This window comes from Topomyia yanbarensis, chromosome 2 (assembly GCF_030247195.1).
Source record: "Topomyia yanbarensis strain Yona2022 chromosome 2, ASM3024719v1, whole genome shotgun sequence".
Classification (NCBI taxonomy): Eukaryota; Metazoa; Arthropoda; class Insecta; order Diptera; family Culicidae; genus Topomyia; species Topomyia yanbarensis.
The window spans coordinates 112,443,780-112,552,250 of record NC_080671.1 but is presented as its reverse complement, the minus strand read 5'-3'; the positions used below and the strand labels follow the sequence as shown (position 1 = coordinate 112,552,250).

The 108,471-nt window shown below is 39.3% G+C and overlaps 3 protein-coding genes across 5 annotated transcripts; 2 read left to right on the top strand and 1 right to left on the bottom strand.

Annotated features, from left to right (window-relative positions):
* Nucleotides 1-7,259: 7,259 nt before the first annotated feature.
* On the top strand, nt 7,260-9,315 carry LOC131679216 (mRNA-decapping enzyme 1A). Its single transcript, XM_058959877.1, has 2 exons — nt 7,260-7,975; nt 8,132-9,315. The coding sequence occupies exons 1-2, from the start codon at nt 7,534-7,536 to the stop codon at nt 9,094-9,096; spliced, it is 1,407 nt and encodes a 468-aa protein (XP_058815860.1). The 5' UTR covers nt 7,260-7,533; the 3' UTR covers nt 9,097-9,315.
* A 32,846-nt stretch (nt 9,316-42,161) lies between these two features.
* Nucleotides 42,162-86,823, bottom strand: LOC131679213 (protein son of sevenless). Of its 3 annotated transcripts, XM_058959876.1 has the most exons (21): nt 86,667-86,823; nt 85,119-85,601; nt 75,486-75,605; nt 75,278-75,418; nt 75,037-75,201; nt 71,596-71,796; nt 71,403-71,532; nt 71,236-71,339; nt 70,948-71,174; nt 69,858-70,881; nt 69,618-69,788; nt 49,354-49,449; nt 48,816-49,283; nt 48,637-48,753; nt 47,965-48,577; nt 47,469-47,853; nt 46,328-46,739; nt 46,110-46,256; nt 45,688-46,040; nt 45,551-45,621; nt 42,162-42,859 (listed from the first exon to the last, which is right to left on the bottom strand). In XM_058959876.1, exons 2-21 carry the CDS (start codon nt 85,215-85,217, stop codon nt 42,825-42,827), a joined length of 5,079 nt encoding a protein of 1,692 aa, XP_058815859.1. In that variant the 5' UTR covers nt 85,218-85,601; nt 86,667-86,823; the 3' UTR covers nt 42,162-42,824. The 3 variants fall into 3 exon arrangements, with proteins under 3 accessions (XP_058815859.1, XP_058815856.1, XP_058815858.1); XM_058959873.1 differs by having other exon boundaries at nt 47,469-48,577; XM_058959875.1 differs by having other exon boundaries at nt 45,688-46,037; nt 47,469-48,577.
* A 3,850-nt stretch (nt 86,824-90,673) lies between these two features.
* On the top strand, nt 90,674-92,846 carry LOC131679212 (reticulon-4-interacting protein 1 homolog, mitochondrial). The gene is made up of 4 exons (XM_058959872.1): nt 90,674-91,043; nt 91,381-91,589; nt 91,650-91,984; nt 92,046-92,846. The coding sequence occupies exons 1-4, from the start codon at nt 90,782-90,784 to the stop codon at nt 92,422-92,424; spliced, it is 1,185 nt and encodes a 394-aa protein (XP_058815855.1). The 5' UTR covers nt 90,674-90,781; the 3' UTR covers nt 92,425-92,846.
* Nucleotides 92,847-108,471: the final 15,625 nt, after the last annotated feature.

Genomic DNA, 108,471 nt, shown 5'->3' with positions numbered 1-108,471 from the left:
GCGGTTTTGGAAATCGAGCAAATATTGAATAAAATATATGGTTTGACAGCAATATCTGCATCATTTTGTAGCTTGTAGCACCTTTTTTGTCGAGATCAATCACTTTACTTTGCCAAAATCCCCAATGTTGATATTTGGGTAATGAGCCTATTTCGGCACTATTAGTGAGAGGCCACACTATTTTTTGAATAACTTAAATGAAATTCTCAGAATAAAATATCAGTGTACTGTTTCCTAAATATCTGTATAATGCTCAATAAGCAGAAAGCTCTCCATTTTCTGAATAAATGAAATGTTGTATCCCGTCCAAAATAAATACCATTCCAGAAATTTTTGGAACCATTTCCTAACTATTCATATAATACTCACCATATTGAGAATACTACTGATATATTCCACCATTGTAGTTCATTATAGTATAGTTCAATTATACTACCATACTGATTTTAGTTACCATTTCTGTAGTTTATCATGGTCAAAAATCCTCGTCTTACAATATTACGGCGATAGCTCAATTAGAAAAATCTTCAGTTCACTTAGTGCCAACGAAGCTTTCTTCAGAATATGGTGTGTATCAATAAAACTTCAACAATCGTTAGAATTGAACTGTGCATAGGGAAAAGGTTTTTTTCTCCACCTAACATTTTAAGCATCGCTAGATCTAAATTATTCATATTCTGTATGGCTCTTGAATGGTATGTTGTCAAAATGTATACGGAAAAAGCATAATTTGATATGGTGACTGTTCTTAAGGTTAAACAGAGAATGGGCAAAAATCGAAAACGAAAAAAGCAGTTTTTTCCACACCGTATGTTAGATCTTCATAAATATCAATCAGAAGTACTGTAACGACATTCTACATAAGCTGATTGGTTTTTATGAAGATCTAACACACAATGTGGAAAAAACTGCTTTTTTCGTTTTCGATTTTTGCCCATTCTCTGTTCAACCTTAACAACCTGTTGATTGTATGGTCCAGTGATGTCCTAGAACACCACGCGAGCCGTACCGTACCGGCTCAGGGTTCCTAGTAAGCACGCGTGCTGTTCTTTGTTCAAGCACGCAAGTGTGCCTGTTCTTCCAATACTAGTGTGCCGCGTGCTCGAAGAATATGTTCTCGTTAATGTTAGGGGGATGCCAGAGTGAACGCGATTCGCGATGCGAAGCGATTTTTGACACATCACGCGACGACGCGCAAACGAGCTCCGTTCATTTGATTCCTGCAAAATAATACAGTATATGCCAGAGTACCAGTACATGCACAGGGTTTTCGCGCGAAATGAGGCGATCAATTTCAAAATTTGATTTCACTATGACGGATGAGGATGTTTTTGTCGATGTCACATCACTCATTGGACCTGTCTTCCAAAGGTGTGCGCTGTGGGACCAACAATCCCGCAATTACCGGAACCTTGTGAACCAATGTTGGAAAGATGTTTCGGATGAATTGGGAATACTTGGTAAGTAAAATTTATGAACAATTTTTAAATTGTTTTTAATGGGTACTGTGAGTGACCGAGTTGATTTTTCTCAAATGTTATACTGGTTCTAAAGCCTATATTTTTTAAAATTTCAGGCGATGTTGCAAAGAAAAGCTGTACAAACTTGCGTGACACTTTTGGTCACGAACTGCGTAAGCTGCCGGTGTTGAGATCCGGGGACGCTGGCCACTAAATCGTTTCCTCTAGCTGACCGCATTTCAAAAGTCTACCTTTTGCATCAACAAGTGAAGCCCCGGCTAACAAGTGGCAATCTCAAGCCGCAAAGCAAAGTGTTTGAGGACGTCGAGGCATTGGAAATCCCAACTAGTCAACTAGAAGCATTCGAGGCAGCTGATAGCTCCACTGGGCGATCATCAAGTGCTCCTGTCCCGCTTCCCACCAAACGATATAAAAAGAACAATGAAAAGAACGCTCAAGCAGAACATCTTTTAGATTTTGAGCAGAGGAAGCTAGAACTGCTCGAAGAAAGCTTCATCTCGCGACAGGGATGAAGATGAAGCTTTCTTTGATAGCCTGCTACCCATGTAAAGAAATTAGATACCCCAGAGAAGCTTCGATTTCGAATTGTGCTACAATAAACAGGATTATGTGTAGGCATTTGAATGTTTTGTAAGAAATCTTCCCCCTCGCTAATAACATCTCTATATCCTTCCCTATCAATGATAACAATGTGCAACATTGATACTTTGGTAATATCTACGGTCATTCCTTTCGATTGGTTTCATAGCAGTCTCCATTTAGCATTTATTGCCCCGAAAGCAGACTCGATCGATTTCTTTGCTCTTGAACGTCTTGAGTTAAAATATTCTTCTGAAACAGTGATATCTCGTCGAGCAAATGGTCGCAAAACATGTTTTGACAGCAGGTAAGCTTCATCAGCTAGGAAAACATATGGCATGAATATGTTTGTTCCGAGGAGATTACTATCTGGTGGAATACCTAGTTGTCCCGGTGCCATCAAGTACTACAAAAAAACCTTTTTGTAGTTGTGGAACATTGTTCCAGAGTGTGGCAGATTATTCCGAAATTCGTGAAGATATACTACGACGGGGAAGGTAGGGGTATAGCATTACCTTAGCGTGATTATAAGCTTATCTTGTGGTTCTTTCGGAATTGTAATAACGTTGGCCCACTCTTTAGTAAGAACAACTTCAATATGGCTTAAATTGTAATCGAACGTTTCGATGCTCATACGGGTACAGTTGCGACATTTGTTTGGATCATTTAGCACATATTACTACAGGGTGATACTCCCCGTATCCTCTTCTTTTCCTATGGATCGGATGAATTTAAAAATCTTTATTTCTAAAAAAAAAATCGCGTACGCCTTCGAACATGAAATATTTTTCGTCTGAGCCTATTTCCATAGAAACTTTTCAACTCGCAATCCATTCGACACGTCAAAACAACTTTTGTTTACGGATAACGCATATGGCCATCGCTTCCAGTCGCGTTCACTCTGGCTATCATTTCGCGTTGAAAATCGCGCGCAGTTTGCATCGCGTCGCGTTACGCATCGCGCCCACTCTGGCTTCACCCTTAGAAGAACGGGTGCTCGCCGAGAACACGAACACGAAGTTAGAAGAACACGTACTTGTTCGTATTCCGATTTTTTTGTGTGCCGCGTGCTACGTAGAACCGATACGTGTGTCGGCACTGAGCTGCGTACTGATAGCATCGCGGTGATGTACTATTTTTCGTTTTTCTTATGGCATCTCAAGTGGGTGAGACTAGCCCCGGATAGAATTTTACAATAGCATTTACCCTACAAACAATCATAAAACAATAAATATTATAGTTATTACTGTTTCAACATTGTTCGATGCCAAGTTCTCACAGTAGATTTACAATAAAATTTCATGTAACAATAAATTTCACTGTTCAGCAAAAAACTGATACAGTGCATTCACATTAAATTTTACTGTTTTCGAGAAACAAATGTATGGAGAAAAATTGATTTTTTTAATGTTAAGATACATAACCACCCCCCTTTTTCACTGTAAAAATCTATTTTACATTGAAATTTACTGTAAAAACGTTAAAGTTTATTGTTTTTGTATTGTAGCATAACACTAAAACTTACTGTAAATTATTGTAAAATTACTGTACTGTCACAGTGAAAATCATGGTTTTGTTACTGTACATTTCTATTCGGGGCAGCATGCGTATTGGTGATCTAATATATTGAAGGTGCGAGGCTATACGAAGGTGTCGCGAAACTATTGATTCTAGAGTGTTGGATTGACATACACTGAAAAAAATCCAAACGTTAATTCTATTTGCTTCAAACCGCTTAAAATTCATATGAAGTAGAAATGCTATTGTTATCTCGCGCACACATATCTGCTATGTGTCAACTGTATAAACTATGTATGCACACACATAAGTTATATGTGCATATTGTTATAGAATGGGGTTTTATGTGCCTAATAGTTATGAAATGTGAATGTAAGATTAATATTTCTTGTAAATACACACATTAGATTTATGTGCCAGCAAATAGTGTCTATATGCCACCGTTAATTGCAAAAATCTATGTGTAAAATCAATAGGCATAACGTTTACTTTTTTTTGAGTGTAGAGAAAGAGAATAATAAATTTGGCGTGAAATATAGTTGAGCATCACTGTCCTTCGAAATAAACTAACCTGTTACTTTGCTAACATAGGATAATTCTAGAGAAAATTTAGAATAGGACGTAAGTAACAATGAGAAATTCTCTTTGGGGTCTTTCCCTTCTGTTTATTACCCAGTCGTTTCAACATTTACTGTTCTACATTTTGCATAATATTCTAGTAAAAACCGTCGGCTTTCAGTATGTACTGGAAAATTATTGTAAAATGACGTCGTAATAATCGAAAGAGAAAGTGAACAAAGAGAGGCTCTCAATGTTACTTACGTTCTATTCTAAATTTTATCCAGAACTATCCTGTGCCGCATCTAGTAAAATGTTACACATTTAGAGCTTATTAAAATTGTGATGTTTTTTAGGCTCTGCAGATTATGCGAGTATTGGTTTTGATTGTTTTATGGTTGCATTTTCTGCCCCAATCAAGTTAGGGCAATTAAAAAAATACGTTTTACCAGAATTATTACAGGTACACTTATGAATTCAGAATAATTATTTTCAGATCTTTCATCAAATCAATGATTTTTTTCTAAAATGTATGATGTTCATACAATATTCCGAAATGGTGGTTTAGTTAACAATGTATGATTTTTGGTGATTTTGAATGTAAATACAGTCGACTATTCTATTTTTTACTAAAATATTCCGAATATTCCATTCGAAGTGATGAGTTATTACCGCACTTTCATTCAAAATCACCAAAGAAATCACATATTATTAACTGAATCATCATTTCGAAACATTGTATGAATATCAAATTTTAGAAAAAAATTGATTTGATTAAAGATCTGAAAACGCAAATTCGTAAGTGTACCTGTACTAATTCTGGTTAAATGTATTTTTTTTAATAACCCTAACTTGATTGGGGCAAAAAATGCAACCCAAAAACAATGGAATCCAAGAATCAGTTATTTAATTTTTAGTTTATCAAAATACGCAACTTGTAGCGCTGATTGGTCCCACAGTGTGCAGTTCTTCTAATTGCTTAAATATACATCACAATTTTAATAAGCTCTAAATGTGTAACATTTTGCCAAATATGGCACAGGATAATTATTCTATGTTAGCAAAGTAACGGGTTGGTTTATTCCGAAGGATAGTGATGCTCAATTACATTTCACGCCAGATTTACTATTCTGTTTCTCTGTGTCGTTTCAACTCTCTAGAATAAAAAATTTCGTAGCACCTCGCATAGCCTCGCACCATCAATATATTAGATCACCAATACGCATGTTGCTAGTTTCATCCACTAGAGTGCCATAAGAAAAACGAAAAATAGCACAGCACCGCGATGCTATCGACACGCAGCTCAGAGCCGACACACGAATTAGCTCTACGAAGCACTCGGCACAAAAAAGTTAGAACACGAACAGGTGTCATAAGAACAATTCGCTTCGCTTCAATTCACTATTCTGACGGCGAACCGGGTTCATCGAGGGGTCGTACTTCAATGGTACATGGAAAACACCTGACCATTCTATCTTGAGTTTATCTTAGCTTTTACTATGAATATGACAACACTGCCAAACATCATTTCGCTATCCCTGTAGGAACATTGCGTACGGTGCAAAACATCAGAATCAACCAATCAGGAGCTGGACCATTCTGACGTAAAATTGGAATAAAAAACGAACCTTCTAACTTCAGTATCGTTATCGGCGCTGTGATTCATACACTTCGGGCGCGTTTATTGATAGAGGCAAATCGTTAGCAGCAATATCCAATGTTGAAAAGTGCCTGATATAGTGGTGCAGAAAATCAAGACCTGCAGGAAACCGTTCCAACAATAATTCCGATCGTTGATAGAATCTACGCAAACGTCAATTAAATAGAATTGGATTAATAATATTAAATTAAAAGCTTAGATCACCAAGAATAAATATACTTAGACATCCAACTGCCCCAGAAAATTATGCACGGATACCAAATTTTGTTTATATTTACTGGTTTCCATCTAGGCGAGGGGCAAGCACTAGAAGGTTTGAGTGCGTCGTATTGAAAATACCCACGTATTTTGAATATAATTCAAGTAAATAATGAAAGTTTTTAAAACTACTTCTGTTCTACTTAATAAGGTACTTACGGCCAATTTCTTCGCTGGATGAAAACTGGTTCTCGATGAAAACCAGTTTTCAGGTTGCTGGTGACCAATTACCCGAAAATTGGTTTTCAACGAAAACCGGTTTTCATTCAAGTGAAGAAATTGGCCGTTAATGTAATTAACGTCGATGTGTAAGTATTTAAAGTACATATTGACGGTAATTAAACTATTTTGTGCATTTAAAATACGAAAGCGCTGTACTTAAAATATTGCCTGTAATTAAAGTATAATGAATTTGACACGCATTTTTTTAAATATTTGCGGTACTTAATGTACTTTTTGATGCTTAATGTTATTTACAGTAACTAAAAAAAATACAACTTTTGGCACTGCGTCGTATTGAAGATTTAGTACTTGCCCCTCGCATCTAGGTTAAACTAGCCGCCACTAAACGGTGAGTGCGGTCAAATCTGAAGGGACCGATCACTCAATCTAAAAGTGTAAAATGAGCCGCATAATTTCTATAATTTGTTCGTATGAATTACGTCTTTATTATTTTTCTTTGGATTTACTGTATCAGTTTTTTTCCTGAACAGTAAAATTGATTGCTACATGAAATTTTATTGTAAATCTACAGTAATAATTATAATATTTCTTGAGCGTTTTTTCAAAACGTCATATCTGCAATGAGTTACTCTCTGTTTATACTTTCTCTTTCGATTTTTACGGCGTCACTATAACACTTTTCACTTATTTTACAGTACAGATCGAAAGACGGTGGTTTTAACTAGCATATTATGCAGAGTTGAGGGATAAATGTTAAAGTGACCGAATTATTAACAGAAGAGAAAGTAAACAAAGAGAGTAACTCATTGCAGATATGACGTTTTGAAAAAACGCTCAAGATTTATTGTTTTACGATTGTAGGGTAAATGGTATTGTAAAATTATATTCGGGATGCGCTCAGCAAGCATGTTATATGAACCTACTATTCAAAAAAGCCAAATTTTTCAGCGTGCATTTCTGTGCTTTCCGCCGATCTATTATGATGTACGCAAAATTTTGACATTGCTGTCATCATCATCGCGAGGCGAAGCCGTCAACCATCATCGCTTTTTCATGGGTTATTGCAACATTTCTGCGTGTGAGAAAAAGATCCTTTTTGCTGTCGAGTGGAAAAACGAATTTCTGTTGTTAGATAGCGTATCGCGTAATTAGCAACAAGAAAAGCAGATTACGAAGATCGTGTGTGTAATACTTTTGGGGACGTAGAGAATTGAGTTCGAATAGACAAAGCAGGTTAAACTAGAAGCAAAAAACGAGAATAAGCAAATCGCTGCTGACGATTGTGCTGAAAAAGTTATGGCTGATCAGACCGAGCTACGTATGAATTTAGTGGCTATCCAACGTTCAGATCCGTACGCAAAGGACATTGTAAATTCATCCGCCCACGTAGCTTTTTACACGTTCAACACCGCTGATAACGAGTGGGAGAAAACTGACATTGAGGGGGCATTGTTTATCTACAGCCGGAACGCAGAACCGTACCATAGCATTTTCATCAACAATCGACTCAATACCAACTCATTGGTGGAACCAATCAACGGTCAGATAGAACTGCAATCGCAGCCTCCGTTTCTCTTGTACCGTAACGAGCGATCGCGCATTCGTGGTTTCTGGTTTTACAATAACTCCGAGTGTGATCGCATCCGTGAAATCATTTCCAAACTAGTGGCAGAGTGTAACAGCGAAACTAGAAAAATTGTCGACATGGGAAAAGTTAATGCGAATGGTAGTTCCACAGGTGAGTGTTTGAGTAATTATTAAATTAAATGCATTATATATAAAAGACCCACGAATCCTCCAAGCTAGTGCACTGAGCCGTGTTAAATGAATTAAAAAATATTAAATGCACTAGTAATATATCGAATCAAAATATTACCCTTTTAAATATTTTCAGGGGCAAATGTGGATATTTTCACTATGTTGACTAAGGCACAGGAAGATTTCAATAACAGCACTGGGAAGCAACAACCAATTCCACAACCAGAGCAAGTTTCAAATAGGAATCCTACTACAGCGGTTAATGCGATTCCAGACCAAAGTACGCCCCAGAGTGTGGTTAACTTTTTTGCGGCCGCAAAACAACCGGCAGCATCCGAAGTACCACTCTTCCAGACGCTCATGTCCAACCCATTGCACACGCTTGAGCAAATAGAAAAACAGCACCGAGCGCCAACACCACAAAAGGATGTGAATGCTACAGGAAAAATAACCCCCGAGGTAGGCGAGTTAGAAAATAGCTTCAAACTAATGGGCATCCCCGTTAATACCGGGCCACCACCAGCTCAGGAGCTCGGAACGTCGCCATTGGCAACGTTTCTAAGCGTAACAAATTTGGCTTCAGTTCGGACCAACAATCAACCGATACCGAAAACAAAACCAATTGAAATAAGCGAGCTCGAGCAACGTCAGCAGCAGCAACAGCACCAACAGCCGTTGCATGAACTTTTAAAAAAATCGGATACAATGAATAATTCCCTAAACAACAGTGGATCTATGCTTAACTCTACACCAAACCATGGTGGCGCCAACAAACCAGCACTGATGCCCCCGACCATGTTCGCAACCAGTTCTTCGTCAGCCAAGGGTCTTACTGAAATGTTTGCTAGCGCAGCAAACAAAAAGCAACAAGAGCATGCCAATGGAACTAGCACTTCACTCACAAAATTGCTAGCAAAGGCCAGCAACAATAATCACCATCCTCCGCCACCTGGTTTCTTCCCGATGGTAGGTACCATTGAGCCGCTAACCCAAGCTCAGCTTATTCAGGCCATCAGTTATCTCGTTAAGCACGACCCTGACTTTGTGCGAAAACTACATGAGGCTTACCTTAAGTCTTTCCAAGAGATGATGGCACTGTAACAAGTGCCTGCGGTGAATGTGACTATGCATCGTTTGGAAGAAACCAAACAAGATGGAAAAAAGACTTGGCGTTGATATCAGATAGCACAGCAGAAAAGAGAATGACGATACATGTTTCTTGCTTTTTAATTTTAGTTTTTATCTACCTTTTAAATACATTGTCGTTCTGTTATTACTCACTCGTACATGTTTTCCTCTTACAAAAATATACGTTGCTCTAGGAAAAGCAAATGAATTATAGATAGTTGTCTATTGTGCCTTATTTTCTCTCCCGTTAGAGGTTGGAAGGTAATTGTACAGACACAGGGATAGATATTTATCCATCAGTAAAAGAAACGTTGCGGCACACCCTCATAAGTACATCTTCTGCGCTATCTCGGAGCCCCACTTGGTCCATGAAATGGCGCAACATTTGACCTTTGATTTAACTCTCGATTATTTTCTAGCTTCTTATCTCCATCTATTACGTCGACATTTAACTCCATGAGCCATTCAGCTCCTGTTTCCGTGAGCCAATCAGCTCCCAGCCTTATCATGACCTGTTCGGATAGTCCCGGCGGAGAAATCACCCTACTTCGGCTGAGAGTTCTCCGACGAAGGAATTTCTCCAGACACCGATACCCGCTTCTTTGAGCCATTTAGCTCCCAACTTTATCGTGATCTATTCGGATATTACCCGGTGGTGAATTACCCTACTTCGGCTGAGAGTTTCCTGGTAGTCTCTCTGTTGCGATATCTGTTTTGTGAGCCAATTAGCTTCCATTTTTATCGCGATACGTCGGATAGTTCACGGCGATGAATATACTCTACTGTGAATTTCCCGGAGGTAGCTTTCTCCCGACATCGATATTCGCTTCCGTGTGCCATTTAGCTTATCGCTTCGTCCCGATCTACTCGATCTCAGGCGGACTTAACGGACCAGCCAGTAGGCGCTGAGGTCTGCCCAGCGATTCCAGGTGGAGCGTAGCTTCCGGTTCCCTGGCGCCTCAACAACCCACTGCTAACTATTCGACGCGGTCTACTCGCTACAATCCCCGGCGGTGGATCTAGCCTACTCACGAGCTACCCGGTTGGGTGTCTAGGTCGGTCCGGCGATTCCGGTAAAACCTGACTGCTACGTCGCGTACTATTCAACTGATCCCCGGTGGTGTATCTAGTCTACACCGACGGAGAGCTCCCCGGCGGCGGAATTTCTCCCGAAACCTGATTTGTGGTTTCATGCCAGCTTTCTAGCCGATGGAGCTACTCCATCTGGTCCCTGCGCCACTTCCTCTGTTTCTCGGAAAGTATACTCGTAATCACTCTATTGACAGCGTCCCAGATACGCTCGTCGTGGCACATCTCTTGTCCGTTCACATTCTGGACAAAGAGATGACGAAGCATGTCTAAACCGATGCAAATACTTCCGGAAGCATCCGTGTCCAGACAAAAACTGCGTCGAAGTTCACCTCTCCATGCTTCATATGTATCCAAGCAGATACATTTGGGATGAGTCGGTGTGTCCACTTTCCTTTCTCCACGTTGTTCCACTCCTGCCGCCACTTGACCAATGAGTAACCTGTTGAGGATGACCCTTCCCAGAAGTTTACCAAGAGTAGGCATATAAGCCGATACACCGCTGGATCCCCTGGTGGCTTTCCTGATTTTGGCAGCAACACCAGCTTCTATCCGGGAAATAGCCATTGTCCAGACATTTCTATAGGACTATCCTGCACATGTCTGGAAACGCCAGGATCGCGGTCTTCAGTGCCACGTTGGGGATACCGTCCGGTCCGGGAGCCTTGGGAATACCGGCTACCCTTCGGTGTCTCATAGGCTTCTGCTTTCGCTATCTTCGTGGTGTTCAACTCTCCAGTAACGCCATCTCTTCGCAATCGGCGGCTGCTACGAGGGATTTGATGATAATCACTGTCCGCTGGGACCCTCTTGTGTTGTTTACTCTACTGCCCCACTCCACAGCCCAGGTGTTGAAGTCACCACCAATGACTACCGGCTTCCGACCGATCAACTGCTCGGTTAACTGATCCAGCATTAGGCTGAACTACTTCACTGTCCACCTTGGAGAAACGTAACAGCTGCACACGTACACACCGTCAATTTTGGCGATCACGAAGTCCTCGTATGAGCGTTCTACCACTTCTTGAATGGGGAATCTGTCCATAACTTGTATTACAGCCGTTCCCGATCTATCAGCCAGCCAGTTACCGTTGCCAGGGGGACTTCATATGGGCTATCTCCATTACCGTTGGCCTGCAGTCGCCTTCTTGTAGGCAGGGCATTTTTTTATAATTCGTTTATTTGACACGGCTCATAGCGGTAGCTTAATGGAGCCGTGGATCTTTTATATGTTTACAAATGTAAAAATAAAAATATAAACAAATATTATTATAATTTTGGGGGGGTTATTCTGACGGTCACTTTCGGTGAGGTGACACAAATCTCACGTGACTAAGGTGATCGGAAATTTTCAAGTCATCTCACTTAAAGTGAGAGATGTCACCAAGGTGACAAATTTTGTCACATTAGGTGACTAAGGGAATATGGAAAGTGACTAATGGGGGTGACTTTTGGAATAAGAAAAAACGATGCAACTGAGGTGAAGCGGTTGATAATTTGAATTTTGATTGTCGATTTTATTTTTTACATTTTAACAACTCTGTAAATCTGTTGGAAATTTGTAATGGTGTATGAGTTTCTATAATTTTATTAACCATTGAAATTAATTTAACCAGTTTTTTGTGACTCTGGTACCTATATGAAATATTTTTGAGATTGGAGCGACTAAAGGATCTATCTGCTGCACAGCGATTTTTTGAATAATATTTGCATCAGAGGGAATGTGTTAAAGGTTTGGAGTTATCCTTCTCCGCTATATTATTCTGAGCTACGATAACGACCATAAAAGCACTGATGAAATAAAAGATGACAACAACATAGCTGTTGGTTTTTTAGAAGTAATAATTGTCAAACAAAAAGTCATTTTTATTAGGCACGACTTGTGTGACAAATTTGTTTTTGGGTAACATTTTGGGATGTGGAGGATGGTACAAACAAGGGGAAATAAGGAAAGTGGCAGTTTCAGGATACGCTTGAAACAGTTCGTTACAATTAAATGATATAAGAGAGAGAAAAGCTTTGTTTGCACTTCTGTTCGTCTGTGGATAGTATTTTCCAGTTAAAAATGAAACTTATTATTTCAATTTTCACAATGTGATTGGATAAGACCAAATAAACATAGAAGCTTTTTCATTTTGCAACATATATTTTATATAGGCCATCAATCAATATAGATGATTGGGAATGCGCCTCTACTTGGTATTGAAAGTCAATTGAAGATGTTTTGATGGGATCTAAAAGCATGTTTTATTACGGCATAGATAAACTTTTAAGAGTAAGTTCTTATTCGTTACGTGTAAGATGTTGGTTATTTGTGTTACTGTTTGTGTGTTCGCGGCTACTCTCATCCCCCGGGGATAGTCCTTGCGATTCCGGAAGGGGCCTGCTTAATTCCCATCGCTTGGTATTGACGTTCTGGGGTGAGAATGGAAAGCCTCTTTTTGGTCTTCGGGTATCGGGCACATAATTTGTTGTAAGAAGGTTTTCGGATCTGGTTTAAGGTTCAGGTTCGTACCTAAAGTTCTGGATTTATCCGCTTACTTCTATTAATGAGTGGTTGTTTTCACGCGGTGTTATGAAGTGATAGAAGTAGATTGACGTTTCGTATTCTGCTGCGGCGCGCGATTGTCTTTTATGTTTAGAGTGTTAAGCTAAGATTGCCCGACACACGGCCTATGTAGCCCGCGACGACGGCCTGTTGTCTCTTTTAAGGTCCAGAACTAGGACTGATTAGGGCGAGCCAGGCAAGTTCTAAGTTGCTCCTTATATAGTTCACCGGCAACTTAAGTCTATGCTAGCCAGTCTGTGAAATTATTGTGTTATATAACCATGCATGAAATATATTTTTCATATTCTACCATTGTTCAGTTCAAAAATTGAAGCATATCCTACCATAAGTATTTCGGAAATTGTGTTCCTATTGAAAATAATGAAAAAATAATAACTACTAACAAATTGAAAACATTATTATGACGGACATAGTATATCCAGAATTGGTGTAACTACTCTATATGGTCATTGCCGCATTTTTCAGAAGTATCATGAACATAAATTGTTGCGGGGGTCCTATGGAATTTTAGTCGAACCCTTTTGGAGAAAGATCTTCTACCGATTAAGTAAATAGATACTTTATTTCAAACATTCTATGTTGACTCACTGAATATTTTGTTAGCAGAGTGTAGTTGTGTGAGAAAACCGGGTAGGGTCTTCACCACACTTCAACGAACCTGTAAAAGGGTTTTCTTTCATAAATCATAAATAATACCGCAACCCAGAAACAGTTCAAATAATATGCCTTTCGCATTCTTTATTTGACCATTCTTTAGTATCGGTATGATCGACTCAAAGTACCTTCGAGTTTAGAGTTACATTACATTGTATGAGTCGCCTATGTCTTTATTCTACTCCCTAGTTCGACAGCGATGGATACTCATCACTTTACTACCTTCCCTACTCAGAGCGTCGGCATCGTCCGAACTAATGGCTAAAGCTTTCTCTCTCGCAATATTGCTCTCTTGTGGTATCCCGAGTGTACAGGTGTACAGAATAAACATAGTAATGATGAATTGATATTACATACCGAAAATTGATTTTCCAACACTTCCTCTCAATTTATCATTCCTAAACTGCTAACTAATTTGCAAAATCGAGTTTTATATAATGGTTTAGTAAACAAATCTGCAATCTGATCTTCACTTTTAATGTATTCCAGTATCATTTTCTTCTCTTTAATCAGATTTCTCATATACATATATTTAATATCGATGTGTTTGCTTCTTTGATGTTCTCTTGGCTCTCCTGCTATTCTAATACAGGGTATGTTGTCCTCGTATATAGTGAACGGGACAAATTGTATCCCAACTTCACGCAATATACCCGACATCCATACACCTTCTTTAGAAGCATAGCAAAGCGAAACCAACTCAGCCTCTGTAGACGAAAGTGTCACGAGCTGTTGCCTCTTGCTGCTCCAGGACACGATGTTTCCGTACACCGTAAAAGCATATCCCGAATTAGACCGACGTTCCTCAACGTCATTCGCGAAGTCAGCATCCGCATAACCCTTAAGTGGCACGTCGTCTTTATCTTGATGATATAGCAAACGAAAAGATATCGTCCCTTTAAGGTATCGAAGAATCCTCTTCAACCCAATCCAGTGTTCCTCACTTGGACAGCTCTGAAATTGACTCAAAATATTTACAGCAATTGTTATATCAGGTCTAGACATCAGGGATAAATACTGCAAACAACCCAGAAGTTCCTTATACGGTTCATTAGTTAAGTTTCCTGATTTCACCCATTTACAATTTGCATCCATAGGGGTGGCAACTGGTTTACAATCTGTCATTCCAAATCTGTTCAATATTTTGGCAATGTAAGTCGATTGAAATAATTCTAATGATCCCTTTTCAATATTTCGTGTACATTCCAGCCCTAAGAAAGTTTTCAACTGTCCCAAATCCTTCATTTTAAATATTTTAGAAAGATTGTTTTTAATCCAATGGACATTCTCGGTATTACATCCAAAAATAAGAATATCGTCAACGTATAATACAATGAATAACCCTTTTTCAAAACAAGCATACAGGCAAGTATCACTGTTCAGCTGTTTGAAACCCAACTTAGAAATAGTTTCAGTGAAATGATGATTCCAACTTCTACCCGCTTGTTTTAAACCATACAAACTCTTGTTTAGTTTGCAAATTCTTGTATTTTCATTCTTGGTTCGAGGTAAATTCATAAATATTTCTTCTTCCAAATTCCCATATAGGAAGGCAGTTTTTACGTCCATTTGATGAATTAACCACTTTTTCTTCACAGCAATTGCCAGCATAGTCCTAACCGTGGTCATTTTCGCAACTGGCGCAAAGGTTTCCGAATAATCTAACCCTGGCCTCTGTGAGCAACCTTTGGCAACAAGTCGAGCTTTGTACCGTGGTAAACCACCTTCATTTTTGATGCCGAACACCCACATGGAATTGATAGTTTTTCTTCCCTTAGGAAGCCCACTAACCAATGTCCACGTGTTGTTATCATCCAAAGCCATAAGCTCTTCATTCATTGCTTGTTCCCACTTGTGCCAATCGTCGCGTTGCATTAATTCATCAATTCGTTGTGGTACCTCTTCAGAATTATGAGACATAACAAAACTAGTTTCAAAATTATTCAGCCATGCTGGGTTTCTCGTGTTTCTTTGACTTCGGCGTCTCTCATCAATAGCTATATCTTCGAGGTCATTAGAAACATTCTCGGTGTCCACAAATTCATCTTCACTATCAGAAGCATTAGCTGATTCAATCTGAGGGTCTATTAATTCTTGTTCATTTTCTATTTCGCATTCTGTTAAAATTTCTTTCTCGTGAAATTCAACTTGCTTGCGTTCCTCGTCAATAAAACTTCGGAAATAGAAATTATTTTCATCGAATTTTACGTCTCGTGAAATTATTATTTTCCCTTCGTCTTCGTCCCATAGTCTATATCCATTTGGTGCGTACCCAACCATAGTAAGAACTTTACTTCGTTTGTCTAATTTCGTCCGATGTTCTTTATTAACGTGTGCATAAGCTAAACAACCAAATACTTTGAGCTTACTTACATCGGGCTTACTTCCAAACCACATTTCATACGGTGTTTTCAACACCTTCAACGCACTTGTTGGACTACGATTTAGTGTATAGCATGAAGCATATAATGCTTCCCCCCACAAACTCATTGGTGCATTACTTTCATGTAAAATGGTTCTTACTTTTTCCATTAGGCTTCGGTTCATTCTCTCGCTTACCCCATTTTGTTGAGGTGTATACGGAGCGGTAGGTATCATTTGTATTCCTCTTCCTCGACAGAAGGCCAAAAATTCTTTACCATAATACTCGCCTCCGTTATCAGACCTCAGTTTAGAAATACGAAGAGAGAAATGAGAATTAGCAATAGCCTCAAATTCTTTAAATTTTTCAAGAACTTCACTTTTTTTGACTCAACAAGTAGACCATGACAAAATGTGTGAAATCATCTGTGAAAGTAACAAAATACCTGTAACCATCATGTGTCACTTCAGGCAATTTACCACAAACATCGGAATGAACTAGTTCTAATGGCCTTGATGATCGTATTCTTGGATCAATGTTAAATTTTTCTCGCGTTTGTTTCCCAAAAATGCATGAATTGCATCCAAACGGGCTCGCAATCATGGAAGATGGTACTAGATTCAACCTCTCAACCATATTGTCTCTTACCAGTCTGGATAAACTTTGCATTCCCAAGTGTCCAAAACGAGCATGCCATAATTCAGTTTCATTCAATCCTTTACCTGTTAATGCTTTACCAATATTTTGAACTAAAAACAGTTCCAAAATATAGAGACCATTTACCTTTTTACCTGTGATAATAACATGACCTGTCTCATCAAGTATTTCCACCATATCATTCCTGAAAACAACTGATTTTCCAGTAGATTCAATACGAGAAACTGATAGGAGATTTGAGCTTAATTCCGGAATGAAAAGCACGTCGTAAATATCAACCTTACGCATTTTATTGGTCCTCAAACAACAGTTTCCCTGTCTCTTACCAATGATACCGGTACCAGTTTTAGCGGTATCAATTTTTAGTTCCTGGCAGTCCCACATCTCGTTGAACGCTCTTATGTCTTTAAACATATGTTGAGTAGCGCCGGAATCCATCACCACTGGAATAAACGTTGTCGATTGAACGGGAAATTTTCGTGAGTCCATACAGAAAACTCGAGAGTCCTGCACAAAATCGTCGTTCAGCCTTTTTAATGGCACTCGTACCATGAAGCTACCATTCTGACGTGTGACTAACGCTACATCCCGATGCTTTCCATCCGCGTGCATCTCTACCTGAGGCTTATCCTGCTGCTTTTTATTCCTCCACTGTCGACAAAAACGTTGTTTGTGGCCTGGCTTACCACAATGGAAGCAAACAAGTTGTTTCTTCTGTGGTTTTTGCGTTGGCTGCTTGCCGTTCCCAACCATCGCCACTTGTCGATCGAAATTTTGTCCGCTCGCACCAGAATTCTCCGCGTCCAGAAAAATGCGTCTTATCTGATCAAGCGACATCTTCTCTATGTCGTCCTTTCTCACAACCGACAACGCTCCGAGAATATGTTGATATCTCTCCGGTATGGCAACCAGTAGTGTATTTAACTGCTCAATACTGGTAACAGTTTCTCCCATACACTCAAGTTGTCGAACAATCTCTTCGTGAGAAGCAAAAAGCTCTTTGAGAGATTTAAATCTCTGCGTCTTGAGCGTGTACAATCTTGTTCGCAGCCCAAGCATGGCTACCGCACCTTGCTTCTGGTAAACTTGATCCAACCGAGTCATGATTTCTCTTGCATATTTACAATGCAGCACATGCCCCATCGGTTCATCATCTAGTGCCAGCCAAAGCTCATTAACAGCAGCGTCGTCATCTTTCAGACGTTTTGCCAGTTTCTCTTTCCTTTCAGCTTCCTGTTCGGCTGAAGCCCCTACTGCCGCTTCAAAATATTCTTCTTCCTCGGGAGTTTTCTCGAGGGCATGCAACAAACCTTCATGCTTGAAGTGTTGCTCCATCCTCTTTCGCCAAAGAGGGAAAGATTTTTCGTCTCCTTTGAATACCGGAACGATTACTCTTTTCAATCGGTTGTCCATAATTGAAGATATGTCAATACCTGGAAACCTTACAAATGTTAGAAATTAAATAATTTCCCCTTCTTTCAACATAGAGCACTAGCTGTGTAGACAATATTCGGAGCTTTGCCCCACAGACAAAACAGATCTCTGTCTGAGCAAATGCAACGAAAAGTCACTCCACAAAAAGCCTCTGAACCCAACAAAAATAATCGAGAATAATTGTTCCGCAGAAAGGGTGGTCTCCGCCTGAACAATTCTCAATTCTTCCAAAGCAATTATCTGTTAGGACAATTTACTCTGGGCCCATAACCTGTTAGTAGAGTGTAGTTGTGTGAGAAAACCGGGTAGGGTCTTCACCACACTTCAACGAACCTGTAAAAGGGTTTTCTTTCATAAATCATAAATAATACCGCAACCCAGAAACAGTTCAAATAATATGCCTTTCGCATTCTTTATTTGACCATTCTTTAGTATCGGTATGATCGACTCAAAGTACCTTCGAGTTTAGAGTTACATTACATTGTATGAGTCGCCTATGTCTTTATTCTACTCCCTAGTTCGACAGCGATGGATACTCATCACTTTACTACCTTCCCTACTCAGAGCGTCGGCATCGTCCGAACTAATGGCTAAAGCTTTCTCTCTCGCAATATTGCTCTCTTGTGGTATCCCGAGTGTACAGGTGTACAGAATAAACATAGTAATGATGAATTGATATTACATACCGAAAATTGATTTTCCAACATATTTTACGCTTATAATTTAAATATTGAGTTTGGGAGGGACTATTGAAACGATTTGAACAGTTGTTAACATTTAGTTAATATATGGTGGGCTCTCCTCACCCATTGGGATTGCATTTTACTACCATTGCGATCAATTACAGTGACCCAGTACGATAATTGAGGAAATTACGTTTCCCGTTAAATCTGGTGCTTCTAGGTTTATGTCGTTTTCGAATTATCTTTTCGCATAATTGGGTGCAGCGAACTCTAGTGTGTGTTTGCTGAAAACAATTTCATGCACTCACTATATTTTTTGGCAAACAGGATTTTCTGGCAGGAAAATTTTTAGAATGGTGGATAAATTGGTTTCTGAGATTTCGTGGTGGTCGCTTTTCAACGCATGCACGCATTTTCAGAACACCTTTATAAAAAAAATTGTCATCGTGATAAGAAGATGTAGGACTATACTACTTAATGTAAAATAGTTATTTTCTTAGTACATTTATAGTAATAATAAATCAAATATATTTCTTACGTATGGTTTAATCACAACCAATCAACATCGAATATTACATATTGAACCAAACCTTCTTGGTTATCAGGTCATTTCATTTGTAGTAGATGATCGAATCCGATTAAACTTATTTAAGAAGATCTGAAGAAAGAAGACAGAAAACTGTGACCGAACTAATATCTGGTACTAAATTTTTATAGCATAAGATTAGCTTGTAAAAACTTTTCGATTGTGTTTGGTAAAAAACTTGGACCAGTAAAGAAAAATCAAATCAGAATGTGTAATTCCGATTGAGCTTCAAAACCCGGACCAGTAAAGAAAAATCAAATCAGATTGTGTAATTCCGATTGAGCTACATTGCATTGTAAATGCTGTAATAATGGGTAGATTAGTGCAAATGTATAATCGTGGGTGAATGGAGAACAGTGAGTCTAATGATGTAAGGTATGAATGCTCAATGGAACTATTCAAGTCAGTCTAGGATCACATACATTTGGAGCAACATCAGATGTTGCTTCAAGATGTTCTCAACCCCAATTTGGCAGCTTTCACCCCGCCACCCACGTTACGGCTTGGTAAAGCTAGACTGGTGTCGAAAGGGGTCAATTAAGGCTGTCTGACGTATTCTTGATGGTCACATCATTGCCGTTTCTGCATTAAAATAGGCAGACGGCCTTTGTTGATTTTAAAATTAGGGAATCTGTATGAATTGACATATAATGTATCTTTTGCTTCAGGTAGTTGATAGTTACGCCACCAGTGTTCCAAAGAAAATTGCGGATTCAATGACAGAGATATCGATTCTATGAGACGATCGACTGACGTTGTCAAAATAGCAGAAGAGATGAGCAGTGGTAAGCTGCAACTTAGTATGTAAGTTTTAAAAGAGGAAGTGAGACACTACCCCTGAAACGTAATCTGTAAGTAGCACTAATATACATTATTATTCCAGCTCAAACAGTTCAGGGACTGTACAGGATGGCGCTAGGCCTGTGACCTTCGACTGGCATGGTCCATTCTCATTGGTTCGAATGTCTTCGCGGCTGGTTGGTAGACGTGTGCTTCTACTTACAAATGGATATATCTTTTCCCTTGGATGGAGGGATATGAAGATCCTGTTGGTTATCGACTTTGACCTTGGCTTGACGGGTTAGTTCGGGAAAGGAGTACAGGAGTGGCGTCTAAAAATAGTCAATTATTCAGTACTTTTTTATGATCATTTAGCTCGACCAAGCACAACGGCTCTTAGAAATGGTATGCAACCCTTTCCTTTATGGGCAGAGATTCTTTTTGTGAAACCCTAAAAGAACTTTTCCCGTCTGGCTACTCAGCATAATGATGATAGAAAAAAATGAGGATCGTAACAAATATGAATATTGTCTGCAACAGGGATGATCAAATTCTGTATGCATGTGTGCCTATGTGTGGATGTGCATAGGAGCAATGTATCCCTGAGCAACACGAAAGAACAAACTCTGAGCCGCCATAACGTTCATGGGAAGGCGGGTGCACAGTTCTAGATGCTCAGAGCACTGCACACACTGACATGTGCAACGATGAGCCGATAGGTGTACATTTAATGTACATAGATTGCAAAAATAGGTTATTGAGAGTTGAGACAGCCCGATTGCACACTGATAAATAACAATAACATTAGTGCAAATGTATAGAAAATATTGTGCAATGCTTATGGTTACTTAGGTTCCTTGCTATGTTCTGTGCTTGCCATAGAGATAGAAAGTACATGTAATTGCTTGGTGGGAACGCAAATCTCTGTACTGCAAGTATATCTCTGTTGACATATATCAGTGGCAACAATTTTTTCGTTTTGCATAGTTTACTTAAGGTGAAGCGATGCCAAAATCTCAACAAAGGTTCGGTTATGTTCGGGTATGTTCGGCTTACGTTACAACATCTGTGTGCAGCTAGAGCGTGCTATACCGGTAGTAGATGGGATACACACAAGTGTATCGTTCAGTAACCAGCTGGCTGATTTTTTACCGCGTGTTTCATTTGTTTTGAAAAACAAAAAGGTACGAATTTCCTAAACGAATCAAAATTGCGTGAAGAGAATCTATTCATCTGCTTATGCTAACATGCGTACATACAGCGATAAAATCTCTAAGCAATCTGAACTAAGACATTCAATTTTCAAACGATTTTGTCTTGCGAGCCAATGCAATGTTTTGATTTTGACGATGAAATAAAAAGAAGCAGAAACGACAACAGCCATTTTAGCTGCCACCTTGTGACTCTGTTCAGGATGTCCTTAACTGCACATTTCGGTGTAGCTAATACAACAAAACAAACAATAGTGAGAATTTCGCATTGAATCCACTTACGTCTCTTCTTAATTTTCTTTTTAATTCCTTGGTTCGAAGCGGATCAATCGACTATTTATGGATGCGGTGTGTTAGTTCGCGAATACTTTGTCCCACAACTGTGCTGTTTCACCTTCATCTTAAACCAGAATTCGATTGTCCCTGTTCTAGTCAATAGTGGTGATTGTCAGGATATAGATCAGGCAAATACTCATTTTTTCCTATTATCATTATTCTAACTGAACGGGTGAAGACATTTCAAAGTTTCACAAAAAGAATCTCTGCCCATAAAGAATTTAAGTAATATTTACTCTCGATTCCCCATAAAGTTTTCTCGAACCGAATGTCCATCTGGTTCGGCTTGAACAGATCACACCGACTCGAAAAAGCTACTCAGCATTTCTAGAAGCCGCTGTACTTGGTCGAGCTAAATAACCTTTCCTGATTTAGCTTCATACCAAAGGTCAAAAGAGTCGACAACTAGCAGGATCCACATGTCTCCCACCCAAGTGAATTGATCTGTCCACTTGCACACATCTACCAAAACCAGCCAAGAAGACTTCCGAACCAATGAGAATAGACTATGCCAATCGAACGTCACAGGTCCAGTGCTATCCCGTACCGTTCCTGAAATTATATATGTATTAGTGCTACTTACAGATTTCAGTAGTAGTAAGTGTCTCAGTCCCTAAAACTCGCTTACTGCTCCTCATCTCTTCCGGCATTTCATCGAAACCTCAATTTTCTTCGGAACTCGTACATGAGACTCACAAGGAGCTTTACTGGCGCAAAAAAGATTATATTTTACTTTATTCCCCACATTCCCTAATCTTATAATCAACAAAGGCTGTCTGCCAATTCTAATGCAGAAGCTCTAATGATGTGACCATCAAGAATACGTCAGACAACGAAGTGAAAACTGCCAAATAGGAGTTGAGGACAGCTTGAAGCAACATCTGATGTTTCTCCAAATGTATGGAATCCAAAACTGACTTGGATATCTCCATTGAGCCTAGCTTGCATAACTAGTCTTACTTTTCTCTTTTCACCCACGAAAACACTTTAGCAGCCATCATTTAATAAAAAATGTTTGCAGGTACACACGCAAAATGTATTGAGACTTTTCGGTGTTTGCTGGAATGGAACAATAAAATAAAATTCAAATCGTTTATAAAAATTCCTCTGAAGATGAAAAATTTGAACGAAAAGTTTTTGCGAAAAATGCATTTTTCCCTTAAATTGTTGTTCTGAACCACTGTCCATTGTATAAGGATTATGGTTGATGGACCTACTGCAATAGGTAGTAGTACCACATTATCAGCATATATTATGATTTAGGAACACCTTATCTAATAAAAATCATTGAAAAGTAACGATGCGCCAACGTATAAATGGCTAAAATAATGACCCCAGAATGTTGATCTAAATTTAAATGTATGATCAAATTCAAAATCAATTGCTTTAAATTAGCAATCGCTCACAATCATAGTTCACGACCTAGATTAGAGTGGTTCTTTATTCACAATTGATAAAAATAGGACATTATTATACGGTTCTAGCTAAACTTCTTTTGGTCTCACCAAAAAAAAATCTGTCTCTCTTTCGCCATAACAGACCAGACGGTGTTTTCCCGACGAAATAACAGATCCCCAATCAATACATTTCTCAAGCAGCAAAACTGCCCAAATAAAAAAAAATATTATACACAAACTTTAACCCATATAGTCCAACGATTTCACATATTGTTTGGATGATACCCTGAACAGGTCGTTAGGTTCTTAAATCACACAATGGGCGTGCACCCATTCAATGGCATCCCGTGTTCAATCACTCTACCAAATAGAATTTGGGCTGGATGAGGTCAAACTATCGTCGAAGAAATCATCCGGGATGTCAGGCTAACTACCACATTAGTAACATCAAAGCAAAAAAGTACTGATTAGGTGTTGAATGATATCTTTTAATGTGTAGTTATTACATATCAACCTAGTGTATATGGAACTGCGAATGAAATAAGATTTATATATACGTAAGAACGCAGAAAAATCTGTTTTCGAATTTCTGTGTCCAATGAAACAGTAACTACGAAACCTGGCATCCGAAAAGAACTTTATGGTAGAGTAGATTAGTCATAACATTAATATTAAGCTTATTCTGAATTACGACGGATCACTTTTCGAACGAATGTGATTTACATTCTCAATATAACGACACGAGTCGGATTCGATCGAAACGCATTCGTTTGAAAAATCAAACCGTCTTAATACACAACAAGCTTGTTTAACTTTATACTTTTTAACAATTCATGCCGTCTTTTGATAATGCTGCCAGTGCTTTTTACAAATACAAACTTATTAGTGAGCGTTTCCGTATTAGTTTTTTAAATTAACAAAACTACTACAAATAGTTGTAATATGTTATGCAATTGCTTGAAAAAGCAACAAATACGACGAATACCAGACAATCATAATATAAACGGACAACAATTCGATTTAATGTTTTTTTGCACCGTCGTCATCTCTCTCATTTTTTTCTTCACTTTGCCATCACCTGAAACGACTAACAGAATGCGGTGACACACCGGAATAGCGTGACAAAGAGTCACGTGAGTGACTCGTCTCACCTTAGGTGACTTCGGCGATCGCGCGAGTGAGAAAAAGTGTCACCTCACCTAAAGTGACTGTTCGGAATAACCCCCTGGATCTCGTGCGCGAAACTTTTTATTGCGAGCGGAGACCTTCTTTCGCGGGGTTTGCTGGCAATCTGCATCTGGGGGGTCATTTAATTCTTTTTTGTTTTTCACGTCCAGGTCGAAGCCGGCTTGGTGTCCGCGATCAGATGTTTTCCCCTGTTTCTTGCACTTATTGTTGACCAGCGTAACTACGTCACTGCTATTGTTATCCTTGCTTACAGTTGATTTTGCGGTACTGGATGCTTCTTTTTGGTTGTCATTATGGTCTGTGCAATTGCTGCCACAAATTTGGCCACCGTTTGTGGTTCAGGTATTGGTATTGAAAACTCTGTTTTGGGTTGGTTTGCCGTAGATGAGTTGGCAATCGGCTGAGATGCATCTTCCTCTGCATCTTCCGCGCAAGGTTGTCCATGATGAGCTGTCTGATTACAATACTTGCATGTAGGAGTTTGCCCCTCATGGGTGCATAGCGTAATTTGCATAATTGTAGTTCCGTGAGTTTTGAGTTTTATTGTCAAGTAGGATGGTATAGGCCTTTCAACCCGCATCCTCACTACAAAAACGTCGTTAGGAGTACCCGGGAAGAAGTTTCTCCAAGTATCAGGTGTAACGGATTCTACTTCTCCGTATTGTGACATGCATTTTACAATTGGCTCAGGAGGGGTACGAGGTGATAGGTCATAGGTCAATTTCAATATATACGGGAATCTTAATTCCAACGTTGTCACCTTCAACCACGTGTCTGATACGCGTTCAGTCTGACTCAGCCTGAGCTTGATCACGGTGTCAAGAATTAAGCGAGCCAAGAACCCGTACTCTTCCACCGGGCGAAGCTCTTGTGTCGATTTTGTAGTATATCGCGGTCACGCAGCTCTCCCAATCAATATTTCGTGTGGGGTCATACAAAACATTGATTGTTTTCGGTGGCCTTGAACCGCTAGCAATATTAAAAACGATTGGCAGATGGTCGCTGCAATCTAACCACAGCTATGTCTAGCAGAGCGACAGGTCTAACGGCCAATTTCTTCACCCTCGCTTAACTTTCAAACCAGGTTCACTAGTACATTTAAACCTGGCTTAAGCGCTAAGCGAGGGTGAAGACATTAGCCCTAAGGCACTCAGGCGCGCTAGGGGTACAGAATCCATGACATTTCACCCGTGTTCAAAATGGTCATATTGAAGTTATCACAAAGCTCATGGTGTAAGGCAGATGGATTATGATCATGAAGGCAACGCCGTGCCGTACCTAAAACTAGCCCAGGTGCGGAGAGGAGTTCCACAAAGTTCGCAAAGACGTCGATCAAATCCGTGACCTCGTTGGATGAATTAGCCATTGAAAGACACAGTCGCTGGAAGGAGGGACCATTTCGTAGTTAATTGTATCAAGAATGTTTAAAAAAATTACCGGTCAAAGGATCTAATTGTTAGTTTGAAACATCAGCTACATTTTGATGCCATAATAGGTTCATTTTCACCACTCAATGGCAGCGCTAGGCGACGATTTGCAAACATCTACGTTTTTCCATCCTTTTACAATGTAGGGGTAATTCGGACCTCCCTACGGGGCAATTCAGACCGTGATTTTTCTTAATTTTTATTTTTGCAATGGAATTATGTTTACCTATAAAATATTTATAAGAGAGACTCCTTAAGAAGCAAAAAAAATAAATTCCTTTACAAAAACTTAATCTGGTACAGCTAACAGCTGTTGATTGGCGACCCAAGTAATATTTGTAAGATTTGGGGGACGGGTCATTTTGTGTGTTCTTTGTATAGTAATTAGAGATGGTCGGGTTCGGGTTTTTAGACCCGAAACCCGGACCCGACCCGAACCCGACGGGTTTTGGGTCGGGTTCGGGTTCAATAAATTTAAGCTTCTCGGGTTCGGGTCGGGTTCTGGGTTTTGAAATTTGAAATTCTCGGGCTCGGGTCGGGTCCGGGTTTTTAAAATTTCGAACTTTCGGGTTCGGGTTTTTCAAATTAGAAATTGTCGGGGTCGGGTCGGGTTCGGGTTTTGAACAAAACAACCCAACCATTTCTTGACGCTGTCTATACACAAAACCCAGCCTTTTTTATACTTCGTGATACGAATGGAAGACATAAATAACCGTACCAAATGGTAGCACCTTTAAATCGCTAGAATTCGTCGTATTTTCTGGTGTTCAAATATAGTATTTTTTCATTCTTGTATAAAATTCTGTCTCTTCAGATTCGCAAACTAACTGAATTATTTTATGTTATAAAAGAACATTCATGAGAGAGCATTCAACAATACGTGTCTCACATCTAAAATCTCTTTGCGATTTATTTTTAATGATAATTAGTAATAAATCAAGTCAACAGGAATTTATCGGAAAATATTGGTTCAACTTTCTGTTTTAAAATATTAATTTCGACAGGTATTTTAAAACCGATACGTAGGCCGCGGTCAGAGTAAACGCGTAAAACTCAGCTAAAGCGTACAGCAAATAGTGTCCAAAGCAAAGCGAGTAGAAATCTACGGAAAGTAGAAACAATAAAAACCAATCTATTGATCCGAAATCAAACAGTGGGTGTTGCGAGTGCAGTTAATGGTAGTACTTTTTGCTACATATTGAATAATAATAGACCTTTCTCGTCAGAAAATTTTATATGATAGGATGCTTCCTTTTTTATCCCCAATTCGTTACTGCCGATTGCCGTGATGATTTGGTACCTATAACTATTGAAAAAATCAAAAATAGTGCAAGCTGCTCATTTAACCCCATATTCTGAATACCTATCTTGCCTTGTTTCCCCGTATTTTTACAACATTTGGATGAATTTCCTGTGGGGAATACTAAAAGGATGCCAGATCTGCATATATATTAGTAAATCTGCAGATTTTGCATTTTCACTGCAGATGTTTTGCAGATTACAAATATTTAGCAGAACAAAGCCCACGCCAGCTAATTTATACACAAGCCTTCAACATTTTTGATCATTTAAAATATATACATACTACATTTCTATGTCAAATTTATTGAAGATTTTTGTAGCAATCTGCAGACTTTTATATTTTCACTGCAGTCTATTGTTTAAATAGACCTGACATCACTGATGCTGAAATGATTCATTCATATACCTGTCAAAAACATAGAGCATTGCATGAAAATGTATAACCTCACTTTTCTGACAGTTCAGTGTGCTTGTTTACCTAAGACTTGTTTACATGGACTTTTAAAATTTACATTACTTGAATACTTTCGATGCTCTTTGAAAGACTATCAACTCAAGAGGGATGAGGATTGGAACAATGGGAACCTGGTGCCACATTATGCAACCAATTCGAATCGACCTTTTCACACAAGCTTGAATACAATAAACCTTTCGTTTCGAGATGCGTAATGTCACCCCTGGTTCATACATTGACCAATCGGCGCTGGATGCAAAACCCGGTGGCATATGCTGAATCGTAAGATCAAGCATTGGGCTATAAAACGATTGCTTTCTGGATGATGGATAAGGATTTGTACACATTTGTTTGTTTGCTCGTGGGTTAAGTCTTAACAAGATGATCCGATTTATTACTCATTTTTAGGTGGTGAAGTTTACCTGAACTTTATAGGTAACGAATTCGGTCGATGATAAGTTGTTGAAATGATCGTTCAATACCGTTTCCATTGGTCAGAATGCCTACCAGCGTATGATAGCTGTAAACATGAGGACAACAAGGTTATCGCTTTCGAATGGAACAATTATTTATTATTCGTGTTCAAGTTCCATTACAGCAAAAGTTTCGTCGATTGACTATTATCGCATTGTCGTTGATTTAGCCGGCAAATGCAAAACAGTACTCGGCACTGACGATAAGGATTTGATAGGAGTGATAAGAATGCAGAGCATTATACATTCTGGAAGAATATCAGGGAGGAGAAATTATATGTAAATTTATATTACATCCCGAGTTGCCATCATTTTTGCACCGCAATAAAGCTTTCTGCAACTGCTGTCTTGTTCAAATTGGCGGGAAATAACTAGGCAGCGAATGATAAATTGCATAGTCAATTTATTCACTTTTTCGGAAGGATAAGTAATTAGTATGTTGTGAATATATATGTGTCGCTGGTGCCGTGTGTTATGGTGGTACCGGACGGAACCGTTGGTTAGCAGACCGTCCTTGTCGTACTGGTCATACATGCGACGTTTTTTCTCATCTGATAGCACTTGACATGTTTCGGAGATCTGTCTTAACGCTCTCTACTTAGCGCAGGATACGCGAAACCGCTGCTAGCTTTCGAAAGAAAATTCCTAGCTGCTGCTACTCTATCAGTCTCTCTCTCTCGACTGAGGACTACAATTTCGGTCGACTAAATTGTGCTATGAAACTTGTACTTCCTGGAATTTTACCTAACGAGATCAATTCATTGTGAGGAATTTCGCTGCGTTCCAATATTGCTTGCCTCTGTAGGTGATGATGTGTGTGGATTCACTTCGGCAGCCAGGTCTTATGTTTTGGGTAATTTTGCTATCTTATTCTGCTGAATAAATCATCTGGCTAAAGCCTCTACGTTATACTATGGTCACTTTAAAAACGCATTGCTATTTAATCTTGTAGCTCTTGGCAAGTCAGTCCTGGCATTGTTCTCGACTAATCCTGGCACTATACCGCTGACGTCGCTCTTATAACGGTGATCAAACTTGGCGAGAGCGACAGTGGTTTCGTCGGAATTGTTCACTCGACAAGCAGGAAGTGCATGGACTCTGCTACTTATGCCTGAGCCCCTCGTTGAAACCTTCGTCTTGTCGGAGTGTTAGCTTCGTCCGATACCGGAGCGTATTGCTGAACAGAAGCAATCTGCTACTGGCGCTGCTTCCTTCGAATCGGATCGGATCGGATGATCACCACTTCATTTGCCGCGTTGCCAGGAAGCCAAGCAAAAATATACAAAACAGTGCTGCCCAAACACATATTTTGAGTCCCACCATTCTTGCAAAGGTGAAAAAAATACTCAACATTCTTGCATTTTTCAAATTTAAAAAAATCATTAAAAAATCACGATAGCTCTAAAAAGTCTCATTTCAGCGGAAATATTCTTAAAAATGTGTAGTCTTTTGAATAAAAATAAGAAAAAAGGGGGTTAGGTCGGACGAGAAAGGTCTATTGTCCATTAACCCTACAACGGTTTCGTGACTTTCTCTAAGTAAACGGTTTTTTTGGGATACATTCGTAGCCAAGAACTAAAATCGCTTTAATATGCCTAATTTTTATTAAATTTATAATTAAATTGGATAGTTTTATTCTAAAACATACAATTGTTCACAAGTTTTTCGTTTACTGTGTATCGATGTTTTACTTGTAAAAAAGATAAAATAATGTCTTCGGAATTATGCAAACATGACAAAACATTAACGTAAATGGTTTTGTGGTATACATTTGTACCCCAAACAAACTTTAAGCGGGCACTGTTAAGTTGGTCAAATGCAACAAATAGGTTTTACCTGCTTTAATAGAAGTTTAATAATAATCAAATTGATTTATGATAAAGAATGCTTGCAGTGAAAATAAACTGTAACCATTGACTAAAAAGGACGTTGTAGCCCGGGCCCCGGGGACGATTTCACAATTCCCATATATTGAAATAACAAATTTGGTGGTACTGCTTTGGTAAATTACCATAGCTAACATGTGATATATTATACCAAACTGCCTTGCAGGAATGGGTTTACATTTCCTAGAAAAGAAATGTATAGAATTCGCTTTTGATACAAAATTTTGGTTAAGTACGACGGGCAAGGTTGTTTGAAACTGTCACCATTAAGTTTTTGTTTCCCCATGAGTTAGCGACCGATTTATTCTACATTTCGCTTAATATATCGACAATTTGTAAGTTTCTGATAACATTACATATTCGACGTTCAATAATAGCAAATAAAAATGCGGATTTTACTCGCCAGTAATTCGTTTCGCCATAGGCAGATATAACTCAACGCGTATGGTGCTATTCTAGGATGAGCCTAGGGTGCTTAAAATTAAAAATCTTCGAGATCTCTGGTGGATTCTCCATATTAGCAAGTTGGGTTTGGATCGGGTTTCTTAAATTAAAAATTTTCGGGTTCGGGTCGGGTTCGGGTTTTCAAATTTTAAAATTCTCGGGGTCGGGTCGGGTTCGGGTTTTACAAAATTTTCATTCTCGGGTACGGGTCGGGTCCGGGTTTTCTTATTTTAAAATTTTCGGGCTCGGGTCGGGTGCGGGTTTTTCAATTTTCAAGCTCTCGGGCTCGGGTCGGGTTCGGGTTCGAAAAAAATGAAACCCGACCATCTCTAATAGTAATTCACTTTATGATTTTTAGAAGGGAGATTGTAGGAGAAATTAATTATTAACTAAGCAGAACATTTTACAAGCTTATTAACCAGAAATAACTAGAGAGAGTGGTTCAAGATTAGGGGGATTAATTAGGGCTATTTTAAAGTAGTGGTACTGTTGTGCATTTCTTAACGAGATTAAATATTGATCAACTAAAACTAGAAGATAGGGGGGCACATAAGTTTTGGGAAGATATTCAAGGAGAGAAGGGGGTGAAGTCATACATCTGTGTATCAGAGACATGGGAGAGAGGGTGGACAAGGCTGAAGGGAGGGGGGGGGGGATATAAACTTTCAGTTTCCGGCATCAGGAATCAAAGGCCAGGATTACAGATTCGAACGGATGCATCAAGCCGGGCGGTTTTCCTCGAGCCGGCAGGGGTTCCTCCAGACGATTTCGTAGTACGGCTCAGATACGGATCGGAAACACACCGCGTTGCGCGTGTGATGTTGTACTGTAGATCTCGTGTTATTGATTCATTCGACAGATGTTTTGTCTCGTCTTGAAGTCGTATCAAACCATCGTTGGGGTACGGTAAGCGGAAGAGGACACTTCTGGGAATGATAAGAGAAAAGATAGGGGTATTTAAATTTGGATATTGATGGTTTTGAGGAACGTGTATATAAGGGACATGTAGAGAATATCGCGGTTTGCTAGTACATCTCGAACCGGGACATTGAGTGATCTTTCTCGGGCCCGAAGGGAATCGAATAGTTGAGATCTGGCAGAACAGTACTCGGCGCATGCCCAGACAACATGTTCGATTTCGTGATAACCGTTGCCACAAGCGCAGATACCGCTATCCACGAGCCCAATACGCCGGAGATGTGCGTCCAGCGTGTAGTGATTGGACATGAGCCGAGACATCACGCGAATGAAATCCCGACCCACATCCATCCCCCTGAACCAAGGTTTCGTCGATACCTTAGGGATTATCGAATGTAGCCACCTTCCCAGTTCACCATTGCTCCATGAAGTTTGCCAACTTTCGAGGGTTCTCTGATGAGTTATACTGAAAAATTCGCTGAAGTTAATTGGTCTTTCATATATGTCACCTTGTAAAGCGCCCGCCTTAGCTAAAGAGTCCGCTTCTTCATTATCTGGAATGGAGCAATGCGAGGGAACTCAAACTAAGGTAATCTTGTACGATCTCACAGACAAAGCACGCAGGCGCTCCCAGATTTTCCCCAGAAAATATGGAATGTGCTTTCTAGGTTTCATTGAACGGAGAGCCTCGATTGAGCTGAGGCTATCCGAGACAATAAAGTAATGATTGGTGGGCAAAGTATCAATGATCCCAAGGGCAAGTTCTGCAGTCGACTTCTCGAAATTTACTATGAAAGATGCTTGGGATCACTTGCGGACGTATGTGATCCGGGATTCCACGAATCTCGTCTTTCATGGATGTGTCGAAGAATACAGTTGAATCAGAAGCATGAAAGAGATTGACACGGTTGGGATAGTATGAAGAAGGATTGATATTTTGTGCCATATAATCGAAGTACAAGGACATAAATCAGGTTAGGAGATTCGAGTGTGTATCTTCGTCGCGAGCGGTTGACTCTTCTAGAGCTCCCTTCGAGTCGGTTAATTTTCATTATTTTCGGCGCAGTTTACTGCCTCCCGGTTATAGAAAGTGTCAATAAGGGTGCAATTTAACGATTATACAAAGTTAAGTGGCTTATAAAAGCATTTTCGGCATATTTTTGAGTGACGCGAGTGGTGACAGTTTGTGAAAATCGAATTCCGGCAAATGAAAAAATATCTTTTCCTCGCATTACGGGCCGTCGATTCCCGATGCAAGGACAATAAAAGTGCACAGTAAACATCTAGAAACATAGTGTATATTCTAAAATTAGTGAAAAATGGTTTTTCAGAGAAAAAAATTCAATCCGAAAAGTGAAAAAAGATACGGCAATAAGAAAAATTAGAATATTCAAATAATTGGCGTTTCACCAGCGTCTAGCGACTACCAGGTGTCGCCCCAAAATTCTTCGCCCGAAAAATAGGTGGCAAACCAGCCAGTCGGTGCTCAGCTAATTTCGTCCGCGTCCCTTGTCACCTATGTTTTATTGGGTGTTTCATAGGCGGTGCTATCTTTGGAAATGAGCCGCCTTGGATATTCAACTGTTTTTCTACTTTCTTATTTTATTGCGTATGAGGAGAGGTTTTGATTCTTTAATATTCGGGAACACGTAACTGCCGGTTGGCAAACTTTTCTTTGGACTGAGCAGACTAATTTCTATGTTTCTTTAGGGTTTGTTTTACCAACGGGGGAACTGATCCAAGGAGCATTCAATGTGCTTAGGGAAAACACATGGCCTTATTTGAGTGGAATGATGACTTCAATCATGTATAAGGTTTGAGAATTGACAATTCGCGAGAGGAATCGGGGACCGGTAAGCAATTACCTTCAGGTATGTCAGCACGCAGAATAAGTGTTTTGCTGTCATGTTCATTCAGCTTTCAATTCTATCTCATGCCTCCACGCGAGTCTAGGTTTATTGATGGCATTTAGTCCTTGGACCGGCGACGACTGGGTGCTATCGGCCTTCTGCCGATGGTGGCAGAGTGAGAGGGTGCGAACGGATCTAGCGGAGAGAGCAATGCCGTCCAAATGAATAGTTGTTGGGAAATCGGCTCCAATAAGACTTTAGTTTGACTAGTATCGGTGATCGCGGGTCAATGCGTACTGGGGGTTCGCCGCGTCTGTTTTAATGAATCTAATTTCAAGTTCCGTTATTGGTGGCAGGCCCGTGCATCAGGTTGGTGATCCTCTGTATTTCCCTTTAGTGTTCGATATAGTCGTTCGTATACGTGTATTTCGTTTCGCAAACAATCCGATATTATAAATAGGAAATAATTTCGTTGATTTATAACATCTCGAGCTATCATAACTCTTTGTGTGTATAACGTGTTATCACTCGGTAGTTTGCAACCCAAAAAATATATTGTGGAGAAGGTATAGCGAAATTAGTCTAAATAATGCCGCAATAAAAAGTGATCCGGCCTATTATGCAGATAGGATTGGCTTTTCTAGGCAATACTCCCACGATCGGCTGTGTGGAGCTGAAATTGCTTTTGTTTAGAAAACATGGGATACTCTCGGTGGCCGGCTGCCCAGTGTTTAAAAAGAACCTAAAACTAAACAAGATCTTCTTTTTCGAGCGATCGTGTTCTCGAAAACTTACTAAACTACTACCTAATAAACTACAGGTCGCATCGCTTGCATGGAGCGAATCCTAGAACACCAACTTCGCGACACCTATGGAAGAGTCTGATGAACCTTTTGTATAAGATTCCTCATTTTATTCGAACGATCGCCGGGTAAAATCAGCACCGACACGATAGAAACCACGAAAAAATTCGTCGCGTGATTGAATATTATTAAGAAATATGAGCAGTGCTCCTTTTAGCCGGCTTTCCGGAGTTCAAGTTGCTTATTTTGCTAATCGTATTAATACAACAAATGATAAATTTCCCACATTCTCGGCAGCCGGCTGCCCAGAGCAATTATTACATGATAACGCTACTGGCACACTTACTAACAACTCTCCCATTCCCGTGATACATGTGGAGATGCAGAGGATTCCTCGGTCTCTAGTAGCAACATGAATCGGACTAACATTCCTTCCTTTCCCAGAAGATCTGCATTCGGACGTGGCCGGCGTCGGTATTGATCAGCATGCAGGGATCAGAATAGATTGTACAATGTGGCTCATCATGTTATTCCCAGGCATGTTGTTCCAATGAACATTTTGCAACCTAATTTGGTTCTGGTCAATAACGGAGTAGCAACTACGGGCAATCTCTTATGCTTATGCTTATAATCGAAGTACAAGGACATAAATCAGGTTTGAGAATTGAGCTCGACAAGCCTTTCGAAATTTGCAATTACTAACGGGTTCAAGATATCGTATCGGATGAGCAATCGATATGAGAGGTCCCAAAATCGATTTTTCAGTGGAAGGACGCCCGCCAGCACTTCTAAACTCATCGTATGTGTCGAGTGCATGCAACCCAAAGCAATACGCAAACAACAATATTGGATTCGCTCTAGTTTGATGAAATGTATGTTCGCAGCGGAGCGGAAACAGAAACTCCCGTACTCCATCACCGACAATATTGTTGTTTGGTACAGCCTGATCAGGTCTCCTGGGTGGGCACCCCACCATGTTCCGGTTATTGTACGGGAAAAGTTGATCCCTTGCTGGCACTTCTGTTTCAGATACCTAATGTGACATCCCCAGGTTCCTTTAGAGTCGAACCAGACCCCGAGATATTTGAAAGTTGAAACCTGAGCAACAGTTTGACCCATTAATTGAAGCTGTAGTTGCGCTGGTTCACGCTACCTTGAAAATACGACTAGCTCAGTTTTCTCCGTGGAGAACTCGATACCTAGCTGGAGGGCCCAAGCAGACAAATTGTCCAAGGTATCTTGCAATGATCCTTGCAGATCGACGGCTTTGGGATCTGTAATAGAGACCACACCGTCATTTGCAAGCTGCCTTAGCGTGCAGGAATTGACAAGACATTCGTCAATGTCATTCACGTAAAAGTTATAGAGAAGGGGGCTTAGACATGAGCACTGGGGAAGACCCATGTAGCAAATTCGTGATGTCGATAAATCACCATGCGAAAAATGCAGATGTTTTTCAGATAGCAAGTTTAGCAAAAAGTTGTTTAGAGTCGGTGAAAGACCATGCTGGTGCAGCTTCTCAGAAAGAATTTTGATAGAAACTGAATCAAAAGCCCCCTTTATATCTAGGAAAACTGATGTCATCTGCTCTTTGCTAGCATAAGCCATTTGAATTTCTGTTTAGAGCAACGCAAGACAATCGTTCGTCCCTTTGCCTTTGCGGAAACCAAATTGTGTATCTGACAGTAAGCCATTTGCTTCAACCCAATTATCGAGGCGAAACAAGATCATTTTCCCGAACAACTTTTGGATACAGGACAGCATCGCAATCGGTCGATACGAGTTGTGGTCGGAGGCTGGTTTTCCTGGTTTTTGAATGGCAATGACCTTCACTTGCCTCCAGTCATGAGGGACAATATTACCCTCAAGAAACTTATTAAATAAATTCAACAAGCGTCTCTTGGCAGAGTCTGGCAGATTCTTTAACAAGTTAAATTTGATTCTGTCTGGCCCTGGAGCTTTATTGTTACATGATAAGAGAGCAACTGAGAACTCCACCATCGAAAACGGTGTTTCGTTCGCGTTATTGTGAGGGGACGCGGCGCGGTAGATCTTCTGTGCCGGGGCGGAATCCGGACAAACCTTCTAGGCAAAATCGAATATCCAACGGTTTGAATATTCCACGCTCTCATTAGTAGTGTTTCGGTTTCGTAAGCGCCGGGCCGTACTCCAAAGAGTGCTCATCGATGTTTCTCTCGTTAGTCCGTCGACGAACCGGCGCCAGTAGCTACGTTTTATGGCTTTTATCAAACTCTTCATGCGCGTTTCCGCCATCGCGTACTGTCGGTAGCTAGCTGGCAGCCCGTCGTCCCGGAAGAGGTCCTATACGCAGCGGCCTTCTCCGCGTACACGTCTGAGCACTCTTTGTCCCACCATGGATTGGGAGGACGCCCGCGTGAGTTCGCGTCTGGTATGCGTTTAGTCTGAGCTTGAATCGCGGTATCGAGAATCAAGCCAGCCAGGAACCCGTACTCTTCCTCCGGAGGAAGCTCTGTAGTGCACTCGATTTTGTCGGATATCGCCGACGCGTAGCTCTTTCAATCAATATTTCGTGTGAGGTCATACGAAACATTGATTGTATTCGGTGGCCCTGAACCGTTAGCAATATTAATTACGATTGGCAGATGGTCACTGCCGTGGGGATCAGAGACTACCTTCCACATGCAATCTAACCGCAGCGATGTCGAGCAGAGGGACAGATCTAAGGCGCTCGGTCGCGCTGGAGGGGCAGGAATCCGTGTCATTTCACCCGTATTCAAAATAGTCATATTGAAGTTGTCGCAAAGCTCGTGGAGTAGGGTAGATCGATTATCGTCATGAAGGCAACCCCATGCCGTGCCGTGGGAGTTGAAGTCACCTAAAACTAGCCTCGGTGCGGGGAGGAGTTCCGCAATATCGCAAAGCCATCGGTGGCTAACTGAGGCTCCAGTGGGGATGTAGGTGGAAGCAATGCAAAGGTCTTTGCCTTTAATTCTGGTTTGGCAAGCGACAACTTCAATGCCTGGTGTCGAGGGGAGGTCGATCCGATTGAAAGAATAGCACTTTTTGATCCCCAAAAGCACTCCTCCGTAAGAGTCTTATCGATCCAAGCGAATAATATTAAAATATTGAAGTATAGGGTTATTTCTGAAGTGAGCCACGTCTCGCATAGGGCAAATGCATCGCATTTCAAATTATTTAGTAAGATTTTAAACGAATCGATTTTCGGAATAATGCTTCTGCAATTCCACTGTAGAACAGTGATTAAATCCTAGACCTCGTTCGATGAATTAGCCATCGAAGGATACAATCGCTGAAAGGAGGGGCCATTTCGCAGTGAACTGCATCAAAAATGTTTTTACTGCGGGGAGAAAGCTTATCAAGATACTTTTAAGGGGGTCAGAAATATTTAACGCTGTAAGAATACGGTCCACAATGTCAGAGAAATTTATTAAGCCAGCACTGTTTTCTTTCTCTGGCTGAGATATGGGAACACTTGGGGTTTTTGATGTTCCTGGAAGTGCTGGGAACTCCTTTTCTGAGCTCAGGTTACTGAAACCGGGAGCGACTTGCTTCGGTTTTGCATCAGTACTTCCTTGAGTAGTTATTTTAGGGGGACCATGAAAAGACACCTTCTGGCCTTTACGACGAAGCTTGGGGGAGGAAATGTTCTTCCTTTTTCTATTACTTCTAGGCACAGCAGAAGATGTTCCCTCCTGGGGTTCATCACAGCCGCCTTCGTCAGTAGACAAGTTAGTAAAGATGTTCGTAGAGACAGGTGGCGTAGCTATCTTAAGCATTTCTGCAAAAGATCGCTTAGAGCGTCCTTGAAGGGAACACTTAAGATTTTCCTCGCGCTGTTTGTACGCGGGACATGAAGGGAGATCATGTGGGTTTCCCCCACAGTAGAGACACTTTTCGACATCTCTACCACAGGAATCATCCGCATGATTCCCACCGCATTTCCCACAGCCGGCTTTATTGCTACAATGGGAGGTTGTGTGTCCCAATTGTTTGCAATTAGTACAGTTCATAATCCGCGGCACAAAGAGGCGAACAGATAGACGAACCTTGTCAAAGAGAAGGTAGTTGGGTAGGGCAGAGCCGGCGAAGGTCAGCCGATAAGAGTCTGAGTTGACGGATATTTTCTTGCCGTCAGCTGCGACTGATGCTGAATGCAAACGTTTGCATTCCAGTATCTTCACTGACTTAAGCATGGGGTCTTTGAAACAACCAGTCCCATATTTTAGCAGGTCCTCGCAATTCAGACTCGAATCGGAAACGACCCCACTGACTTCAACCCCAATATCGTTTGCTGAGTTGAACTGTTAACCAGCACCCGAAGCTTATCAGGGCGAATTTTCGATATTTCTGTCACGGCCGAATACCGATCCGTCAGAACTCGAGAAATCTGCAACAGATTCAAACACTTTTTTCTTTGGTCCGAAAGAAGATCACAAATGGCTCGGTGGCCGAGCTCGGATATACCTTGAGCCAGGGAGCCGATTTTATTTCGGCGTCCGTCTCACCTTGAGATGAACCGCCGCCAGGGGAAGTCATTTTTGCACGGGCCTATTGCCCAGTGCAAGTTATTAAGACAACTAAGAAGGGGAAACGAAAACTAATACTTAGCTTGTGTATGTAACGGTATCCAGTCGGCTTACTAGAAGAACACTGCTTCACTTGTCACTGACCGGCTAACGGTACTCAGAAACAGAAACACAAAAGAAGGGAAAAATACTGAAACCTCAACTAGGCGTAGACTGTGCAAATAACCTTGAACGCGGATTAACACTATTTGTCGCTATAGAGTGTACGGACCGATGACAAAAGACTTCTATCTCGACTGAGTGCTCGATAACGAATGATGTTATTTAGAAAGATATTTATTGTGTTCTACCTAACTGCATGAGAAGTATTTTACTTACGCTCCTTTTCATCAACTTTATGTTTTTGAAGAAATTGAATAATTTTTTGCTTTTCATTGTTTCTTGGTGCTCAATATCAAACGTATAACTTCTCTTTTGATTCATATGTTGAATCTATTGAAAAATTATTTTGATAAAAACAGATGATCGAATACAGTCGAGCACGTTCGAGCTAGAGTTTTTAATAGTAGAGTTGCGTAAAGAGGATTGGCAACATTGGACCAATCATTGTTTTTTTTAATTTTGGCAAATTTTTAGTTAAATTTTAAATGACTTCACCCAAACGCTTCAGTTAGAAGTTAACTTTTCGCATTTAAAAATTTAAAATTAGGTGTTTAGTTTTATTTTGTAAAAATCAGTACGATAAATAACATCGTATAAAGAATTTAATCTTTTTCCGGTTCTCAACTGATCCGCAACTAAGAACGAAATGCATTGATTTTTGCCGCTTGCCGTCTGATTGGGGTGTGACAAAAAACAATCGAATTTGCAGCGTAAGATAAATTTGAATAAGTACATATGTATAAGTGGAATGCATACACAAATTTGTCAAAATTTTAGCTGCACTTTAACTATGAGAAATACCTTCATATTTCCACTGTCGGTGGAAGATTATTAACATTACCCAGAGCTGTTCCGGTGTTTGAAATAGTGCCAAATTTGAATATCAGTGAACATATATTTTTTAATAATTGTCATTAAGCGAAATATTCCTGGTTTTAAATAATGTTAATATTACATCACTGAATTTTTTCTCATAATTATAGTCACATAATAACGATACTCCCCACGCATTCGAGCATTGTTATTCTTCGTGTCTGATATGCGCAACTGTTCTTTATAAACTGTGGTTCGAGCTTGCACATTTTTGGGTGCTGCCAGTTTAACATGCTTGTTTTTCTAGTTGCCAGTTTTGCAGTTTTTATATCCACGAATCTATTACTATGAGTGTTTATATTAGTATAGAAATTCATAAATACCGGTGGCGTAGCTGTCTTTAGCATTTCTGCGAAAGATCACTGAGAGCGTCCCTGAAGGGAACACTTCATTTTCTCCTCGCGCTGTTTGTATGCGGCACATGTTGGGAGATCATGTGGACTTCCCCCGTAGTAGATATACTTTTCAACGTCCCTTCCATAGAAGTCATCCACATGACCCACATCGCATTTTCCACTATTAACCTTGTTGCTACAATAGATAGCTGTGTGCCCATTGTTTGCAATTAGTGCAGTTGATGTCTGCGACATAAAAAGGCGAACAGGTAGACGGACCTAGTCAAAGTTGTCGTTAGGTAGAAAAGATCCGAAATTTTTAATAAGACCGGAAGAGGGGTACAATTTTAGGCAATTTTTGCGTTAGGTAATTTATGAATGGTTCTTTCCTATTGTATACTATTCCCCAGAAAGCCATTCCCCAGAATTCCAACCCAACATATTATTTCCCAGAGTATACTATTCGCCAGAATGAACAATTTCCCAGAAAGTCATTCCCCAGAAAAGTTTTACTTTTTTATTGATTTCATATTTTCAAACGTACTACTCGTTCCCACTTCCATCTTTGTTTTCGATTCGCTCACATTTAAATGGTTTGCATTGTGTTGAAACCAGAAGTTAGGATGATATTATTTATTCTAATTTAAAATAAAGAAATTACTAATTCATGATGTGCTGAATATTGGAATAAAAATTTTGTTCTACGACTTTACCACTCCAAAGAAACTACAATACCAAAATGTTTGCCCAAAAAGAACTGTTCTCCAGAAAACCATTCCCTCGAAAGCAACAATTCCTAGAAAACAATATTCCAGAATATACTCTTATAAGCCTTATCCAGAATAAATCAATGCTCAGAAGTTCATTAGATTTCCTTCACATTCCTTTCGATTTCAATATAGACAACATCAACACCTATGTTTAAAAAAACCGGGCAGACGAAAAGATCACAGATTTGCGTGCAAGAGTTATTTGGCATAACGATTCAAAGAACTGCTCATGTTTGAAAGAAGGAATCAATTCCGATATTTAAATAAATCGGGTATGCGAGTGAATAACTGGCTCGTTTGCGAAAGGCCGCCGCTTTCGACGGCACATCCTCAGCAGCTTAATACCGCATCAGTTGCTTGAATTAGGTATGCGCAAACCTTTGGCTTCACCACAAAAAATGAATGAAAACATTAACGTTTCTGGGAAATGGCTTTCGGGGGGAATGGTATACAACCTCCTTTCCATTTACCCTAATTTTGCTCGTCGAATGACGAGAGGTAACAAATTTTCATTCTTCCTACGTGACTTTTCTCACCCGATTCTGGTAGGCGGATTGGGTGAGGTGAGATTTCCAATTGCCTTTAATTGGACGTCGGACGAGTCGCGTCTCCTGGTAGTACCCATAAAAATCTTCCCGATTTTCCCACCGACTAAATCAAAGTCGATAATTAATCGGTCAACCTGAAACCACCCGATTTCACAACTGTCAAAATTTCTATGTGGCAGTGACTCTTCCGTATCAGGTGAGAAAAATCGTGTACAGTGGTAAGGTGAGATTAGTCGTCACACGTCCTAGGACGTTCAGAATAAGGGCGAGTATTTGCGATCTAACTCATATTTCAATCAATCAATGTTTCGTGTGGTGTTATACGGAATATTCTCCGAATCTATGCGGCTCGCACTATTATTAATTAAGCGATGATACGTAAATGATAAAAGGTTTGTTGAAGGTTCGACGCTCCCAGTATGATGTACATCCCTGAATTATACTCATTATTACCTATTTACACACAACTTAATTTTCAATAATATTGTAAAACAATTTAGATCGGCAGCACACAGGATTTCTTTTGCAAAGTTCTAGTGAGAAATGCAGTTTTATTTCAAATAAGAATTTACATATATTTTCACAATGTTTGAACATATATGTTTCCTTATACTTTTCATGTATTATTTTGACTCGCATTCGTACATAAATCCATATATGCATCATACAACGATGATAAGATACTCTTTTTATTACTTTAGTATATTATCTGTTTTAACAACATATCTTTTCCATTTTATTCGCTCACAGCTTTTGTAGTTCTTTCCCCTGTTGTTTTTCTTCCAGGGTTTCTCGAAGCATTCTCACTCGCTTGCCTAACATTCGCTCTCATGCTTCCATTTGTCCAACGGCTGATCTTCTCAAACACTTTCCTTTGATATATGTACATATTACAGTCACGATTTATTCTTGTGTTGCTTAAATTTCTGTAGTAATAATAATAATATATAACTTTCTCTGGTTTGTCTACATCTGTTTGCCTTCCCATTTTATACTTATTCTCCTTTTAGTCAATCACATCTCACAGTTTTTTTTTTATTTTTTGTTTATATACTTCATTATTCTGATTTGTGGCCTTCGTTATTTTATTTTTTGTTGTATTATATACTTACAGTAACATTTATTGTTATATTCATTTCGCCTGTGTTGCACTTGTCTCTTTTCAAACCTTTGTCACGTTTTTTTTTTGAAAAATATATCACAAATTCTCGGCCCTTTCATGCAGCACTTCTCATGTTTTCTTTTTCGATTTTCAGTATATGCTCACCTATAATAAGTTGTGTATGTTTAATTTTACCAAAAATACACGATTGGCGTGTTTCGCTCATCATCACCTTGTAGTTGTTTTGTTTTTATTTTACGCTCAACTGGTTTGTCATAATGGTTGCGGTTTACAGTTCGTTTCGTTTCTAAAAAGTAACGACTTTTCGGATAACAAAAACCTCTTATTCCCATATTTCCGTTCTTGTTGGTCAGTGTTATTCGTCCTGCCCTGTCCTGCAATGCGTACTTCTTATACATATTGTTGTGTTTAAGTAATTATAGGAACACGACACAGTTGTATTCTAGGTAGTTATAGCGGATGGCCTCATATGAGCGAGAAAATTTAATCCAAGTTTGAGAATGCAATCAAGCTTTATACAAAAGTATGTTATCTGAACAAATTTTCTGATTCTAACTTCTAGCTATGGCACTTTTTCATTTTGTATACTTTCCTCCATTCGAGTGTCTCCCTAAAACATACAGTGATTAAAACAACATAAAATTATGCATGGTCAAAATCGAGAAAGCTTATATAAGTTTTTCGAGCGGTTGTAAAAAAAATAAAAACGAAATGCTAAAAAACACCAGACAAAAACCAGGCCAGCTCCTCGGAACGTAGTTTCCATCGATGATCGCTCTGTCCGATGCATACAGTGAACTTTGCCAGTATTATTCATGCTTATCGTAAAAAGTGTCGCCCGCAACCATTTCCGCTTGGTCAGTTCGTGCTGGGATAGGGGAACATAGTCCGATCTGCGCGAAAGATATAAAAAATGCGATGGAAAAAGTTAAAAACCTTACGCAGATTCCAAATAAACATTATGTATATACAATAAATACAATGTTATAGAGTAATAACCAGAGCACTCTCTTCATGGAAGGTCGATACATTGGATATAACATTTAATTCAATGCAATTGTCGAGCATTATTAGAAGGTTGGTTGGACACCTTTTTAAGAAGATACGTACGCATTCTTTATAGATATTGCGAAAACGAAATATTTAATTTCACAAATCTAAATATTTGTCTCGCCGCAAAATGTTTTCTCCAGTTCTGACTCAACGCGTTTACTTTGCTCGGATGAATCTCGATAATCTTCTCAAGCTTCCATTGAACTAGTCGAACGTGTTCAGGAATCGTTGCGCTCAAACACTAGAATTTTACTGCTTTGAGCTCATTTGTGTTATTATATTGGTTCTTAACAACGAAGCTAAGCTGTTGATGTCAATTTTTACGCATTCCATTGATTGTAGGGCGAGAAATTAACGAATTGGTGAGGCACCTTGCTTGGTATGGTGAAAATAGGCACTTCACCCTATTCAGTTTTGAACAAAAACTCAAACAAAAAGGGTAAATTGCGGCTAAGCGGGTATGATAGCGTACTTTACGGTTATTTCAAATACCTGCAATCGATTCCCCAGACATTTTTACATATTACATTTTTACATATGGAGTATGCATTTTCGATACCAACACTTAGCCTTCTATCAAACTATTGATTAAAGTCGCGTTTTTGATGCTTTTTTCCCACTGTGCGCTGATGTATGCTTCGCTTACAGAAATTTGCCTTTTGCTCCGACATCGTGTGACCAGATGTCAACCATTTCTCTCGCCGAAAACGATCGTTGTATTCTGAGGTGGGCCGCAGTTGATTCGGGATGCCTCAAATTCCCCATTGCAGTCCACTAAGCGACCGTCAGCCGTTCCGATACTGTTCGTAATATTGATGAAAGAACCCTTCAATGCGGTCACAACGGTAACATAGCTTTGCTATCTGCTGAACGTGACCCGTGCTCCAACAACATCGAGTTTTACTACCAGAATGTTGGTGGCTTAAATTCATCAATGGATAGCTTTTTATCGCGACCTCAGGTTACTGTTATAACGACATCGCCTTGATTGAAACATGGCTCAACAATCGTTCTCTGCCTCGCAAGGTGTTTGGTTCAACATTCGATGCCTACAGCTGTGACCGCAACGGCCTCAACCACCACAAGATATCAGGTGGTGGTGTGCTAACCACCATTCGCCATGGTATAAGAGCCCAGTGATCAAAGATAGAATTCGTGATTCCAGCCCGATCGCTGTACACATTTCCTCCCTTTCTTTCATCATCTTGATCCCCGATGTTGGCTTGACGATTGGGTATCGAAAAATCTGCGCTTATCAACAATGCCAATTGTATTCTGGACAAAGCAAGCGCAAATCTTTGACAAATCAATAATATCATCAACGAGACTGGACTACAATGAACCTCTGCTTTGTAAGATCCCGGGATTACGCTCTGCACTACTGCACTGCTTGTACTCACTGATAACCTAGGAGTGAACTTTCAAGGCATCACAAGCTCTATTGTCTACGATTTTAAAAACGCTGTTACCAACAGCGTCCTTAGCACGCTGTCGAAAATCGCTCCATTGCTCATAGGTTCGCTCAACACTCGAATATTGTTCTGTTGTTTGTTGTTGACAGAATCGAGGCTATCCAACACCGTTTCATACGTTCTTGCACTCCGACATCTTTCTTGGTAAAACAGATTTCAGGTACCGAACTAGAAAAACCGTTGTTAATATATCTCGACACTCTGGGGATCCGGAAGGACTGCTCTCGAGCCCCGTTTGTCTCGGACTTACTGTCTGACAGGACAGATTGCTCCACAATTCTCGGACGTTTGGATCTTCAAGCCTGCATTCGAACTCTACGCAATAACTCCTGCGATTGCCGTTCAGCAGAACTCAATACGGTGGGCAAAGAGCTGTTACTGGAATTCAGCGTATTTTTCACAGTGTGCGAGGGTATTTTACGAGGGTTTCAGCGTGAAAAAACACCTCTTCGCGATTTTTTTTAGAATTTTGCGTGAAGCGAATTGATTGAACTTTTGTACATTATAGAGGATCATTTCAATAATATTCTATAATTTTTCTATGCAAAAATAACGACAAACGACTCGATGACGATATTAAAAAATTTAAAAATACGAGTTCTTTCACAATGTATTAAACACCAGTTTCCGTTGAATATTTCTGTAGTCCGTTTCCTTAGTGCATTCGAATAATTAAATGCAATACGCGGGGATAGAAAATAGATCCCAGATCGGGGATTCCCTTACCAAGTACGCTCAGCAGCTCCATGCTCATCGAGAATTCGAACGTAATATGCAATGTACACCTCTCTTTTAGTTTCACCCTTATAGTTTGAATGATTGCTAGCCTTGGTGTGAATGTAATAGCGAAATTATCAACAATTATACAATTTCCGAGTTGTCTAAAGAAGCGAATGATCAAACTCTTTTGTTCCTGTTTCATCTATGTATGCACCTACAGGAGTCTATTTTCATTTACGATTATTTATTCTCTTATTCTTTACCTATCGTAAAAAACACCTTAAGGATACTCCCGCAAGCTATTATTTCGCTATACCGCACTAACAAAAAAGTACTCACCTGTTTGCTTTGGCTTCGGAGGTAATTTGGGTGTAGTTTCTCCGGGTGAAAAACGAGGCGAAACATTCGAACTGAAAGGCAATGAATGTCGGTTAGTAAAGAAGAAATTAAAAATGTATTGGCCTTCTACTATGTACCTAGGTCGTCGTCCGCACACAATCGGTTGTTGCGAAACGGGGGAGTTTTGTACAGACTTGTTTTTGACTCCGACAGCCGGGGCCGTGGCGGGGGATAGGCTGACTGCACCAGCCGAATTAGAACCGCCTCCAGTTGCACCGCTGACCAACCCGGAAAGCGAAGGTGATGTGGCTATATTAGGAACGTTCTCCTTGGATGTTCGATCCATGGCCGAATTACGTCGCATCATTATGGTACTGGTATGGGGTAACATCAAGAGTCGCTGACCGCTTGTGTTCTGCTGGTTGTGTTGATTTAGGTTATCCCGTGTGAGTGTTGACGATGAGGATGATGACGACGGAGAGTCGTCCTTCTATGACAATAAGAAACAAGAAGTTAAGTGTTGAGCGTTAAGATACGTTACTTTTTTTCTTTTACATACCGAAAACGAATTTGATAATTTCCATCCGTCGCAGCTTGTACTGCCATAACCGTACTGTTGCTGTTGTTGTAAGTTGCCATACAGATAGTGGGATTGGATATGACTACGTGGCGGTAACGGCGGCGGACTAATGTCTCTCGGGGGAAGCTGCACATGAAGAAACAATCATTTTAAGGTGCTTTATGGAGAAAACCACTGTGATATTCCAACTTGTTTACCTTGGGTGCGTCCGGCGCTTGTCGTATCTGCGATGACTGTAACGACTCCCCGGAGGTCTCTTTTCGTTTAACTCTAGGAGGTATAGGAGGTGGCATGGTAGGAGGAATATTGTGTGCATTTGGTACGTTTACGTGCGGTGAGATAGGAATCGGACCGAAATCGCTACTCGCCGCCGTTGTACTAAGAATCATCGAATCGGCCGTCGTCGAAGAGGTGTTGAATGAAGGCTGATACAGCGATGATGAGAACGATGTGGAGGGCGAAATGCTGTTAAAATCCGATGTGGCCACACCCATTCCGCCGACCGCTCCCGCCGGGTACATCTTCGGACTCGACGGATAGATCGGGGAGTTTTCACAGGAAGAGCGATTGAGGGCGGTACTCGCGGAGATGAAATCACAGTTTTGGTTTCTACAACAAAGTAAAATAATACGAGTGTTATGTCATGCCTTGTAATATTAATGTTTGTGATAAACAACAGTTTTTCGTTATGACAGTTCCCGGAACCTTGTTTTACATACAATACGAGATTTTTATGCAAGATGTTGTTTTATATTAATTCCAACTAACAAAACGTAGTTAGAAAATAAGGGGTAATGCTTAGGACTGATGATATTCAACAGGATCAATTCCCCCAGCCAGGGGCTACATTAAGCAACCAATTCGAATCGACATTTTCATACAAGCTTGTATACAATAAACCTTTCGTTTCGAGATGCGCGATGTCACCCCAGGTCACAGCTCCTAGTGATTGCCTTCTTTATATACCAAGTACAACAATTAGTACAATGGAGATAATAACATTAAAAAAACTATTACTTATCGTCAATTTAATGGCATTTTCGTTCCTGACAGTGCACTACCCCGATGCAGTTGGTGCTACACTCATTCATACTTTGGTGTAATCAGTCCATTTCTTTATTGCACTACACTGGGGTAGCACTAGATAAAAACGAAAGCGATATGAGTAGACATTTTTTGAAAGTTCTTCTCTTATCACAAAGCCTTACGGCGAACTATTAATTGATCCTATTGCCGAACAATACAACACTATCCCAGAATTTTTATATACACGATCGAGTACTCGATCATCAGTTATTGCTCCAAAAAGTGTGTTTACACCATGAAAAATACGCTTACCTTAAAGTGTTGGATGAATTAATCCTAAAGCTACTGCTACTACTACTAGTTGCTTGTGGTGATGTACAGTTCGGTAGTCCGGGAATATTGTAGCAAAAATCAGTTCCACCTCCGTGGGTTCGTAACGGTGGTGGTACTAGCGGATGTTGCGCTGGTCTATCAGTGCGTGGACTAATCGCAGGAGGAATGTCGGCAGCTGCCACCGTCGACGATGAGCTGGCGGATGATGATGACATCGACGACGACGATGAAACAACCGCAGAAGCCAACGGAGGTAACGGAGGCGGAGGCGCCGCTGGACCATCGCTAAGCGATACCATACTTGCGGCGTTGGTTGCAGCTGAACTGCTCAGACTGAAGTTCCCTCCTACCCCTAGACCGGACGCTGAAATAATTGAATTAGATAATTCTTCAGCATTCGTTCTGGTTACTGCTTTGTTTTGACTAAGCATTTGCGTGTGTTTAAAGCTAGCGGTAGGATTATTGTTGCTGTTACCATCACTGCTCGAAGCGCTAAGTATGCCGAACATCGTCGAGCCACCAACGCCGGATGTGGATGACGACAAGGCGCCCAACGAAGATGACGGGTAGCGGGGACTTGGGATCATTTTACTGACACCACTACCACAGGGGTTGCTACTAGATTCTGACAAGCTACTATTGTTTAGGCTGTACTGTGCCTGGGAAGAAGGCAGGATAATACTATCGGAACGTCGCGGGATTTCCGGTGCCATTTGCTGATCCGATGTAGATGTCAGATTAGCAACAGATTGAGAAAAGCTGTACTGATGACCCTGGTAATGTTGCATCGATCCTTGCGAACTGTGATGCTGATATTGCTGTGGCTGATGCTGGTACTGGTACGGGTAATGCTGTGATGAACTGGACGATGAAGAGTTTAGGTTGACTGGCGCAAATATCGCAAAGTCAAGCACAGAGGATGCCGATGAGTTGGCTGGAGGTGATTGCTCTCCGCCGGCGTCATTATTGTTCTGCAGCGAAGACTTACCGAACGGCAATGTCATAGACGAGTTTGCCGAACCTATGTTACGTCTAGAGGATGGTTTGATACCGGGCGACTTTAGTGAGATGTCTGGCCATTTGCGGGGCTAAAAGATACAATAATACGTAATAAAATACGAAATTTTTTACTCAATTGCTGACGTACGAATTTTAATGGCTGGCGACAATTTTTCGGCTCTATTCGTTTACTCTCCTCATACAGGTAGTTTTGAATCTCAGTTACACTCATTTCTTTAAAGGGAGCTAAATTTTCTAGAAAATGCTGTAGAGAATAAAACACGATTAGAAATCGGTTACGACCTAATAGTATAACAGACAACTTACCCTAATGCTAGGATCCACTTTTAAGCAGTATGGTTGATTTTGATATTGCTGTATTTCACCAGTAATTTCAGCTACACGCCTTCTCTTAGAGAAGTTTATCAGTACCGTATTTGGTAAAAAATCCGGATTTCCTTCCTCTATATGTAAAATATTGGTTAAATACATTCCAAAAAATGGCACACAAGGTGGATTTATTGAACGCAGCTTTTCCTGATACTTTTTGAAGTGACAATTGTTCAGCTCCCGACAGTCGGCCAGAACGCGCTGGTAGCTTTTGGTAATTTCTTCCAGTGTTAGTTTAAGCCGATGCACAGCGGCTCCCTGGAAGGCCGAACTAATCGACAACACACCGTTGAAGTTGTTCAAATCCTGCAGCACCATCATTACCTCTATTGCACGAGATGCCATCGCCACACGCTCCTCGAAATTTTCCGCTTCAATGATCGACTTCTCGATCCAACGGGTAAACTGTAGGGGACACAATCACAATTCAGCAGTTATTTTTCAGGATCCAATTGAGAGACAGAAATATACTTACATTTGTAGTGTGGTGCATAATTTTTAATAAGTTAGGACTAGTAGTTTCTTTATCTTTTCCTGTCCACACAGAACCGACCAGTTCTGATGGCTTTACCTACAAGAGAAAAACATGTTCAATAAATGTTGATTACAAAAATAGCTGACAAAGTTATTAAAAGGCATAATTTCGATTGTACGATTATCACTAGAAAACCGTTCCTTTGAATTTACCGTTTCCCAGAAAAAAACGCAACTCAGACTTAACAATAATCTAGAAGTCTGGAAATCACGAAATTTAAAAATACAATGACATAAAAATTAAATAGTAGACCGGCAATCATTTTAACTTTTTTTTTGGAACACAGCTAATTCCAATGGTAATGGTAATGCTAATCATAAGCAAAATATGAGCTTTTTCCGATAACTCTAGTTCACCCACAAGAGGTTTCAAGTTTCTATAGTAATATATATGGAAACTCGGAAATAAAAACTTAAATTTCAACAAAAAATTTCACAGTAACTCTACGTACCTCAAAACTTACGGTCGCGTAGTTTATTTTATAACGAATAGCTTTTGGAATCAGAATATATTGACTCAAATGGCACGTTCCCCGTATGTAGTCGGGGATTTGTGCCTTGCCGTGTGTTTTCATCATTTCCTGAGCGGAAGGAAAGAACAAGGAGGTGTGGGGAAGTAGAATTGGAAGGGTGGGAAAAATAACAGCACAAAACAAAAATAAACAACAGGTAAGTTAAAATAACAAGCAGTTCAACTTGCCTGCGAATGTGCCTAAAGCTCTTTACCACATTGGATAAGAAACTTTAGTATGTCTCTGAGTTGCAGTCCTCCAAACATGGTTTCGTCTATACAAGGACGGCTGAAGACTCGCAATTGCGCTACCGCTGGACAGTTGCATATCAGATGAGGTTCCGTAGTCGGATTCACAAAGATCACATGAAAAAGATTCAGCGCGCTGAATAGTTGCCATGTGATAATTGCGTTTGCAGTGGCCGGTTAAAGCCCTTGTCAGCATGCCGCAGTGGAGCTTCGAAAAATGTAAGAGATTTTTCGAAACCACTGGGCATGGTTGTTCTAGAAACGCCTTTGTTTGGCGACACGTTTGTAGATTTCTCCAATAATTGCGGTGCTCGGACGAAGCCCAGGACCGTATTTTTCCCTTATCCAACTTGTCGAAATTGGCAGCACGGGCTGCCCTGGCGATCACTAGCTTGGACCGGGATTTGTCTGAGCTAAGGGCCTTGATTGCAGCCTGACTATCGGAGCAGAAGTTTATAACTCTGCCGGACAAACTCAGTTGAAGGGCCGATTGCACCCCGCACATAATCGCAAAGATTTCTGCTTGGAATACAGTACAGTATCTACCTAGTGAGTGAGATTGTTCCAATCTCATTTCACGACAGTAGAAACCAGCACCAGCACATCCCTCCATCAGAGAACCGTCAGTGTAACAGACCACTTGCGTTTGTTGTTGTCTTTTCATAAAGCCAGACAACCACTCCTCTCGAGAGGGAATCTTCACATGGAATGTCCTGTATGGAAAACTGCAAGTGAGTGTAATATCGCTGGGAGCAAGAATATCTTCACCCCATGTAACCATTTGTGACAATCGTGTATGACTGGTAGCAAGATCAACATGATTACTGTTCCAAATCCCAGTAACCTGCAGTCTCTATGCACGTGATAGTGCTTCTTGTTTGAGGTGTATGTGTAATGGTTTGATATTTAGAAGTGCCTCAAGAGCAGCAGTCGGAGTCGTGGTGAAAGCACCAGTCAACGCCACGAGCGCCATTCTTTGCAGATGGTTTAGCTTTGACTGGACTGTCACCACCTCTCCCCTCTGCCACCACACAAGGCATCCGTATGACAGTATTGGACGTACAATTGTACATTCCGGGAAATGGTTTTCCGTGAAATGGCATTCCGGGAAATGGTATTCCGGGAAACGACATACAATCCCATTTGACATGTTTGTCGAGTATTTTCACATACAAACTTGAAAACTCTTGTCAATTAGAGTTTTCGAAAAAGCTCATATTTGACAAGTGGTATGTGAAGCCAATTACCGTTTGATTTAACAGTGTTCCGAAAAAAGTCAAAATTGTTGCCAGTCTATTAAATAGGCATAATGATGGTAGAGTATAGTATCGAGACCGTAAGATGCAAACCGAGACATGTTACCGAATTCAAAAATCTAAAAAATAAGTTTTTTGAATAAGGAAGTTCAAAAGGCAAACTTTTTGAACGCAGATTTTTCAAAAGTTAAAGGCAGAATATCGGAAAATTGTAGAGGGCTGGTAGGAAAGTATTGCTAGATGGATCTCCAAACCTCGAGAATAGTTTGTCTTATCCTATGAATCATTCGGCGGTCCTCCGACGAGACAGGGTGTTGCCGCAGGATGTACCCCATTAGGCATACGGACGTTAGGTATAATTGACGTTTAGAATACGTACGTTAGGCATAATAGACGGTTGGCATAATGGACGTTAAACATAAATTATCATGTTGATGTACTTAATTTTGGGCGGTGATGGCCTCGGGTAGTAAGAGGGTGTATGTTTGAACTTTTTTTATATTGTAGAGTTACTCTGGAAGCTGATCAAACTTGATCATCATTTTATTCTGCTGTATATACTTGAAGAAATCTTCGCTCAAATAAAAGAAGCAGAACGAATGCTTGGCATGCGGAAACTCGGTTTGCGTTAATTTCTCGACGTGTAACACGCACATGACTAATATGGGCTCAACACTACTGTTTAACATCAAGCTCATTTGTGTTAAGGTATGAATAATGCCCTTTAACTAGATTAGTTTTTAGATATATTGATGGAATTGTCCAATAAGAAAACATATGAGTTGAAGAACAGCTCATGAAAGAAAGAATGATGCATTTTATTATTCATTCGACGAATTTGGGAATATTGCTTCATCTATATTAATTTCCTCCTATATTATTCAGTTAAATGATTATATTATTGGGGCTATCCAAGATAGAACTACAGAAACTGTCTGATACAAGGAAGAGTTTTTCGTGTACTGTGACGAGTTACCGAAACAAAACAGGTATTGCCACAAACGTAACATCCGTACCTTGAGGCGGATGTTGCCCATAACACTGCAAGCTTGCATACTTCTAAAACTTAATGTTTCTTCAGTATTTTGCTTAATTTTTCAATATTTGGATACAATTGTATTGGTAATACATCTAATAGGTTTGAAATGTGCGTGAACCAAAACTGTTCACTTGTATGAAGAAAGCATCCAGCGCATCGACGGAGATAAATAGGAAAGAACTCCATTTTTGTAAGGTATAAATATCGCGCAAGGTGTTTTTCATTTTGCAGTCTCTCGTTAAAGTAATAGGAAGGTATGGTATAGCAAAAGGGAGCACGTCGTTTGGCATAAGCTTATTTGGCAAAACAGCAGATGACACATGCTTTCATTTGGTATAATGGTCATTTGGCATAATTTGAAATATACATTGAAATCTTTGTTATATTAGGCGTTGACACAAAATGTGGCTACGCCACATCTCTTTCAGCATGCTTGCTCTGTTCCGTCGGACTTAAACTAGTTGATAGCCCCTATGTTTGAGTAACCCGGGAAAACGAGTGTCACCGCTTCCGACGGCGGGTCGGCGGCCACATCGCCCGGCGGATCTTCAGCGGCTTTGCACCGCTTCCGATCCTTAGTCTCGGTTGTACGACAAAGCCAAGGGCTATTTAGTATTTGATTCAAAGAAATGCTCATATTTTAAAGAAGGAATCAATCCCTAAGCTTGAGTAAACCGGGCGAACGAGTGGATCACTAGTTTACCTGCGAGAACTATTTGGTATACAAATTCATAGTATTGCTCGTGTCTGAAAGAAGGAATCAACCCTTAGGGGAACTGTGGGTAAGACGGACAGGGGGGGGTAAGACGGACACATGCTTATTTTAAGCATATAACATATAAAATCCATATGAATTTTATGCGTACCGTATCATTATGAATAATCGTAAGTTTTAAAACTCTCAGTAGGCCGCGAAAACTGTCAAATGTGCTAAATTTAAGCAAACATTGAAAATCAGTACTGCATCTGCATGCGGATGTAATTTTCAAGCTGCTTATTTTAAGGTTCATTGTGGATAAAAAGCAACTGCTTGTGAAAACTTTTTGGTTTTTCGATGATTTAGCTTTAAGTTACATCTTTGGTGTTGAGACCAGGTAAGTTAGTCAGTGAGAGATTTAGTGCGAACGGTTAAAAGATATTTGTACTGGTGGGGTAAGACGGGTAGTGTCCATTGATTCGATGTCTCATTCTTAGGAATGCCTCGCGTGTACAAACGAAAATCGAATCGTCAAACGTGGACTACCGTTCAGCTTGCAGAAGCCAGACACGCAGTAAAATGTGGAATGTCCGTTAATGCGACTGCGGCCAAATACGGAATCCCAAGAACCACGTTGATCAGACGGATTGCAACTCCTGAAATGCCGATGCGTATGGGACCGAAGGATACTGTTTTCACGACAGAGTAGGAACATGAACTAGTGCGGCATATTCTGAATCTTGAAAATTGTTTTTATGGTATCACACAAAAGGATGTGCTTAAACTTCTGCTGCTCGTGCACGCGGGTTCAACAAACCGGCAGTTAACGCGTTTTTTGATTTACTTGAAGGCATTTTCAAAGACAAGCAGTTTGGTCCAGCCCAAATATATAATGCGGATGAAACCGGGATTAGCACGGTTAGTTCAATAATTGAAAGTGATTCAAGGTCGTCTTTTTCATAATAGTGTGCTGTTTTCTAGGTTCCTCCAAAAAAAAAAACAAAAAATTATGGCTCGGAAAGGAAAAAAGCAAGTCGTATCTATTACCTCCGCGGAGCGCGGTGAAACAACATCTGTAATGATGTGCATGTCGGCGACGGGACAACATTTGCCGCCATTCATGATTTTCCCGCGAGCACGGATGAACGAAGGATTGAAAAAAGGGGCTGCTGCCGGGACAAAGTTCAGCTGTAACTCATCGGGATACATGACGGTTGAAATATTTCTAGATTGGTTCGATCATTTCCTTGAGTACGCTAAACCAACGCAGGTAACTCCAGTTTTGCTCATCGTGGACGGGCACAGCAGCCATACAAAGAACCTCGGATTTGCTGAAAAAGCTAAAGAAAATTTTGTAACAGTTCTTGTCTTGCCCCCATATTATAGCAACAAAATGCAACCTTTGGACGTTGCGTTCATGGGCCATTCAAAAACTATTATGCTAACTGTAACTGATCTAATGGCAACAGCATTTATTTCAGCCGCTAATACGAGGCTAGCTATATCAGGCTTCAAAACATCCGGAATATGGACTTGTAACCGAAACGTATTTAACGATGAATCATTTGCGCCAGCGGAAGTAATAGCTCAGCCAAAAGTGGAGCTAGTTGCAACACCTGCAACTACTATAGCGAACAATACAGTTGAAACACCCGGGGTTATCGAACAGCTACGTACACTGCAAACATCCTTTGAGAGCGAACTCGGATCTTCTTTCAGTGTGTCTCCAGAAAATATTTTACCAGTTCCAAAAATTAAGGGGCCGAGCTTCAAACCGAAAGCGAAAAAGCCAGAAGGCGATCGAAATTACATCTGCGGCATACCGCAAGGAATTGACAGAAGTTGATGCTGCTAAGGAAATTAAATTAATCAAAAAGGCGAAAAAACCAAAAAATCAAAGCCAGAAAAAGTTTCGGAGGACTCACTTTGCGATCAATGTGGATTCTTGTGTGCTAATTCAGTGGATGGATCTGGTTGGAGTAAATGCTTTAAATGCAGTGCTCGATTTCATGTAGTTTGCTACGGCGTAAAAAAAAATATGTAATGCTTGCAACGAATGAACTTGCGTGATTTTTTTTATTGAGTAATACTATTCATGAATTAAGATTTTCCTTGGTATGAACTATAATAAATAGACCATTTTTCAATCCCCAAATAGTGTTTCATGAATCTAGTTAACTTAACTGAGCCATGTCTTGGAAAAGGTAGTCGACTTCGCGGCACACCTGGCACTATCTGACTGTGTGCGATCGAGGAAGATAGTCTTATGACAGGAATGCAAGGAGCCTAGAGAATGGCGAGAAGATCGAGTAACCTCAAAAACTCATTCCAGGTTTTGCACAAAAAGTTATTGATTGACGTGATTGTAAAGGTCTCTCAATGATAACAATTATACTCTAAACATGACCCCAACACATAGTTTTTCGCATGGAATCGAACATACATATTGAGAAGACCCACAATCCTTTCGAAAAAACCGATAGTAAATGTAAATCGTGATATTTTGTGGGCTGCTTATCATTTCCCTAACTTGTCCGTCTTACACCCACCATATGTCCGTTTCACCCGCAGCCAAAAAAATGTGCAGATTTTAAGACGTTTTCTATTTCATTGAAAAAGGGTGATTTTTGTATACTAATTCACCTTGACACTCGAAAAACAACATCTGAAACTATAACAAGGAGTACTACTTTTTGGAAAACCATGCTTTCTATGTATTATATTTTAGGATAACCTTAATATGTCCGTCTTACCCCCAATTCTCCTACTTATTTGAAAAATATTTGTACATATTTGCCAGAAACATAAGGGTTGATTCCTTCTTTCAGTAACGAGCTGTTCATTAAATTTGTATACCAAATTGCCCTTGCAAGTAGACTGGTGATCCACTCGTTTGCCCGGTTTACCAAAACTCAGGGGTTGGGTCCTTCTTTCAAACATGAACAGTTTTTTGAAACATCATGTCAAATAAGTTCTCATGCAAACTGTTGAACTGCTCGTTTGCTCGGTTTACTTAAACATAAGGGTTGATTCTTCTTTCAAACATAGCGCTTGACTTTTTCGCGTAAGCGAGACCATCCGGGTTTGGTGACCGCTGACCCACCGTGGGAAGCGACGGCTCGTTGCAATGTGATCCACTCGTTTGCCCGGATTACTCAAACATAGGGGCTATCAACTAGTTTAAGCACCAAAATTAAAGCGATGTGGCGTAGCCACATTAGGCGTCAACGCCTGATAACAGAGAATTTAAAATATATTTTATGTTATGACAAACGACCATTAAGCCAAATGACTATTATGCCAAATGACCATTATTCCAAATGACCATTATGCCAAATGAACATTATGCCAAACGAAAGCATGTGTCAACTGCTGTTATGCCAAATGAACATTATACCAAATGAACTTATGCCAAGTGAACTTATGCCAAACGAACTTATGCCAAACAAGGGAGCACCCTGTGGCTACGCCATATAGCTTTAAGTTTGGTGCTCTCCGAAATTGCTCCGCTTCGTCGGACTTAAACTAGTTGACAGCCCCTATGTTTGAATAACCCGGGCAAACGAATGAATCATGAATTTGCTTGTAAGGGGTCGCCGCTTCCGACGGCGGACCGGCGGCCACCTCGCCCGGCGGATCCTCAGCGGCTTTGCACCGCTTCGGATCCTTGGTCTCGATTATGCGACTAAGCTTAACTTAACCTTAGCTTTTTTATTTTGATTATAGAGGTTTTAACCTTAAGGTTATTCGCCTCTTCGGGTTAGAAAAATCTCTTATGAAAAATTTCTAACCCTATGGGCGGGGTCGGGACTCGAACCCAGGTGCGCTGCGTACAAGGCAATCGATTTACCAATTACGCTACGCCCACCCCCTTTAGGATATTCATGTTTGAAAGAAGAAATCAACCCTTAAGTTTGAGTAAACCGATCACATGAGTGGATCACTACCCAGGTTACCAACAAGTATTAGTGTATGCAGTAAAATAGCATTAAATTTGCATTTCACGTGCTTCTTGCAGTATATTAGCATTCGTTATGCAGAACTGTTGTTAATTAGCATTCAAAAACTGTTTAAAAACTCCTTGCCAATAAGCAGCATTCTGAATGCACAACAGCAGTAAAAAGCAAATTCATGAAACAGCAGTAATGTTGCCGTATAATTTGCCAAAAGCGTCAAGTAAATAGCATTTAAAATGACATGTGTTCATCAAGTCAGTGGCGTAGCCAGAAATTTGGTTTGGAGGGGGTTTTGATGAAAATCGCAATTTTTTTGAAAAAATGCTAAAATTTAATATGAGTTTGATAAATTATTGAAAACACAAAAACATAAGTAGTCTAACAGATGTTATTCCAGTCTACAAACAAGAAGGATCAACATGGAACAGTTTTCAAACCTCTATAGATTATTTTCTTGTATAATATGTCAATGAAGTCAAAAATTGCGATCTTTTAAAGTGGGATAAATGATCTAAAAAATTTTCAACGTTCAAGATCACCTAATATAATAATCCTAGACTTTGAAGGTTTGACAACTTCGGGAAGTTATCAACATAAAACAGCGCCTGCTTTGATATAGAAATTTTAGTGATTAACTCTCATAGAGGTAATTATGGTGAATTAATTTTTCAAAAATATTAAGAGACATGGTGCCTTCAGCAAAGTTTTTGATAATGTCATTTCAAACAATTTTGTTGAAAATATGAAGGCTACATGAATTCAACATATAGGGATTTAAATGGACTGGGCCTGCTATATTTCTCCTTCAGGAACGTGCCATTTGAGCCAATATATTCTGATTCCTGCTATATTTCTCCTTAGTGAAGAAAAATTTAGGTGAAAACTATTTTTTTCTGCGCTACGGATAAAATTGTTTGAAACAATCATTGCGAGTTGAGAACACAAAACCTATAACTGAATTATGGATGGATGGAACTGAAACTTGCGTTTCGACTTCATCTCATCAGAATCCGACACTGACTTGGTGGGCGGACTAAGCTAGCGCCGAATTGATGCTAGCTCCTGAAAATGGAATCACGCTTTGTGTTTTTGAGTCCTTTTAATATCTGGAAATTATTTGTTTTAAATCCAGTTCCCTTATTTTTTTTGTATGCTTCAAAGGCACCTTGAACGCAATGTGAATTTATTATTTAATTACCGCAGAAGAGATTTATCAAATACAGTAATTTCAGAATAGCTTGTTGTAAAGGTTTTCTACTACTATATTTCGATACTCTGAATATGTAAGATATTTATGTCTTTGACAAAGTTGTTTGAAATAGCACTTTCGAAAACTTTGCTGGAGACACCCAAATTTGGTTGAAGAGTAATTCTTGTCTATAATTACTTCTAGGAGGATTAACCGTCAAAATTATTCTATCAGCAGATGAACAGTTTTACGTTTTGAAATTCTTCAATGTTACTTAACATCGAAATTTGGCAGTTTCGAATGAATGTGATCGTGACCGTTAAAAATTTATCGAGCATTAATTTTACTTTTCTTCATTAGTCAACCTCACAACTTGCAGTACTAGTACGTAGCACAAAAAATTTTAGTACGCCATTCATTGCATCCTGCTAAGAGGCTATTCATATAGTTGATAATACAACAAAAATCCAATGCTCATAAAACCGATCCTAACCTGCTAGAGACAAAATTACATCAGCTTTCAACTAGTTTCTGAAATGTTATTCTTGTTGTTAACCATTGAATTGTTGTCTAAACTCTACACAATCTAAAAAAAATACTTTTTCAGCAAATGTTGAAATGTATGTTAGTTTTCGGTAAACAAGCTTATGTTTTATATGCAATCAACCTATTCAAATTTAGATTCCCATTCGAAAAATTGTCTCTAATCCATATTTTGAAGCATCTTTCCAAAAATGAGCTCATAATAATTCAGACAGTTATTTTATTTTACATTGAAGTAATTTGATAACTATGGGATTTTGACTAAGAGATAAGTTACAAGATCCCCTTCCCACAATTTTCCAAAAGTTCTCATGACGCTTTTAACACAGCTCTCAATGTAGTGATCAGAGAATATTTTTCCAAAAATATTTTGTGGAATATTAAATTAAATTCGTCAGTATCAATTTTTTTTCAATCCAATTAATTTTGGTTTGGGGGGGGGGGGTTTAACCCGCAAAACCCCCCCTGGCTACGCCGCTGCATCAAGTAGTCGTTAAGACGCATTCAGCATGTTTATTGATTACGTGGGTAGTTTATTTGCGTGGGCTATTTGGTATACAAATTCAAAGAACTGCTCATGTCTGAAAAAAGAAACATAAGGGTTGATTCCTTCTTCCAGTCATGAGCTGTTCTTTAAATTTAAAAACTGTGTGTCTTTGTTTTTTTTCCTTTCTTATGAATTTTTATGAACATGTCCACTGGAAAACAGACAGAGAAAGCTTGACCGGAACGGTGAGAATGAAGAAACGGTGAAAATTCAACATTTTATTGGAAACACCGAGAAAAGATATGTCCTCTAGTAGGAATCGAACCTGCGAACTCCTAGCGTCTAGTTGGGTGCGTTAACCACTCCGCCATCGAGAAACTGTGATGATGTCATCGCAAATTCCCAATAGTATCGTGATTACCGCGGCAGCCTCCGATTCCTCCCAATTGACCCATCGACCCCCAAAGCAGATCGTCACATCTGCCTCTCATCGATCGGACCAAATCTCTCTCGTTATCTATTTTTAGGTCCAGTGGACTGCGCTCAAGGGACCATTCATAAATTACGTAACGCAAAAATTACCCAAAATTAACTCTCCCCTCCCCTCATGTAACAAATTGTCACAAATTTCTCTATCCCCCCCTCCCCTATTACGTAACGAATTCCTTGAAAAAAAAATTTCCTGGGGGAAAACATGTTACGTAACGATCTAGCTTACTCCCCCTCCCCCCTATGTCACAATATGTAACAACTTGTCGAACTCCCTCCCCCCTAAAAGCATTACGTAATTTATGAATGGTCCCCAAGGCTTGAGACATTTATTATCACTGTTTGCCCCCTACTTAAATCAGTAGCTGCCAGACACTTTGGCAGTGGGTAGAAGCTATGGAGAGGGCATTCCATCAACGACAAATCCGACTGTTGATGGAACTTATACATTCCTTTGTTTTGATGTGTGTCTTTTTTTCCTTTCTTAAGGATTTTTACGAACGTGTCCACTGGAAAACAGACAGAGAAAGAATGACCGGAACGGTAAGAACGAAGAAACGCTGAAAATTCACGTTTTTTTGGAAACACCAACAAAAGATATGTCCTCAAGCAGGAATCGAACCCGCGATTTCCCAGTCTCGTTAACCACTCCGCCATCGAGGAACTGTGATATCGCAAATTCCCAATAGTATCGTGATTAACGCGGCAAACTCCGTTTCCTCCCAAACAATGATAATAAATATCTCAAGCCTTGAGCGCAGTCCACTGGACCGAGATTTGGTCCGTTCGATGAGAGGGAGAGGTGACGATGTGCTTTGGGGGTCGATGGATCAATTGGGATGAATTGGAGGCTGTCGTGTTAATCACGATACTATTGGGAATTTGCGATGACATCATCACAGTTCCTCGATGGCGGAGTGGTTAACGCACCCAACTAGAGACTTAGAGATCGCAGGTTCGATTCCTACTTGAGGACATATCTTTTCTCGGTGTTTCCAATAAAAAGGCAAATTTTCACCGTTTCTCCATTCTCACCGTTCCGGTCATTCTTGCTCTGTTTTCCAGTGGACACGTTCATAAAAATCCTTAAGAATAATCGGCAATGCGAACGAAAATAGGGTACTTGGAACTTTGTTCTTTTTAACATCATCTATTAGTTATGATTAGTTCAGGGAAAGTTATGAAAATTTTGGAACCATAGTAGTCAAGTGAGAGCAAGCAAGTGAAATATACAGATCGGAAAACTATAAATTATTATAGGATCATTAGAAACAGGCTTAAAATCTTACGGACTAATCTTTTGTCTTCTGCTGTCAGGAATCGAGCTTAGGCAGCATTACCGCCAATCGCTCAAGTCTACCAACATGTCTCACGACAAAGACAGACTTGTCCCTCTTTACCATGAGAGCCGACAAAAGGGAAGACGTTAAAAAGTAAAAAAAGAAATGTAACTACATAGGTATTAGTCGAAATAAAAAATGAAAAAAAAATACTTGGAACATTGAACTGCAAGCCGCTTGGCTTCCTCGACTTCGAACGAATCATGCACGACGAGCTGCAAACTCGCAACTTCGAAATCGTAGCATTGCGGGAACTTTGTTTTGGTGGTACGGAAGGTGAGGAAAACCGAACATCGAGCATTCTACCAGAACAGCGGTACGACAAATGATCTTGGAACCGCCTTTCTAGTGCTAGATAAGATGCTCCAAGGCGTGATCAAGTGGCAGGCGACGATCGAAAGTATTGTGTAGTGAGGATTAAAGGCCATTTTTTCAACTACAGCATCATCAGCCCTCACGAAGCAAGAACCGAGTGATCAAGTGGCAGGCGACGATCGAAAGTATTTTGTAGTGAGGATTAAAGGCCATTTTTTCAACTACAGCATCATCAGCCCTCATGAAGCAAGAACCGAGAACGAGAAAGATGCATTTTACGCGCAGCTGGAGCGTGACAATGACAGCTGACGATGGTGGGATGTTCAGCTCGTCATCGGCGACATGAACGCCAAGATATGTCGGGAGGAAATGTATAAACCGGAGTATAACCGGACAGTCTGCGCACAGTTACAAATGTCAACCGCCAACGATGCGGGAACTTCGCAGTCTTCCTTCCATCACCTGGAGATCACCTGAACAACCAACCTGCCGAGGCCGTACTAGGTACGACAGCTCCGAAGGATTGGTTTCACGGCGAGTGACGGTAGTTCGTTGAAAAGAATGTAGTAAGAACGAGGATGTTTCAGCAGCATACGAGGAATGGTAGCACTCTAGCACGACCAGTGGTATCTGTCAGTTAGAACCGGCCCTCATGGCAAAAAGGAGTAAGTCTGTCTTTGCCGTGAGACATGTTGGTAGACTTGATCGATTCGTAATACTGCTGCTTATGCTCGACAAGATCCTTAACCTTAAGCAATCGTGACAGATTATAATCGAAATTGATATTCTCTTTTCATACAGAAGGGTATTTGCTGAACATTTTGCGGAATTTAGGATCATACGATTATCGATACACCATTCATTGAAACCCAAATCTTTCTGTAAGACATATGTGTGTGCCAAAATCTTGATACGGTTGCATATTTTGAAGTCATCCGCGTACGACAAGCGTGGTCCACTGATTCCATAATTCACATCATTGAAGTAAAGTAGGAAAATGAGTGGTCCAAAATGGCTTCCCTGTGGGATGCCAGAAGTAGCTGCAAACATTTCAGAGCAGTCGCTGCCTATATTCACTCCAAATGGGACACGACTGAAACCAACGAAGGAGTGGTCCATTCAATCGCAGTTTGGCCAACTTGGCGATGGCCTGATTGATTTTGTCAAAGACGACGAAATGACCATTATTCCAAATGACCATTATGCCAAATGAACATTATGCCAAACGAAAGCATGTGTCAACTGCTGTTATGCCAAATGAACATTATACCAAATGAACTTATGCCAAGTGAACTTATGCCAAACGAACTTATGCCAAACAAGGGAGCACCCTGTGGCTACGCCATATAGCTTTAAGTTTGGTGCTCTCCGAAATTGCTCCGCTTCGTCGGACTTAAACTAGTTGACAGCCCCTATGTTTGAATAACCCGGGCAAACGAATGAATCATGAATTTGCTTGTAAGGGGTCGCCGCTTCCGACGGCGGACCGGCGGCCACCTCGCCCGGCGGATCCTCAGCGGCTTTGCACCGCTTCGGATCCTCGGTCTCGATTATGCGACTAAGCTTAACTTAACCTTAGCTTTTTTATTTTGATTATAGAGGTTTTAACCTTAAGGTTATTCGCCTCTTCGGGTTAGAAAAATCTCTTATGAAAAATTTCTAACCCTATGGGCGGGGTCGGGACTCGAACCCAGGTGCGCTGCGTACAAGGCAATCGATTTACCAATTACGCTACGCCCACCCCCTTTAGGATATTCATGTTTGAAAGAAGAAATCAACCCTTAAGTTTGAGTAAACCGATCACATGAGTGGATCACTACCCAGGTTACCAACAAGTATTAGTGTATGCAGTAAAATAGCATTAAATTTGCATTTCACGTGCTTCTTGCAGTATATTAGCATTCGTTATGCAGAACTGTTGTTAATTAGCATTCAAAAACTGTTTAAAAACTCCTTGCCAATAAGCAGCATTCTGAATGCACAACAGCAGTAAAAAGCAAATTCATGAAACAGCAGTAATGTTGCCGTATAATTTGCCAAAAGCGTCAAGTAAATAGCATTTAAAATGACATGTGTTCATCAAGTCAGTGGCGTAGCCAGAAATTTGGTTTGGAGGGGGTTTTGATGAAAATCGCAATTTTTTTGAAAAAATGCTAAAATTTAATATGAGTTTGATAAATTATTGAAAACACAAAAACATAAGTAGTCTAACAGATGTTATTCCAGTCTACAAACAAGAAGGATCAACATGGAACAGTTTTCAAACCTCTATAGATTATTTTCTTGTATAATATGTCAATGAAGTCAAAAATTGCGATCTTTTAAAGTGGGATAAATGATCTAAAAAATTTTCAACGTTCAAGATCACCTAATATAATAATCCTAGACTTTGAAGGTTTGACAACTTCGGGAAGTTATCAACATAAAACAGCGCCTGCTTTGATATAGAAATTTTAGTGATTAACTCTCATAGAGGTAATTATGGTGAATTAATTTTTCAAAAATATTAAGAGACATGGTGCCTTCAGCAAAGTTTTTGATAATGTCATTTCAAACAATTTTGTTGAAAATATGAAGGCTACATGAATTCAACATATAGGGATTTAAATGGACTGGGCCTGCTATATTTCTCCTTCAGGAACGTGCCATTTGAGCCAATATATTCTGATTCCTGCTATATTTCTCCTTAGTGAAGAAAAATTTAGGTGAAAACTATTTTTTTCTGCGCTACGGATAAAATTGTTTGAAACAATCATTGCGAGTTGAGAACACAAAACCTATAACTGAATTATGGATGGATGGAACTGAAACTTGCGTTTCGACTTCATCTCATCAGAATCCGACACTGACTTGGTGGGCGGACTAAGCTAGCGCCGAATTGATGCTAGCTCCTGAAAATGGAATCACGCTTTGTGTTTTTGAGTCCTTTTAATATCTGGAAATTATTTGTTTTAAATCCAGTTCCCTTATTTTTTTTGTATGCTTCAAAGGCACCTTGAACGCAATGTGAATTTATTATTTAATTACCGCAGAAGAGATTTATCAAATACAGTAATTTCAGAATAGCTTGTTGTAAAGGTTTTCTACTACTATATTTCGATACTCTGAATATGTGAGATATTTATGTCTTTGACAAAGTTGTTTGAAATAGCACTTTCGAAAACTTTGCTGGAGACACCCAAATTTGGTTGAAGAGTAATTCTTGTCTATAATTACTTCTAGGAGGATTAACCGTCAAAATTATTCTATCAGCAGATGAACAGTTTTACGTTTTGAAATTCTTCAATGTTACTTAACATCGAAATTTGGCAGTTTCGAATGAATGTGATCGTGACCGTTAAAAATTTATCGAGCATTAATTTTACTTTTCTTCATTAGTCAACCTCGCAACTTGCAGTACTAGTACGTAGCACAAAAAATTTTAGTACGCCATTCATTGCATCCTGCTAAGAGGCTATTCATATAGTTGATAATACAACAAAAATCCAATGCTCATAAAACCGATCCTAACCTGCTAGAGACAAAATTACATCAGCTTTCAACTAGTTTCTGAAATGTTATTCTTGTTGTTAACCATTGAATTGTTGTCTAAACTCTACACAATCTAAAAAAAATACTTTTTCAGCAAATGTTGAAATGTATGTTAGTTTTCGGTAAACAAGCTTATGTTTTATATGCAATCAACCTATTCAAATTTAGATTCCCATTCGAAAAATTGTCTCTAATCCATATTTTGAAGCATCTTTCCAAAAATGAGCTCATAATAATTCAGACAGTTATTTTATTTTACATTGAAGTAATTTGATAACTATGGGATTTTGACTAAGAGATAAGTTACAAGATCCCCTTCCCACAATTTTCCAAAAGTTCTCATGACGCTTTTAACACAGCTCTCAATGTAGTGATCAGAGAATATTTTTCCAAAAATATTTTGTGGAATATTAAATTAAATTCGTCAGTATCAATTTTTTTTCAATCCAATTAATTTTGGTTTGGGGGGGGGGGGTTTAACCCGCAAAACCCCCCCTGGCTACGCCGCTGCATCAAGTAGTCGTTAAGACGCATTCAGCATGTTTATTGATTACGTGGGTAGTTTATTTGCGTGGGCTATTTGGTATACAAATTCAAAGAACTGCTCATGTCTGAAAAAAGAAACATAAGGGTTGATTCCTTCTTCCAGTCATGAGCTGTTCTTTAAATTTAAAAACTGTGTGTCTTTGTTTTTTTTCCTTTCTTATGAATTTTTATGAACATGTCCACTGGAAAACAGACAGAGAAAGCTTGACCGGAACGGTGAGAATGAAGAAACGGTGAAAATTCAACATTTTATTGGAAACACCGAGAAAAGATATGTCCTCTAGTAGGAATCGAACCTGCGAACTCCTAGCGTCTAGTTGGGTGCGTTAACCACTCCGCCATCGAGAAACTGTGATGATGTCATCGCAAATTCCCAATAGTATCGTGATTACCGCGGCAGCCTCCGATTCCTCCCAATTGACCCATCGACCCCCAAAGCAGATCGTCACATCTGCCTCTCATCGATCGGACCAAATCTCTCTCGTTATCTATTTTTAGGTCCAGTGGACTGCGCTCAAGGGACCATTCATAAATTACGTAACGCAAAAATTACCCAAAATTAACTCTCCCCTCCCCTCATGTAACAAATTGTCACAAATTTCTCTATCCCCCCCTCCCCTATTACGTAACGAATTCCTTGAAAAAAAAATTTCCTGGGGGAAAACATGTTACGTAACGATCTAGCTTACTCCCCCTCCCCCCTATGTCACAATATGTAACAACTTGTCGAACTCCCTCCCCCCTAAAAGCATTACGTAATTTATGAATGGTCCCCAAGGCTTGAGACATTTATTATCACTGTTTGCCCCCTACTTAAATCAGTAGCTGCCAGACACTTTGGCAGTGGGTAGAAGCTATGGAGAGGGCATTCCATCAACGACAAATCCGACTGTTGATGGAACTTATACATTCCTTTGTTTTGATGTGTGTCTTTTTTTCCTTTCTTAAGGATTTTTACGAACGTGTCCACTGGAAAACAGACAGAGAAAGAATGACCGGAACGGTAAGAACGAAGAAACGCTGAAAATTCACGTTTTTTTGGAAACACCAACAAAAGATATGTCCTCAAGCAGGAATCGAACCCGCGATTTCCCAGTCTCGTTAACCACTCCGCCATCGAGGAACTGTGATATCGCAAATTCCCAATAGTATCGTGATTAACGCGGCAAACTCCGTTTCCTCCCAAACAATGATAATAAATATCTCAAGCCTTGAGCGCAGTCCACTGGACCGAGATTTGGTCCGTTCGATGAGAGGGAGAGGTGACGATGTGCTTTGGGGGTCGATGGATCAATTGGGATGAATTGGAGGCTGTCGTGTTAATCACGATACTATTGGGAATTTGCGATGACATCATCACAGTTCCTCGATGGCGGAGTGGTTAACGCACCCAACTAGAGACTTAGAGATCGCAGGTTCGATTCCTACTTGAGGACATATCTTTTCTCGGTGTTTCCAATAAAAAGGCAAATTTTCACCGTTTCTCCATTCTCACCGTTCCGGTCATTCTTGCTCTGTTTTCCAGTGGACACGTTCATAAAAATCCTTAAGAATAATCGGCAATGCGAACGAAAATAGGGTACTTGGAACTTTGTTCTTTTTAACATCATCTATTAGTTATGATTAGTTCAGGGAAAGTTATGAAAATTTTGGAACCATAGTAGTCAAGTGAGAGCAAGCAAGTGAAATATACAGATCGGAAAACTATAAATTATTATAGGATCATTAGAAACAGGCTTAAAATCTTACGGACTAATCTTTTGTCTTCTGCTGTCAGGAATCGAGCTTAGGCAGCATTACCGCCAATCGCTCAAGTCTACCAACATGTCTCACGACAAAGACAGACTTGTCCCTCTTTACCATGAGAGCCGACAAAAGGGAAGACGTTAAAAAGTAAAAAAAGAAATGTAACTACATAGGTATTAGTCGAAATAAAAAATGAAAAAAAAAATACTTGGAACATTGAACTGCAAGCCGCTTGGCTTCTTCGACTTCGAACGAATCATGCACGACGAGCTGCAAACTCGCAACTTCGAAATCGTAGCATTGCGGGAACTTTGTTTTGGTGGTACGGAAGGTGAGGAAAACCGAACATCGAGCATTCTACCAGAACAGCGGTACGACAAATGATCTTGGAACCGCCTTTCTAGTGCTAGATAAGATGCTCCAAGGCGTGATCAAGTGGCAGGCGACGATCGAAAGTATTGTGTAGTGAGGATTAAAGGCCATTTTTTCAACTACAGCATCATCAGCCCTCACGAAGCAAGAACCGAGTGATCAAGTGGCAGGCGACGATCGAAAGTATTTTGTAGTGAGGATTAAAGGCCATTTTTTCAACTACAGCATCATCAGCCCTCATGAAGCAAGAACCGAGAACGAGAAAGATGCATTTTACGCGCAGCTGGAGCGTGACAATGACAGCTGACGATGGTGGGATGTTCAGCTCGTCATCGGCGACATGAACGCCAAGATATGTCGGGAGGAAATGTATAAACCGGAGTATAACCGGACAGTCTGCGCACAGTTACAAATGTCAACCGCCAACGATGCGGGAACTTCGCAGTCTTCCTTCCATCACCTGGAGATCACCTGAACAACCAACCTGCCGAGGCCGTACTAGGTACGACAGCTCCGAAGGATTGGTTTCACGGCGAGTGACGGTAGTTCGTTGAAAAGAATGTAGTAAGAACGAGGATGTTTCAGCAGCATACGAGGAATGGTAGCACTCTAGCACGACCAGTGGTATCTGTCAGTTAGAACCGGCCCTCATGGCAAAAAGGAGTAAGTCTGTCTTTGCCGTGAGACATGTTGGTAGACTTGATCGATTCGTAATACTGCTGCTTATGCTCGACAAGATCCTTAACCTTAAGCAATCGTGACAGATTATAATCGAAATTGATATTCTCTTTTCATACAGAAGGGTATTTGCTGAACATTTTGCGGAATTTAGGATCATACGATTATCGATACACCATTCATTGAAACCCAAATCTTTCTGTAAGACATATGTGTGTGCCAAAATCTTGATACGGTTGCATATTTTGAAGTCATCCGCGTACGACAAGCGTGGTCCACTGATTCCATAATTCACATCATTGAAGTAAAGTAGGAAAATGAGTGGTCCAAAATGGCTTCCCTGTGGGATGCCAGAAGTAGCTGCAAACATTTCAGAGCAGTCGCTGCCTATATTCACTCCAAATGGGACACGACTGAAACCAACGAAGGAGTGGTCCATTCAATCGCAGTTTGGCCAACTTGGCGATGGCCTGATTGATTTTGTCAAAGACGACGGATAGATTGGTGTAGATAGCATCGGTTTGCATGCCATTCTCGAATCCTTCAGAGACGAATAAAGTGAACGACAACGGATTCAGCATAGCTCGGCTTGGCATGAATCCATGTTGGTCCTCTGAGAAATGTTGTTTGCAGTGAAAGAACACTGGCTCCATTATAACTAACTTGAAAAGTTCCGATAAAGCACATAGTGCAGAAATTCCACGGTAGTTTTCTATGTTCTTCTAATGTTGTTTCTTATGGACTGGAAACACAAATGCTATTTTCCATAACAATGGAAATGTTTCCGATGATAGCGGTTTCGAACAATCGATGAAGAGGTTCGGTTAGACACAAAGTCACACGCAATAGTTACAGGTATACGTCTGGCAATCGGAGGAAGTATATCTCAAACGCAGAACTTATCATTTCAATGCTGACCTTGGATCTGCGTTGCTTGTGTTCAAGGCACCATAGCTTCGTCCGTCACGTTAAGGGTGTATGAAACCCACCACCCACCAGGGATAAAAAATTGCTGTTCGGCCAAATAACCAATAAGTTATGAACATGAACCATTATATTAAATGATCGTCTCATGTTGCAACTTGGAATTATTGCGCCTGCTAGTATTATGCCAAGTGGTCTGTTTCAGAACAAAAAGAGAGTGATTATGCCAAACGAAAAGAAAATAATCCACCTAACACCCGTGATAGACTTGCACAATATATAATAAAATGAAGAGATCACGATATTATCGATTGGATACATACAATAAAATACTTACGTTTTTATACATTTCAAACTCCAATAACGTCAACTGGCGGGCTAATTCAAGTGGATGCAGCATCAGCAGTATAAATTCGTTCTCGTTGTTCAGTGGTAGATGGTGTTCTATCGCTGGTGGACTATGGCCAAAGGCAAACGTTATCTGCCGATGATTGTCCTCGCTTTCGTTCTGTGAAAACCAACCATAACAGTTAGTGTTTTTCGTATAGGTAGGGCGGCGACTTAAAAAAAGACTCACCTTTCGCTGTACAATTTTCAACACCGAATCCACCCACTTGCGCATCGACTTGCCTCGCACTGTATCCAGAAATTTAAGCAACTCCTCCAGCAGCTCCGAATCCCGCTCGAAGTCATAGAAATGATGGTCTACCCAATGCCGCAGCACGTTTAGTACACGGAACTGAACCGGCTGCACGTACTCTTTTTTGTATCGTTTCCAGTCTTCGCGCTGGGAGTTTTTGTGAAACTTGTCCGTGTCTGAACAGAGATCTTTGTCGTTCGTACTGTCGTACACCAGAACCGGATCCGGGATGTCGAAACGTTCCACTAACAACATCAGAAGCTCTTTGGGCGAACAAAATGATCGATACGTAGTCAGAAAGGTCCTTACGAACATGGGATCAGCGTAAATATGGTATGTTAATCGTTCGATCAATTTTGTTAGCGTGGCGCCCTTAATTAGTGGGACCCCCGTGCCCTCTCGTTCCTCCAAAACTATGTTGGAGGGAGAATCAGGAACCGCAAATGCATAAATGTCCGGACTAGGTAGTTTTAGTGGATGTTTCTTTTCGATGTCTAGTAAAATACTGTCTAAAATGCGCTCCAGCATAGACTTCGTGTTTAGCATTACCAAATCTGCCATCCAGTCGTTTTTGTGCTGTGCAGTCTTGGCCATAAGTACAACGCTACTCGGCTCTCGGGGAGAAATCTCGAACGCATACTTCAGCTCATCGGTATCTGGTCGATCGATGATCTCCACCTTACGCATGAAGAAACGTTCTTTCAACCGGTAATCGTAGTTGTTACCGGGGACTATTTGTCTACGTGTTTTACACAGCACAAGCAAGCCATCAAAAAGAAACACTTTTCGTTCGGTATGGCGCTTGCCGGAACTAAGTTTAGCAAGTGTGTCCTCCCGGATGAACTCGTTACAGCACTGACCTACGTCCTTGTCCCAGTGTTCTACACTGTTTTGTAGATCACGTGTTTTTTCGATTGCCGACTGACGTCGAGCTCGACTATTTACCCTAGCAAAATATTCCCTGCGATGTGAAAATTGTAAAACATTGTGTAAGAACAATTGTTGTTGGCAGCTAAAAATAACATACTTAGGCAGCAGCGAGAATATGCTTTGCAACTCGCATTGCAGTGGTTTCAGCAAGCCCTGAACCTGCTCGAAGCTCTCCTTGTCCTCTTGCGAGGGACTAAGCGGTAGTAAAACTTTAATATAATCTATATACAACTGTGCATGCCCAATAGGCCCTAAAAGTAATTTTGGTAGGTAGAACTTGACCGCCTCCCTGAAACCATGGCCAGCTGACATCAACGAGTTTGCCTAGAATGAGAGTGGATTAGGTAACTTTTCGAAAACTCCCTGATAATGAATTCCTCCATACCTCAGGCCTAGACAGTAAATTGGCTAAGGCTTCTTTTGCCTGAACCGAAGTAATATCTTTTGCGTATTTGGCATACACATCGAACTCTGCCGCTTCTGCTAGTTCTGTAACGGAGAGAATACAACATTTAAACAGGTCAAATATGCGCACAGTCAAGCAAATTATACCTTCAAAGCAACTACCGATACAGGGCGGAGTCTGTTCCTGTGACATCTCAATCACATCCTCCAACGATCCCAGCAGCGTCACCGATACCTCATAGATATCCATAATGTTGGAAAAGATTGCATCAAGTTCCTGGAAATTGAAGATTTTAGTTAACCATCACTGATCAAGATCAGACACAACATTCGATGGTACCTTGGGATCCGTCACTATTTTTACAAGCTCTTCGCGAAACACCCGTATGATCATGTGCAGATCACGCTGGTACTGCTTCTCGTCGTGTATAAGCTCCTTGACCACTTCCTCGTAGCTAAGGCTGGTACGAGGGGTGGGTGGTAATGGGCTCGGTTCCATCGAGCTCGAATTATCGCCTTGATAGAACATGTCCATGAGCGCCTGTGGCAATTTTTCACGGAAGGAAGGAATTGAATGACGGTGTTTCATAAGCTGTTATTATTGGTAGATATTATCTTCAATTAGGCATGCTTAGTGTCGCGATTTTAGTAGAGGGTTAACCTTAATCAACCTTTGGTCAAAGTGCGTCCGAAAAGAAAATAATTTCATTAAGAATGTGCGCCAATTTTAGAACATCGAACTTGGAATGGTACGTTTTCCAATAGATTGGTTTACAAAAACAGACCTCTAACACTTTCCATAGACCCAGATATGGGAATTGATGCAAGTAAGGAACTGTTTCTTTGAACCATCCTTGAACCCGTCTAGAAGCGCATTTAGACCATTGAATCCATTTTCTTTTCAGAGACAACCTGACCACAAGTGTATTACAGGACCTACTTTTTCTACTTGTTGTGAGGGACACTTTAGTTGAAATAATTTGAAACGAAAACTGAAGTGTTTCGTCGAAGTCAAAAGATTTTACTTAGGAAAAAACTTTTTTCTGCTCTTGTAAATCTTGATTTTCAGAAAATAATTTTTTCGAATTCGTTTGTATGCTGTTAAACGTGAACAGCTGGAATCTTGGATTACGACGTTATATGATTCCAATAATCTCCGAATTTCTCGTTTCAGGAGCGCTGAAGCATTAAAATTAATTTCTTTGGTCCCTGAATTCTTCGATTTCTAAATATGCGAATTTATTAATTCATGGGTTCTGGGACATCTCTATTTTTGATTCTTCGTTTACTGAATCCTTTTTTTCCTTTTTTCTTTATTTATGTGACTTAAAATTAATTCATTCACCACATTTTTACTACAATACTGAGTATCTGACTTATTCGGTATTAAAAATAGTTAATGTCTTGATTATCCAAATTCCGGAGTATCTTGAATACAGAGCATTATCTGCATTCCGAAAATTACGGATTTTGAGATTCCTGATTCATAAATTTCAATTTGCAGGATTACGGAAATTGTTAGTCCTGAAAATTGTAAATGTTTGTTAAATTCTTGAACCCTCTAAAGAATACATGTTTATAATTTACATGTTTTCTTAATATTCTAATTTTTCAAATTATTTGAACTCAGAAAATACATATAAATTCTTTAATTACTTAATATACTGCTCTCTGATAGATTCATAAATATCATTTTGATTTGATTGTGTTCTTATTCCATTCGTCAGATATCCAAATCTCGATTCTTTCTTAAAAAATAAAATATAACGTTTTGATTTGAAAATTTGAGCCAACGATCATGCTTTACGGAAATGTTAAATTAAGATTTTTGTTCCTTCTGCATCAGTCTGAAAATAGTTAATGGAATACAAATTCTCAAAGCTCTCTACAATCCTCAAAAGTTTAACATAAATGATCTATGTTCGTCGTTTGGTCGCTAACGTTAGGGTGCATTGCGTATTATGTAGGAGGGTAGCCATGAATAGAAATTCTCGAAGAAATAGTGCATGTTTAAAAGAAGGCAAATTCTTCGTCTAAAATGACAACACATAAACATGTAAAATGATTAATTACACAATAGATATTATTGCTGGTTTAAATATAAGAAAGAACAGGACAATGTGACAACTTAAAGCATATTCAAAAGTAACAAACTGTTACTTCGGGAAATGGTAGGAACTGTTGAAAATCCTGGGTTTAGATATTTTCTGGTGAATTTTATGCAAGAATTCAATACCTTCGGAGAAAACCCATTTCGGAAGACAAAGCATTTACGTTCTATTTTTTTGGGATTGGGTTTCGAGAGAATCTTATAAGAATTGTTCTCCGCGAACGTGTAATCTATCTCATATAGTGTGATCATAATTAATGCAAGCCTAATACATGCGTACGAGAGAAAACTACGGAGTTTAAGTAGATTTACAAAACATTAACTGAGAAAAGTGAAGCATGCTTAAAATTAAGGTAAATGAAAAATGTGATGACAATATAAGAGTTGTTATAAATATAAAAAAGAAGCAAATAAAAAATAACCGAAGCCTACAGATAGCTGTTATTTGCACAGATATTCCGACACAAGGGATTAAAGTTATTCAAAATTTTGTCAAGTTGGTAGTCATTTATTGATTGGTTGTCTACATGAAGATAATCAACTTGATTGAACAGTGTCATTTGTTTTTGGATTACAGTCAACAGTGTAATGGAAATTAGTTCAAAGACACAATTTACCGGTGTTACAGAAACCAGACACACTAGGTAACAATGGGAAACTAATAACACTGAAATCTATGATAGATAGTGAACAAAAGTACAAAATCAAGTGTTTATTGATAGGAACAAAGTAAGAATACAGCCAAAATAGGAATAAAACAAGGGAGATTGAACAAAGTGGCGATACTTAAATCATGTATTTTTTTTCCATTACTTCGATAGAAAAGGTTTATTTCCGAAGAAAATCAAATTTACATACCACCTGCGATTTTTGTTAGTTCAAAATAAATATGTATGTTTTGTTTGTTTTTGGACAGCATGAAAGAACATAAATTATATTTTGCAACACATGTTAATTAGAAAGTAATGGTCATTGATTCATATGTCAAAAAAGAGTTTAACCCAATTAAGATTAAACAAAAATAAACATTAAGCGTAGAGCTCGAGAAACATAAAGCAGATAGCAACACATGTTCTGTAGGGTTGTAGGTTTCTGTTTTGCTTTTTTTTTTCGCTAGGTAGGATTTTTGCTTCATTTTTATATTATTAGCATCCAATGAGAATGTCAAAAAAATTACTCGATCATTTGACAAGCTCGGCAGTGCATGTTGGTATATATAAAAAAATAATATGTCAGTAAGGAGATGAGTTTTTAAATGGAAGTGCTTTAAACGGCACAACTCAGTCGGCAATGGTTATTGATAACTTTAATATTGAACAATTGAATGAAAAAATGTTATCTTCAATTCTAACTATCGACGTAACAATGTATTGAATTTATACAAGATACACGAAATGTGTATAGCTGTACACATGTATTCAATTAAACTCTCTATACGTAAAATTTACTATGCATATCATCTTTAAAAAAATAACTAGTAAAATGCACGTCTCATATATTCATCAGCTTACTACTCTGAACGAAAGCATTGCCCGTATACTAGAACTCATCATTTTCTGGCAACTCGATGACTAATAAACAAAGAAAAAACTTCGAAAATGTGAACAAACCAATAACGTACTCAACACTTAGCGAAAGTTTCGTTAGCATAGCGGTAAAACAATATCAAACCTTGTCAGCGCACATGGCGACTTCGATATCCTCCCGGGATATCTCGATGTGGCGTATGTTCTTGACATAATTTCCTGCTAGCTTCAGTATATCAACGGAAATGTACTCCAACACGCCAACCAGGAACAACGAAACGGAACTGTCGATCTTGTACTGCAGCACCTCCTAGTCGAACAACGAAACGGTTTTAGCACTTTCGTATCTTAATACCCGGTTGACCAACCCAGCCTAAGATTCATACCTTTTGCAACAGTGTATGCACTCGATCAACCGGAAGCACCGGTTTCTTCTTTTTAGACTTGTCTATTGTTTCACTCGCTTCGTCTAGGGCCCATTTGTCGATGGGCGTGGGAAAGGTACGTACAATTCTCTCTTCGACGTCCTACGGTAGTAGATGTGCAAAATAGTTAGATACACAGTTCGGTGTATTCAATAATAGAACGACTTACCAATACAGTTTTTGGAGGTGGCTTTGCACACAGCATCGCTAATAATCGCAGGCATAGGCTTTCGACGTAGAGCAACGCATCCTCGCGGGCTTGCAACGAGGGATGCACTTGCTCTAGGACCTGAAATGTAGAGAGAAATATATTATAAACAAGTGGTAGAGTTAAATTAGTGAAGTGCGGCTGAAATTAAATTCGGAAGGGCAAATTAGAACTTCAAGTATTATTTGGAACTATTCTCCTTCGGCGTAACTATATCTTAAAAAATATTTTTGTTAGCGGGCTTATAAGACTACAACCTACAAACTTAGCAGATCTCGGTTCTTTTCTCGAAACAAAAATCGAGTGTGAAGTGGCGACTGTCTGCAAAGTAAGCACCGATTCTCGGGAGAAGGACACAATTTTGCGCAAATTCGAATTGAAATCCGCGCTTGTCTTGTTCCTATTTACCTCTTCGTCCCCTAGGTTTGAAGCGGATCAATGGACCATAAATAAATATGATAAAAGATGCTAAAAATATTGATCGGATACTTTATTTACTACATCTATGCTATATTTCATCTTGATCTTATAACAGAATTGGATACTACCTTTTCTAGTCGATGTTGGTAGTTTTTGTAGTGCGGACTAGGCAAATATGCTAGAGTAGTAACAGAAATTTTAAGTTCCACAAAAACTACCTCCCCCCTCCCTTCAGTAGATACTTGAGAGATATTCACCTCTACTCTCGGAGACCACCAATCCTCTGAACGACACAATCTGCTCGAACCGAATATTCATTTGAACCATTTGGGTATTCAACTCATGTAAAAGACACCGAAAAAGCGATTCGTTATTTTCAAGAGCTAAGGTATCTGGTCGAACAGAACAATCAACATTCTCCCTCAGTCCTGCACTCGTTTCCTGAAATAGCTTCATAGTTCTCGACCCACGTGTGCCGCCACCCAAGCGCAGTTATCAATTCACTTGTAAGTAGTAACACACATCCACCAACCAGTCATGAAGACGTCCGTATCAACTAGAATGAACCATGCCCTACGCCATACGAAGGTTACCGGCCCAGCACCATCTCGTCCCATCTCAGCAAAAATATACTTGAGATTTTTCTGAACTCTTTGAAAGCCTCATTTAATCGGAGACCACTGATTAAATTGATAACAAGGTATATTCGTCAACATCCTACTCAGACCAAATAATACGTATTCCTCCTGCATATTGAACTCCCCAGGTGGCTTCAGATTAGCACCACCCGGGAGGAACTTGGTCCTATATCCACTGCTCTATCGCCGATGCGATGTGATATCCGAAACAGAAAGTTATTGGGCGATATCTAAAGAGCACACAATCCTATCAAAAGAAGGACTGTTAAGTAATGTCGGTCACGCTTACCGCTCCGTCGTCTATAGTTAGATCAAACATTTTTATAGAAAACAAACTAGCAAATGGAAAAGCGATAAAAAATTTCGAATGGAAAAGAGTTGAAACGAACTGGGACTGCTAAACAATATGTATTTATTATTTTCAACGGCATAAAAATTTCTTCGTGCTGATATGTCTGAGGGAAATTAGTAATTCCTCATTCCACTCAGACAAAACCATGCGTTTTCCCATGCACATTTTATGCCACGTGGAGTCCCCAGGTGGTCAAATAGGCACTAAATGAACATAGAAATTTTTTTTTGCTCAATCCAAAGCAATGTCAGCTCGAGTGGCATCACCGTCTTGCCCTACAATGCTATCAAATCAACGAACAATTAAAATTACACATGATGAATCGCTCAATAAAAATAGGTGATAAGGAGACGCGAACGAAAAAAGCTGTCCACCACCCCATTCCGAAGCGATCAGTTATTGTGTTTGGGCAGGTTATACTTATGATATGAGCAGAAATTGCACTATTTCCGAAAAACCTGCAAAATGAGTGTATTAAGTTGGTGATAGTCGTGGACCGTATCTTTATGACGAAGATGAAGTTCGAATCTTAGGATTTCACTTCCACCACCAGCGGCAAGGACTAAAGATAACTTGATAGCTGGCTTGAGCTTGGGAAATGAGTTACAATCTCATCAATGACCTTCGAAGAGTCTAATTGTTATGGTAAAATTGGCGCACGATTGTGCAGCGTCACCGGTTCCAAATGTTAGACACAAATGTAACTGAACCATGCATGAAAACTCAACAAACGAAGAATGCCGCATTGGAGATAACCAGAGGGCAAAAATGTTGAGAATGTGAGGAATGAACTGGGAACAGGTATCGGGAATAGTCAAATGGGTTTAAGAAACGTCACATGCCTGCTTGCAGTTTTGTGGCGTGCCACTTCTTAAAACTCAGCTATCTGCGTATGGACCAGATATTTTTGCAATGATCTGTTATTTATCAACAAGGAGTCTGATCATGCGTACTCCTACAACGCATACGATTACGTGAAACAAAACAAATTTGCTAGAACTGCATTTCTTGTTTATTTCCCCAACTGTACTGTGATGATGTAATAACCGTTCAAACTGGAAATTAATTTATCGTTCAGAGAACCCGACATGTAGTATTGCGCCATTTTTATACAACATCCGGAAGAGCCCAAACACGTTGTTTTAAAATTAACAAGAGCGATTCAGAAAAGCTCACGGTTTGCGAAAAAATAATCCATTTCGTAAAATTCGCTATCCAGAGAAAAAAGCCAATAATACTTTGACCGTGGCTAAAATATTTTAAATAAGGAGATATCTCGGGGACGCCTCCTGTTATTAGTCGCCTCTTACGACGTGGTAACAGGTACCCGGTGGGCCTATTCTTTGCACAAATACTTCGTGAGCTTTCAGCATGCCGGATAACACACAACTACCTAACAGCATCTCAAAAATTATCTACTGAAAAAGTTGATCGAGAAGCACAACAGTATAATGACCGTAAACTCCGTAGTGCGTGCAAAATTGGAATTCCCTGACAGTGGCTCGCCTTAAAATGAGATGAATGTCGAAAAAACCGACTCACCGGCTCAAGGTACATCCATGCTCGACTACCGGGCCCTAGGTGATCTTCTGCCGGACTAACGACAAAAAGTGTTTGAATTTATCGCGGATATTTCGAGCTCTGGCAGAGAGATATTCGGCCGTGACAAAACTATCGATAATTCGCTCTGATATGTTTCGGGTGCAGGCCCATTACGAAGGAGTACAGAGTATATGCACCAGCAAATCGGTTTGAAGCCTGCGGTGTCGTCTCCGATTCGAGTTTTAGTCGCAGCTGACAGAAAGAGGACATATGTCAACTCAGACTATTCTCGGGTGACCGTCGCTGGATCTACTGTACACAACTACCTCCTCTTTCACAAGGTTCGTCTACCTATTTGTCTTATTGTGCCGCGGGTCTACTGATTGCAAACAACTGAGACACAGAAACATTTCCTCTCAAAAAAGAAGAAAAATTTCCTCTCTAAGCTTCGTTGTAAAGGCCAAAAGGTTCTCTTCAAGGTCCTCCAACAATAACTACTCGGGAAAGTACTGGGGCAAAACCGAAGGAAGTAGCTCCCAGTCTCAGAAACTTGAGTTCAGACAAGCCCATCACTTCCCAGGACATGCTGGTTTAGGAAACTTCTCTGGCATTGTGGACCGTATTTTCACAGCTTTGAATATTTCTGACCTTCTTAAAAGAATCTTGATAAGCTTGGATCGCAGTAAAAACATTCTTGATGCAGTTCTTTGCAAAATGGCACCTCCTTTCGACGATTGTATTCTTCGATGGCAAATTCATCGATCTAGGTCACGGATCGCTGTTCTACCCTTGAATTGCAGAAGCATTATCCCGAAAATCAATCTATTTTTTTTTTCGAGAGTTGTCCTACTGGAGCTGTAGAGCTAGGTTCTCGGAAGAACTCCCCGTCAGAATCACATACTACAATTTGCTGATGAGACAGGCAATGTCGCCCACTAAAACACTGCTTTAAGCCAATTGTAGCGGACCGTGATTGTGAATGTGATATTCATTGTACGGTTCAGGTATGTGCGGGCGTAGGGACTCGCGATCGCGTGTATCATCGCGAAGAGATCGAGCATTTGTACGTTAACGTGTTCGATCGCGTGTGCGTTTGTATGTCGCGTGTGCTAACGTGTATGTAACTTTGCGTGTATAAATTCTATTTTATAACCGTGTGTCTTACGCATATTCTTGGATGTTGCATGTTCTTGGATAATCGCGCGGACCGCGAATCTAATACTTTATTTTTGGTGTACTAAAATAAAGTATTAGATAAAAGCTAAAGGAAAGTGAGATCTTCCATATCACTAGCGTTCCCGGTGATGTCGCCATGGAACGTGTTTTCTAGTAGATATGGGCTTAATTTTTTGATTGCTCCTACTGAATGTATGGACCTAAGTTTGTAAGACCTAAGTTTGCTTTTGATAGAATATCGTCGTAGTGAAGTTTGAAGGTCATTTCACGATACAGAGTGACGCCAAGATCCCTAATGTGCTCTATCCGCGTTAAAGAGCTTCCGCAAACTTGATAATCATACGCGATTGGCGGACTTTTCCTATGAAAGGAAATCACGCTGCATTTTGCGATACTTAAGCACATAAAGTTCTTTTTGCACCATTCCTCGAACAAATGCAGCATACCCTGTAGCTCCAAGCAGTCAGATAGGCACTTGATGATTTTAAGAAATTTCGCATCATCCGCATAAAAGAAACGACAATCCGACGGAAGCAGCAAAGAGAGATCGTTTATAAATAACGAGAACAGTAACGGGTCGAGGTTACTACCTTGTGGAACTCCGGACTGGGATGAGAAGATTTCCGATGTTGTCGAACCTATTTGAACCTGTACACAGCGGTTCGTCAAGTACGACCTGAACCAAGCAACGGCCATTGCTGAGAAGCCAAGTAATTCCAATTTTTTAAGAAGAATTCCATGATCCACGCGGTCGAATGCTGCCTTAAGGTCCATATATGCGGCATCAATTTGCCATCCGGAATCCATGTTTCGTATGCAGTTCGTGGTAAACTGCATAAGATTAGTCGTTACGGAGCCTTTTGGAAAAAAAAGCCATGCTGTTCACTGTCTATGTAAATCTTGCAGCAGGCGAACAGAGTGTCGTTTACGATTACTTCAAAAAGCTTTGAGCAGGCACATAGAGAAGTAATTCCTCGATAATTGGAAACATTACGTTTATCTCCCATTTTTAAAAATTGGGAACAGGTGGGAAAACTTCCAGCGTGCAGGGAACTCACTTTGTTGAGCCGAGAGGTTAACCAGCCTAGCCAGCGGGCTACAAAGAGCAACTGCACAGCGCTTCAGCACAGACGACGGGCCAGCAGTAGACGATAGTTTCAATTTTTGCATGGCAGCTACTACCATGTCGTCTGTTATACGCGGAATGCTGAAATCAAACACATCACACGGCATCCTGCACGTTGCTTCTTCTATCTGGATCGGAGTGGCGGAACGATCATGGAATACATGTTTAAAGTGCATTGCCAAAAGATTGCACTTCTCGGTTTGGTGCAAGTAGTTATATTTTCTAAAAACATGGAGCATGGCAGCCCCGTTTTTTTTCTTTTGAAATTGACAAACGACCAAAAAAGTTTGGGGTTCCGACGATGGTTCTATTCAGTGCGCTTGACATGACGATTGTACAGGAAGTGATTGTAGCGGCGATACTGGTTGCTTGTGGCGTTCAATTGTCTTTTAAAATACAGCGACCGGGAACTGCAGTACTTTCGCAGGACAGCTAATCGCGCTCGCTTGAGAGCGCGTAATCTTGGATTTGACCACTGTGGTTTCTGCGGGGCAGTTTAGGTGGAACGGAACGGGAAACAGCATACTCCACAGCGGCACTGAAGCACTCCACAGCTTTATAAATACTGTAAATTATAGAGAACGGGAGTATGAGGACTAAATCGTGCTGATATCGAACCCAACAAATTCACGTGTTCATTGATACACACCGTATCAAATTTTCGGTCGGGAGGCAACTATATAACGCCAATACTGAGTGCGTTTTGCGGTATGTCAACAACGACCCACAACTGTTCGAGCGTATTGCAAATGGTTGCGGGATCCATGTAAGCGTTAAGTTTAGTCGATACTGCTATTAAAACACCCCCGCCGTGAGTCTTGAGGCTGTTTAAGGGGGACCGATCATTCCCAAAAACGATGTATTGATGTCCAAACAGTTGTGCGGAAAATATTTGAGCATTTAGCCAGGTTTCCGTTAGGACGCTTATGTCGTACTCAGCTTCCGAAACGGCCAAGAAGAATGCGTCTATTTTAGTTCTTAGGTCGCGTACGTTTTGGTAGTAAACACGGATACTAGTGGAGGGCTCTCCTGGATCGGGAGGCACAGGGGCTTCCTCAATGCTTGTTTTCGGGTCCAGCTGGTCCGTTATATCATTCGCGCTAGTTTGCGAAACAGTATTATCCATAGAGCGTGTTGTAAAACTATCCTCAAGGCTACGGGCTGCGGACTGATCAGCAGCATCGAGTGAAGCGTTGAAGCAGCGGGCGGTGTCGTCGTCTGAAAGGGGAGCATGCTGCAACACGGAGTGAATGAGTGTTGGGGTCGTGTACAAAATGTTACAATACTCGCCTGTGACTGGAACCCGAGGGTTCCCACCATCCATGATAGAACGCATAGATCCAACGCTACACACAGCTAGTGATGTCCTCCGACTCCTTTCGGTGTTATAGCTGCTGGTTCACAAAAGGAGATTTGCGAAATTTTGGAAAAGGATATTCCTCGAATTAACGAAACAAAATCCCTTCAGGCCAAGTCGAAGGATCCAGTGCGGCAGTTTTCAATTCAAGATCCAAACCAATTTGAATAATTTGATTATTAAATTAATTTAATTAGTCTATGCATGATGACGAAGTCGACCGATAAATAGACACACATTAACTTCCACTGTTAGCCCCGTCCACGAATACCGCCATCAAATTGTGGAACAATGTTTTCAAACGCGACACACAGTCAATCCACTTGGACCCGCCAGTCGGCCACGTCAGCGCGCACAGACTAGTAGTTGAGCGTTGGTATGCGCAGGTGCTGAGTATGAAAAAACATAGAACATATAAAAGGCGCATAAGCCCTCTCGGTCTCCTCGATGTACCACTATCGAGGCGTATTGCAATAACCATCTTAAAGCAATTGTCTGTCAGAGGTTCTGTAGCACTGATGCACGCAATATGCTTGATGATGCTTGCAATACCGTCAAACCCCTCAGCGTTGGGGAGGGGGAGGGATACAGAAATGCTGTTATGCAATTAATCTGGTTTTACGGATCGTTATAACAGTATTTTTATAGCATGATATACGATGATACGTAGAAGGTTTTCCCAGTTTGGCCCGAGGACCGAATATTTTAAATGTTCCCGGATAGTGTATAAATGCTCATTCAACTCGTAAGTAAGCTTTACGAAGTCATTTGTATCAAATCATCAGCAGAAAATCATAACATCAGTATCCAATAAGCCAACTCTCTTTGACACAGCGCAACAACCAGTGCCAATCAAATCGTCTATCGCACCCACACTACTGCTTGTTGGAGGGAAACGATACAAGAGCACACACCAGTGCATACTTCAGTGTATACACTGCAGTGCACTCTGAAACGCGCGCAGTGGTGAATTTATCTGATCACGCCTAACGCCATATAATGGGACCATACACTAATTACGTAAGGGCGTATGGGGGGAGGGGGAGTTTCAAAATATCTTACAAATTCTTATCTGAGGGGGAGGGAGAGTTTGTTCTTTCTTACGTAATATCATAAAAAACTATGAAAATGAAATCAATAAGAAAAATATTCTTTACACAAGAAATATTTATTATTTGTGCCATGAACATTTTCTATATCAAAAAAAATTAGCACATATTGTACATCATGGCCAAGGAAGGGTGGACCTGGAATTGAAGTGTTTTGCAACAGCAGGATATGATTGTTTAATTAATTATGTAATTTTGTTTATTGTTGCCATCGTGAGGAGCGTCTTAATTGTCGATGGTGTTAGAGCAGTTACACAAATTTCTTGACGCTTGGTGGCACATTGTTCTGTTCGGGAACTGGGTCACAGTATGCCTTACAAGTTAAGAAGTGCTGATACTCTTCGTGTTGATGGTCCAATATCCTTCTATTCATACTTTTTGCTCAAACCGGTATTCGGAAAATGTTCTGTCATGCGATTGTGACAGATCTTGTGGGCCGAATATTTCCAGAGTGTGAACTGTATTTTACTTCAAGAAAATACGAAGATGTCGGAGCTATGCATACTATAATCGTCACAGTTGGAGCTCCGAATAAATTCATACCAGAACAGGTTATAAATTCTTTTGAGCTCTGCATCACAAGAAAATAGATTCAAAGTAAGTGGAATATAGCGAAGCAGATTATATGGACCAGACTGGCTTTTCTAAATATCACCCAATAGTTGTTCTACTAGGATGCAAATAAAATTACTACAGATGAATGCAGTTAAATTTTGTCATGAATTTTCTTGAAATAATTCTGTAAGTATCGTTATCGCTATCTTATTTAATGAATTAACAATATGATTTTTTAATTACGAAAATCATGATAAGATCTTATGTAGGGGGAGGGGGAGTTCATCAAAATCTTACGAATTCTTATCTGGGGGGGGGGGGGAGTTGGAGGTTGGAATGTTCTAAAAATGCCTTACGTAATTAGTGTACGGTCTCTAACTTAAAAGCCAAGAGAGCGCGGTTCTCTCGCACTAAACCACCTCTTCGCCGGCGCACATTTTTATACGTGTGTCGCGGGTCATTGAATTGAAACCGGCTAGAAACTTTAAACCGGGACCCTTATTAGAAGTATTCCATTCCAAAAATATTCCGCTTCAAAAAGAAAAGTTTTGGTTCTACATTCTGTTGCGGGTTTAAATCTTCCTTTTCAACAGACTTCCCAGTGGATTTTTATGTTGTTTTTTATAGAAAACCCCCAGTGTGGTTCGCATTGCATTGATGTTGCATTTTGAAGCAGAAGAGCAGGGTACTGGAAGTGTTTCAATCCCATTCTGTTCATTAATGCAATCCACCGCCACGGTATTTTTCAATAAAACACAACACTTATGAGGCTAGTGCTACGATAACCTTTAAGGGTCGATTTTTTCAACCGTGCTTAACTGCTAAACCAGGTTTACCCGTGCGTTAACCTGGTTTAAAAATTATGCGTGGGTGAAGAAATGCGACCTGACAATCCTCAATTGGTTTAAAAACAAACATTGTTGAAGCCCACCATAGCCACTTCAAAATGAAGGTGCGACTTCTGTGCACATGAAAAAATTATGGTTGAAACAAAATAATGACGCAAAATATTTACCTGACCAAGGATGAATCATATAAATGCAACGACTTTTATATTTCGTTTGGGTGTCAACACTCAACTGTCGATAGCATTGCAAGTACGACCGGATATATAACAAAGGTAGCAAGGTGAGAACGAGAAAGACGGAAGTGTTTTCCTACAAATCAATACAGAACAAAACTCTCGGCACTTGTAGGAACCTTGTTCTACTTAGATATGTACCAAGTGTATGTTACCATCAGTGGGCGGATAAGTGATGCTTTCGCCTATTACTGTCTACTTATCTATATTATGTTTTGGAATCATTGCAAAATCTCACCTTTCTCAGGGATGTTATGAAAACTCCTTTCCATTTGGCTGCATTTTCCGCTTTCTCAAAGTCGTAATCTGTCGCATCCGTGATGCTCTTAACGAACATATTACAGACAGCAGTTTGTACTCCTGATTTTTTCGTTGTTATCTTGGTTCGGGGAGGAGCTCCTTAAAACAAAACCACTCAGTCGTCGTCGTTAGTGCAGATGTTTAGCAGCAGCGGCGACAGAAGGCAAACACAAATACATCCCACGACGACGACTAGCAACCGAAAGGAACAATGGAGGGTTCCTCCAAGCAGCTTCTTCGCTTAACATTCCACTTTTTAGACGTTTGTATCAACAACACTTCACGACGGATAGCACATTTTGATCGCTGTTTTAATCGCAATCTTCCATTCTGATCTTCAACACTTTAAACTTAAATTTCCACTGACGTGCAGTTCCACAGTCGGCTTGCCTGTTGACATTTCATTCACTTAGAATTGGCACTGAGGGGGTTATAGACTGGAATATTTTTAACACAATCTTCGGAAAACTTTCCATCCATTTTATACTCATTGCTGGGTCATTTGCATTATACAATAGATTATTTCTTGACCTTATGTAAAGTGTAACTAACAGGCCCTCGAATAATTAATAAATTACAATTCTGATCCAAGTATTTTATTATTTTGTAGTCGAATTGGGATTAAAATACACGAAGTTTGGAAGGCGAAACAAGCAATGTTGGAGTAGATGAACAAGAAATGTCTAATTTGATGTATAATTCTGACTTTTACAAACAATAAAAATGTTTAGAAGGCATCAGTGTCAAATTGTGCAAATAAATAATTCCTACGAATGCTTTAGTTGGTAGCTCTTTGTTTATAATAAATAGTATTAGATTATAGACACCTAATCTGTTTATGTTACGAAATTCTACAGAAAAACTTAAGCGAGATTGCAATCTATATCGATTTGCCTAATAAACCATAGGTAATATGCAAGCAAAGTCGATGTTTCATTTGTCGTAACGTAATTAAACTTGGAATTAAATTTCGACTGCTATGGATGCATAATTTAATAGAATGCATAGAGATCAAAACTGTTGTCAAAACCAGTTCCATAACTTTATGTTGCACTACTCAACTACAGACGGCACTTTACGCTCGTTTTGCCAATGTATTCTGTCCATCTCAACTCTAGTGCTAGTGCAGTTGGAATGTATTCCATCTCTACTCCAAGAACAGTGATAGCGCAAATCGCAATAAACTGATTCGTGCAAACATTGCCGTTGGCAATACAAATTACTTAAAAAGTTTCGATCTTCGCCACAATGATCAGTCCCAACATGCAATGAATTTCCTTCAGAAATATCAAAGGCTCTTCCTAAATAGAAAAAAAAACACAAATTTTCGCCTTCTTCTTCTGCGCACTCTGTTCTGCTTCTTGTGCCCTGCTATGCGAGATCCAACCCGAGATGGGTGACAGATTTTCTATGTTCAAAAAGGCTGCAAGGTCGAGGATTTTTCTCGTTCTTCGAAGTTGCAACAGATTCACCGAATTACACTTACACGGGATCGTTCGAGACAGAGGTCTTTTTCGCGAAAATTACACAAACATTTTGTTTCTAAACTCGACAACATTTAGCGACGACCGAACTCTCCATCTTTTAATTTTTTCTTGCTGCTGCTTATGCTCTTGATATCTACTACGACTACTACTGCTGCTGCTGTAGTTTGAGAGTCGTTTGAGTGCGCAGATCGCATTGTCTCGCTCGCTCTAACGTGGATGGAGATTGCATGCATAAAAATAACACTCTTTTTTGACAGCCGCACACTTTACATGTCAGATTCTGAACGCAACATAACAGTCGATCCAAAACTAGGCGTTAATTTTATGCTGTGCAAGTGTTGGAAGCTTTTTGGAATAATTCTTATAAGAAAGGATCAAGCTTTGGCTTTCAAAAAATGTATAGCACGCAGAAAAAAAAATCAGTACGAATAAATAAATTTTGGTTTAAATCATCAATTTTCCTGTTTGATATAGTGACAAATAAATTTCAGGTTTGATTCAATCAATACTGTTGCTTCAAATTACCAACAAATTCATTTGTTCACGCAGAAAAAGAATAGTAAAAATTAACAAATTTTGGTTTTAAATAACAATTTTCCCGTTTGATATAGTGACAAACAAGATTCAGGTTTGATTCAATCAATACTGTTGGTTGAAATTACCAATAAATTCATTTGTTGGCCTTTCAATAGTTTCAACAAATATTTTGTTTGAAACAACAAAATCATGATAAGTTTAACCGAACAAACAAGATCAAAGAAACAAAAACAAATCTTTTGTATTAACCAAAGGAGAGAACAACTCAAATTTACTTGAAATTAAACAAGGATTCTGTTAGTTTTTAACAAAAGCAACAGTTAGATCTAACAAATTTTATTTTGATTCAACAATGTTTCTATTTAAAATGTAAACAGAAGTATTTGTTGAACTAAACCAAATACATGCTTTCGAAAAACGCCCATTTAAGTTTGAAGCAGTCATTCACCACGTTTTAGATTCAACTAAACGTTTTGTTGATTCAAAAAGGCCTGATTCTTCTGCGTGATGATTGAATATGATAGAATGAAGACTTTTCTTTCAATAGGTCCAATCTGCAAAAGAGAGCCTCCCTTTGTTTACTTTCTCTTTCACGATTTACTCGGTCACCTTTCTGATTTCCCTTCAACTGTTTGCATAATAAGCTAGTAAAATCTTTGGTCTTTCGAAACATACTGATAAATGTTTAAAAAGTTTTATGGTTTTGCAGTAAAAATCGATTGAGAAAGTGAAAAAAGAGGGCTCTCATTTGCAGATTGGACCTAAGGAAAAAAGTCTAAAGATACTATCTAGTGGGACGAGTGGAACTCGTTATTTTAAGAGTATTGAGATTTCTGACAGCTTATTTACAACCACAGAAGCAATGTATCGCCAAAGGATTTTGGTTTATTTGCCTCTCGAAATACCTAACCTTAACCGGTTTTTGCAGTGCAAAATGTTTTGTTTTCCTCACGAAATAATTCGGAACCGTTCCTTTTTTAACGGGAATAGAAAGGCTTATTGACCTTTCTATTCCCGTTGAAAAAGAAAAGGCGCTGAATTATTTCCTGATGAAAACAAACCAATTTCCTTTGACTTGAGTTTGCATCTGATGTTGTAAATGAGTTGTCAGAAATCTTAATATTCAAATGGAGTATACAAACCTAAAAACTTTTCGTTCCGAAAACAAGTTAAATAGTTTAGTTTAATTATGGCTTGGAATTTAATTTGGACAAAGATGCAATCTCGAATAACAACAGTTTTCGACGCAGAACAACATATATGGTGTTTGGTTGATCGATAAAAATCTCTTCACTGAGGATGGTAATTAATAGTTAAACACCACACGAATATTTTAAAATACAAATGTCAGTTAACTTGATACTGTTTAGTATGGTTTAACATTTCAATGTTCTGGTAAAAGTCACATGATTTTATAGTAAAATGAACCATGTGCGTCTACGATGGACATAGTATGTCTTCTTATTTTTGTATACGGGGTGGATGAAGTAAAAGCGGATGTGAGGGTGGTCCAAAGGGAGAGGAATGAAGGAGTGGGGTGTGAGGGCAAGGGGGGGGTACTGAGTGGCGACACAATACTCAACCGCAAATGTTGCCTTTCATTTGAGACTTGGTTTGAGAACATCAGTTCAGTCATCACCGAAGAACCGATGTGACTTAAATTGTGGAATATGCCCGGAATTCGGGACTTCCGGAATCGGCGATGGTGGACAATATATCCAAAGAATGTTTAATTGGAAATCAGTGATCTAGACGTGCGAATCGAAGTAATTTTGTGACCATTTCAATAGTTTTTAGCATCTGCGGTGTTACGATTGTACAGATTTATGAAAAATTCCAGTGTAACCTTCCTAACCAAAAAATAACTCCGGAGCCACGAGTCAGAACCGAATGAAATTCAGCAGCAATCAATGACATTACTGTTCCTTCCATGTGAAATCTAGTTTGTAAAAATCGGTAGAGAATTCGCTGGGTAATAGGTGTGATATTAGCTTAGGAACTTGGCGAGTTCCCCGGAGGCATGATGAACCGTCATAGGTGGCCAATTTGGTAAAGCTGCTTTGGTTTATCATTAGTGATCCAGACCCGTAAATTAAAGTAATGTTGAACCCATTTCCATATGTTTTACGTCATTTGGACATCATAGTTGTACCAGTTTATATGAGAATTTGCTGTGTAACCGCACTCTTCAACCCGTAACTCCGGAACAGGAAGTCGGACCAGCTAAAAATTCAATGGCAGCTTATGGGAGAGTTATGCCTTTCAGATGAAACTAAGTTTGTGAAAATGAACCGATCTCTGAGAAAATTGTGAGTTTAAATGACACACACACATATACACACATACATACACACACAGACATTTGCCGATCTCGACGAACTGAATCGAATGGTATATAACACACGGCCCTCCGGGCCTCAGTTGAAAAATCGATTTTTTAGTGATTGCATAGCCTTTCTTTATATGACAAAGGCAAAACATGTCGTGTCATGTTTGAATATATTTTAAAATACCACATGAAATGCGTTTCTATGGTTTCAATGATCAAAATAAAAGTTTTATTTCCAAACTTAGTTTATGTTGGTTGTTTTTTTTTGCTAAGAAGAACGGAAAACTCTTATTTTCACAAACATATATTTTCTGTGTGTTGTTGCGTTTTCTGGTAGCGTGTTTATTTAGTGCCTTATGAAATGGTAGCGACGATTAGAGAAAGCAATACTCATTGTTGGCATCACTTAACTTGGCAACATATCGATCGTGAACCGACAAATGGGCGAAACTAACAAATATACACAAACAGAGATTTGATTAATATCTGAAAGAGGAGTAAAAATACTTTATAAAAAATATAAAAACTCATTTATAAATATTTCACACTTCATGAAAATCAATAAAATACAAAACGGCGGATCCGACTTTCGACTGTAAACAAAAAGCCAGGCGGGTTACGCCTCTGCATTTCTAAGGTAGTGTATACAGGCGAAATTGACAGCATCATTGTTTACAAGGTCCGTAAACAGAATCGCCCTAAACAAAAACTAAGTGCTTGTTACGCCCAGGGGGAATAACAAATTTTCCCCTCCAGCGAGCACGGCGAAAGCCACATTTGATTTTTGTTTTTTGGCGACACTGCAGGGCGAAATTGAGAGTCGTCAAAACAAGAGGGCGACTCAAAAATGGCCTAATCAACATTTCATAACAACACTCGGCGAAATAATCTGTTTTCAATTTTATCAACGAAAACGTTATTATATAAAACATTTTAGTTATGCTTCCGAAAACTAGTATTGTTTCAAAGTGTTTCAATACATTTGAAGGCGCAGTATGCAAACACTGTTAAAATACGATTTAATTTTCTGAACCGAATTTTCAAAGCTATTTTTCTCGATTCGATATCATTGCGACTTCGGCCATTTGGTCGATTCATGATCGATATTTCTGTTACAGAATACAAACGTCAAAACCTTCAATCTCTATATGTTGATTGTTTACGAACCTGTTCAGTACCTAAAGTGTTAAACCTAATATTTCTGCACGGCATCTGCTCGAACAAAGACAAATTGTTAAATTGCTAGAAATGTACTCAAAATCTCACTTCCGCTTAGTTGCACTACAACTATTCAGTTACCGTTCGTTGTCAACCGTTTCCGGAGTGCCATCATGTAATAGAAAGATTCGTCCGATTAGTAAAATGTGTGGCTGGCAGATACATTCCTATGGGAGCCTTGATGAAGTCGGATTCAGCAGCAGTTTGAAAATGCCAACGCTTACTTCCCCAAACCAGCTGCTAGTCAAAATCACGGCTTCTTCCGTTAATCCGATTGATGTAGCAATGATAAGTAAGCAAAATTACATTATTACAAATCAAAAGAATATTTGAATCATATGTCGTGTACTTTCACTAATTCGTCGCGTGACATCGTATAAATCATCATGACAACACCTCCAGGGTCCAAGTTCAATATAGCACCTATATGTTGGGTCAACTTTTCTCAATACAGTCAGAAAATGATAAAAATAAAATATTTGAGGTGATAAAGTTTCAAAGAAATTTATTTTTGACGATATTTCGAATTAAAATTTTTTTTTACCATTTACAATATTTAGATACATAATGTGATCAAGCGAAGATAAATTAACACAACTTACATTTTCGTTTCTTATCGCATTACTCAGAGGGTTACGGAGCATCGGTACTTAATGCAATGAGGTGTAACCACATTGAATTCCCTATCACCGTGGGGCGCGACTTTTGCGGAGAAATCGTACAAAAAGGCCTAGGCGTATCTAGTCGAGACTTGGATATAGGCGACGAAGTTTGGGGTGTAGTTCCTGTGCACCAACAGGGATGCCATGCTGAATATGTTGTAGTCGACCGGTATTGCGTAAGTAATTTAAATGGTTTCGTCTCTGTAACAATAGAAATGTAATGCGTTCGCTTTTAGCTTTCGAAAAAGCCGGAGAACCTTAGCAAAATCGATGCAAGTGCCGTACTATATGCAGGACTGACGGCATGGTCCGGACTTTACATCTCTGGTCATTTGGGCGGTGTACTGGGAGCAATTTCTCCCGTGGGAGGCGGTCGTGGTAAAAAGGTACTTGTATTAGGATCTGCAGGAGGCGTAGGGACACTAGCCGTTCAAATGCTGTTGGCTGAAGGAGTGGAGGTGTATGCCACGTGCTCGTCAGATGCCGTTGAATCTGTTCAAAATTTGGGTGTACCTTACGTGTTTGATTATAACGATCCAGAACACGTGCAAAATTTGGCGAACGCGGGCAGGTGATTTCGATAACATAAATTAAACATAAGCACCGTAGAAATAAAATTTATTGTTTTTTAGATTTGACATAATTCTGGATTGCGCAGGAAAGGGAACAGAATATGCCACAGAGATTCCTTGGAAATTTGAGCAATACATCACCTTTAACTCACCTGTACTTAAAAATATTGACGATAATGGTTTCGCCACCGGGATGTACCAAAATGCAATGAGTATCGTTCGTAACAATGTTGCTGCGGCCAACGCGCAGAAGGGACTTGTAAAGTGGGGTTATTTCGTACCGGCACCACAGGGTGTTGCATATCTACAAAAACTTGTAGAAACCGGAAAACTGTTACCTATTATTGAGAAGATATTTTCGTTTGAACAAACGCTAGAAGCATACGCACGTGTTGAAGCAAAACATTTGCGTGGAAAAATTGTGATAAACTACAATTAAGATGTCGAATTAGCATACTTTTAGCAACTGAATGGATACTTTTTGTATGAATAAAGCAAATTGATTAAAAGCTATTTTTTGGATCATCAGCCTTATTCTGCAATACGGCCAATCGCTTTTTCGAACGAATGTGTTCACAGTACAAAATTAAAACACATTTTAATAAAAAAAAATTGAAAAATCAACATTACATCCAAGTGCACCCATATCTCAGAGAAAGAAACCAGTGCTGACTTAATAAAATTCTCTGCTATTATGGACAGTATTTTTACATCTTTGAATATTTCTGACCCTCTTAAGAGCATCCTGATAATCTTTCTCCCCACAGTACAAGCATTCTTAACGCAGTTGACTACAAAATGGCCCTTCCTTTCAGTGATTCTATCCTTCGGTGGCTATTTCATCGCACAAGGTCACGGATTTGATCACTGTTCTACAGTGGAAATAGATATTAACTTGCACGACTTCAATATTATTTTCTTGGATTGAGAAGTTTACTTTGGGCGATCGAAAAGTGTTATTCTTTAAATCGAATCGACCTCCCCTCGACAGCAGTTATTGAGGTTGTCGCTTGCTAAACTAGAATTAAAGGCAAAGACCGGCCGTGGTGGGACAAAAAGTGCTCAAACGTATATATAGCAAAGGCCACCTAGCCACCATAGAAATGCCACCATAAGGCCACTCGCTAGCTATCGACAGTACGCGACGTTAGAAACGTGAATGAAGAGTTTGATGAAAACCAAGAAACGTAGTTACTGGCGCCGATTCGATGACGGATAAGCGAGAGAAACATCGATGCGCTCTTTTTGAGGCACGACCCTGCGTATGCGAAACCAAAACAGTACTAACGAGCGCGGAACATTCAAACCGTTGGATATTCGATTTCGCTATGAGGCTTGTCCGGACCGTGCCGAGTGATGTCACGATAGCGCGGACGAAACATCTTTTTCGATGGTGGAATTCTCACTAGCTCTCTTATCATGTAAAAATAAAGCCCCAGAGTCAGACAGTATGAAATTGAACATGTTGAAGAATCTGCCAGACTCTGCCAAAAGACGCTTGTTGAACTTGTTTAACTTTGCATGGTGATATTGACGACATCCCACTTTGTGTTCATCTCTTCCTCACATTTGATCTCGTTGGGATGTGTCCGTACTGCAGGCACAAATCCCCGACTATGTACGGGGAACGTGCCATTTGAGCCAATATATTCTGACTGAATGCTGCATAATTGTCCAGTATATTTCGATGGGCCTTAGTTCCGGTGCTTTGGGGGGGGGAGAGGGGGGGCGTTGTTCGCGTCCTTGGGTACGAAAGTGACCCCGTTGGCCTCGTACCAGTCCAGGACAACATTTGAATAGTGGCACGAAGATAGATCCGGCCGGCAGATCGGTAGGCCCAAGTGTCGCTTCAACAGAGGAAGCAGATGCTTCTGTAGAAAGACCTTGAGGTAGATCTCCCCGTTTACAGTTCCTGTAGTCATGAACGGAGAACTCCGTGTGCCACGTAAGTAGATCGCTTGTCAAACGCTTAGCATACTTTGAAAGTTTCTGCTTCCTTACTTCCTCCGAAACATCAAACTTGTGCAGGACGGTGAAGCACAGTAGCCCCGGAAACTGCCGGAAGCCCGCCTTAACGTAAGTCTCAGCATCCATGATGAGACAATGAGGCTTCGTCAGCACCTGGGTGTACAGTTTAAGGGCCCGTGATTGCTAAATTCAATCATCTCGTTAAAACGCCCAACGGTATTACTGCTTATAAAAATATCTCCAAATAACCCCCTTAATGTTAATAAAATTTAATAACTACCTCTAGTATATCGAACGGTATTCCTAGTTTCAAGATGGTTGAAAAATTGTTTCTCTTAGTTTAATATAATTGGTTGCTTCAATAATCTCTTACTAAAAATGTCAAATTTAGTTACTAATAAGAATAGCTCTACTTGACTTCTCTAATCTCAATAGAATTATATTGTACCCTCTTTTATGTCGATATGTACTCCCAGCTTTACGATAGCTGTAAAATTCTCTTAGTTTCATTATTAAAAATATTTCAATGTCCCCTAGTTTTATTAAATTTCAAATGTAAAACCAAGAAATTGGCACCTTAAAGCTAACGTGAACATGTCTTATCAAATAAACGACCTGAATAAAAAAAACCTACTTTGAATGACATACATGCTAGCTAACTTCATAAGCGCGTAGTTTGTTATTATTCTAATGACTAGAAAAAAGCAAATATGTCTATTAGGGACCATCCATGAATGCATTTATGAATGAGCATAATGCATTTATGGATGTAGCATTTTTTGAGTGATTGTTAACACCCCCTCCCCCATCGTAGCATTTCGTCACAAACTTCTAAATACCCCCCCCCCCCCCTCACCGGTAAAAAAAAATTCAAAATTCTAATCTTTAAACTAACCTTTAAACAAGCTACGTAGCATGACATGACCCCCTACCCCCTGTCGTCACATATCATCACAAAATACAAAACTCCCCCCTCCCCCATATAATGCTACGTCATTTATGGATGGTCCCTTACGAAGATAAGAGGAATGATTTGAAATTAATTTAGTAATTTAAAACATCCAATTAGGGGTGGGCGTAGCGTATTTGGTAAATCGATTGCCTTGTACGTAGCGCACCTGGATTCGAATCCCGACCCCGCACATAGGGTTGAAAATTTTTCATGCGAGATTTTTCTAACCCGATGCAGCGATTGACGTTAAGGTTACAACCTCTATAATCGAAATAAAAAAATCCAATTTGAAAATTTAGAAGATGCAGGACCTTTAGTAGTGAGTCTAGGGGTGACATTTCGCATCTCGAAACGAAAAGTTTTTTTGTATACAAGCTTACATGTGGTCCCAGCTATTGTCGCTGCTTTCGGCATGGACGCAGAAATCCAATGGAGCACTACTGTCCTTCTGTACACGGAAAAATAAAACAACCCACAGAATAGGTTCTTTTGACTTAAATTTAGGTACTTTTGAATTTTGCATCGCTTTCACACTTATTAGTATTGTCAAAAACAAAGCGAGAGATTCGACTCAGTCGAGGTCTTCCTTGAAATAAGGTACTTTTGAGTTGTTTGAGGTATACTCAAAATTAGATAGATTCAACTTAAATTTAAGTATATTTAACTCAAGGTTGAGTATAAAAAACCTATCAATGAGTTGTGATTTTTGCCGTGTTACTGAGTTACTTTTTTCTTGTTCCCTGGACATGTTTAGTTTTTGTTATGATTCTTGTTCATGATTTAGAAATGCACAACCTACAGTCAAACGATATTCATGATTTTAGGAGCTGATTTTGTCATTTTTCGATTACAATCGGTTTTTTACTCGGAGTAACGTGACAATATGAACTAGATTATAAAAGTATGACTGATTCGCGGTACCTTGTTCTGTGAACTATATCACGAACACGATTTGTGATGCTCAGCGCAGTTTTTGTTTTCTGTCCAGATATCACACTGAATCTTATCAAATGATTAACAATATTCGAGGTCCTAATAGTTTTCTTATATCTACTGCTCGTACCTATTACTGGTTAGTGCACGGAACAAAAATGATTCCATGACTACTCCATCATTTTGTGAAATAGTTCACCTGAAAACTTCATTACCATGTTGCATGAAATTGAAAATGATTAGGGATATCTACTAAATATCACCAGCACGCAAAATAGATCGTAAATCATGTACTAGGAATCATGAACCAGTTCACGAATACATGGACAACATTTAAAGATTTTGTGAACAATTTCACGAGCACAGATATCGGGTCGTGACTAATATATTAGGAATCTTAAACTTGTTCATGAATACATGAATAATATTTTATGATTTTGAGAACTATTTCACGAGCACGGATATTGGATCGTGACTAATATATTAGGAATCATGAATTAGTTCACGAGGATTGAATAGATTCATGATGAAATTCCGAGTTTCGTGCAATAGTTCACCAGAAAATAGATTTAGTAATGGCATGGCGGAAACCATTACTGAAGTTCGTAAAACAAAAACTAATATTTCCACTAAAATGCGTTATACGGGCGTTGTTGAAGGGAAATTGAACATAATTATAAAACACATGATTTTTGTTGACGACCCTGTTTTCAAAACGTAAATACGCGATTGTTTTAGAATTCATGGCACCCGAGCAGCACCACTTGTTGATTAGCAGTTTCTACAACAAAACTTGTAGAAAAGAAGCGTACATAAACCATTATTCAACTGATTTAGCAACTGAAAAAGCGCACCAGCAAAAGTGTATGGTTATGCAACAAACCGCGGCCATTACATGTTGCAAGTGTTGCTTGGGCACTTTATCTACGATTTTGAGAACAATTTTTTCCGTGTAGGTTGGGTTTGTCCGGGGATATTAAACAGTATCATCAACCTCCTAATGGTCAACAGCCTTCCTCGCATATTGTAGAATCACTTTTGACAAATGTTGTATGCCATTTATTAAAACTACCAAATTGGCTGAGATCAAATTAAAGACACGTTGAATCTTATCTTAAAGGCTGTTGCACTTACAATCCGAACACTTTACTAATTTTGCAGCAATACCTCTAGTGGTCGGATTGTAAAGTTCTAGTCGCTATTTATATGGAAATTACGCGTACTTCTGTGGTGAAAGTTTCGTTTTGATACGATCAGTAGAAAGTTGCGCTGAAGACGAGAACAAAAAATTTATCCTGCACACACTTTTGTCAAAAACCCGTTTCTACAGGCTGCCGGACAAAAGTTTTATACAGTACGAGGTACCCAACAAATTCAATCTGGTTTTAGCCGACAAATTTGCCCACAAATTTATGATCTCGAAAGAAATTTGTAGCTGCGGACTTAAAGTCAAGCTCTTTCAATGATGAACTCGAAGCTGCATAAGCAAGAATGCCTGGAGAAATGTATACTAGCTTTCATTAATGCTCACAAAGACCCAATGAAGTTCTGGCTTGATGTAGCAAGCTGCCACTACAGCCGGAATGTGCTACAGTGGTATCGTGACAATGAAGTTGATTTCGTCCCTAAGGATAGTAATTCACCAACCAAAGCTGAAGATAAAGAAAACTGGAAGGACGACTCCGGACACTAAAAATAACTCGATGTTGGTAGAAAATGCTGCGGAGGTGGGCAGGCTAGTGTCGGGTTTTCGACATGATTGTGCAGGATTAATATATTTGTCTAGTTTTCCATCTTACACTACTTTCTTAATGTTGCATAAATCGAAACACATGTGTTTTCCAAACAAATCGATACCACAGAATTATAAATACGACCGCATTTGGTTGCTATGAGTCGCGAAAGATTAGTATATAAGTAACTTTATTGACGAAATGCACTGAAAAGTGGCATAGTATAGTTGGTAAGTCGATTCACTTATACGCAGCTCACCTGGGATTGATTACCAACACCGCACATATAGGGTTACAGAAGTGATTAATTAAAATGATGATTGAAAAGTTTCATTCATTCGGAATTAAGTTGACCTGACCAACTTTGTCCTGATTTGAAACTAATGTGAGGAACATTAGAGGTGAAATAAAAGACGCATTCCCAAATTTTCCAAATTCAGGACAAAAATAAGGTCCTTTAAAATAAGGACGGTTTATGTTCTTGGAACAATCTTAATCTCACAGAAATAGAGCAACTCATAGTATCCATTTATAAATATTGAAAATACAACAGACCACGTTATTCGGAAAATGGAATTTATTATGTACACACTATGTTTCGCTGGGATTTACATACGCTCTGCTAAATTTACAGTGCTCCAGCCCCTACTGCGTAGGACTCGAACGTTGCAAATTGTACACTTTAAACTGTTACAGTACGAAGTTCAAATAAATATTTATCCCAAGGTATTTTTGCAGTTTCCTATAGGTTTCAGATGGGTGCAAGAACTTCTCTATGACTTGTGCTTCAACGACCAGTAACGCGATGCAATTGCTAACGAATGCAGTGACCTGGTCGTTTCTGACATCAGTAACAGTTTATTCTTCAATCACAGTGCCCTATCAGTTGGTTACGTCCTCCCCATGTGATGTTATATGGACATCTAGAAGTCACATTGAACTTGTACATGAGATGGTAATTATAAAAAAAACAAGTGCACTTTTGCCGTTATCACTTTCCTTGCGCATGCTAGTATTTTGTTTGAGTACGGAAATATAAAACAATTTCATTTGATCTTTGATCGGTATTATACGTATGAAACTTGTTTCCAAATAAAAAAAGATGAAAGGATAATGTCTGTGACATAACTGAAGTGTAAATGGACTGTTAATTCAAATCTAATGATAATTAACGGAAACACTTTTGATTGAGAAATTTACAAGTTGTTACACGGTGTCTTTTTTAAAAAATTTGCGCAAAAAAAATCAGCATCTCTGAAATTTCAGGATATGAAAGAATGGGCTTTCTTTCCCCTTTCATTTAAAACCAACATCAAAATAATCCGTCGGGGGGTACAGCGCAACTTTTTTTTCGTGAAAACATAGATTTTATAATGGAACTACACAGAAAAAAATATTTTGTAATTTTAAGTTTATTTTCATGCACATATTTGGAGCATGAATATAAATGTAAAATTAAGTTTTGCCACAAATACACACGACTTGTCGTGCTTTCTTCAACGAATTTTATTATAATTTTACACGTGGATTGAAAATTACAGTTTCTTTAAACGGAAAACCAATGCAGTTCAATGTATTTTTACTCGAGTACTGCTGTAAAATGAATGACATGTAATATTACACGAATGAAAGTGTAAAATTGTATGCTGTTTGATGCTCCAATTGATTTTACCGTAATTTTCAATCAAATGTTTGATTCAATCTTCGTATGTTTACATTCGTATTGATTTACATGTCGTTTAAATTTCATTATTTTTTGGTGTGTAGTTCATATTTCTGCCCCTAGATGGAGCTTTAGACATTCGAACAACACTAAAAGTGAGAATCTGATAGATAATTTAATTTTCTACAACTTTGCTAACAACTAAAAACCAATTTGAAATTATCCGGAAAAGTTATTTAATAGTTTAACGAAGTCTAAGTCTAAATTAGTTTCACAGGAGACGTAGTGGTTTGTAAGTCAATTCACACGCACTTTTTTGCCAAATAGGTGTTTAGTTGAACAGTGCAGTCAGCGGAATTGAGAGCTTGGAATGTCTCATCTTTTAGCTGAAAATTATAATTCCAGATTCTACCTGATATAGGGCACCATTAATATTATTGGAATGAGAAGTCTTAGCTAAGTGTTGACCATACTAGTTTGGATTTTCATATTGTTTTCCAAGATTCCTCCCGAAGAAACAGTTTTTTCAATGATGTATGGACTTCTATGTATATAAGGTTTTTCTTGTACTCAAGTCGTATTTTGTTTTCAAAAGTAATACATTTCGCATGATCTAGGATCAATTTAGTAACGATTTCTCGCATAATTGATAGGAAATGGCCGTAATACTTTGCGGAAAAACTTCAAATAAATCGTTTCACGGTAACCACTAATTTGGACAGTTACTGCTGTGGTTTGCGTTCAATTAGAAACGGTGTGTCCCAACATTTCGTCTTGAACGGAATTATAATTGCTGACTTAAATGATCATAACCTAAATTATGCGACGTATGGTCCTTTCTAAAACAGAAATGTAAGCAAACCCTTGTAACCAAGCAATACCTTCCGATGAATGGTAGTTCCTTCGAATCTATCGGTAAAGATTACAAACTTGAACCAATTGCACAAATAGTTTTCTGTCTCTAGCTCCAAAAAACGGAGACATAATTTGTGTTCCTGAGTAAAACCCAAGTCAAGGACGATGGCCTGCAAGAAAAGGAGTTCATTTTAAACTAATGAGAACTAATGAAATCGAAATATTTGGTTTGGCTTAGCAACCCGCATAAATGTGTACCCTATACCAACCATTGCATCAAACGTTTCAATACCATTTTCAATATAGTTCGTTCAACAATAGAATAACCATTGCCTGGTATAATATCGAACATAACAAGTGTCGTTTTTCCACACTCGACAATACAAACAATGGGTTGTTAAGAACGGTCACCATACCAAAATGTGCTGTTTTCCACATACATTTTGACAACATACCATTCAAGAACCATACAGAATATGGCGACATGAATATTTTAGATCTAGCGATGCATAAAATTTTCGGTGGAGAAAAAAAGGTCTTCATGTTCACATTTCAATTCTATTGATTGATGAAATTTCATGTTGTTACTCGCCATCTTCTGAAGAACACTTAGCGGTAAGCTTGAATCTAGTTGGTACCGCCACACGGTACTATCCTTGATTTTAGGCCTGAGTTTAGTCCGGCCTAAGACGTTAGTACCTGTCATTGCAGAAATGGCTGCATCCTGAAGCCAAATGAAAACAGTGTAAAAGGCCGCCATGTTCCTCTTGCATACATCTCAATAATTTGAATCAACTTTTCGAATTTTATGTGCAATATTATGGCCCATGTTGCACACAAACCATATGAGGGCAAGTAAGCAAGTTTTATCCCGTACGAAAAACAGGTGTAATCGAATTTTAAATGCATTTTTAAAAATATTCTTTATCGTCCTATATCTAGAAGGTGCTACACGCTCATTTCAAAACGCCACATCGAAGAGTTATATTGCAGGTTAGCAGAAGTCGAATTATATTGAAACAAACTGTCGCGCGAAATTTTATAATTGGATTCAGAGATGAAAATTGTTTTCGTTCGTTAGTTTACCTATGGCTATCAAAATGAGTGAAGTTTAATTTGCTCACAATTTTTTAGTTATTTTTACATGAGGAAAAGAATATATAATCACAATTTGTTCCCTTTTCTAGTTGTATCTTCTCACAATGAACACCATAAGCAAGTGGAAGTTTATTTATATTTTTACTGCTTTTGAAAGAGTTCAAAACTAAGATTGCATAAAAAATTGTAAATGAAGCCATGCCATATAGCCTAAGTAACACTTTTAAATATGACGGCAAACAAACTGTTACAAATATTCTCATTTTGATCGTTATTTAAATGTTATCGGAGCTTGCTTGTATTGTTTCGTAATTTATGATTTTGTAGCATATCTTGAACGATTTGCATTTCCGCTGTAGTACAAATTTTCGTTTAATTCTTTATGATAAAACAGATATGCACAGGGTGTGAAAAAACTGTGAAAGCTGAGACTAGACAGATGACTTGGCAAAATGACACAAAAAGTTGAATACGGAAAAATCGCTTAAATCGTGTCGGAACTTAAGGGGGGTTGTGTAAGGTATTATCGGCAAAAAATTGGATACTTTAATTTTTTTCGATGCAAAGATTCTTTGTCTTTTCAGTCAGGCGCCACATCGAAATCTTGTTGGACAAACGTTGAGACATTTGCACAGTTGTTTTTCACAGAATTTCACAAGTAATTAAGGGAGCTTTTATTTTTTGGTCGATTTTCGATTTTTTCGTAGTACTTTGAAACCAAAGTCCGATTATTGCTAAAACAACGATTAACATGTTATTGTAAAATAATAATATTTAGCAGTTTGCAAAAAGCTCTTGTAGTTGCCTGGGCAATGATGTGAAGAAGAAGAATTGTGCAAAATGCAGAACGATTGGTCCAAGAATTTTTGTCTGCATCCAGTATCAAGTTCAATTTGTTAATTTATAATTGTCTATTCATTATCAGACAGATGGCAGACTATTAGAAGTAACTAATTATAATTTTTATTAATTAAAATTACTGGACTTTTGGTATTTCAGGCATGATTGGATAATCGTGCTGGTAATTTGAATTACTTCATTTTCAGCAAAGTAGGTCTGCCAAATACTATATGCATGGTTAGTAGACTAGTTGGGTAGGATGGTATAATAAGCCCCAACAGGCTAAAATTTCAGATTTCCATTCCATGGACGACATAATTATCTGAAGCAAATAAATAATTTTTATGGCATTTTTCATGTGTTGCAGAACAGCAACTGATACAAACTTTTCAAAAGATGTAAGCTTTCACTCTTTTTCTATAAGCATTTGATTTCATTTGGAACAGTCAGATTTGGCTGAACTGACAAACTACTAAGTGTAATGTTAGAGAAGCTCTTCAAGCCCTTGGAGTGGCTAGCGCCTAACAATACAACTCTATAACGTTCTCGATAGTATGCACCATTATTAGCAAAATAACGTTTTAGTCAATTATGGATCTTAAATAATAAATTGATTAAGCGGTTACTCCACTGTAGAATTTTAAAACAATCGATTTTTTTATTTATTAGTCTAAAATGTGCTTCAGGAAGTAAAAAATGATATCCCAAAACATGGAGAACGAAAATAATTCAAAAATATAATTTTCAATTTTGCCGCAACGCTTCTTATGTATAACCCATGTGTACTGCAAATTTTAACCGCGTTTTTCTCGAAACCACTGGTCGGAAATGTAACTCGAGCAAATGATTTTTGGTCGCTTTGAAATTTTCACAGTATATTCAAAATTGATTTTTCTAGTCACGTACGCAGGATTAAATTTTTTATTGCTTACCTTTTTATTGATTAACGATTTGGTGTAGATTTATATGACATTCTCTACGTTTTTTCACTCAAAACTGCGCCATTTCGCTTAAAATCAAAATATCGAAAAAAAATCCCATGTACATCGCTATTGACATAAGGAATCAGAAAAACTTTAGTTTTTGGCGCTAGGTCAAAAATCACGGGAGATAGATTTCCGACCGTGGGCCCCTTCCAAAAAACGCGCATGAGGTGAAAATGCTGCAGAGCCGCCATCTTGTGATGAAATTGCTCGAAAAAATTATTTTATTTGATACAATACTTATGTTATAAATCCCATTCAACAAGATGTCGATTCACCATTTTATTGAGCAATAAAAAATTCTCGAAATAATCAGACTATTAAATGGCATAAACAGTGAATTTTAAATTAACTTTATTGTACAGTTTTTTAACATAACCGTGTATTGCTATGTTAAAAAACTGCAGCAATGCAAATGGCAGCATCATGTTACCGGAAGAAGACAAAAATATGTAAAAAATTGTCATGCTTCTCTTGCATACATTTCGTTATTTTCAATCCTCTCTTCGGCTTTCTTCTGGATAAATATGGCTCTCTTTGCTCGCAATAAAGATGGCAATAAATAAGCCAGTTTATCAGGTAGGAAAGACAAGCACCGTCGAACTACACTAATAAAATAAAATACCAATTAACGCGCATTTTCAATAAAAGTGGAATAACCCAAGTGGGTAAAGAGTTCGTATCCCTAAATGAATACAGCTCTTGTACGTCAACCTGGGTATGTTTTACCCTTTATTTTTCGCAGAACTGTTACAACAAAACGCGTGAAAAATATCCATTCATGAAAATCGCGCCAGAATGAAAAATACTGTTAATAGAATTATTTCTGAATAAAAAAAAAAATAACATTCATTTCACATTATTGTCTCCTTAACTACTTAACAAAATAAAACCGCCAACTGGATATATTTTTAATGGCTGGATCTTTTGGCTGCTCTAAAAATGCCAAACGCATATTTGCAACATCCTCAGTAGTTTAAACAGCCGTTTTTTATGAGCATTGCCGAAATGTTCCGTTTCGGCCACGTACTCAGATGCAGGCCGGTAATTTGCAGCTTCCGCTACGATCCTTAGTTTGCAGGTTAACTCGCCCAAAATAATTCTTAATGACTTTTCACTCATTATTAAGATCAGTATATCCATTGACATTATCTCATCGAGTAGTTGTGAAATGAATAAAAAGCACCAATTGTTATAAGCAATAAAATACCCGTTTTTTGACAGCTCATAAAATGGGTATAGTTTTTTTACCGTGTTTATCTACCCGCATTTTTTTTTATCTCCTCGTTCTTTCCTTCTCTCTACACGTTTGATTCCAATTGCACATCAAAGGGTTACAGTAGAGCACGTTTGGATAAATTGAGGTCAATTCAATCAATTCAGATCAAAGTTGTTTTTGTGAAATAGAAACAGAACTACCACAAGAATTGTTTTGATTCTTTTCTTTTTGCTTATCGCTAAGAGAATAAGCGGGACCATTTAATTCATTAATATAAATCGATAACATATTTTCACGAATGATTGCCCATATATCTATTGTATCACACATCAAAGAAAGTAAATAACGGAAGAAAATTATTGTTTTTAGGAGATAGACCCAAACAAATGACAATTGGACAATCGTAAAATGCAATATTTTATGAATTTACTTACACTGGTCGTTAGCAAATTTAAGCAGAATGTTAACAGCTTAGAAATTAGCTCCACAAATACCCTAAGCTAAGAGTAAATAATTGATTTTAAATATGTGCAATGTTCCAATAAGAAAAAAATCACATAAAACTTCTGAATACAAAATGTCTTGAAATTTATTGTGAACAGAACGGTGATCAATATATTTATTTCGATTTTTGGCATAAATCGTTCCAATTTGCATTGATGCATTATAGAAATATATCTTTTTTCTGCCTGCCACAGTGCAAAAAAATTAAATATAACGCTCGTGAATATAAATGATCATTCTGTCAAAGTTTAATTTTCTGTTTGATCTTTGTTTACTTTTTATTTAAACCTCGCTGAAAAACGTGTATAATTTTAATTCGCAGACCTTCATTAATAATTGATCTTTATTCCAAACTTGTGAAAATTCACTTGAAACGAAAATAAATGTTCTCCCCCACGTCGATAGGTATCATGTTCAATTAGAATGACACTCACAGTTCATTTTAAATTCAAATTGAAATATTTTAACCATTTTTTTAATCAAAGTATGAAATCTCGACAAACATATAATTCCGGCTTAAAAGCCAACTGTCAAAATTCTCTTTGAAAGGGAATTCCGGACAAACCGTTACTCGTCAATCACAGATGTTGGCAGTAAACAAAAGAGAAAATTTTTCTCTTCCATTAACTGCTATGAACTGTGTTTATCCAGCGACGGTTTGTCCGGAATTTCCTTTCAAAGAGAATTTTGACAGTTGGGTTTTAAGCAGTAATCATATTTTTGTCGAGAAATAACTATCATGGCACCAATTACAACCGATGGTTTAGCCACCTCTTACTCGACGAGCGCCTATTCAAACTGAATAAAAACATGCATACGTATATCAATTTATTTTCTTTTGTGCATATTATGTCACTACAAAGTACTGCACATCATCGGCCAACTTTCAACTATCCAACACGTTAAAGTTCTATGTTCAGAAACATATCGGCAACAAGTTGACAAAATTGTTCTCAAACCCTATGGAACGAGATATTTGACGAAGAAAAGCTATTTTACTGCAAGAAAATATCGGAATGAATTTACTCATTTTCTTTAAATTAAATTTGTTGTTTTTTAACATTGACGTGTCGCAGATCAGAACGCAGCCATATAAATGACAGAATAGTTTAATTAAAGCTTACCAAATATTTTAGGCCGGTTTAAAAGTTAGTCCGGTTTAAAAACAGTTAGTACGGCTTTGTGCTTACGGCTATAAGTGACACTAAGTGGACTGAAGCTTTATCCAATTGAGTTATCGCCGTAATATTTTAAGCCGAGGATTTTTTACAATGTTAAGCTACAGATCTTTGGAGCAGCGTAAACCAGCGCTGTTTGGCATCCCTGCTCATGGCTTTTTCAATTCAGGCTACAGAGCACAGTATTCCAATCTGTAGCACTTTTAAGTATTAACCTGGCGGTTCAGAAGGTGATGCGGTGGTCAGGATTTTTTCATTGACTGTCCGTTATATGTCGCGTGCGTGACTTTCTTTTGCGTGAGGAGAGAAGACCTTCTTTCGCGGAATGGAAACATTTGTCTACACGCCTACTGCATCTTACGAGAAGTAAATGTCTCATGTCATTCACGTCGATCTTTATCGGTAAAGTCGCCTTGGTGCCTGCGTGGTTAGTGAGCAACTTAACCTTTTCGTCATTGTCCTTAACTTCCTTGTCGATGGTGCTGACAGTTGATTTTAAATAGCTGGATGCTGATTGGCAGTTGTTATTATTGTCTGCAGCTGCCACAATATGGAAACCGTTGGTGGTTCAGGTACTGGTATGGAAAAGTCTGCTTTAAATAGGTTTGTCCGAGATTATTTGGCAAAAGACTGACATGCGTTCTCCTCCCACGCAAGTAGGAAATTGTCTCATGAGCGCATATAGCGTGGATGGTATAATAATAAATTTGTGAGTTTTGAGTTTTATAGTCAAATAGGATAACCATAAGAACATCGTTAGGAATACCAGCGACAAATTTTCTCCAAGTATCAGGTGTGAAGGATTCTTTTTCTCTGCACTGCGACATGAACTTTGCTATTAGCTCAGAAGGGTACGCAGTGATAGGTCATGTAGCTTTATCTCTATATTGGCATTTTTCATATACACAGGGATTTTAAATTCTGTCCTGTAAAACGTGGACAAGTTGCATACTCGCACACGTTTGGCACTCATACCAAAAGATAGTTCATTTCACTATACTCGTCAGCGACCCAGAGCTTCTGTGATTGGCTAACTGGGACATCATTCAGTACCAGCCAGCTGCTTTTATGTGTTCACGCATGTCGAGTGTACTGTTTGGATTTAGTGTCTAACTGACGCCAATTTGGTGTTAGTTTTAATACAACACCTTACTGATAGCAAGCTGGTGTCAGTTACTGATGAGTGGAACACAAAACATTAAAATCCATCTTTTCAAAGTTAGGTCTTGTGCCCTTATGTGCAAATTGGTCAATCCATTATTTTCTTTTTCTTTTGGTTGCATACTAGCAGGCGTTTGGCTCCCATGCCAAAAGACAGTCCGTTTCCCTATACTCGTCAGCGACCCAGAGCTTCTGTGCTTGGCTAACCGGGAAATCGCTCGGTTCCAACCAGTCGCTTTAGGTGTTCATCAATAAGAAGATAATATCACAAATGTCCTGAAAACGGTGTATGATCATGTTTGAGTGCAACGAAAACTCGAATCGAACGCCCCTATTCTTGCCATACCATTTGTCTCAGTGCGTTTAACAAATATGGCAGACGCTGCTATAACAAATGGCTTCAAATGGGGAGAGTGATAATAGAAACATGGCGAAAATAGGCTCATTATGCTATTTATTAAAATTATATGGATGGGGTAAATCTGTTTATGCTTTCTGCAAACGTGCTAGCATCGATATTCTTAACGATTGACATTCCAAACATTGGGAACTGTTATTTAAAGTTGTTTTAGCAATCGCAAGTTGGAGTCTGTTAAAAATATTTAATTTCTTTTTTTTTATATTTATTCAAAAATAATTCATTCCCGGTTGAAAACCACTGTGTTATACTGTAGGCTGATGATACCGGTATGCCATCAATACTCGGCTTAGTTTTGAAATACGCAGATACAACAGCCAACATGACAAGATTGGAAAAGAATTCGTTTCTACTTCCCATCCTAGTTGAAAATATCCCACGCCGTATTGCGCCGCCACGCCGCCGCTGATTTTAGCGAATGGCGTAACGCCGATACGCCGCCGCCACCGACCAAAATCGCATCAACGCCGCCGATGATGAGACCCAGAACGAATCAACCAATGCTTAATCACCTCCAAATAACACATACGCCAAAATCAGCTGATAGTGCATCGTCTGTTCAATTCTGTATAACCTCTTGAAAAAGAGACCATAAAGCTAACTCCACGACAACGAACAGATGCTATATATTGCTGAAACACCGTGGCGCACGCTGCTCACACGAGTGCGAATTAATCAGTTCACCGATATACGTATCAGCTACTTCCGATTACGAGAAAGTCTCATCTGAATTGCGCGTGGTGCTATCGTGTACAAGGTATGATTCAACAGAGTGCACCGGGAATAAATTTTTCGTACTAGTCGATAGAAGATACAACCAAGCTGATTGCTGTCCGAAAGTACAATTCTCAGTCGTACACGCGCCATTCTACAGTAATGTTATAAATATGTTAGCTAAAGTATTTAGTAACAGTGCACAATTTAAGTCATAAAATATTGGGTAATCAGCTGTTTTGAGTACTATCAATAACCAAAACGGCC

Bases quoted from the DNA above. Each gene is read 5' to 3' on its own strand.
- LOC131679216 (XM_058959877.1), top strand. From the start codon at position 7,534: ATGGCTGATCAGACCGAGCTACGTATGAATTTAGTGGCTATCCAACGT. The intron at 7,976-8,131 runs GTGAGTGTTTGA...AAATATTTTCAG, and splicing joins TGCGAATGGTAGTTCCACAG to GGGCAAATGTGGATATTTTC.
- LOC131679213 (XM_058959873.1), bottom strand. From the start codon at position 85,217: ATGTTCGTTAAGAGCATCACGGATGCGACAGATTACGACTTTGAGAAA. The intron at 75,202-75,277 runs GTATGAATCTTA...TTGTTCGACTAG, and splicing joins TGCATACACTGTTGCAAAAG to GAGGTGCTGCAGTACAAGAT. The intron at 71,175-71,235 runs GTATGGAGGAAT...CTCTCATTCTAG, and splicing joins ATTTACTGTCTAGGCCTGAG to GCAAACTCGTTGATGTCAGC.
- LOC131679212 (XM_058959872.1), top strand. From the start codon at position 90,782: ATGTACTCAAAATCTCACTTCCGCTTAGTTGCACTACAACTATTCAGT. The intron at 91,590-91,649 runs GTAAGTAATTTA...GTTCGCTTTTAG, and splicing joins TTGTAGTCGACCGGTATTGC to CTTTCGAAAAAGCCGGAGAA. The intron at 91,985-92,045 runs GTGATTTCGATA...ATTGTTTTTTAG, and splicing joins AATTTGGCGAACGCGGGCAG to ATTTGACATAATTCTGGATT.